Below are 144,179 nucleotides of genomic sequence, written 5' to 3' on the forward strand. Positions count from 1 at the left end.
CCATTCAAATGACCTAGAACCTTACTTCAAATTAACACAAGTTGAACATTGTCCCCTGAGCCATTCAGCAACACCAACATTACGAGAGACAATTAAAATATACACAACTAAACTATGAAGTACATAAACCAATAGCACTAGCGTGATTTAGTACAAGTACCACCAGATACGTTACGTATACATACATGAAAAAAATCCTGGAGAAACATGAATAGTTTTATTTCAAGAATGACTAAATGGAACTGCATGATAATCAAGTGTATACATCAATCCATGAAAATAAAACAATTACATTAGATTATTAATAGCTAGGAGACTTTTCATCCTTTACTGTATTCAACATTTAGAAAACTACCAAACCGGCCAATTTCATGTCAAAATACGACTGTTACATAAACGGATTATGTCTGCACTTTAATAAAATATGGCAGCATGATATCAGTCTGACACACAAGGATACATTTCAATATGACTTTATAATAACAGGATTATTAAGATGACTGACCTATGGTAGTAACGTCCGATTGGCACCATATTCATTTAAGCCACAAGGAAATGTCAAATCAATCCCATTTTCAGTCAAGACCAGCTAGACATCATAACGTCATTTAGTGAAAACTCCATGATGATATAACCATTCAATCAGGAGAGAGCGGTGATGCAAGATACTCAAGATGGCTATACTAGTGGTCATATTAACAGCAGCCCGGTACCCCTTTCATTAGAATCAAGACACGATACAATATCTTTAATGAAAACTCCATTTGACACGACCATCCATGCAGGAGGAATAGTGATAACAATATGATGGACATATTGGATACAAGATAGACACCAGTTTCGTTCAGATCTCCATCGATGCATTACAAGGTCTTTTTGAGAAAGTAAATGCTACAGCAAATTGGGTTTAATATCAAAGCTTCAATTTTATCCGTTAGAAGAGTTATCTCCCTTGATTGCCTATCTTTCTAAATGTGCACCCTGCACCATAACTTGATTCAATACAATTATATTTGAATATATTATTATACACCGTTATTTGTTTGAGACCTTGACTGAGTTGGATTTCCTGGCTGTCACATCTTCATTTAGAAGAGTTACGGCCCCTGAATATCCATCAACTTCAAAGTTTGATTTCCAACACAAGTTCTATGGTATAAGGCCATATTAAATGTTTGGGGTTGGATTTATTTAAGACACAAAGAAAAATCATGGACACGGATTTATTTATGATGTATCTATACACACTGATTCATTTGAGTCTACTCTATTATAAAGCCTTGCATGTGCATTATACTCAATTCTGACTTCTTGATCACACTTTTGTTTAAGCAAATATGGACTACTGCTTGTGTACACATGCACTAAATACTGCACTGTCTGTTGCAGTGAATTCAAAATAAAATATTGAGAAGCATCTCCATGTTGCCCAGTTCATTACACACACTAGTTTGAACAAATAATAAACATGAATTATAATATTATGTTAACGTACATCAATGCTTTGATAGGTATGGAAATAGTTTGCCAAAAAGATCAAACTTAGAATCTTACTTCCTTGCAAAGTACTAGAACCTTACTTCATGCAAAGTACTAGAAACTTACCGCCATACAAACCTTACCGCCATATAATAGCTATAGCAACCTTACTTACAAAAGCTATAACTTTTATTCCATACAAATAACCTAGAACCTTACCTCTTTGCAAGGACCAATAACCTTACTTCGATACAAATGACCTAGAACTTTAGTTCCATATAAAGACTAGAACCTTATTTCCATAGAAATGACCTAGAACCTTACCTCGATGCAAGGACCTATAACCTTACTTCCATAGAAATGACATCGAACCTTACCTCGATGCAAGGACCTATATCCTTACTTCCATACAAATGACCTAGAACCTTACCTCGATGCAAGGACCTATAACCTTACTTCCATACAAATGACATAGAACCTTACCTGGATGCAAGGACCTATATCCTTACTGCCATACAAATGACTTCGAACCTTATTTCCATACAAAACCTATAACCTTACTTCCATACATATGACCTGGAATCTTATTTCCATACAAAACCTATAACCTTACCTCCATACAAAGGACCTAGAACCTTACTTCGATATTTACACAAGTTGAGCATTGCCCCCTGAGCCATTCAGCAACACCAACATTACCAGAGACAATTAAAATACACACAACTAAACTATGAAGTACATAAACCAATAGCACTAGCGTGATTTAGTACAAGTACCACCAGATACGTTACGTATACATACATGAAAAAAATCCTGGAGAAACATGAATAGTTTTATTTCAAGAATGACTAAATGGAACTGCATGATAATCAAGTGTATACATCAATCTATTTACAATAAAAACAATTACATGGGATTATTAATAGCCAGGACACTTTTCATCCTTTACTGTATTCAACATGTACAAATCTACCAAACCAGGCAATTTCATATCAAAATAAGACTGTTGAATAAACATACTATGTCTACACTTTAATAAAATATGACAGCATGATCCCAGTCTGACACACAAGTACATTTTTCAATATGACTTTATAATGACATAATTAATAGGATGGTTGCCCTATGATATCAACGTCCGATTGGCACCATATTCATTTAGGCCACAAGGAATGTCAAATCAATCCCATTCTCAGTCAAGACCAGCTAGAAACCATAACGTCATTTCGTGAAAACTTTATGATGACATGACAATCCAATCAGGAGAGAGCGGTGATGCAAGATATTCAAGATGGCTACACAAGTAATAATTCAAACAAAACATCTTTACTAGATTATTATTTTCGAATTAAATTAAATACGAAACACAATAAAAGCAAGGCAAATAAACATTATTGCTGAAAATGCAAAATGCACATAACTGTTTTCACACAAGTTGAAAATGTTATATTTACAATAAATCAGTCAATGAATAAGCATGTACTGTGTTATGTACACAAACTGATAAATCAATAGTTATCAACTTAAATTGTTCTCCAAATTTTTTTATCAAAACATCAGGATTTCTACTGCAGTTTACTAACTGGTCGTTGGTTTCGAAAGTCATACCCTAAGTTTTCATGCTCATGAGTCACTTGTTCTGCTGGCAGAAAACACACAATCTAAACCATTTCAATCAGTATCAACAAATAAACTTCAGGTTCAAACAGTAGTCAAAGAAATATACTGGTTTAACCTGAAGCAAAATATAAACTGTTCATGTTGTATGTCCCACACATTTCCTCCATAAGAGAGGTTCACATAGTCCAGGACTTTAATCACTTAGTCCAGGACTTTAATCACATAGTCCAGGACTTTAATCACACAGTCCAGGACTTTAACCAGTATCTCAAGTAAATTGGAATATGTCCTGAGTCAGGGTTTGGAGAGAGATCCTTGAACCAAAAATCTGTTTATTTTCTTGAGGTAGGAGTGAATAGAAATTGCTGATTCTTCTGTCTGAAGCTCACAGTCATTCCACAATATGTAGAACTGAATCCAAAATGGTGATGTTTACAAACAAGTGGAATGATTTCTGCATCATGCTACAGATCTGGTGTCTGTAACTGTATGTCACTGAATTTCCCTCAAATCTCAATACTTTTTGTCTGCAAATAGTTCTTTAAGACCATTTAAATCAGTAGAATCTTTTTGTCAAAGTTTTTATCTCGTATATATTGCTTTCATACACTGATACATTTTTTCCCATTATTTACCCTCACTCTCCTCAGCTGTTTTTTTTTTCTTCAACTCTAGAGCTTCTACCCTAGATTTCAAAGCCCGTATTTCACCTTCAGCAGTTTCTACTGATCCCTTAACTGTTTCTATTGTGCTAAACCAGGTCTTAAGGATATCAGGATAGGATCCGGTAGGGATTGCTGAAACTTGAATGTGCTGAATTTCCTATGATATCTCATTCTGAAAACTGGGGTCTCCACACTGCTGACTGAGGGTTGTCAATGTTAAGCTGATGCTATTCCAGCAGGTCTGATACTCCATGGCAGTCATCATGCATGATTTAGCATGTCCATACAAGTTGTTCCTGTCTTCTCGCAAACGCTTTATCATGTCCTTTTCATGCTGAGGAAGGAAAGATACAATATTGTTAAAGAGAGTGGAAAGAAGTGTGACATCATAGTCGTCTATGTTTGTATTGCCTCTATGTGGCGGGAACAGGATATCCGTCTGAGACTGGTGTAACACTTTTCGTTTAAGAAGACTGTTGATGGTACTCCTTTTGTTTTGGCAAGATACTGATCCAAAGTGAAGGTCGGAGTAACTGTGTGATGACTTAACAATTGTCTCAAAATCCTGGATCCAACATCAACCAACAGGTATGTCAGACACATGAATCTGTCTGTATCACCAGCTGGAGGAGGGGGCATGGGAACAGCAGAAGCTGAAAGATGACAATAGTTGTACAAGGACTTAGTACATACATACACAATGTAATGGCAAACAGAAATTCCTCAGGTTATGTAGAATACTATCAACAAACAAGAGAGGAGTTTTCTACTGAGTTTAGTATGATTATAATTAACAAAGTACAGCGGATTTCTACTGAATTTACTAAGATTATATTATTAAAGAATACTGGATTTTTACTGAATTTACTAAGATTATATGAATAAAGTATACTGGAGTTCTGCTGAATATTAACAAAGTATAATGGATTTCTGCTGAATATTAACAAAAGTATACTGGATTTCTGCTGAATTTACTAAGATTATATTATTTACACGAAATCACAGCACAGGAATTTCTATTGAAATTACACTATATTTTACTTGAAATCACAACACATGAATTTCTACTGAATTTATTAGCAATATATTCTATATGAAATCCCATCACATAATTTTATTGAATTTATTAACAATATATTGTACATGAAATCACAGCACATTAATTTCTATTGATTTTACCAACACTGCATATTACATGAAATCACAACACATGAATTTCTATTGAATTTCTTAACACTATATTTTACATGAAATCAAGACACATGGATTTCTATTGAATTTTACTAACAATATATTCTATATGAAATCATGATACATGAATTTCTACATAATTTACTTATAATGTTCTACATGAAGCCATGATACATGAATCTTTACTGAATGTTGCTAACACTGTTCTATTCAGGATGACAACATGCATGGATTGCATGATGCAGAAAATTTGATTTTCCTGTGGATTTAATATATTTATTTTCCTTTTCTAACCACATATCCACGATTATTATATTTTATATGAATATCAATAAATGCTAATTGCTTTCAGGTCTATTTTAATCATGTAATAAGGAATGTTAAAACAGCATCTTCATGGTGCAGTAATGCTTTGGCTGACACAAACTACTTTAAGAAATCATTGTATTGCAACTACTAGTTAATTAATCACATCTAGTATACAGTATGAGACTGGTTATTAGTTTAGTAAACACCCCCAGAATATAGTGTCTGACTGGTTGAACGTTAATTAATCTGCTCTTGTATGCAGTGTGTGTCTAGTATAAATCGCATCCAGTATCAAGTATGTGCTTGGATGTTAGCTTATTATTCACATCCTGTACAAAGTATGTAACTGGTTCTTAGGTTATTAATCACATCCAGTATAACGTACGTGATTGGTTCTTAGCTTATTAATCACATCCAGAATAAAGTATGTGATTGGTTCTTAGTTTATTAATCACATCCTTTATAAAGTATCTGATTGGTTATTAGTTTTTTAACCACATCCAGTACAAAGTATGTGATTAATAATTAGCTTATTAATCACATCTATTATACAACATGTTTAGAACCTAAACTTGGATAAATCAGCATAATCTTTCTAATTCAACACATCAAAACTGATTTTTTTCTCCTTATTTGAATGAAAAAAGAAAAGACAGAATAAAGCCAAGTATGCAGAAAATCACACAAGTATTGCTATATTCATATCTTTAAAAGCTTTTATAAAAAAATTATTTGACGTCAGATATATCCTTTTATTTGCTAAAGGTTCTAACAATATCAGGTAAAGATTTTAAAAAGATCTCATTTGAGAAGATGGTCAGTATCATGTTTATCCTTAAACATAAAACATGGTTCCCACACTTTCCTAAAGGTAAATTTCCAGGGATTTTCTAGAATGAAATTAATTTTTTCAAGGTTCACAGATGACCATTAATGAATGGAATTAAAGAACATTTTAGGTCATGAAACATGCATTTTATAAATCTAAAGATGGTTTTCTTTCAAGACTCTCCAAAACATCTAAGCCAGAAAGGATGATCAAGTACAAAACCACAAAATGTATCACACAAAACAAGTTTGATTAAATTCCTATAAATTGGCATGTAAAGTCATTTCAATGTACAACATAAAAATTCTAACTTTATTTTTCTGACCTGCATTATGTTGCTAAGTGGGCACAACATAACATAATGAACATAAACTAGTTTTGTTTCCTTTCAAACCGTCAATTATATAAAACAAATTCTCTCTCTCTCTCTCTCTCTCTCTCTCTCTCTTTATATATATATATATATATATATATATATATATATATATATATATATATATATATATATATATGCATCTTATAGAAAGTAAACATTTCCTATTACAGTATGATAAAAGAAAACAATTAACGCTGAGAGTTTAACAATGATTTTATCTGTGTCAATAAAATCCAAAAGCAAGATTTTTCAAACAACCTAATATCCTTAAGACAATCTAGTTAGAATCCATTATTTAAAAAGCATTTTTAAAAGTGCTATTCAAATTTTGACAAAAGACCTTCAAACAATGACTGAAAATTCTGTAAAATCATCTTGTCTTCTTGTAATTCGTTAAACCAGTTCCCAAACCTGTATAGATACAGGGGCTCAAATCGTTTTTTTAATATATAATACAAGGGAAGAAAATTTCTCATTTCAGCTCTGAGAGTCAACAATGTGGACTACAAATTTGGTTTAAAACGAATAGCAGTCCGTTTTCTAATCCGGGTTTCCTACGAATATTCCCATCCCATTTTTCATATTTGGACATTTAGGTTGGGGTGTTCGGTTGTTGTAATTGCATATCGAACATTTGGAATTTGCTGCCACAGTGCGGTAGCGACATATGGTAGTCACTTACCTGTGAGCCTATAAAATTTAAACTTATGTTATATCAACTTATACCTGCATGAAATCGATAGGAAAAGGATTTTTTTCTTCTCAGAAATGGCAAGTATTATAATCGTCTTTATTCTGCTGATAGACTAGACGAAACTACGGCATTGATGAAACCTGTCCCGGTACTCACCATTTGCATTACAAGTCACTTCACAAATCTCAAACGATGCCATCGGAAGTCCATTAGTCACGTGATATTAACAACAAACTCCATTTAAATGTTGTTGTAGAAAAATTCAGTTATATTAAATGAAAGTCAAATACTGTTTATAAAAACCAGTAATCTGGCCAGACTGATTTATCAAGCAGAGAGCACATGTCAACGTGGTAGTCACGTGATACAACAAAACTCCCGAAGTTGTTCTCGGAATATATAACTATGGAACATTTATGTTCTTTCGTTTTTGTATTTTTATTACAAACAGTACATGACTTTCATTTGATATTTTTTTATTTTTCATTTGTAAATGTGGTTGTTAGATTTGTGTGCTCATGCGACTAGCAATGCAAATCTCGAGTACCAGGTCACATTTCATCAACTCTTATTTTAATACTCACAATTTCTGAGAAAATAATTAATATTCATATCCATTTCATGCGTGTATCACTCGATCCAGCAATGTTTAACGTTTGCTAGGCCATCCGGTAAGCAGCTAAACTTTGTCACCAAAATGTTTGCCTCTTGTGAAAATAGACTGGTTTTCATAGCTTTCACGTAAGGAAAGATACAGATATCGAGCTGACTTTGAAAATAAAAGTCTAATCAATGAATCTAATCCACTGAGCATTTGGATTGACTCAGCCTATGTTTATTGCAAGCACCCAAATCATACATACTGCACCCTTCGAATATTCTGGTTAGAACTCGATAAATTTAACTCACGATCAGTTTAGTAACGACTCAGTTACTGATTGTTTCGTGCGTTAAGTGGTGGTGGAAAATTCCCGGGTTTTTCCTGACTTTCATCAATATTTGCGAAATTCCAGGACTTTTCACGGTTGGGAATTTCTTTTATCATTTCTCAAGACTTTTTCCCGATTTCCCGGTAGCGTGGGAACCCTGATAAAATTAATCTTTAAACACCATTGTTAGAATAGTTAGAATGGGGAAGCTACCACCATTAAAAATGTTTCATTGTCAAGATTTAAAAAAAAATCTTTGCCTTCAGTTGGTATCACATAACTAAACATAGTTAAATAGACTATATATTGGAAAGGGTGCTATATATATATATATATATATATATATATATATATATATATATATATATATATATATATATATATATATATATATATATATATATATATATATGCATGCATACCCCTAAACAAAAATGGCACAATGGGGATGATATTATATTGTTCGAAGAATTATCTCCATTCAGTATCATGAAACATATCTGATACATCAACATAATTGAAGGTTTATGTCCAGAAAGGATAAACTATTGGGCATGACCCAATGACAGCAAGTCAGATTGGGTCAATGCACGCGTTTTAAGAATTAATATAATAGGATGATTGTGCATCTAGCACAGACAGATGTATTATATTGTGGAAAGAGTAAGCTATACAACAGTGGCAGGTATCTTAATCTTATTACTCAGAGTTATATAGATTATTGTAGCAAAAAATCTGCCAGGGCTGAATTGTGTCAGAAAATACATACAAGCTGCAGTATACATTTACGTTGCTTGATGTTTAATAATGCTTGGTACATTTACCTTTCTACAATTACTTTCAAAATACAAATTAATAGTAGACTGACCAGCTTGCAATTCTTCTCCATTTAGCATGTATATTGGACTTGTATTTAACTAATTGTCAAATTCAAAATCACTCCACGGCATTTTCATTAACATTTTCACAGCTCCCATTATCACATTTACCTCAAACCTTTAAAATCATTGTCATCATCACCATCACTGGCCAGTATTTGCCAAACAAAATCATCATCTAAAGCTGACCCATGCTGTGAGTCAGTCATTTGGGGTTTTGTAGTTAGTCAGAAGTTTAAACATGCATTTGTAAAACTTCTCGATGAATGCAAGGCTAAACCTACAACAGAATGCTTGTTCCTGGTCCCAATTTGCCAAATAAATTTAGTTTAACAACCATTCATGACAAGCTTTAGCAACCAGATACGTCAATAGCTGCCTGCATAAAAAAAGACAGTACTACAAGATCCCTACCCATTGTGCCACTTATGTTGCAATTCGCATGTTACAGGCTAACAGTTAGCTAAAACTGTATGTTACGCCTAGTACAATGTATATAGGCATCGTTCAAGTTTCTGCAAGAGTAGTTGCACATCACTGCTCTACAAATGTGGAAATTTGTACCAATTGAGTGCGATTCAAACAATCCCACAGCCCGGCAAGATTTATGCAACATGGAAAGAATGCTGGCATCCATCTATGCTACTTTCACGTGCTGTGACTAAATTCCTTTACCCATAGCAATGAATGAATTATAAAATGTATAGAAAGTTAAAAGTTATTGGCAAGATATTTTTCCTTTTTCCCAACTAACCTTTGAAATCCAGTAATTGAAGACGACTAAGTAGAGGTAATGTGTGTGTGTGTGTGTGTGTGTGTGTGTGTGTGTGTGTGTGTGTGTGTGTGTATGTTTGTGTGTGATTATGATTTTTAACGTAGCTTTAACAATTTTTCGGTCACATCACTACGAGGTCTGCAGTGTGGCAATTTATAATGATGTCTAGCACTGGGGCATCAAGCCGCAAACATGTAGCATGATATCCCACCCTGTCACATTATCCTGATACCAGGCAGACAAGTCGTAACACAAACCTCTTAATGCTGAGAGCTGTAAGTACCATTTTTGTAAGTCTTTGGTATGATTCGGCTGGGGATCGAACCCACGACATCTCGCTTCCGAGGCGAACACCCTAACCACTAGGCCACCGGAGCGGTTAGTAGAGGTAATGGTCTTTTAAATGGTACTTATATTTAGTAAGGCCAAGCTGTATACTCTCTAACACCATACAAAAGAGAATTAACAATGATTTCAACAAGGTTTTCATGAAAAGGAAAACTAGTGACGAATACCTGTGAAAACAGTTTTCTTTAAAAACAAAACCCTTTGCAAGCTGCCAGACAGGAGAACCTTCTGTGACTATGACCATCTATTCAGAAATGGCAACAAAACAACTTTTATTTAGGACAAACTAAAAATCTTCTTTTCATGCAATGTTCATGTCATCAGAAGTAGTGATAAAAAGTTTTTTCAAGATTTGTCCCAATGCATTATCATTTAGATCCAAGTAGGCATAACACAAACTCTTTAAGTCAATACTTCTTGTTGGCAGGTCCATCCATTCGGGAAGAGTATTTATACAAAATATCTAAAAGATGGCTGCTGTAGTGGCCATATTTTTGATGTATGAGCAGCACTAATTTCATTTAAAACCTTCTAGACCTTACTAACTTACTCTTTTATATGTCAAAGATTTGATCTGTTTCTGGTGGGTCACAATCATAATTACTTCCAACAACAGATGTGATTGTCTCTGCTTATTTTGTTTTAGAAAACCTTGTTTTCATCGTATTGTTTATGATGTATTAGAAGCTACTGGTAATTCAACAGGTATATCAATTATATCTGAAAGAATTATTCTCACAATGCTTTTGTAAAAAATGTCTAGCACAAAGAATGTAATGAATTTATAATTCTTTAGAAATACAATATTACCAATCCTTTGCACATGTGAACGGTGACATCGCCAATGCTCCAAGTTCATCGAAAGATAAATTTATTTCAAGTAAGAAAATGAATGCCATTTTGTCCTTGTTATATTGCATTGCAAATCAGGGAATTACATATATTTTCAAGTCATTATCCCCCACTCCTAGAAAATGAAATGGCCTCCCCATATTATGGACTTGACATCAGTGGATATTCAGAAGAAATCAAAGCTGTAACCATTAGGGCTGTTCCAGTGAAACATATACACCCCGGGGGGGGGAGGCAATTTCAAATTCAACCAACCCACAACAGAAGCAATTTAAAAAAATTATGATCCACCGTCAGATGTGTTTTAATCGAGAAACACTGCCCCCTACAGAAGTACATTTTTTAACATAATTTCTGGCTATGGGTTAGTGGGCGGTAGAAGTGATTTTAATATTGGGTTGGGGACAGAAGTGATTTAAATGACAACTGGCTGGAGGTAATCTACTGAATTCATAGACATCATATAATCTACTGCATATTTTTATTTGTATTCATTCATTATAAGCTGTCATTTGTCCTTTTGTTTGTTTGTCTGTCAGCCAAGTATGTCTCTGATACTGTGAAATCACAGATTTTCATGGTGGCTTATTATTTGTAGATGTCATTGATCAGTCCCTTAATACCTACTAACTTAACATCCATTAATACAGATTTTGTAATAGATATTTCTATTCTAATAAAGAAATCATGAATTTGTATCCTTACTAAACTCTATGTTTCCTAAAGTGATCAATATGTCTTGCTATTTTTCTTTGTTCTCAGGCATGCTGCTTTTGATTAGAATAATAGTTAAATCTTGTATTGCTTTAAATGTGTGGTCAGATTCTATGATTCATTGTTATTATTTTTTCCAATAAATGTTTTGGTAAACTTATATGATTTGTCAGAAGAAAATAAACAATGTTGCCTGTGGAAGTGATGTTGCATCATTTGTCTACTTTTACACTATATCATTTCTTGTAAGAACGTCTTTTTCAGTTACCGATGTCTTATTTTTACGCCTTGTTGCAAGACTAATATAAAATTAAAAAAAATATAGCAAGTCAAACATTTTTATATCATAGATTTAAAAAAATGGATGAAAGTCAAGGAACCATTTTTCCCAGAGCACTCATAAAATCAATGTCATTGCAGTTAACTGTATTGTCAACAGCATCATCATCATCACTGATGGCCTAGCTGTAACATTCTGCACTTTCAATCCAATTGTCACAGGTTCTATCTCCCACTTCTAGTCTTTCATATGAGACATGGCAATGGCCTGATCGGCTTTCATGGCAGAGTGGTATAAGATGCTTGTCTTGTGATACAGAACTGAGGGGCTTCCATGGCAGTGGTACAAGATGCTTGCCATGTGATTACTTGCCTCCAGTGTGCTAATGAGAATTTTGTCAGTTACTTGTGGAAGGTCAGTGGTTCTACATAACTGGTGTTTGGTGTCTCAGAATGACTTGGATTTTCTTCAGCAGTAAAACTCACTGCCATATATATATATATTCTCTTCATCTGAAAATGGTGTAAAGGCCATAATGATCTACTGAAACCCCCGAGATATCATGTCTAAATGGCTTCAGCTGTTGGAGATAAACATCCTATCAACAGAGGCTCCATGTGCCCAATTGTACTAAGGTGCTTGCTTCTACGTCACTTGAACATCTTAAACATGAGTTTGTGTCACAGATCAACCAATTTAGGTTGGTGGTCTTTCGGGGTTATTCCTCCACCTAATATATTGTTAAAAAATCACCAAAAAACCCAAAATCAAACCACACTGAATCAACCAACTAATCAACTGTGGCAACAGCAGCAAAGGTACTAGTCAATCATTTTTGCCACAATTGTATGCGTTTATAACATTTGACTCAAGTATTTTTTTAAACCTTCGAATATCATCAATTATGCCTTTCTGACAGTTACCTAAAAGCCATCATCAATTGGTGCAAATGGATTTGTCATGGTAAGCATATTAGATGGAAAAGTCTTGAGCAATCCTGCATCACACACTGCCGAAAAGTTTACATTTTAGCTCACTTAAATTGTCTCTTAACAATGTTCATTGTTCCAACTAGAACTGTTATAACTTATTCAAGCTATATTCACCAATATCTGGAGATATGCATCGGTAATACATATTTGTAACAAAGTAGGAGAATGCATCAATGTTTTTCAATGATGTATTTGAAATGAGCAACAACCACAATCAACAAACCAAGAAATAAAATTATTCACATCCCCCAGGCAATAGGGTATAATCATAATCTGCCAAAAGATTTTTAAATTTGCCAAATATTTTTTCCAACCATACTGATTCAGTGGACATATCACCAGAATGGACAGAAACAGACCAAAAGGTTAAAATCGATTTGATACAGCTTTTAAGTAGCTAAATTCATATTGGATTAGTTAACTGTACACCCTTTATTGTCTTGCTTTTGATGAAATTTCTAACTGAAGCTAAGAAAATAATGTTGCACACACAAAAAAGAGACACACTTCTACTCATTATTGTTTTTATTATACTTCTCCATTCCAGCCTGTTCTTATGATCTTCTCCCCCCACATACTTTTTGTCTTGTTTATGATATGTATCCAAATTTCTCACTTACTTTTCCTACTACTATACAAATGTTCTGTGAATATCAGTGTGAAACACAATGGGGAGACTAAGTCCAAGATTGAAATCCTTTACATTTCTGGATGTATTCTGCTTGGATTCCATATTTCTGCACAAAACTCATGAGTTCAGAACTCTCTGTACTAATTCAGTTGCCACTGTAAATTTGTGCAAACACCACAATATTAAAATTCAGCAACTTAAAATTTTGAGTGCTCATGATCAAGTTTATATCAGTATAGACAGATCTATGACGACAGATTTTGTGAAAAGAAAACCATAACAGCCGCACCATTTTCTACATATATACAAATTTGAAATGTGTGCTTTCAATACTGCACCAAAGAGTCGGCTGCTGATTTCAGTAATGAGTCATCCGAACTCGGGTCTGTAAAGGGATGGAAATTATGTTAATGAAACAATGTCCCTCACTTTTTTCAGTTACAAGTAGGACAAGCTCTCAAAAGATTGTTTTTACTAAAATCTTACTTTCATTGTCAACCAATCAGGGACAGTCAGACCCATATATACTCTATTTTATCTTCACTGATTTATAGTATGGTTCTCGTTCTTTAGTAATCTGTAGTAATGTGAGTCCTTGAACAACTCTCAATGGTTGTATGCCTTTTTCGACCATGCTGAATGGACACACTGTAAGATAATGTTCAAGTAACAGAAATACCATGATATAATCAGAGACCAATAAAATCAAATAAAATAGTCAAGGTGTCTCCCCTGCAGGGATGCTGCCAGGATTTCAGGATTTACTCTAAGTTTCGTGTGTGTGTGATCTCCAATGAACATGTGGTGGCGGTGGGAATAGCCATTGTTATATTGGAGCTATGTTCCTCCATCACATTCAAGATTTGGATATACCAAGGGTTAAATTGGTACAGTTGCATCATAAACTACTATCATGGCTACTTCAAGTATTATTTAATGTGAGACTTTAATGCAAGAACTCGTAGCTTCAGTGACGTTTGGGTTAAAAAAGTAATTTCTTCTCAAACAACTCAATTTGGTACAGATTACATTGCTTTTTAATGATACAGTGAGAATTCTTGATGTGTAAAAATTGCACAATAAATGAATAACATCAGATAAGAAAATTACTACCACTGGGAAAATACTGATAGGAATATACAGAATTAATGACATAATTATTTAAGTAGAATATGTGGTGACAATTTGAGCGCTAGTTCTTCAACTTTGTGCAAAATACATCTTGTACAACTATTCTGTTATTTCTAACAGCACTGTAATATGGCAATAATTTCTGTCCACTTTTCACTTTAGTCCCTTGCTAATTAATAGTTTTAGATTTTACAACACTAAGCACAATTTACCTTTTGACAATAACACAAAATTACAAATATTTAGATTGCAAGAAAATAGAAGTTACAATTTTATTAAAAGCACTGGTACCAGTAAGACTAAAGGAGAAAAAAAGGACCAGGATGATTAGTAGTGTAGTAACGAATCCATATATCAGAATGACATCAAGTATTTTCATCATCAGTTAATGATACTGCTTAAAAATGTATTGTACTAGATAATATACATTTTAGTTATCCATTTTGCAATACAAGTACCAAACAATGGCTTGGAACTAAGTGCCAAAAGGTCTGCAGAAAATACCACCATGATCACAATATACATAGGAAGAACCGAGCACAAACAGGACAAATTTTTATCCATCTTGCTTTGAGTTTAGACAGATCAGTCTGTCTCTTATGTTTAATGTCATTTAATTTTTGCACATAGCATGTACATCATTTGGTCATACATCTGCATGATACAAAATTTTGTCTTTCTCTTCTTTTGTTGCTCAGTGGTTCTGCCAATTTGAGATCTACACACACTTAATTATGTTGTATGGGGATTCTCTGATGTTCCCTATGAGCATTAATTTCTTAATTGTTTCTGAATTTAATATGATCCTCCTCCTCGGTGTACAAATATTATTCTGTGCTGTGAAAGCCTTTCATTGCCTGTTGTCTGAAACGCATATGCATAACTAGCTTAAACAAGTTATTGTTCTTTATGGTTGTGCAATTTTCAACATCTCACATGTATGGCCCCATGGGTATTCTCTCTTAGATATCTCTGTCCCAAAAAGAAAAGTTTTGAACCAGAGGTCTCGTTAGGATTTTAAAACTAAGAGTCCATGGCTCCCATTTTGGTAAAAATATGAGTCCCATCAGGAAAAGTGCAGTCCCCTCTCAGAAAACTATGCCAATTATAAGAACTATTGGTTGCCATAGAGTTTAATTTCTACATTCTTTAAAATACTGACATAGCTCTTGCTTGTCCATCAGAGTGAGTCTGAAATTTTTCCATCCAAGGAAGGTCTTATTCAAAGCACTAAGCTAGGCATCACACACTTTCTTACATTTGGATAATGTCCCTTTCAGACTATCAGTTCTAGCAACTTTAGCCCTCTCCTGAATCTCACAATCTTTGTCAGTTTGCCGTTGAACCCCGAAATACTCATTCAAGTCTGTCTCAACATGTTATGATTCCGAGGTCACGTGCACTGCTTATTCCATTACACTCGGAAATGAACACAAGAATGAAAGCTAAAGTTCTTTATTCGATGTACTGTTATAAATGATCACATATACATCTCTGGCTATTTCTGCCTCTGAATTCAAGCACTGTAAATATCAGTAGATTTTCCCACCCAGCTGCCAGTCCAGGCCTTTGATCTCGCCGCTTGGCTATTGCAGCATGTTCTCTTGATGTACTCTTATAATGGTGACGACCGGGGGAAGGGGGGCTTTCAACCACTAAATTCAGTCATTGCAAATATCATCACAGCTAACTGATCAACACATTTTCCCACTATGCAGGTGACTGAAGCAGGACTGGCAAGTCTTTGAATTTTATCGCCCATCTAAATAACAAAATTGGCGTCCAAACACGCGTGATTATAAGCGTTTACGAGACTTCTGTCAGTTTTCACTAATATGAACCCTGCCAGAGATCCACTTCCTTGAATCAGTGTTTGGCTTCCTCTTATGCCAGATTGTTCTCTTCCATAATGCTGTATTACGGTTTTAAGTCCAAAATTCCCATAGTCTGCTTGTTTATACATGGGTATATTTAATAAATATAACCGGCATATTGCCCATCCAACACGTACATCGGACTCGCACTCAACATCAATTTTAGGCTGAAAATTACACACTGATATTTCCACTGACATTTTTTCCAATGTCCAACAGACCGATATACATGGAATTCATTGTCATCATGGCTATCACCAGCCAGTATTTCCCGACGAAAACATCGTCTGAAGACAAACCGTGTTGTGATTCAACCATTTTGGTTTCCTGTGTGGCCCTTATTGGAAACAGGCATTTGTAAAATTTCCACGATGAAAGTAAGGCTAAAACTCCATAAAATGCTTGTTCCAGGGCCAATGAACGAATCAAATTTAGTTTAACAGCCATTCATGTCGAACCGACGTATCCAGATATCTGGATGTCGCATCAAGTGCTGTGAGACAGCTGCGGCAGTGCGAATTACGTCGCGAAATGCACTTTTAAAGTTAAAGTTAAAAGTTTAATAAAAATTGCATACTGCGCAAAGGACATCTTTTTTATATCCGCGGCGTTGACGTAATTTGCCGAACGCATATCACTGCTTTAGAAGTACGCGAATTCATACAAATTTCGTGCATTAGACCGCTTGGGGGGGGGGGGGGTAGATGCGATTTTAAATATATAGTCGTGTTATTTTTCTTCTTCTTTCTGACAACCCTACCAGCGATTACACCTTTTGTTAGCACAACCCACAACAGAAGTGATTTTCCTAACCAACCTTCCACTGTCAGAATCAAAATAGTTCGAAACACAACCTCCTACAGAAGTTTTTTGAAGTGCCGTCCCCGGGGGGATATATGTTTTACTGGAACAGCCCTTATCAACTCTGTTATAAAATATTAGCATTAGAAGATCAGGACAATTTATGTTTGGGAAAGGTGCATTTCCATCACACAATGCTATCTGACTTGGTGTGTTGTACCTAACAGCTACAGTTATGGCCCTGTCATGAAAAACAGATGTTCGAGAATTGTTCATAATTAATCTAAACGTACTGTAGAAATGAGTAACAATATGAACAACTGTCAAATCTTAGATGTTATGAGAATTTAATTTCCAACAAATTTGGTCATTCTGTGTAGATGTCACCTCAGTATTTACCTGTTTTTGTTAGGGGAAAATATAAAAACAAAATTTGTATAATCATAGAATAAATTAACAAAAAATAAACAATCAGATTAAAAATGTGTCAATAATCAAATCGCAAAACAGGTCTATTATGTTGTTTTGAAACCATATATTAATGACAGCAATTTCCTGTCTGACGGTTCGAGCGTTTGGCTCCACTGAATAAACATTCATAATGGCTTCGCAATACTGATACTCATGTTCATTAACATCCATCATATTTTGACCCACTTGATCCTTGGCAGAGTTTAAATAACCATTTGTTATTTTATATGACACTCATTTGCAAAGTGTTTAAATTATTTTACCGTTGGTGTAGCTGGCTGTGAGGAGTTGCTGCACAACTGGCCATGGTTCATTTGTGAGTCCTAATAATATAAGTTTTGCTAGCTTTTCACATACTGCTTGGTATTTGTATTACATGTGCTTGCTTAAGTTGCCTTTACTAATTTACTATGGTATGCTGGTGTTTGATGGAAAAACCACAGCCAATATGTTTATTATGGCAATAATTTTTAACATAGTCTAACTTTAATAGGATCAGAAACTGCATCACATGAATCATGGCTATTAGTTCATTAACTTCTGTTTCCTTAACAAAGGTTTTCGGTTTTACCACAATATTTACTGGCTTGTTTACTTTGGCGAGTATTTGCCGGTACCCCCAATAATACTCGCCAATAGGATCACATGGTTAGCAAATCTGATTAAATGACTTTAATCCAATAGCACATTATACCCTTTATGTCATATTATGTTGTTGTGTGGGCTTTTGATATACATGTGCCCAAGCTATGCAGTACAGTGCGCTATAAATCTGACATCTATGACAGCTACATATAGGACTGTCTGTATAATGTATATCCATGTAGAATATGTTAATGATCAATGTCCATTTTAACCTTCAGTTACATGCAGACAGCTTTAAGAGCAAAATCTGATCTTTACAGTTGTAAGATGTTTTGCATAAAATAAATTGTATGATGAAAACCTCAGTGTTTGGCAAAAATCATTTTGATATATAGCTGCCATTATATGGTATGGGCTACAGATTCAAGTCTGAGAGCATTACAATTTTTGATCATTTTGATCACTGATTATATACTCGTGGAATGATAAAGACTGTCAATTTAATATCTGTTAAAATGCACAGACACCCACCATGATGACAATTAATATTTATGATAGCATATTTTCTTTATCTGTCCTCATTTTATGTGCTATCAAGTGACCTACTGGTTGCACCGTTAATTTTAAGAAAGGCATCAGCTGCAAAACAACATTCTCTTTATTCCTACCTTTGTATTTCATTTTAGAGTTTAATATTTGCCAACAGTTATGGTCTTTTGTAAAAAAATGTTAATTTATTCATATACTAAATTCAAATTTAAGCAATGCCTTTTGCAATTCTTTGCTTGCACACGTTTCAAGTTATGCATATGTTTGTTTTCGAAAAGTGTCTTTATTTATTATGTTGTATAACACTTGCAGATCGTGCGTTTTGTGATAACTCATTTATTTTATGTTACGAGGTTAAAAATCTCTAAAGTATTCCTTAAACTGTTTCACCTACCCACAGAATGGCCGCTACTATTATTCCTAGAGAACTAGATTCAGTCCACACTGGCTTCAAGACCTGTATCCCTTTGTTGACTTGCTGAAGCCTAGTGCTTGAGGAGAAAATGAACTTCACTTTCTTATTGTACTATACAGAATTTAATTCTCACAGTGGTCAAATGTTCCTGTAAACTAACCGTGGTCATTGTTCAGCAATTTCCTGCTGGTCAGGTTGATTCTTTCTCCGTGATTGCTTGGTAGATGCTGAAATAGGGTACTGGTAACTTAGCTGACATGAATCTCCATCCAAAATTCAATGCAAGTAGTTAAGAAGGATGGCTGATATCCTCCTGGGTAAAACTGAATTATCCGGACCTCCCTCTTCTTGCTCCTTTTCAGACCCAGGTTCCACTCTCTGTTGTTATATACAGTTGGTGTTGGAGAATGTCTTCTTTGATCTGTAGAACAGAGGTATACCAATATATACTGACAGTTAGGTGACAATTTCTAGTTTAGACATAAACAATGATGACCAAGAACCACATCTCAGAATAAACAATAATTACTATACTTATAATAATGTCATTATGATTAATACAAAAGTGCATACTGTATAAGGACATGCTGATCACGGTACATCCAATATAAAATAAAAAATGAAACTTTAGAATAAATTTGATTTTCAACTAGGATATGGGAGACACGAATGATATAGGTAAGTCATGTTTGGATTTTATGAGAGTATATTTGCATAGATAACTGAAGTTGTCTATAAGTTGTCTTTGCCTAATATAACGTCATTTTCATATTTTGTCAGGGCAGAACATATATTTGCATCTTAACCTGTTTATTTTGTACAGTTGTCCCCAATATAATCCCTTGTTTCTATGTCAACATGTACTTAGTGTTGTCTACTGACATAATACTGTGTGGAACTTTTTGCAATTTATTCATCTCCATCAGCACACACTACATTTGATTTAGATTAGATATACAATCATTACTTTAGCAATATCATATAAAGGACATTAGTTAAATCTGAAAAAAAACAACTTATATTTAGGTCATGCTCTAATGTAAAACTGAGCATAAAGTGCCCAAAATAATTATATGCCTCAGGTAAAACTGAGCACCGTGTCTGAAACACATGACTTTTGTAAAACTAAACACACAATATTTAATAAATGACTATTGAGAAATGGATCACACTATGTATGCAATACATGGCTACTGCAAATCCGAGCATACAGTGTCTGAAATGCATGTAAATGCCTACTGTAAAACTGAGCACACTATCTGAAACACACATATAATGCCAAGCTGAAGTGAAATACATGCATATTGTAATCCTGACCAGACATGTCTGAAATACATGCATATTGTAATCCTGGGCACACATTGTCTGAAATACATGTACATGCCGATTGTAAAACTCCTAAGCGTTGCTTTGCTTTCGTCAAGGTATAACTAGACGCATAGAACCACCTATTATTTCATCCAAGTGTAGCCTCTACAACAATCATTGACATTTGTTCTCCGACTGTCTGGAGATTTCCTAACTAATAGAAAACAGCATCACATCTAAACAAAATTACACTATTGATCTAGTTCAGTCTCTTAACTTTTGCATTGGGTGACAACAGAAAATATTTTGATTCAGCCGATTCTAGTTTTTGCATGAAAAAGGCGGGTAGTTTATTTTCTTTGTAGGATATGCATCATACTGTGAGTAGATTCAATTTGTAGATACTAAATTTCATAGATTTGGTTAACAAATACACATTTAAGGGCACTTAATTTCATGGATATGTAATTTAACAAGATTCGTATTAAGACACTGATGCCCGACTTGCCAGACAAAATCTTTTGAGGTATTCAAGGAAAGACAATTTTTGTCTTTTACAACCGCTGATGAGTTGACGCTATTTATGATATTCCTCAACAACAAGACTCTTTCACATTTGCTGCAGTGGTAGACGTACTGGATGTCAGGTTGGCAACATCTAATTCAGACCGAAGTAGGCGTCATTATAAGTCATTGGTGAAAACCATGCATCAATATACGACAACCCAGTCACACGAAATCATGATAGCAGGATGGCAGTTATAGTCTATGTATGATATGCACTTTTGTATCTAGGATCAATTAAATAGTTCAAGACTTCTATTAGCCAAAGCTTTGTGTTGATATGGTCATCCATTTGGAAGGAGTACACATAACAGTAACGTCAATATTGAATGTCAGTTTACATTATATGACTTAGGAACGACCCGAAACCGGTAAAAGTAGTAACAAAAAGTTTCCACCTTGCATTTCAGATCACCACCAGTGTCATTTGGAATGAACTATACCATATCAATCGTCTGCTGAAACACCTATGTTTACATGACTTCCATGCAGGAGAAGTAGCAATGTAGCAATAAGCTTTCATGATGGCTGGCCTGTTAACCATACTGGATGCCAGATCAGCACCATTTTCACTTATGACCATCTAGACATTATACAAAGTTGTTTAGTGAAAATCAACATAATTCTCCATTCAGAAGCAGTAGCAATGACAACGGTCATGATGGGAGCTGTGGCGGCCATATTCGACATAATATAAGTACCATTTTCATGTTGGATCAATTGAATGAGGAGTAATATTGAAAACTATTTCAAGAGGAGCAACCATTCTGCTGTCCGATTTGCATTTAGGAACAACTAGACCAAATGATGAACATGTGTAAAGGTTCCTGGTAACAAGCCAAGTAATTTAGAAGGTAGAGCGATAACAAACTTGTGCTCATGGATGGATGGACACAGAACATCAGATGGTGGATAATTGACATCGGACCATCAAGTGAATTCTTATAGAAGGTCATAGCATGACTGTTTGAGATATTTCAAAATTATATGATTTAAGTGTTCGAGAATATCTGTAGTAAATCAGATTTTGTTTGCTTTGGTGTCTATGTGGAGACCCAACAATGAGAATACACACACCACATATTATATTCATAAGTAAAATGCCAGTTGTGTAAGATTCTTTGAGAAGAAATGGTGATTTATTTAGAGTATTTATTTCTTGAATTTAGCAGAGTATAAAATGTTTAATTTAAACAGTCAGTACTTACCTGATACTGTGAATTTATTCAAGGACTTCAATATGTAAATAATTTTATCGGATTATTTGAAACTTTCAAGAACTTCTGTAATATTTTACATTACATTGAAGTAAAAATAATTTGGAGTTAGAACTTTGCCTTTTCAGTGATATCAGCACGGTAGCATATAAACACATTAGAACCTTCATTCAGAATAGTTCTGTCCAATTTAAGCATTGGTGTGAAATTGATAGTACAATTTTGGATTATATTCTAAGAATTCATACATTGTAAGTTATTGTTTTTAATTTTTTCATTGATTTGATTTTTTTACTTTAATTAAATACAGTTATAGTTCGGAGAGTAGAATGCTTGTTGGGTTACAGCAATGTGAGAAACACATGTTTGCCGGCATGTTGGTAGGGCTGTCTGTTCAGGAGGAGTGGTAAGAACAAAATTTTCAAGGCTTATGTTGCAGTGGGCATACATTACAAACACATTCAACATGCCATCTCACATGCTGTTCTGGTTAATTCTCATTTTAAAGAATAAAAAGGCAAATTAATATTAATGTATTCATGACTGATGAAACTTAAAGTATCTTGCATAGTTTAAGTATTGCTTTTTATCACTTTATCTTATATTATTATGTATATTAAATTTATATTGTGTGTTAGATGTTTGTCCGTGATTGAAGGTAGAGTTATATGAACCTGATTTTGGTCATGTTATATGTTTCAAAATGCAGTTTCACCTACCTGATTTTAGCCTTGTTTGTAAGGTATACAATAAGTCATTTACTGATATTTTAGTTCAAAGTTAGGCCTTGCTTACAAGAAGATTGGAGTTCATGATGGAATATTAAACACTGCATTGCTTCATAGGTCACGTAGGGATTTGTATATGAAGCATTCGGAAAACCAAATTAATGATTCCTGTTCTGTGATTAGTCTCTGGAATCATTTATAGTTGTGTTCATATAAAATTTTAGAGAAATTATTTATTTAAATTAATCATTGGAATTACCGAAGTTCTCATTGAGTGTCAGATTAATGTGCATTTATGTTTGTGAATCACTTCAAAGGCATTTTGGATTATATCATTGTTATATCAAGACATTTAAGACTACTTGTTTATCAGGACTTTCATGTGTGATGTATATCAGGACACTGAAGGCTATTGGTTCTTTCGGAACAGTTTGTAGTATTGGTCAATGTGATATGACATTTAGGATTATTTTGGGTTTCTTTCATAATCCTGTAAGTGTCTTCTGAATTTTCATTTTCACTTTGTATTTTAGGGAAATACATTGCTTGCTAAATTTTACTTCAAATATAGATTTTACTTCTTTCTTTTGCATCTTTGAAGATCTAGAGTTGTAACAATATGATCCTCATTCTCACAAAACTACAATTTCATTGATGCATCAATTAATCATTTCACACCTAAACGAGACAGAGGTTATATTTTTAAACAACATCTAATTGAAACTATACAAAGAGAAGACGTACTGGGTGAATATACTGACACCAACATGGAATGGCCTGCCTGTATTGATTATTTGTGCGAATTCATATCTGCCAAAATATCATAGCTAAAAGGCATACAAAATAGTCATGCCATGACATCAACATCCTCTATTTCAAACAGATATGGGTATCATAAGAAACAAAAAAACATTAGCAACAAGTTATTTCTGACTTACCGTGACATACATTAAACACCAGCCATTTAATGATCTGACATAAAGTGTGACATTTAATACAAATATTGTGTTCGAGAGTAGATGGACCAATTTATAGCATAAATAACATCATATTATTTTAATTATGGTATTTTGAAAAAGAAACTGAAGAAAAATATATAAGTTAAAAGTAAATTGCAGCCCCACCACCATAAAATGGTCTGTACCTTATACACTTAGACTATAAGCAGTGTATGATAATTGTCCATACATTGTACTTTTTAAACCTTATCTAAAGTAGGATGATTAAGAGTACACAATTGAAAAACAATGCGCTGACGTTAGAGAGCTGGGTTGATAGAAAACAGGAAGTGATAAAGTGATAATATTGGCATAATTGGCAAGGAAACTTAAAGTTGAATGCTAACATCGGGAAATATATTTATCAGAGAGGGCCAGTAAACGATAAATGCACTTAATAAACAAACGAGAACATGCTTAGCGGTCTTGATAAATTATGTAAAATTACAATATAAAACAACAGTTCTCCTGAAAATCTTAGTATGATTCGCAACATCAAAAAGTGATACATGTATGCAACACATTTCCAGACACTTGTATATTACTTAAAAATGACATTTTTCTTTGAACTTGAAAGTTTTCCCAACATCATTTATAATATCCCATTTGGCCACCTGTTTTGTATATATGTCAAACATGGGATTACAGGATCCTAACTATAATTATATATGTTATATACAAAATTAATTTGTGACAACTATACTGGTTTTGTACAGAGAATTTTGTGATTGTTTTTCCTGAAAAATAAAACACATTAATATAATTTACTTCATAAAAAATTACCTGTCAATGTCCGCACAGTCCTTACTGATGGAAACTACCAAAGTACTGATGCAGTTAAACAGTACTATGTCACGTACCACAGGAAGGATTTGACTATACATTGTTATAGGTATAAAAGCTCGCCTATCATTTCAATGTACATTCTTACATGCTATGGACTATGTATAACAATCTTAAGGAAGTGTTCTAAACATGCAAATTTTTTAAAGAACTTTTCTTTACCAATGTCTTAATCTGAATGATACCTAACCCCCACCCACTTTTGCTAAAGTCTGTACAATGCAGCTAATACCATTTATCATCTGAGACTGAAAATAGCATTCAAAATTCCAAAACCCTTGAACACAATAACTGAAAAAAGCTTTCGGTGCCATGTCATGGAACTCTTTGTCATTATCTCTAATGGATGAATAGAGAGAGTCGGTAAGAATTTAAATAAGGACAAATCCTAAATGGATACTTGTACATAGTGGTATTTCATAGTTTATCAGAGGACTACATGAGCTTTAACTAACTGTGTTACCATTTTTAAATGTAGAATTATTATTATTATTATTATTATTATTATTAAAACGTTTACAACATTTTGATGAATGGTCAGTTTTGGCAGAAAAAATATGTCTGATAGTACATCAAAAATCCATACTCAATCACTGGACATAATTCACTGCAATAGATAGATTAGATAAGATTAGATAGATAGATAGATAGATAGATAGATAGATAGATAGATAGATAGATAGATAGATAGATAGATAGATAAATAGATAGATAGATATATAGATAGATAGATAAATATATAGATAGATAGATGGATAGATACAACATAGAGATCGACATATAGGGAGATAGATATATAAGATAAAACTTGAATAGATGACGTTTATTTGGGTGTCCACAAGAACTGTATATTGGCACATACAACAATAATATATTACCAATACACATGCGCATGCCCATGGTTTATTTGAATTGTGAAGTCAGACATGAAAGTAAGAAGCTTCATGAAGTGAAAAGGTGTATTTGTCTATCCATGTGCGTGTCCACCCACATTCACCTCTTGTAGTTATCTATCATGACATCATTACTGATAAAATGTCATTATAGGGTTATACTATCCCATACTTTTCATTTCCCATAGGAAGCCACAGTAATGTCGATAATGCTAAATCCCCATTCACAACCATACCAAATTATATTTTTTGTATTCCAATAGAAAGCTATAGTCATGTAAGCAATGTTACCTGATCTACAATGGGATATACCGGCTCAGAATGTGAAATTCCCACTGAGGATTATGGTGGCCCTCAATATTAACTTCCAAATATGGTGACACAGACGCCATCATATTAAGTTTTCCATATTGGCCTATAAAAGTGTTATTTCCATAAAGGGCCAGTTGGTGCCCATGAAAGTCTTATTTCCATAAAGGTCCTACAGTGACCAATGAAATAATACTTCCATAAAGGCCTAAAGTGATCCATGAAATTCTTATTTCCATAAAGGTCCTACAGTGACCCATGAAATAATATTCAATAAAGGCCTATAGCGATCCATGAAATTCTTATCTCCCTAAAGGGATTACAGCGGTCACTATAACTATTGTCTATTTAATGTTTTCTTTATCTGCCAAAGATTTGTGAAATTATAAACATGTGTGTATACCAACACACAGGTATACAAATAAGTAATAAAATATAATATTTGTTCCAATCCAATAGATACAGAAGATACATTGTAAACGATATAAAATGTACGGTGTCAGCTTAGACTTGCACTGACTTGGTATTATACTTGCACTGACTTGGTATTAGACTTACCATGACTTGGTATTAGACTTATCTTGACTTGGTATTAGACTTACATGACTTGCTATTAGACTTACATGACTTTGTATTAGACTTAACATGACTTGGTATTAGACTTACATGACTTGGTATTAGACTTACATTGACTTGCTATTAGACTTATATTGACTTGGTACATGAGTTACATGACTTGGTATTAGACTTATCTTGACTTGGTATTAGACTTACATGACTTGCTATTAGACTTACATGACTTTGTATTAGACTTAACATGACTTGGTATTAGACTTACATGACTTGGTATTAGACTTGTCTTAAGACAGTGGCTTACTCCCTTCTCATTTCTCACTCAATAAAGATCCCAGTTTTCAGAATCACTTAGAACTATATTTTAATGCTGTAGTTGGCTGTATTTTAATGCTGTAGGTTGTATTTTAATTCTGTAGTTGACAATATTTTAATGATGTAGGTTGTATTTTAATGCTGTATGTTGTATTGTAATGCTGTAGTTGGCTGTATTTCAATGATGCAGATTGCATTTTAATGATGAAGTTGGCCATATTTTAATGCTGTATGATATATTTTAATGCTGTAGTTGGTTGTATTTTAGTTGGTTGTATGTTAATGCTGTAGTTGGTTGTATTTTAATGCAGTATTGGGTTGTATTTTAATGCTGTAGTTAACATCCTTTAGAGTTCCAATTTGCATCACATGACACTTAGTTGAAATCACTTCAACCACATTTGAATGCTAAAGTCTATGTCTGCATCACATCACATTGATTTCAAAGCTGAAATCACTTAACTATGTTACATAACCATCCACTGCACTGACTTGGATGCGCTGTCCCATGTAACAAGATGATTTGATGTAAACGAATTAATAGAGTAGACTACTTTGGCCTGGGATTGTTTCATTCCAAAAGCCATATTGACTGAATCATCCTAAATATTCCAAACAGGCCAACATTATTAATTAGTTGAAATTATCAAGGTATATTGTTTTATTACAGTGTCATCCATGTAGGCACAATCGCAGCAATGTTTACAAGTGATTAGTAACCAACATATCCCCATGAACATGACCTGAGTAGAAAACTCTATTTTCTTCTTAGGCTCATCTGGACTTGGTACAATACATACATGACTTGGTATTAGACTCACCATGACTTGGTATTAGAGTCATCATGACAAGACTTACATGACTTGGTATTAGACTTGATTCGGTACAATACTTACATGACTTGGTATTAGACATTAGACTTACCAAGACTTGGTGTTAGACTTACATAACATGGTATTAGACTTATCTTGACTTGTATTGGACTCACATGACTTGGTATTAAACTTACAAGACTTGCTATTAGATCTACCTTGACTTGGTACAATACTTACATGACCTGGTTTTGGACTTACAAGATTTGATATTAGACTTACCTGTCTAGGTATTATATGTATTGGACTTATCATGACTTTGTAAAAGACTTACATGTCCTGCTATTAGACTTACTTGCCTTGGTACAAGACTTACATGACGTGTTATTAGACTTATCTTGACTGGTACAAAACTTACATAACTTGGTATTAGACTTACATGACATGGTATTCGACTTAGACGACTTGGTATTCGACTTATATGACTTAGTATTAGACTTATCTTGACTAGGCATTAGACTTATCTTGGCTTGGTATTAGACTAACATGATTTGTTTCTAGACTAATCTTGACTAGGTATTATACTTATCATGACGTCATGCAAGACTTACTTGACCTGATATTACACTTACATGACATGGTATTAGACTTACATGACTTGATACAAGACTTTCATAACTTGGTATTAGACTTCTCTGGACTTGGTATTAGACTCACTGTGTTGTTGTTGTTGTTGATGTAGGGTTTAACCCCATTCTTTAGCACACGATAGGCTATGCATGGGGGCCAGTATTAATGTTAGAGGAAGAACCCGGGAAAACCCCCGAATGAACCACCGACCCACAATAAACTACTTACAATCTTTCTCACATACCCACATTAGACCTGAGTAGAAAACTCTGTTTTCTTATTAGGCTCATCTTGACTTGGTATTAGGCTTACATAACTTGGTACAAGACTTAAATGACTTGGTATTAGACTCACATGACATGGTATTGGACTCACATGACTTGATACAAGAGTTACATGACTTGGTTTTAGACTTATATGACTTGGTATTGAACTTACCTTGATTTGGTATTAGACTCACCATGACTTTGTATTAAGATTTTACCTTACTTGCTATCAGACTTATCTTGACTTGGTACATGACTGAAATGACTTGGTATTAGACTCACATGAGTTGGTACTATACTTATCTTGACTTGCTATTAGACTTACATAACCAGGTATTATACTTACAAAACTTGGTATTAGACTTACATGACTTGGCATTTGACTTGCATAACTTAGTATTAGACTTACATAACTTGACTTGGTATTAGACTCACATGACTTGGTATTAAACTTACATGACATGATAGTAGACTTACCTTGACTTGGTACAAGACTTACATGACCTGGTATTAGACTTAACAAAACTTGGTATTATACTTACATGACTTGGTATTAGACTTATCTTGACTTGGTACAAGACTTATGTAACTTGGTATTATACTCATTAAGTTGTTGCTGTTGTTGTAGGGTTTAACGCCAATTTTCAGAACACAATAGGCTATACATGGAGGCCAGTATTAATGGTAGAGCAAGAACCCGGGAAAACTCCAGAAAGAACCAACGACCCAATATAAGCTACTGGCAATCTATCTCAGATACCCACATTAGCCGAATCCGAGACTCGATCCCATGCAAACAGTGGTGAGATGGCAGTGATCCGCAACAAAGAACGCTTCAAACCACTAGGCCACTCTGGGCTTCAGACACTCCATGACTTGGTATTAGACTTACTTTGACCTGGTACAAGACTTACGTGACTTGGTATTAGACTTATCTTTACTTGGTAATAGACTTATATTGACTTGGTACAAGAGTTACATGACTTGGTATTAGACTTATCTTACCTTATCTTTACTTGGCAATAGACTTACATAACTTGGTAATAGATTTATCTTGACTTGGTACAAAAGTTAAACGACTTGGTATTAGACTTACATGACTTGGTATTAGACTTATCTTTAATTGGTAAAAGACTTACATAATTTGGTATTAGACTTACCTTGACTTGGTACAAGACTTACATGACTTACATGACTTGGTATCAGACTTGCCATGACTTGGTATTAGATTGATATGACTTGGTTTTAGACTTGCCATGACTTGGTATTAGACTTTCATAACTTGGTATTAGACTTACATAACTTGGTTTTAAACTTACATGACTTGGTATTAGATTTACCTTGATTTGACACAAGACTTACATGACTTGGTATTAGACTTGCCATGGCTTGGTATTAGATTCATATGACTTGGTATTAGACTTACATAACTTGTTATTAGACTTACATGACTTGGTATTAGTCTTACTTGACTTGGTGCAAGACTTACATGACTTGGTGTTGGACTTTCCATGACTTGGTATTAGGCTTACCTTGACTTGGTACAAGAGTTACATGACTTGGTTTTATACTTATATGACTTGGTATTGAACTTACCTTGATTTGGTACAAGACTCACCATGACTTTGTATTAAGACTTTACCTTACTTGCTATCAGACTTATCTTGACTTGGTACATGACTTATATGACTAGGTATTAGACTCACATGACTTGGTATTAGACTTACATGACTTGGTACTATACTTATCTTGACTTGCTATCAGACTTACATAACTTAGTATCAGACTCATCTTGACTTGGTACAAGACTTACATAACTTGGTATTAGACTCACCATTACTTGGTATTAAATTTACATGACTTGGTATTAGATTTACATGACTTGGTATTAGACCTACATGACTTGGCCTTTGAACTTTATACCCCAGAATATAAAAGTTACTCACGTGCAAGCCATGCACATTATATTATCAAGGAATTTGATCTTGAACATAAAGTTCCATTTGTTCGTCAAGTCACAATAGCCTTGACCTTTGACCATTTGTGCCAAAATCAATAGTTCTCTCCAAAACTTCAAGTACACAAATTTTGGTCAAGATGCATGGTCCAAAATTCAAGTTATTATGCAAAAATCTTTCTTCTTCTTCCAGCCACAAAGACTATGACCTTTAACCTTTTACCCCCAAATTGAAGTTATTATGCAAAATTTTTTATTCTTTTTCCAGCCACAAAGACCATGGCCTTTAACCTTTTACCTCCAAAATCACGTTATTATGCAAAAGCCTTATTTCTTCCACTTACAGTCACCATGACCTTTAGCCCTTAAGCTCCAATAACAGTAGAATTAAACCTTACCAAAAGAGTAAGCCATCTACAATCTCTGGTGAAGGTATATGGTTGAAAAATGGCGTGTTTGCACATAAACTATTTTTATTTTTCACCTGCAGAGTCTCTGATCTTACAAACAATAGAATTCTTCTTTACCCCAAGTACACGACATCGACTAAATTCGGAACAAGTAGATCATGTAAAGCAAAGTTATACATTTATTACAGAAATGAGAAATGCAAAATATGGATGAATAGATAAGTTGTATGCTAATGCGTTGCCTTTTGGAAGGTCAATAAATGTTTTAAGTTTTGGAAGGTGAATAAATGTCATACGTTTTCCTGTTAGCTTTACCTTCACACCAGAATCTTTTAGCATCATGATTGCTTGTTCCACGGGAATCCAGCGGGCTGATTTTTCCTCTCCCCAATGCGACTGTTCTGATGCTAATTCAAAAATTCTTCTTTTCAGTGTTTCCAGCATAGGATCATTATGGGTGTTATCAATGGCAATATCATCCATCAGGTGGCATACTGTCGGCTTGTCTTTCAAAATGTAGCGGAGGTCCTTAAAGTACTTTTCAATGACATCTTTTCGAGATTTCTGTCAATAAAATGAATTAAACTGTGGTCATGTTACATGCATGCAGTTTTGTGAGTGTCATTTGCATTCTAAATCAAGCATACTTATAACCAATGCTGCTTATTTATCAGCAACATGACATTCTGTGTATCAATCTATCTATTGTATACTTCTCTATCAGACTGTTTACATTTAATCGTCTTTCCCTCCAGATATGCCTGCATTTCTCTTTCAATCTATCCTAAATATAGCTATCACCTCCATATTTAAACCACCTGTCTCCATAGACAATACATGTAAATTATTGTATTATTTCATTATTTACCCTTTTTTATAATTATTTATTTAAATATAGGAATTCAGTAATTCAGTACTAAATAATACATTTCTACAAGTAATGAATACTGTTATGTTGAGCTTCATTTTCATTTTAATTTTAATATTTCTCCCTGAAAATCTCCTAATCAATGGTCATGGTCAAATGATATTGTCTTGTCAAGACCAAATGTCTCTTTGAAACCCCTTTAAAACTGTTTTTCAGAAGTCTATCATATTCATTCCTTGAAAACAAGCAAGTCCAATAGTATTTTGTAAAAAGCTTGGGACCGTGAACCTCAACAATGTTCAAACTCTCTATATAATATAAATTGTCCATGTTTGTTAATGCTGTCTAATGAGCAACATGATCTCAAACACACTTGACAGGATGCAAAGCCTACTTCAAAACTCTGGTAAGAAGATATAATAATACTAATCTGGGTTGATGTCCATTAAAAAAATCCACACCTACTAATCAGGTGTTCTGGTGTTACTTAGTCTTAGTATGTTACGATGACTGACAGTTCGTTCCTCAAATAAATGAAACTAGTATTCAAGTCTATTCTAGAGACAACATTCATGAATGAGGAAGACAAAGATATGGAACTAAATATTTGTCCATAGTGATCATAATGAATCAGTATGTTAAAGCCTGATGATGTGTCCATATTGATCGTAATGATAAAGACATTTTAAGACCTGAATGGGTGTCTATGTTGTTCATAATTAATCCGGGATTTTAAAGCCTGATGATGTGTCCATACTGATTGTAATGATAAAGACATTTTAAGACATGAATGGGTGTCCATGTGGATCATAATGGTCAATGGATTTTGAAGCCTGATTAATTGTCCAATTTTCATTTCAGAAACTGTTTTAAGATCGGACATGGTGGGTCTTGACTTGATGCTGTCTCTATGGACATTAACAAAATGGAAATCTTATCAATTCAATTTTTATTACTTTCAATAAATCTTTCCACACTCTCATCTTCATGTCCTCAAATATAAGACAAAAGAGGAAAATATGCAATAGGCAAAGTTGTGTATACCAACTTTAAGTAAATCAACTTTAAGAATTAAATTCTAATTTAATTCACCTCTGAAAGCTTATCCACATGTGTGCCAACCAGAATCACATGAGGAATGTTGGCTTGAAGTGATGGTGCACAGGTGTGTATTGAGTTCATCCAAATCTCAACCAGGTCTGAAGAAAACAGAAACTACTTACTATACAACTGTGAATAAATAAATAAACAAATCATAATTTTCATTTCTAGATTAATTTCATTATGGTCCTCCATTAATACATGTTATATTTTACAACTTGTACGTGTTATACCAAATATCTGACAGCTTAGAACATACAAAGTAAATATATTCTGATCAAAGATATAATCAGTTTTTGAACTATTTTGATATGATTTCCACATTTAAAGTAAATAACCAACATCCTTTATCCCAATACACATTAACATTTCATGTAAAATGACAATATCCTTTATTTGAATACACAATATACATTGAGCAAAAATAGTTTATTCCAGTATACATGATACATTTATTTCAAACAACACTATTCTTTATTCCAGTATGCATTATACATGTAGTGTGAATCACCAATACCATTTGTTCCAATATCCATTATACATGTAGTGTCAATAACCAATACCATTTGTTCCAATAGACATTATACATGTAGTGTCAATCACCAATACCATTTGTTCCAATAGACATTATACATGTAGTGTCAATAAGCAATACCATTTGTTCCAATATGTATTATACATGTAGTATCAATAACCAATACCATTTGTTCCAATACACATTATGCATGTAGTGTCAATAACCAATACCATTTGTTCCAATACACATTATACATGTAGTGTCAATAACCAATACCATTTGTTCCAATATGCATTATACATGTAGTATCAATAACCAATAACATTTGTTCCAATATGCATTATACATGTAGTGTCAATAACTAATACATTTTGTTCCAATATGCATTATACATGTAGTGTCAATAACCAATAACATTTGTTCCAATACACATTATACGTGTAGTGTCAATAACCAATACCATTTGTTCCAGTATGCATTATACATGTAGTGTCAATAACCAATAACATTTGTTCCAATACACATTATACATGAAGTATCAATAACCAATACCATTTGTTCCAATATGCATTACACATGTAGTGTCAATAACCAATACCATTTGTTTCAATACACATTATGCATGTAGTGTCAATAACCAATACCATTTGTTCCAATATGCATTATACATGTAGTGTCAATAACCAATACCATTTGTTCCAATATGCATTATACATGTAGTGTCAATAACCAATACATTTTGTTCCAATATGCATTATACATGTAGTGTCAATAACCAATAACATTTGTTCCAATACACATTATACGTGTAGTGTCAATAACCAATACCATTTGTTCCAGTATGCATTATACATGTAGATTCAATTACCAATATCATTTGTTCCAATATGCATTATACATGTAGTGTCAATAACCAATATCATTTGTTCCAATATGCAATATACATGTAGTGTCAATAACCAATACCATTTGTTCCAATATGAATTATACATGTAGTGTCAATAACCAATACCATTTGTTCCAATATACATTATACATGTAGTGTCAATAACCAATACCATTTATTCCAATACATATTATACATGTAGTGTCAATAACCAATACCATTTGTTCCAATACACATTATACATGAAGTATCAATAACCAATACCATTTGTAACAATATGCATTACACATGTAGTGTCAATAACCAATACCATTTGTTCCAATATGCATTATACATGTAGTGTCAATAACCAATACCATTTATTAAAATATGCATTACACATGTAGTGTCAATAACTTATACCATTTGTTCCAATATGCATTATACATGTAGTGTCAATAACTTATACCATTTGTTCCAATATGCATTATACATGTAGTGTCAATAACCAATACCATTAGTTCCAATACACATTATACATGAAGTGTCAATAACCAATACCATTTGTTCCAATATGCATTATACATGTAGTGTCAATAACCAATACCATTTGTTCCAATATGCATTACACATGTAGTGTCAATAACTTATACCATTTGTTCCAATATGCATTATACATGTAGTGTCAATAACCAATACCATTAGTTCCAATACACATTATACATGAAGTGTCAATAACCAATACCATTTGTTCCAATATGCATTTTACATGTACTGTCAATAACAAATACCATTTGTTCCAATATGCATTATACATGTAGTGTCAATAACTTATACCATTTGTTCCAATATGCAATATACATGTAGTGTCAATAACCAATACCATTTGTTCCAATATGAATTATACATGTAGTGTCAATAACCAATACCATTTGTTCCAATATACATTATACATGTAGTGTCAATAACCAATACCATTTATTCCAATACACATTATACATGTAGTGTCAATAACCAATACCATTTGTTCCAATATGCATTATACATGTAGTGTCAATAACCAATACCATTTGTTCCAATACGCATTATACATGTAGTGTCAATAACCTAACCAATACCATTTGTTCCAATAAGCATTATACATGTAGTGTCAATAACCAATACCATTTGTTCCAATATACATTATACATGTATTGTCAATAACCAATACCTTTTGTTCCAATACACATTATACGTGTAGTGTCAATAACCAATACCATTTGTTCCAATACACATTATAAATGTAGTGTCAATAACCAATACCATTTGTTCCAATATGAAGTATACATGTAGTGTCAATAACCAATACCATTTGTTCCAATACACATTATACGTGTAGTATCAATAACCAATACCATTTGTTCCAGTTCACATTATACATGCAGTATCAATAACCAATACCATTTGTTCCAATATGCATTATACATGTAGTATCAATAACCAATAACATTTGTTCCAATATGCATTATACATGTAGTGTCAATAACCAATACCATTTGTTCCAATACGCATTATACATGTAGTGTCAATAACCTAACCAATACCATTTGTTCCAATAAGCATTATACATGTAGTGTCAATAACCAATACCATTTGTTCCAATATGCATTATACATGTATTGTCAATAACCAATACCTTTTGTTCCAATACACATTATACGTGTAGTGTCAATAACCAATACCATTTGTTCCAATACACATTATACATGTAGTGTCAATAACCAATACCATTTGTTCCAATATGCAATATACATGTAGTGTCAATAACCAATACCATTTGTTCCAATACACAATATACGTGTAGTATCAATAACCAATACCATTTGTTCCAGTTCATATTATACATGCAGTATCAATAACCAATACCATTTGTTCCAATATGCATTATACATGTAGTGTCAATAACCAATACCATTTGTTCCAATACACATTATACGTGTAGTATCAATAACCAATACCATTTGTTCCAGTTCACATTATACATGCAGTATCAATAACCAATACCATTTGTTCCAATACGCATTATACATGTAGTGTAATAACCAATAACATTTGTTCCAATACACATTATACATGTAGTGTCAATGACCAATACCATTTGTTCCAATATGCATTATACATGTAGTGCAAAAACCAATACCATTTGTTCCAATATGCATTATACATGTAGTGTAATAACCAATATCATTTGTTCCAATACACATTATACATGTAGTGTCAATAACCAATACCATTTGTTCCAGTATGCATTATACATGTAGTGTAATAACCAATACCATTTGTTCCAATATGCATTATACATGTTGTGTCAATAACTAATACTATTTGTTCCAATATACATTATACATGTAGTGTCAATAACCAATATCATTTGTTCCGATATGCATTATATATGTAGTGTCAATAACCAATACCATTTGTTCCAATAAGCATTATACATGTAGTGTAATAACCAATACCATTTGTTCCAATATGCATTATACATGTAGTGTCAATAACCAATACCATTTGTTCCAATACACATTATACATGTAGTGTCAATAACCAATAACATTTGTTCCAATATGCATTATACATGTAGTGTAATAACCAATATCATTTGTTCCAATATGCATTATACATGTAGTGTAAATAACCAATACCATTTGTTCCAATACGCATTATACATGTAGTGTCAATAACCAATACCATTTGTTCCAATACGCATTATACATGTAGTGTCAATAACCAATAACAATTGTTCCAATATGCATTATACATGTAGTGTAAAAACCAATATCATTTGTTCCAATGTGCATTATACATGTAGTGTAATAACCAATATCATTTGTTCCAATATGCATTATACATGTAGTGTAATAACCAATAACATTTGTTCCAATATGCATTATACATGTAGTGTAATAACCAATATCATTTGTTCCTATATGCATTATACATGTAGTGTCAATAACCAATACCATTTGTTCCAATACACATTATACATGTAGTGTCAATAACCAATACCATTTGTTCCAATATGCATTATACATGTAGTGTAATAACCAATATCATTTGTTCCAATATGCATTATACATGTAGTGTAAGAACCAATATCATTTGTTCCAATATGCATTATACATGTAGTGTAATAACCAATATCATTTGTTCCAATACACATTATACATGTAGTGTAATAACCAATATCATTTGTTCCAATATACATTATACATGTAGTGTCAATAACCAATACCATTTGTTCCAATACGCATTATACATGTAGTGTCAATAACCAATACCATTTGTTCCAATACACATTATACATGTAGTGTCAATAACCAATAACATTTGTTCCAATATGCATTATACATGTAGTGTAATAACCAATACCATTTGTTCCAATATACATTATACATGTAGTGTCAATAACCAATAACATTTGTTCCAATATGCATTATACATGTAGTGTAATAACCAATATCATTTGTTCCAATATGCATTATACATGTAGTGTCAATAACCAATACCATTTGTTCCAATACGCATTATACATGTAGTGTCAATAACCAATACCATTTGTTCCAATACGCATTATACATGTAGTGTCAATAACCAATAGCATTTATTCCAATATGCATTATACATGTAGTGTAATAACCAATATCATTTGTTCCAATATGCATTATACATGTAGTGTAATAAATAATACCATTTGTTCCAGTATGCATTATACATGTAGTGTAATAACCAATAACATTTGTTCCAATATGCATTATACATGTAGTGTAATAACCAATACCATTTGTTCCAATATGCATTATACATGTAGTGTCAATAACCAATACCATTTGTTCCAATACACATTATACATGTAGTGTCAATAACCAATAACATTTGTTCCAATATGCATTATACATGTAGTGTAATAACCAATATCATTTGTTCCAATATGCATTATACATGTAGTGTCAATAACCAATACCATTTGTTCCAATATGCATTATACATGTAGTGTCAATAACCAATACCATTTGTTCCAATACGCATTATACATGTAGTGTAATAACCAATATCATTTGTTCCATAATGCATTATACATGTAGTGTAATAACCAATACCATTTGTTCCAATACACATTATACATGTAGTGTCAATAACCAATACCATGTGTTCCAATATGCATTATACATGTAGTATCAATAACCAATACCATTTGTTCCAATATGCATTATACATGTAGTGTAATAACCAATACATTTTGTTCTAATACACATTATACGTGTAGTATCAATAACCAATACCATTTGTTCCAATATGCATTATACATGTAGTATCAATAACCAATACCATTTGTTCCAATATACATTATACATGTAGTGTTATAACCAATACCATTTGTTCCAATACGCATTATACATGTAGTGTCAATAACGAATACCATTTGTTCCAATACGCATTATACATGTAGTGTCAATAACCAATACCATTTGTACCAATACACATTATACGTGTAGTATCAATAACCAATACCATTTGTTCCAGTTCACATTATACATGTAGTGTCAATAACCAATACCATTTGTTCCAATATGCATTATACATGTAGTGTAATAACCAATATCATTTGTTCCAATATTCATATACATGTAGTGTCAATAACCAATATCATTTGTTCCAATATGCATTATACATGTAGTGTCAATAACCAATACCATTTGTTCCAATATGCATTATACATGTAGTGTAATAACCAATATCATTTGTTCCAATATGCATTATACATGTAGTGTCAATAACCAATACCATTTGTTCCAATACGCATTATACATGTAGTGTCAATAACCAATATCATTTGTTCCAATACGCATTATACATGTAGTGTCAATAACCAATATGATTTGTTCCAATGCACATTATACATGTAGTGTCAATAAACAATATTATTTGTTCCAATACACATTATACATGTAGTGTCAATAACCAATACCTTTTGTTCCAATATGCATTATACCTGTAGTGTCAATAACCAATACCATTTGTTCCAATATGCATTACACATGTAGTGTCAATAACTTATACCATTTGTTCCAATATGCATTATACATGTAGTGTCAATAACTTATACCATTTGTTCCAATATGCATTATACATGTAGTGTCAATAACCAATACCATTAGTTCCAATACACATTATACATGAAGTGTCAATAACCAATACCATTTGTTCCAATATGCATTATACATGTAGTGTCAATAACCAATACCATTTGTTCCAATATGCATTATACATGTAGTGTCAATAACTTATACCATTTGTTCCAATATGCAATATACATGTAGTGTCAATAACCAATACCATTTGTTCCAATATGAATTATACATGTAGTGTCAATAACCAATACCATTTGTTCCAATATACATTATACATGTAGTGTCAATAACCAATACCATTTATTCCAATACACATTATACATGTAGTGTCAATAACCAATACCATTTGTTCCAATACGCATTATACATGTAGTGTCAATAACCTAACCAATACCATTTGTTCCAATAAGCATTATACATGTAGTGTCAATAACCAATACCATTTGTTCCAATATGCATTATACATGTATTGTCAATAACCAATACCTTTTGTTCCAATACACATTATACGTGTAGTGTCAATAACCAATACCATTTGTTCCAATACACATTATACATGTAGTGTCAATAACCAATACCATTTGTTCCAATATGCAATATACATGTAGTGGCAATAACCAATACCATTTGTTCCAATACACATTATACGTGTAGTATCAATAACCAATACCATTTGTTCCAGTTCATATTATACATGCAGTATCAATAACCAATACCATTTGTTCCAATATGCTTTATACATGTAGTGTCAATAACCAATACCATTTGTTCCAATACACATTATACGTGTAGTATCAATAACCAATACCATTTGTTCCAGTTCACATTATACATGCAGTATCAATAACCAATACCATTTGTTCCAGTTCACATTATACATGCAGTATCAATAAAAAATACCATTTGTTCCAATACGCATTATACATGTAGTGTAATAACCAATAACATTTGTTCCAATACACATTATACATGTAGTGTCAATAACCAATACCATTTGTTCCAATATGCATTATACATGTAGTGTAATAACCAATACCATTTATTCCAATATGCATTATACATGTAGTGTAATAACCAATATCATTTGTTCCAATACACATTATACATGTAGTGTCAATAACCAATACCATTTGTTCCAGTATGCATTATACATGTAGTGTAATAACCAATACCATTTGTTCCAATATGCATTATACATGTAGTGTAATAACCAATAACATTTGTTCCAATATGCATTATACATGTAGTGTAATAACCAATACCATTTGTTCCAATATGCATTATACATGTAGTGTCAATAACCAATACCATTTGTTCCAATACACATTATACATGTAGTGTCAATAACCAATAACATTTGTTCCAATATGCATTATACATGTAGTGTAATAACCAATATCATTTGTTCCAATATGCATTATACATGTAGTGTCAATAACCAATATCATTTGTTCCAATACGCATTATACATGTAGTGTCAATAACCAATACCATTTGTTCCAATACGCATTATACATGTAGTGTCAATAACCAATAACATTTGTTCCAATATGCATTATACATGTAGTGTAAAAACCAATATCATTTGTTCCAATGTGCATTATACATGTAGTGTAATAACCAATATCATTTGTTCCAATATGCATTATACATGTAGTGTAATAACCAATAACATTTGTTCCAATATGCATTATACATGTAGTGTAATAACCAATATCATTTGTTCCTATATGCATTATACATGTAGTGTCAATAACCAATACCATTTGTTCCAATACACATTATCCATGTAGTGTCAATAACCAATACCATTTGTTCCAATATGCATTATACATGTAGTGTAATAACCAATATCATTTGTTCCAATATGCATTATACATGTAGTGTAAGAACCAATATCATTTGTTCCAATATGCATTATACATGTAGTGTAATAACCAATATCATTTGTTCCAATACACATTATACATGTAGTGTAATAACCAATATCATTTGTTCCAATATACATTATACATGTAGTGTCAATAACCAATACCATTTGTTCCAATACGCATTATACATGTAGTGTCAATAACCAATACCATTTGTTCCAATACACATTATACATGTAGTGTCAATAACCAATAACATTTGTTCCAATATGCATTATACATGTAGTGTAATAACCAATACCATTTGTTCCAATATGCATTATACATGTAGTGTAATAACCAATACCATTTGTTCCAATATACATTATACATGTAGTGTCAATAACCAATAACATTTGTTCCAATATGCATTATACATGTAGTGTAATAACCAATATCATTTGTTCCAATATGCATTATACATGTAGTGTCAATAACCAATACCATTTGTTCCAATACGCATTATACATGTAGTGTCAATAACCAATACCATTTGTTCCAATACGCATTATACATGTAGTGTCAATAACCAATAGCATTTATTCCAATATGCATTATACATGTAGTGTAATAACCAATATCATTTGTTCCAATATGCATTATACATGTAGTGTAATAAATAATACCATTTGTTCCAGTATGCATTATACATGTAGTGTAATAACCAATAACATTTGTTCCAATATGCATTATACATGTAGTGTAATAACCAATACCATTTGTTCCAATATGCATTATACATGTAGTGTCAATAACCAATACCATTTGTTCCAATACACATTATACATGTAGTGTCAATAACCAATAACATTTGTTCCAATATGCATTATACATGTAGTGTAATAACCAATATCATTTGTTCCAATATGCATTATACATGTAGTGTCAATAACCAATACCATTTGTTCCAATATGCATTATACATGTAGTGTCAATAACCAATACCATTTGTTCCAATACGCATTATACATGTAGTGTAATAACCAATATCATTTGTTCCATAATGCATTATACATGTAGTGTAATAACCAATACCATTTGTTCCAATACACATTATACATGTAGTGTCAATAACCAATACCATGTGTTCCAATATGCATTATACATGTAGTATCAATAACCAATACCATTTGTTCCAATATGCATTATACATGTAGTGTAATAACCAATACATTTTGTTCTAATACACATTATACGTGTAGTATCAATAACCAATACCATTTGTTCCAATATGCATTATACATGTAGTATCAATAACCAATACCATTTGTTCCAATATACATTATACATGTAGTGTTATAACCAATACCATTTGTTCCAATACGCATTATACATGTAGTGTCAATAACGAATACCATTTGTTCCAATACGCATTATACATGTAGTGTCAATAACCAATACCATTTGTACCAATACACATTATACGTGTAGTATCAATAACCAATACCATTTGTTCCAGTTCACATTATACATGTAGTGTCAATAACCAATACCATTTGTTCCAATATGCATTATACATGTAGTGTAATAACCAATATCATTTGTTCCAATATTCATTATACATGTAGTGTCAATAACCAATATCATTTGTTCCAATATGCATTATACATGTAGTGTCAATAACCAATACCATTTGTTCCAATATGCATTATACATGTAGTGTAATAACCAATATCATTTGTTCCAATATGCATTATACATGTAGTGTCAATAACCAATACCATTTGTTCCTATACGCATTATACATGTAGTGTCAATAACCAATATCATTTGTTCCAGCACGCATTATACATGTAGTGTCAATAACCAATATGATTTGTTCCAATGCACATTATACATGTAGTGTCAATAACCAATATTATTTGTTCCAATACACATTATACATGTAGTGTCAATAACCAATACCTTTTGTTCCAATATGCATTATACCTGTAGTGTCAATAACCAATACCATTTGTTCCAATATGCATTACACATGTAGTGTCAATAACTTATACCATTTGTTCCAATATGCATTATACATGTAGTGTCAATAACTTATACCATTTGTTCCAATATGCATTATACATGTAGTGTCAATAACCAATACCATTAGTTCCAATACACATTATACATGAAGAGTCAATAACCAATACCATTTGTTCCAATATGCATTATACATGTAGTGTCAATAACCAATACCATTTGTTCCAATATGCATTATACATGTAGTGTCAATAACTTATACCATTTGTTCCAATATGCAATATACATGTAGTGTCAATAACCAATACCATTTGTTCCAATATGAATTATACATGTAGTGTCAATAACCAATACCATTTGTTCCAATATACATTATACATGTAGTGTCAATAACCAATACCATTTATTCCAATACACATTATACATGTAGTGTCAATAACCAATACCATTTGTTCCAATACGCATTATACATGTAGTGTCAATAACCTAACCAATACCATTTGTTCCAATAAGCATTATACATGTAGTGTCAATAACCAATACCATTTGTTCCAATATGCATTATACATGTATTGTCAATAACCAATACCTTTTGTTCCAATACACATTATACGTGTAGTGTCAATAACCAATACCATTTGTTCCAATACACATTATACATGTAGTGTCAATAACCAATACCATTTGTTCCAATATGCAATATACATGTAGTGGCAATAACCAATACCATTTGTTCCAATACACATTATACGTGTAGTATCAATAACCAATACCATTTGTTCCAGTTCATATTATACATGCAGTATCAATAACCAATACCATTTGTTCCAATATGCATTATACATGTAGTGTCAATAACCAATACCATTTGTTCCAATACACATTATACGTGTAGTATCAATAACCAATACCATTTGTTCCAGTTCACATTATACATGCAGTATCAATAACCAATACCATTTGTTCCAGTTCACATTATACATGCAGTATCAATAAAAAATACCATTTGTTCCAATACGCATTATACATGTAGTGTAATAACCAATAACATTTGTTCCAATACACATTATACATGTAGTGTCAATAACCAATACCATTTGTTCCAATATGCATTATACATGTAGTGTAATAACCAATACCATTTATTCCAATATGCATTATACATGTAGTGTAATAACCAATATCATTTGTTCCAATACACATTATACATGTAGTGTCAATAACCAATACCATTTGTTCCAGTATGCATTATACATGTAGTGTAATAACCAATACCATTTGTTCCAATATGCATTATACATGTAGTGTAATAACCAATAACATTTGTTCCAATATGCATTATACATGTAGTGTAATAACCAATACCATTTGTTCCAATATGCATTATACATGTAGTGTCAATAACCAATACCATTTGTTCCAATACACATTATACATGTAGTGTCAATAACCAATAACATTTGTTCCAATATGCATTATACATGTAGTGTAATAACCAATATCATTTGTTCCAATATGCATTATACATGTAGTGTCAATAACCAATATCATTTGTTCCAATACGCATTATACATGTAGTGTCAATAACCAATACCATTTGTTTCAATACACATTATACATGTAGTGTCAATAACCAATAACATTTGTTCCAATATGCATTATACATGTAGTGTAATAACCAATAACATTTGTTCCAATATGCATTATACATGTAGTGTAATAACCAATATCATTTGTTCCAATATGCATTATACATGTAGTGTAATAACCAATATCATTTGTTCCAATATGCATTATACATGTAGTGTAATAACCAATATCATTTGTTCCAATACACATTATACATGTAGTGTAATAACCAATATCATTTGTTCCAATATGCATTATACATGTAGTGTCAATAACCAATACCATTTGTTCCAATACGCATTATACATGTAGTGTCAATAACCAATACCATTTGTTCCAATACACATCATACATGTAGTGTCAATAACCAATAACATTTGTTCCAATATGCATTATACATGTAGTGTAATAACCAATATCATTTGTTCCAATATGCATTATACATGTAGTGTAATAACCAATACCATTTGTTCCAGTATGCATTATACATGTAGTGTAATAACCAATAACATTTGTTCCAATATGCATTATACATGTAGTGTCAATAACCAATACCATTTGTTCCAATATGCATTATGCATGTAGTGTAATAACCAATATCATTTGTTCCAATACACATTATACATGTAGTGTCAATAACCAATAACATTTGTTCCAATATGCATTATACATGTAGTGTAATAACCAATATAATTTGTTCCAATATGCATTATACATGTAGTGTCAATAACCAATACCATTTGTTCCAATACGCATTATACATGTATTGTCAATAACCAATACCATTTGTTCCAATACGCATTATACATGTAGTGTAATAACCAATATCATTTGTTCCAATATGCATTATACATGTAGTGTAATAACCAATACCATTTGTTCCAATACACATTATACATGTAGTGTCAATAACCAATACCATTTGTTCCAATATGCATTATACATGTAGTATCAATAACCAATACCATTTGTTCCAATATGCATTATACATGTAGTGTAATAACCAATACATTTTGTTCCAATACACATTATACGTGTAGTATCAATAACCAATACCATTTGTTCCAATATGCATTATACATGTAGTATCAATAACCAATACCATTTGTTCCAATATTCATTATACATGTAGTGTAATAACCAATACCATTTGTTCCAATATGCATTATACATGTAGTGTCAATAACCAATAACATTTGTTCCAATATGCATTATACATGTAGTGTAATAACCAATATCATTTGTTCCAATATGCATTATACATGTAGTGTAATAACCAATATCGTTTGTTCCAAAATGCATTATACATGTAGTGTCAATAACCAATAGCATTTGTTCCAATATGCATTATACATGTAGTGTCAATAACCAATACCATTTGTTCCAATACACATTATACATGTAGTGTCAATAACCAATACCATTTGTTCCAATACACATTATACATGTAGTGTCAATAACCAATAACATTTGTTCCAATATGCATTATACATGTAGTGTCAATAACCAATATCATTTGTTCCAATATCCATTATACATGTAGTGTAATAACCAATATCATTTGTTCCAATATACATTATACATGTAGTGTAATAACCAATATCATTTGTTCCAATACACATTATATATGTAGTGTAATAACCAATATCATTTGTCCCAATATGCATTATACATGTAGTGTAATAACCAATAACATTTGTTCCAATATGCATTATACATGTAGTGTAATAACCAAGATCATTTGTTCCAATATGCATTATACATGTAGTGTCAATAACCAATAACATTTGTTCCAATATGCATTATACATGTAGTGTAATAACCAATATCATTTCTTCCAATATGCATTATACATGTAGTGTAATAACCAATACCATTTGTTCCAGTATGCATTATAGATGTATTGTAATAACCAATAACATTTGTTCCAATATGCATTATACATGTAGTGTCAATAACCAATACCATTTGTTCCAATATGCATTATACATGTAGTGTAATAACCAATATCATTTGTTCCAATACACATTATACATGTAGTGTCAATAACCAATAACATTTGTTCCAATATGCATTATACATGTAGTGTAATAACCAATATCATTTGTTCCAATATGCATTATACATGTAGTGTCAATAACCAATACCATTTGTTCCAATACGCATTATACATGTAGTGTCAATAACCAATACCATTTGTTCCAATACACATTATACATGTAGTGTCAATAACCAATACCATTTGTTCCAATACACATTATACATGTAGTGTCAATAACCAATAACATTTGTTCCAATACGCATTATACATGTAGTGTCAATAACCAATATCATTTGTTCCAATATCCATTATACATGTAGTGTAATAACCAATATCATTTGTTCCAATATGCATTATACATGTAGTGTAATAACCAATAACATTTGTTCCAATATGCATTATACATGTAGTGTAATAACCAATATCATTTGTTCCAATATCCATTATACATGTAGTGTCAATAACCAATAACATTTGTTCCAATATGCATTATACATGTAGTGTAATAACCAATATCATTTGTTCCAATATGCATTATACATGTAGTGTAATAACCAATACCATTTGTTCCAGTATGCATTATAGATGTATTGTAATAACCAATAACATTTGTTCCAATATGCATTATACATGTAGTGTCAATAACCAATGCCATTTGTTCCAATATGCATTATACATGTAGTGTAATAACCAATATCATTTGTTCCAATACACATTATACATGTAGTGTCAATAACCAATAACATTTGTTCCAATATGCATTATACATGTAGTGTAATAACCAAGATCATTTGTTCCAATATGCATTATACATGTAGTGTCAATAACCAATACCATTTGTTCCAATACGCATTATACATGTAGTGTCAATAACCAATACCATTTGTTCCTATACGCATTATACATGTAGTGTAATAACCAATATCATTTGTTCCAATATGCATTATACATGTAGTGTAATAACCAATGCCATTTGTTCCAATACACATTATACATGTAGTGTCAATAACCAATACCATTTGTTCCAATATGCATTATACATGTAGTATCAATAACCAATACCATTTGTTCCAATATGCATTTACATGTAGTGTAATAACCAATACATTTTGTTCCAATACACATTATACGTGTAGTATCAATAACCAATACCATTTGTTCCAATATGCATTATACATGTAGTATCAATAACCAATACCATTTGTTCCAATATTCATTATACATGTAGTGTAATAACCAATACCATTTGTTCCAATACGCATTATACATGTCGTGTCAATAACCAATACCATTTGTTCCAATATGCATTATACATGTAGTGTCAATAACCAATACCATTTGTTCCAATACACATTATACGTGTAGTATCAATAACCAATACCATTTGTTCCAGTTCACATTATACATGTAGTGTTAATAACCAATACCATTTGTTCCAATATGCATTATACATGTAGTATCAATAACCAATACCATTTGTTCCAATATGCATTATACATGTAGTGTAATAACCAATATCATTTGTTCCTATACGCATTATACATGTAGTGTCAATAACCAATACCATTTGTTCCAATACACATTATACATGTAGTGTCAATAACCAATAACATTTGTTCCAATACACATTATACATGTAGTGTCAATAACCAATACCATTTGTTCCAATATGCATTATACATGTAGTGTCAATAACCAATACCATTTGTTCCAATATGCATTATACATGTAGTGTAATAACCAATATCATTTGTTCCAATATGCATTATACATGTAGTGTCAATAACCAATATCATTTGTTCCAATATGCATTATACATGTAGTGTCAATAACCAATACCATTTGTTCCAATATGCATTATACATGTAGTGTAATAACCAATATCATTTGTTCCAATATGCATTATACATGTAGTGTCAATAACCAATACCATTTGTTCCAATACGCATTATACATGTAGTGTCAATAACCAATATCATTTGTTCCAATACGCATTATACATGTAGTGTCAATAACCAATATGATTTGTTCCAATGCACTTTATACATGTAGTGTCAATAACCAATATTATTTGTTCCAATACACATTATACATGTAGTGTCAATAACCAATACCTTTTGTTCCAATATGCATTATACCTGTAGTGTCAATAACCAATACCATTTGTTCCAATATGCATTATACATGCAGTGTCAATAACCAATACCATTTGTTCCAGTATACATTATACATGTAGTGTCAATAACCAATACCATTTGTTCCAATACGCATTATACATGTAGTGTCAATAACCAATATCATTTGTTCCAATACGCATTATACATGTAGTGTCAATAACCAATATGATTTGTTCCAATGCACTTTATACATGTAGTGTCAATAACCAATATTATTTGTTCCAATACACATTATACATGTAGTGTCAATAACCAATACCTTTTGTTCCAATATGCATTATACCTGTAGTGTCAATAACCAATACCATTTGTTCCAATATGCATTATACACGCAGTGTCAATAACCAATACCATTTGTTCCAGTATACATTATACATGTAGTGTCAATAACCAATACCATTTGCTCCAATATGCATTATGCATGCAGTGTCAATAACCAATACCATTTGTTCCAATATGCATTATACATGTAGTGTCAATAACCAATGCCATTTGTTCCAGTTCGCATTATGCATGTAGTGCAAATAGTAATACCCTTTACTTTCTTATGCCTTTTTTAAAACTTGTGTCAATATGTAATTTTAAAGTTTTTTCAAATCAGCTCCCTAGAACTACAGTAGTCTTAGTTTAGTACATACAAGCTTCAAGAGAAACCTTTCTCTCTAGCTCTTTGTGCACTCCCATTCTCTTGGTTTGTTATTCAAGGCTAAAAGCGTTCTACTTACCATGAACTTTACATGGTTTTATCCCCTCTATATCAAGGAAACATGTGTCATCTTCTATGAGATCTGTGATTTGCTGATTGAGATCTATGACCAGGAGATACAGTGCACGACTCGTTAGAAATGTTTGATGAGTAGTATAGAAGGCATATTGCCCTGCAAAATCCCATATTGACAATGCTGCATATTTCACTGTATCCTTCTTCAGTTTGTCGGCATTTTCATTTATCAAATTGATTATTTCCATCACCGCATCCTTCTTCTTGTCTTTTTCACTGGACTTTGCTTTACTCAGTGTAACAGTAACAGGGCTTTTTGTTTGGTCTGAATGTTCCACACCATGTCCACCATCCACCTTGATAACGGACAATTCTGCTGGCCGAGAGTATTCTAATTTAACTTCTTGGTCTGGTATTGGACTAGCTGATGTATCATTGCTATGAGTTATATCGTCTTCAGAAGTTGGTTCCCTTTGGTAGATATCGTCTCTATGACCTTCCTGTTCCTGGCTGACATCGGACTTCTGATCTAGTCCAGACAACAGTTTCATCAGCCGTTGAAGTCTGGACAATTTATAAAAATCTTGCAAAAGAGAAAACGTTATATATCTGTGCTTTTATCTACATAATATATATATATATATATATATATATATATATATATATATATATATATATATATATATATACAGTCTATTCTAAAGACAACATTCATGAATGAGGAAGACAAGCATATGGAACTAAATATTTGTCAATTATTCACTTTAACATATCACCTGGTCTCAAAGGATATACTAATTTGCCCCATTCTAATTTCCTTCATGACTGTCACATATATAATGGTCACCTGCTTTCTGCAGTCAGACATCAGGATTTACTAATTTGTTTGTAGGACCGATCCCATGGCCTAGTGGTTACAGCGTCCGCCTCGGATGCGGGAGGTCGTATGTTCAATCCCCGGCCGAGTCATACTAAAGACTTACAAAAATGGTACATACAGCTGCCTCGCTTGATGCTCAGCGCTAAGAGGTTAGTGCTAGGAATGGTCGGCCTGGTGTCAGGATAATGTGACTGGGTGGGATACTATGCTACTTGCCTGCGACATTAAGCCCCAGTGCTTGACATCACTATAAACTGCCACACTGCATACATAGCAGTGATATGACTGAAAAATTGCTAAACTACGTTAAAAATCCAAATCACACACATTAATGTACCCCATTCTAATTTCCTTCATAAATGTCGCATATATAATGGTCACATGCTTTCTGAAGTCAGACATCTGGATTTACGTAACCTAATAATGGTTTCTCACTGCATTAGGTGTTCACTGTGAGTTGGTTGGTTGTTTTTGTGGCTTAACAGGTAATAGCAACATTGCTCTGCAAGATAGGCTATATATATATATATATATATATATATATATATATATATATATATATATATATATATATATATATATATATATATATATATATGGTGACCATTATAGATGGTGGAGGAAGAACTATCAGGAAATTGCTGGCAGCTTTCTCAATTAAACCCACCCAGACAGAGCTGAGATGGCAATGATCAGTAAAGTCGAGTGCTACTGACCACTGCCAATATGTTACTGACACTGATCAGTGCAATTAAACAGAACATTTTCTTTACCAGGAAATGATTGTTTTCATAAAGAAAATTCATGTGAATTAATGTGCATTTATTACTACTGAGACTGATCAGTGCAATTAAACTGAACTTTTGCTTTACAAGGAAATCATTGTTTTAATAAAGAAAATTCACTTGAATCAATGTGTATTTATTACTACTGAGACTGATCATTACAATTAAACTGAACCTTTGCTTTACAAGGAAATCATTGTTTCCGTAAAAAATTCATGTGAATCAATGTGTATTTATTACTACTGAGACTGAACAGTGCAATTAAACTGAACCTTTACTTTGCAAGGAAATCATTGTTTTAATAAAGAAAATTCATTGGAATCTATGTGCAGTTATTACTACTGAGACTGATCAGTGTAATTAAACTGAACTTTTGCTTTACAAGGAAATGGTTGTTTTCATAAAGAAAGTTCATGTGAATCAATGTGTATGTATTACTACTGAGACTGATCAGTACAATTAAACAGAACATTTCTTTACAAGGAAATGGTTGTTTTCATAAAGAAAATTCATATGAATCAATGTGCAAAACATTTATTATCTCAAGCTTATGCCCTCATGTACTTTATCTTCTTATTTATATCACAGGGTGTGGCATTAGGAATCACTCTTACGGCCTTTTTATCTGTCTGCTTATTGTGGCATATAACAACATACAGTTTACACAGTTATGATTGAATAATGCACATTAAACAACTTTACTGATAGTGTAAGAAGAATATGAGATAAACCTCTGTAAAGAGGTCACCTGTGTAATAAGGCCAATTTTGCATTTTCTCAAGGGTGGTTTACTTTTGACAGTTTACATATATATATATATATATATATATATATATATATATATATATATATATATATATACACACATATATATATATCATGTCTTGATCTTCTTCATGCTGGAAAAAAGTCCAAAAATGAGATTCAAGCCTGAGGCAGCGATTGTAAACATTCTATGTTGCTCAATGGATTATTGCTACCTCTCAACTTGATTTAATCTTAAAAAGTAAAGATAAATTCATATCGGATGTCACAACCACAGGGGCTGGTGTCATTGCTTATAATTTGCAAATCGTATATGTACTGTGTAATATAATATAGTACACGGATTGACTGATATTTAACTTGTAAGCAACGATATGAATCTCTGTCGTGGTGGCAGTGATTATATTTCCCATCATGTGAGATGAACAAATCAACACATGATATCCAATAGGCTTATGGTCAATCTGTACTCAAGTTGTTTCATACCCAGTAGAAATTGGTCATTTCGTACCCAAGGTGATGATCATTTCACACCCAAGGTGATGGCCAATTCGTACTCATTATTGTACACGGCCAAATATACCGTATTGTCAAATTTACCACTCCCTCTCTAATTACAAACCTATATTGCCAGCCACAAAAACGTACTTCAAACATTTTTGGACAATTTCAACAATCACAAGAACTCACACATTAGTGCATACATGCCAACCATTACGCTTTTTTACACTAAATTAAGCCTTCCCAAAAATTAATAATTTGTTTTCTCATGCAAGCGCCATTGGACGCCACTATTCCATTCGCATACAAGCGCTATTTTATGCCTCTACACCTTTCTCATGGAAGCACCTTTCGACGCCTGCTGTAAACATCAGCCATTTTGAGCGGCTTTCGTAGCGCCACCTTCGGGGAAAAACCCTATTAGATACTACATTTATTGATGTGAATGACCATTACGTTAGATCATGCGGTCGCTGTTTCTGCTCTGGTCGAAATCTTCCATTTAAAGTAACTGTGTTGTATTCTCCACTCTCCCTCACTAAGCATAGTTATGTCGGTCCCCCGGAATGCAGAGAATGACCTTTGAGTACAAATTAAATGCTCATATGTATAAAGCAATGGACTAAAAATTATACATGTGCAGATATTTAGAGAGCCTTCGCAACATTGTATCAATTTACAGAAATTGGATGATACAGGCAAAACAAATTGAACAGTAAGGTTAAAACAAATTCTGTCCTCTAATGGATTTGGCTATATGTTGATAGTTCAAGAAGTGAGTGATAGAAACACTTTTCTAGCTTTGTTCAGACACTGTCTGAGTTATTCATCTTGCTGGAGACAGGGAAAGTTGGCCACAGGGAAATTATTTTTTTCTTTCTGAAAGCGAAATTCAAAGAAAGCCACGACTACCAGTAGGACCAATTCGCCCAGCAGTGTACACAACCAGCCCCACAGCCTACCAGCCTGCCTCGCTGCCATTTAATACCACCTAATCAAAAGGGTTAGAGTAAGTTTATATTGAACCATCAGGTACCATTATTATGTGCCGTTTTTTCAAATTTCTATTAACTCTACATCAAATCTACTAAATTAATCCATAATTATTCTAAACCATCACCTATGTAACATTTAAACTTGTAACTTAAATTAATATAACGCCATTTACCAAATATTCAATCATTCCTACCAGTTAAGAAAATTGATTTGAGAAGTTGAATTAATATTCTTTTAAAAATGCAACAGGCGCTAGGAACCATGATATCATCCACCTGGACGGTATTCGTACAAGCTAACAATTATTGTCAACCACTGAAATTTACCGTCACATGAAATAAAGACAACACTTCAACCGCTTTATAATCAATTTCAATCTATCGTAAAATCTCTTAAATCAATATTAATCAAAATGGAATAACTATTTAAATAAAACTCTAATAATAGTATCATTATCAAACTTAAAACTAACATACAACAAGTTCTCTGAACAAAGAACATAAATTTTACTACACCTGAATAAACTAGACGCACGCACTAGTTTCACAAGATTATTGATTTGGCACCTTTTTCCAAAACCTCCCCAGACTATCAGGTTAGACAAAGACGTAGGAAGAGATAATTGGCTCAAACAGTTGAATCAATTGATATCGAGATCATAAACACTAGGTACCATATTAACACCCGCCGTAGAGGAATTACCTCACGACAATAAAACAATTGTAAACAAAGTGAGTATATATGCAACGGGCCATTTAAACATATAACTAACCATAATATATTCAAATAATCCTAATATTACCGTACCCTACATTTTATTAACTAAACCCAAGTAAAAACAATAAATAAATAGCACATATATACTTTAATTACAAACTAATAAATAAATAACAAAAATAAAAGTAAAAAAATAAACACTCAAACATGTATAAACCAGAACCAAGATATAAAACATCATTTAGGAAATTTAACTCGGATAGGAGAAAAAACATCCACTCAAACAAAATGAACAAAGCCCCAACACCAAACATGATCCGTAATGACCCCTGTTGAAGCCACCAAATAACTACGCCAAACAATCAACCCACAGCATATAGTGGGAGCATAGACACCAGCCCAATCACCACCACTGACACCTTGGTCAGAACATTAAATTTTACAGTCACAAGACCAACCCCTACAGACGAACTCAATCAAGCTAGCTGCATTTCAAACCGCAGGTAGCAGTCCAAACTCAAATTCCCAAATTATACACGAGTAGAGGACCAGAAAATATTGACCTTAACGACACACTCCCGATTCGAATTAATGACTCAGCAAGGGCAGAAATAACAAAACTCAAACCCTGGATAGACGAAATGAACCAACATCTTTCATTAACACCCACTAGAAAACCATGAATCACAATCAAAATTACCAAAACAAACTTCGATAAGGAAACTGATAACCCCACCCCAACCTATAAAACCCCAAACCCTGAAACCAAGGAAAATCATACAGCGATAGAATCAATATCTCATTCAGCAACCTCACAATTTGACGCAACTTTAAAATAAAAAAGTATGGTTCATTGCAGCCAACCCTAGGGCCGTCAAAAGACACCAAAAACCACAGAACAAGAAGACCAAAGGGAAATGGCAGAATTCTTGAATAGTTTAGACAGTCGATTCTGGAACAAAAATATTTTTAAAAGAAACAAGTGACTAAAGAAACATGCTTAGGTAGAGGGAAGGTACCCAAGAAAGAACTAAACAAAAAAAATGCAACCCACAACAAACCCACTAACACTGACTAACCATGAGCGAAATCAAACCAAAATAACCATAAACAACACTAACGAAAAGGAATTAAACAGGCAAATCCAAAATCAGAAAGAAAAAACCAAACCAATTACCAAGACACCAAACAGATAAACAGGGGAACAAATCAAACACCAAAGCAGACCCAAAACCTACACTAAAAACAGAGCAAAACCCAAGACATAGCCAAAAAGTTCATCCCATCAATCTCACAATCTTTGTCTCTAGCAAAAACTCACAATTAATCAACTTAAACCAAAATAACGTAGCAAGTGAACTCACAAAGGCCCACGGAGGGCAGTTTTCAATCATTAGACCCAACACAAACTATATAATAATCAGATGCAACACAATCCAACAAGTAAATAAGTATACTGAAATTGAACAAACTGCAAAAATTAGAGTTGCTATAACTTGACATGCATCATTTAAAGCAAACATGGGAAGAAGGAAACATGCACTAACTGCAAACACTAGTACTGAGATCAATCAAAACACAACACAAACAGTATAGCAACAGTATATAAAAACGTCCTTAGGCTGTCCAGAGAACAACGACTCAAAACAATCAAACACCTAGAAGAAAAACAGGGTATACAAACTCAAGAATTTTCGAAAACAGGAAACACCAATTGCTATAATCAAATTCAATATCCCCCAAAACCAATGGTAAGATTACATCCATACAGAAAGCTATACAAACTGGAAAACTACATAAACAAACCACGTTTTTTGTGGACACTGCAAAGGGTGGGGTCACTTCACTAGCTCTTGCAAAACAATTCAAAATGCAGGAGGAAAAAAAAACATTAAATGCACTAACTGTACATGACCTCACCACCCTAAATCATATGTAACTGCTCTTGAATTTGCTATAGTATGACATATGGATTTGAAAAATACATCATATAAAGAAGCAAGACTAAATATCATTCAAAATCTGAAAACCCCAACCACCTCAGTAAACACAGATTCAGACATGAACATTGCTACCAACAAAACAAAACAGAGCCCCTCAAAAAGGCACTAGCCTAAATGAGAATAAAGAAACCAGAAAAAAACTAACATAAGCAAAACAGCACCACACAAACCAAGCACACACCCTACACTAACTTCTAGTATGCATTATGATAATAATCAGGCACCCAGATAGCAAACAAATCAAGTACCCATATCCACTATCACACCAGAGGAAAGGAATAATCAATTCACCAAATCAAATAGGTACTCTACAAATGTTGACCTCCAGTTCATTAGTGAATTTGATAATAGCATTGTACAAAATACAAAGAATGATCATGTCCCAGTCGACATGACTCATCAAGTGCTAACCAAGTTAATAAACAAATTCTTTCCCAATCAAAACTCGAGATCATAATAAACCATACAAAAATCTTAACAATAGTAAATATCAATAATCAATATGTATCCCACTCAACGTAAATGCTTGATACGGCGGCAGTGGAACTGCCGCGGGATCATTAAGAATATCCCCGAACTAATCCAAAAATGAACTCCGACAAATCTAAACCTGACATTATCTGTTTACAAGAAACCCATCTAAAGAACGGCCTCTAAGACCACCACCAAAATTCCAGGATACTCAACTGTACATACTAAAAATAGAGCAAACGGTAAATTAAAAGGGGGCTAGCAACTTATATTACTGTCTCACTTCCAAACACAGTTACCCCAGATCAAAACCAAGACGCACCTGCACAAACAGAAATTCAAACCACCATGAATAAGACTGGCCAGCATACTATACAACTGCTAAACATATATGACCCAGGGGAGATAATCCAACAGTAATCAATCACTATACAAAAATGACCATTGACAAAGAGGAAAATCTGTATCACATGCGAGGATTTTAACACCCATAACGTAAGATGGGGAGGAAAAACGCAAAGCCTAAGATGAAAACTACTTGAAAAATGGACATATGAATCGAATATAGTTATCCTTAACAATGGAGCAGGAACAATATTAAACTCCATCAAAGGTGCACTATCAGCAATCGACTTCACCATAGTCACTCCTAAAATGGCCCAAATCTCGAATTGGGAAGTTATCAAAGCAGCACCCTTGGAAGCGATCACTTCCCTATCCTAGTCACCCTCAATATAATGACACAACATATCCAACTAACAACATGCCAAGGTGGAGGTGTGACAAAGCCGGTTGGGATAAATTTAAAATCGCTCTCTATACAATAACTCTAGCAGATCTTTATAATGATAACATCGATCAATACAATATAAATATTATGAACACCCTAATGAGGCAGCTAAAATAAGTATAACCAGAACAGGAGGACAACAACTTAAATACACTGTCGTATGGTGGAACGAATAAAGTAAAGTAGCTCAAAAAACTGGAAAGAAGGTACATTATCAATTTAAACACATAGGGAACTCCAATGACTTTAGGATTTACAAAAATAGGGAAAAAGAAATGAAAATAATCCAAAATGCAAAAAACAAATCCTTGCAAGCTATCTGCTTTAACATAAACTTCAAAACCAACACAAAACAGGTATGTGACAAGATAAAAGCAATAAAGGGGAAAAGCAAGCAACCAACTCCCAAATTGACTGGAAATTTAACCAACAAAGAAAAGGCAAACTGCTTAGCATCACACTTTGCAAGCATGAGCAGCAACTCCAACCATACCCCAAAAAATACCAAAGCACCGCCGAAACGTTGAAAAAAGCAGCCAAACCTCTTCTCTGACCTAGGATCTAAACATTCTAAATTAAACGAGGACTTGACAATAGCAGAATGAATAGCTGCACTTGAAAAGAAAAAGGCAACCTCACCCGGAGAAGACCAACTCGGCTATGAAATATACAAACACAACCCGGAAACCATAACTAAAATCATTCTAGATCTACTTAATAATAGCTGGCTGAAGGGTCAACTAGCCAAAAGTTGGAAAACAACTATCGTCATTCCAATACCCAAATCTAGCAAAAACCCAGATGATATCAATGCATATAGACTCATATCTCTAACTGATAACATATGCAACATAATGGAAATAATGATTAATGACAGACTAAAATACCGTCTAGAAAGCAACACATACATTGCAAAAACACAAAGCGGCTTTCGCAACAAAAGATCCACCCTGGACCAATTGTTCAGACTCGAAGCAAGTATCAATGCACTTGATGCAAAATGCAAATGCAATAGACATCTAATCGCAGTATTTCTCGATCTAGAAAGGCATTTGATTTGGTCTGGACAAAAGGTCTTATTGCAAAACTTAATCTATACGAAATACCTGGCCGCACAGATAACTGGATAGCAGACTTCCTAATAGATCGGAAGATACTGACAAAAGTAGGGGGTCATTATTCAGATATATATAACCTAGAAAACGGTACGCCACAAGGTAGCATGCTTAGCCCCACTTTATTCAACATCATGGCAAATGATCTTCACACAATAATTAACGAATATAACGTAGATCTATCCCAATTTGCTGACGATAGTGGGATTTGGAAAGCAGGCAATCCAAACAGCAAAATAGTCATAGGACAAATACAAGATGTGTGCGTGATGTGATTCTGATTTCTAACATAGCTTTAACAATTGTTCAGTCATATCACTACGATGTCTGCAAAGTGGCATTATAGTGACACCAGGCCGACCAGTCCTAACATTAACTCCTTAACGCTGAATGCCAAGAGAGGCAGCTGCTAGTACCATTTTTGTAAGTCTTTGGTAAGACTCGGCCGGGGATTGAGCCCATGACCTCCCGCATCTGAGGCGGACGCTCAAATGCAAGATAGTCTCAACCAAATAGGTCGGTGGGCAGATAAATGGGGGGCAACCAAGAAACGCTTTTAACAATATATAAGACACTTATAAGAGCAAAAATAGATTACGGATGCCAAGTCTATGTATCAGCTAATCAAACATCACTTAGTAAACTAGAGTACATACAATATAAGGCACTGGAGCACTAAACCCAAACTCGCTAGAAGAGTTCCAAATACTGACAGGAGAACTACCACTGCAACTAAGAAGAAACAAAAGCATATTAAGATATGCCCCACAAGTTTCGATCCACAAAACAAGCCACCCCACCAGGAAAATTAGCCAAGAAAGTAATATCCCTTTCATTAAAAAAAACTGAAACCACAACCACCCGGTACAAAAAGAAATTTATGAACTAATTAAAGATCTTATCCTACCCACACTATAAGTTGAACAATTTTGTTACCCTGACCCAACACCAAGGACGGAGCTAACCATAATTGTAATACAATAGACCTTACTTATGGCAACACACAAGACCACGTACATGACATAAGGTCAAATATATTAGCCGAGGCAGAAGAAACAACACAGGTTACACCAAGAGATACACCGATGGCTCAAAATTACAAAAGCGTACAAAACTGCTATCACAATAGTAAACCCAGAAACCAACACAGAATTCAGAGTTAGATTACCTGACGTCTGCTCTATTTACACAGCCGAATTCTGGGCCATTATTGAAGCTCTAAAATGGATCTAACTAGCAAACACTAGAAAAGCAGTTATCATAAGTGACGCCCTTAGTGTCATCAATTCGATTAAATCAAACCACTATCACAAGAAGCAACTTCCTGAAGGAAACCAACCACTTAATTAAACAACTGTTAAATAACAAACATATAATATAGTTCATGTGGGTGCCCTCCCATGTCGGATTAGCAGGTAACGATAAAGCAGTACAAGTAGCTAAACAATATCTCTACGAACATGACTCCATAGCATTATACTACAGCGTCCAAGAATTGTATATCATCAGAATCAAAATTGACAATAAGTGGCAACAACAATGGTATAGCAGCAAAAAGGGACGCAAGCTATACTCCATACTAAATAAGGTCGCAAGGAACAAAAAGACCAGATGTCTTTGACATGTCTTAGCGACCCGAATATTCGGCAAAGCTATCTGTTTTATCAAAATAGATTTAGCCTGAAAATAACATCACATACATAACTATATCCACAAGCTAGGATAATAATCAAACCAAAACGAGTCCCAGCCTACCAAAACTAGTAGACAGGCTAACAAACTTAAAATTAGTGAATAAATAAGAACAGATGTCTTTGACATGTCTTAGCGACCTGATTATTCGGCAAAGATATCTGACTTATCAAAATAGATTTAGCCTGAAAATAAAATAACATCACACAAATAAAACCAAATAGAAACAATTATCATGACTAGTAGACAGGCTAATAAACTTAAAATTAGGTAATAAGTAAGATCAGAGGTCTTTGACATGTCTTTGCGACCCGAGTATTCGGCAAAGATTTCTAAGGCACCAAAATCCTAAAAGAAGTTAAGGACACTAACATATTTTCACACCGCAAGGTGACCGCATATTATCTGTAATATAACAAACGCAGCTGCACTAAGACACAACCTCTCCTCGAGGCACTAAACACAATTAGAACACCTAGATAGACCAAAAACCTAGAATATATAAGGTGGTCTAAAAATCCCAAGACAATCAGGTCCCGCTGCACAAGGTGGCAAAGTCTATCAAGATAGGAAAACTTACTATAACTCCAAAATTAATACCTATAAGGTGATCCAAACCCCAAGGACCATCAGGCCTGGCTGCGCAATGTGGTAACCAAATGCCTAGTGAAACATAGTTAGGACCCTAAACTTAATATATGAGATGGTCCAAATCCCAAGGACCATCAGGCCCGGCTTGCACAAAGCGGCGCACCATCAAGCCAAGGAACGTTTAAATAACCATACACAAATGGGTGAACCCAAACCAAGAACCACCTTACCCAATTCAGATTCAATAGATACAGATTAAATAACCATACAGACTATCACTAAGCGATCACTGGTGCTGTACTATCATTAAAAAAGCACAGAATATATCTCCAAAAATCCGTCAAGATGACAATTCATTAACCTTTTGGCAAGGGAGTCAAAAGTTTATACCCTGGATAAACCAAGGTGTCTTCCTAGTGAGCAGGCTCCTCCCTGACCGAACCTTCCTCATCGCCACCGCCAGATATTAAATTAAAAAAGTGCATAGCACATATTGAATACATGAAGGGAGATGCACTTTTTCCTGTCTTCATGAACAATTAATTAACAGTCCACATGGGAATAAAAGCCTAGGTGTCCCGGTGTGACCTCATAGTGGTGACCAATCGCTACTGACGTCACATACTGCTTGGTTGACACCTAACGCAGCTAATGCAGAATGAATTGCTACCTTTAACTCCAGTGTGTGCTGGGTCTATCCCCACTTGATTATAACCTTACATTCAGGTCGCAAGGGTCTATAGTTTTTATATATAATCAAATTCAGATGACTTAGTGATGTCGAGACAGACAAAAAGCTTGTAAATTTCGAGTACGGAAAATGGCAGCTTAAGTTGGTCCAGCAGCTTTACTGACTTGACGGTGAATTTTTATTATCTCAAGATTTTAAAGCACATAAAACATTCTTCCGTGAAAATCAATTCCACAGCTATAACGATAGGACTTTACCCTTAATTTTTTCCATATGTAATAGATGTGTAATACAAATGTAAAATGGTTAAAATTGCTGTTAAAAGTAAAATACACTGCACTGCTTAACAGTTAAGAGGCAGGCCTATGTGTATGGAGTCGAATCGGTAACAGGTTTTCTATTTATAGCAAAATGCACTGGGTAACTGCGTAAGAGACTTTGACAACGAAAAGGGCAAAGTTAGAGTGCTCTTCTTTCATTACCGAATTAAAAGTAGATTTCACCTGAGAAATCATTTTTTTAATTATTATTTGCCAATGCTTTGAATAAACAAAATTGTGAGAGATTATTAAGAATTGTTAACAAAAGAAAAATTAGATCCAGGCTCAGTAACTTATCACTTAGTGCTCTGCTACTGTGCATAGCAATCATAGTCTCAGCTGGTACAAAGTGTTTTGAAATGCAATGTGAGAGTCTATTGCTTTTTAAAGCTCAAACTGAAGCAGTAAATGATGTTAATAGTCCAGAGTGATAAAGAAATCTATTTGTACATACGCTCATTGAAGTTTTATCATGTTATATGTGGATTACTCTTTTTATGTTCTGATTACACTTTTTGTGGAATTGGATTAAACTTTTTCCTCGCCAAGGGTTGGCATGTATGTTAGTGGCATAACTGAAATCTCATTTGAAATAATTGAATATGGCGAGTGAAAATTTATTTTCATTGCTTGGCACAATCTTTTTTATTTTGTTATCCTCGTCAATATAAGACACATACATACTCTTGCAGTGGGGGTGGTAAATTCAACTTGGCACTGCATTTCACATATAGTTCCTTCTGTATTTTAAAGCTATATATTTAATGTTTAAAATAACTGAGCAAGTTTAGGCAGGCTTGGATTATGGCAGAAAGAAATATATAATGCACTCCAGGTAATATGGCATACATCTGTCAGCAGGGCAATGCCTGAAAATGAATATGTAACAGCTTTTAAAAAATATGTAGAAAATAAAATGGTGGTTAAATTTGTACTTAAATGTGTGCAATACACGATTCAAGTTTTGTGTACAAATGACAACATCATTGGGTACGAAATAAGCAAACGACATGAGTACGGAATGACTTGGGTAAGGAATGACTTGCTTTGTGTTCAATAAAATGTAATTGCTGCCATCCCTGCTATTTTCCCCAATGATCTGAATATTCCGTTTTATTATTCTGTAATGTTAAAACTTCTTAATAGGTGCACTGTCATTTTAGTCTTCACCTTTAGCTTGTTAAATGAAAATTAGAAAAAAAATAAATACCATGATCAGACATTTTGTATTATAAAATATGTGCAGTTCTAAGCATCTGAGGTACTCCTGTTAAGTTGGTCTGGTACCCCGACCAGCTCCAACGAATCTAAAACGGAATCAGGATCCAAATCAGATACAGACAAGCCCTATGTGGATTTTACCGCAAACAATCATATTTCTTTAATTTATGCTTTTATTCCGTGTGTCCGTATTTTAGTGGTCATTTCCATAAAAACTTACTGCAAAATCGTAATGGTTGGCAGGTCGATAACATATGTCTTAAATTCCACTGAAAGATTTGTCATATAAATTTATAATGCAGTAATTCTGATTCAAAAGGGTTACACTGGTGAACCTCTGTTCAGGAAACAAAAGTCCAACAAATGAGATTGCATCACCCTTTCATAGTTATCCATGTGTGAGAAGACCTGTATCAGGAAGGTGGGGATTGCTAATGGATGTAAGCAACTTCCGTTCAATTGGGGGTGCCATATATCCCTACCTCGTGAGTATCGACAGTTTCCTTCATTCAGACAGTGTCAACCGTCCAACCCTTGATGGAATGAGTGATATATGTACTCCAGAAAGAGCCATGGACACTACATTATGGAAGTTAGCAACAAGCCTATGCACAGACAGGTCGAATGACAAATGGTGGTAACATGCATATGTACAGCTTGGCGGATCAAAAGATGTGGTAACATGCTTACTTTCAGACAGGCTGGTGGATGGAAATATGGGCAAACCCTTACAATTCTCAATTTGTTCTAAACACTAAATTAAGGATAAAATCCTAAATTCATCAAATCTTATACATGTAACAATGTCGTGTAGTTACAGTTACCTTGTTTGTCTTCAGAATCCACAGGGCATGGCACATATGGAAACATTTCTGTCCCTACACTTGATTGCCTTTTCTCTACATAGATGACAAACAAAAGAAATCATTAGCAAACTTGAAGATTATTATGTTTATGAATGTTATGTGATATGATCATGTAGAGCGCCAACCTTTCACGTTACATCTGGAACCAATTTTTAAAAAGTACAGACTGGTCCGCTGACTAACTTGAGTATCAATATAATAAGTCTGCAAGGCTAAGTTTCAAATTTAAAAGAAAATGCCTTCTTTGAAATGGGTCATATAGAGTTGCTATAAATATCAAATAAGGACAGTGTATCCGGGTCTAGACAAACGAGTCTGATGTTTTATCAATAAAAAAATCCAGACAAGGTCATTTTATGTTGTCACATATTTCATCATATTTTATTGATAAAATATCTGACTTCATTGGCCTACAATAAAAAACCTCTTACATTCTTCTGACACAGCAAACTTTCATTTAATAATATTTTCAAATTTATATGATGAGTGGGAATGAAGAGATGATAATAAAAATGACAAACACAACTTGTTATGGCTTTATATAATTTATTTTTAAATGTACTGGAAAAGCACTGTCCATTACAGGCAAGAGTAAGATGCATTTTGGTGTAAAGAAAAGGATAATTTCACCAGAACCATAAAGGTTGGCTTGTAAGAGTCATGTCAAGACAGACAAAACAGATGTGTAGACATTCACAAAAAAAGTTCTAATAAGTGCTACGATATTTATATAGGCATAACTTGTGTCGAGACAAGCAGTTTGTAGGTATTTAATTGCAATTGCTGTAATAATAATAATAATAATAATAATAATAATAATAATAATAATAATAATAATATTAATAATAATAATAATAATAATAATAATAATAATGAAGACTTTGTATAGCGCCTAATCTTTAGAAGCTGTAAGGCGCTTTACATCATTAAACGACACCTATAAGATAAAAAGCATATAATAATATGATTACAAAAACAAACACCATTAAATTAGAAAACATATATAAAAAAATCTTGCTGAGAATATTTAAGGTAGGAAGCGTTATTAGGTCTTTAAATTTGTTCTTGCAGTGGAAATAAGTGAGTTTTCAGAGCACTCTTGAATGGGATCATCGTGTCTTTATGTCTTAATTCAGTGGACAATTCATTCCACGTTGATGGGCCCTGTTATGCAAAAGAACGCTGTCCATATGACTTTGTTTTCGTACTGTGAATAATGAGTATAAGATAGTCAGAAGAGGAGCGTAAGTATCTTGCTGGTGTGTACACCTGGGTGAAGTCGAATAGGTATGTTGGACTGAGTCCGACAGTGAAACATAGTACAGAGAACAAATTGTGTGTTTGATTCTGGATCGAATGGAGGGTACAGAGCAGCTGGGATGTGTGCTCTGACCGTGCTATTCTAAGTATGATCTGAGCAGCTGTGTTTTGAATTTTTGAAATTTCTGGAGCAGATATTGAGATGAACCAGACAGAATTGAGTTACAATTATCCAGTCTTGAAAGTACTAATGAGCCACACACGCTTTAGTGGCATTAACTGAAAGGTATTTGCGAATCGAACTGATGAGTCTCCTCTCAAGATATGCAGCCTTGCATATCTTCATGACATGTTGGTGAAATGTGGGAGTACTGTGCAGAGTAACACCTAGGGTTCGTACTGATTGTGTGAATTTAATGTTGGTGTTGCTGATATTTATTGTTTGAGGTAACGGATGTGAATGAGAAAGTCTTTGTGTTGTGATCAGAATGGCCTCAGTTTTATCATCATTCATCTGCAGCTTGTTACATGTCATCCGTGATTTTATATCAGAAATGCACCTCTCTACACCTTGGATGGTAGAATCAACTTCAGTTGGGTGGCTAGATTTGTATTGTTGGGTGTCATCAGCGTACAATTGGTGAGACACTGGATGATGATCTATCACACTTGAGGGCGACTGAGTGGATATAATGAAGAGAACAGGTCCAAAAATAAACTCATGTGGAACACCACAACATAGATCAACTGGGTTGAAGTGTATTCAATTTGCAGATAAAATGTGTGTCCTGTTGACCAAGTAGGACTTGAACCACAGTAGGTCTGTATCATGAATGCCAGATACATGCATATATCTCACATATACGTTTCAAACATGAAGACTAATGCTCAACTGAAGGTGAAAACAAAATAATCATCCAAGTTTGGTAATCTTCATTTTATCGTTGATCTTTCAGCAAACAAATCAATTTGTTGACTAATACTAAATTTTGGGAAATTGCTTTTCATTTTTACCATAATAATCATTTTAAACATCAGGGAATATGCATTTTAAAGATTCGGGCTACAAGAAGTAAAAAGTGGTTTCCCTTTATCTGAACTCGGTACATCATGGAAAATAATGCACTTAAATTATGGTAGGCAACTTCGAAGCCTTTTTTTTATAAAAAAAATGCCATTGTAGTTTGCTGTTATTTATTTTGATTTATTTTTTTCAGTTTTGTTTTTGTTTTTAGTATTGTACATTTTTTACCATGGAAAAAAATATTACGGCAGCACTGAGAAACAAAGATGGTCGGCCGACTGCAAATACATTTTCTTGCCTCAGAAATCTCAAAAATGGTAGCGCCATGGACAAATGAGTTCATAAACTAATGAGTAGGTGGCAGGGTGTGCATACCAGCAAAGACATTTTATCACATTATGAACTTAAAAATTAAATATATTCCTGGGGAAAGTTTCTCTTCAAAACGTGTGTTAAAATACGTACAGAGTAGGATGTCGTCATTTTAATTATTGAAATAAATGATCTCAAATTTACTATTAATGTTAAGCCTCAACATTGCGTCGTCTCCCGATCAGCTGATTTTAGTCGCAAGCATTGCTATTAGAGTAATACGCATACATTTTGAGATGACCCTGGTAAAAACGACATGATCGTTAACTTTTGGGATATTTTGACAACAATGCAAGAGTGTCAAATATAATTACCTCCTCAAGCAGTCAAAGGTTAGATCCATATAGTCGAGTACGGTTGTCTTTACTGATGATATATCCGATTACTGCATGGATTTTGGTGATTTGAATCACAGTTTACAATGTGTGATCAACGTGCTTGGTCCCGCTCCCACAACATGGTCTTTTCGGATTGGCTGATTGATTGTCCTGCCCACCAATCCATGATTTGTAAAGCACAATTCGTACACGTGTTTACTGTATGTACATCATTGAATGTCTGCACACATTGCAAAGTCAAATCACAGAAGTTCAAAATTTCGAACTTGAACATAATGGGTCGGTAGAGTATAGGTTTAGAACGAGATCCAGAATTTCAGAAAATTCAGAGAATAAAAAATATCACAGGAAAAGAATCGAAGATAGCAATAACCGCTCATGAACCAACGCTGTCTTCCGCAATTGAGATAAACTCTCCTGACTACGCCTTGGTTATAAATCACTCATCAGTTAGAATGGTGTTAGGTTGGCCTGAAATTTTTCCGCCTGAGAAACCGATAACACCTGAATCAAAAAAGTCTCATTTCATCACGGACAGGCAATCATACTACGATGTTACCTCATCATACAAACAACATTGACTTAACATAAAAAATGCTACGCTGGGTAGTAACTTTGGTTTCTACAGTAAGGACTATATTCGGTGTCTTTTTGTTTATGAACAAATTCCCAGAGGAGGAACTAAATATATTATTGTTTTGTTAAGTAAAATTATTGAATACTTTAAAATCATTAATCAAGAACATAAAACACAACTACAGCGATTACGACAGCGCTTCCAACAACATCTTTTTGATCTAGCAAGTTCACGCAGCAAAATCATTAAGCAAATAGAAGTTTTAAATCAGCTTGTATCCGATATGGAATATATTAACCAGCGAGTATTCCAGGTAACAATCGATTACACTGACGATATAAATCGTTATAAACAGCAATTTATAACTGCATATTCGATAACAGAGGCTTCACTGCCGAATTATACATTTCTTGGGTATAACGCAACCGAGTTAAGAAAATCAGTCAATGATGCAATCGATGATTTGTTTTCTGAAATTCTTGCACGGTACAGAGGAAACTCTATCCACCACCAAAATGATTGATGAGGTCTTCGTTGATACACTTGCACGGTACAAAGAAACATTTCCACCCGCAACTATTCTCCGGTACAACAATGATCCACATGGGCAATTACGGCATGTATCTCCGGAAGTCTAAATATAACTTCGGTGGTGGTGGTCAATCGTGTGTGTGAAATCGTTGATGCAAGTTACAGCACAGACACAACAATATCAAATCAAGCCATCAAACATTTATTCTTTGCTCGTTCACACCAAAATAACCACCCTGATATCTGATTGTACAAGAGCCGATCAATCCTGTCTATCTACGATGTCATAATCCACTGTTATCAAGAATACATTCCAAACTAACTGCCCAATCCGATCATTTGTTGAATTTGAGGAATGGGACTCTAAATATTAATTTATATGTGAAATCGTAAAAATCAGCCTGATTTGTTATTTCTGAAGGGTATCAAGTAGTCAAAATCAAGCAAATCGACTGATTTGTTAATTTTGATGCATATTTAGGTAGTCGAAATCGTGTAAATCGACTGATTTGCTAATTTTGATATGTATTTAAGTAATTAAAATCATGCAAATTTAACATTTCAGCGAAAAACAACAAAATATATAATATTTTACTGAAATCTGTCAGTGAACAAAAATATTATAAGAAATTTGTTTTTATAATGAAAATCAGGCTGATTTGTTAATTTTGATGGTTATTTAGGTAGTCAAAATCATGCAAATCGATTGATTTCTCAACATTGAAGGGTATGTAGGTAGTCAAAGTCATGTAAATCGACTGATTTCTCAATTCTGAGTGGTATTTAGGTAGTAAAAATCGTGTAAATTCAACAATTCTCAGTCAAAAACAAAAACAATATATAATATTTTACTGAAATCTCTCAGTGTAATCAGAAATATTATAAGAAATTTATTTTTTACTGACATACTACTTTCGCTCTCATTTCTACGAATAAGTCTAAATTTCGTTTTGGATTTCACGATCTGACATTTTTTTTAGTTGCCTCACACGAGTATTAATTATCTTATTTGCTTCATGTTCACGAGATAATTATGTTCTAATTTTTTCGATTGCACTAGACAAAGAAACAAATTCCTTTGCTCGCTCTTCTTCTATTGTAGCTAACGATTGACACATAGACGTCTGAATCTTTTTTATAAATCTATACTGAGATGGTAGAGTGTATGATCCCCCGCCCTCGTTTTTCTCTTTGAGTGTTTCAAAATCAGAAATATTTTTTTCAGGATTTAATTCATCAGATATATTTCTACCATCGTGTTCTAATTTTTTAATAGCAAAAATTACATCGATGATATTTTCGTAATTCGTTATATCTATGTATTTATATACCGAATATTATATATTTAATAAAAAAAAATTACCAAAAATAAACAGTAGCATGATGAGAGGTTATCATTCATGGGTTCCTTCACTGTGTGTCTTTCATAGGATCCTTTTGTTGAGACTTTTGACTTTGTTTGAGACTTTTGTCTTTGTTTGAGACCTTTCTTGTGATCTTCCCGGCACCCTATGACCGTTTCCTTTGGCCCCATTCTTTCTGAATTTTTGTTTGTGGGGTACCCAAGTGATTTAGAGCTTATGCATCCACGTTACTGTTTATTTTGGAGGTGCGTTACAAACATAACTCCAGCGAATTTTCTAAGCGAAACGAAATGTTAGAATATTCAGAAGGTTGTCTGATCATTTCAGTTTCATGTACACACCCCAGGATCAAACCCCGGATAGTGCAAAACGCACTTACCATGTTGTTTGACGTAATGAGAGATGTACATGAACGCTTTTCCGGGCTGCTGGTGGTCCCACTATATAGAAAAAAACTTATTATCGGTACCATCGACAATATGCCTGTTACCAGATTCGAACCACTGATTCCAGAACGAGAATCAGCAACTCGACCACTGCACCATGTTCCAATCTGTTATATGATTTATAAATTATTAGTTATTAACCGTCGACAGAGAAGTCATTATGCAGTTAAGAGTTTACAGCTGAATTTTAGTTCTTAACATAGAAATTCAAGTTTGTACCCAATAAGTCAGATTGGATAATATATGTACCCGAAAATAATTCAGTAAAAGGTGTGGATACTCGTTTTTTAATTTTTTTAATTAATTACCGCAGCAGAAAAGGTACAGATGAACAAAAAAACCAAACGAATTTAATAAAACAAAAATATCACTTCTTAAAAAGAAAAACTGTATTCTTATTTACCCTTAATACACCGATTACACGCACCGTAATGACATTTCTTAATATGAAACAACGAAAAAATACAGGGGAAATAACCGATACTCTTCTCGTAAGCTATTCTCTGCAAACGCAGAACGGTTTGTCGAATATTACGGTTTCTCAACTGACTTCCGAAATATACAATAAGAGAGAATTAACCACAAAAAATATGTATTTACGAGTATTTTATGCAGACTTGTAAATATATTCACGAGTATTTTATACAGACTTGTAAATATATGTACCTGACGTGGTCAACGGGAAGTAACTAATCCCATGACGTATCCTCAGCGGCGTTATCTCCGTCATCTGTATCTAACACCATTTGTACATGAGAAAGTGAAATCCAATTTCAAAACCGGTATGAAAACGATGATTTTATTTTTTTTTTATCTGCAACACGTTGGACTGAACATGGGTAAATACCGAAATATTTGCTAGCCGCGTAAATTGACTGAAATATTATCTCTTCGCCGATTTCAATATTGACAGATTTAACCGCTCTAGGAATCTTTATGCACAATTCTCACTTTGTATAATAGTTTATTTCCGTCAATATGATCGATCACAAGACCGTCTTTGACCTATCCGTGATAAACCTCAAATACTAATCGATGACAGAGATACCTTTTCTTCCCATCAACATAAAATCTAAGACAACCAGAACTATCAACAGCACCAACTGTTGTTTTTTCGCTGACACTGTCTGATTGTACCATCACGAGATGATTCATAATTCTTAATAATAGAATGTCTGACAAATTGTTTTTGCTTTATTTATATATAATTCATTTGTCTAAATTAAATTTTGTCTGAAAACTTAGATAATCCTCTACACGTTGTATAGCTCTGTCGCTGTCATCACTTGTTTCATCATAATATCGCTTCAGTTCGTTCTCTATACCGTTTATTATCACATTGTGCACACAGCTTTGTTTTAGCTCTAACTTCGACACAACATCGCAGACATGGTATTGGTCCTAAACTCCAATTACGTACACTTTGCGAATGTTGTCCGCAGAATTCATTTTCACATGATTTGCCACATGGTGTTGAAGATCCTACCATAAACCACTTGCATTGATTCATTATACATAATATTTTTTATTTAAATACTTGTCTTAATTATAACATGGATAAGTTTGAGAGAATATCCACAATCAAGCCTTGGAGAACTTCAAGATTCGATCTTGACAGAATAACCCCTGAGTCACGGTGGCGAGCTCTGACTAATCTGATTGATATTATCACGGATGCCAAAAAAGAATTTCGTGATGATGAAGCATCTCGACATTCAAAATTGTACTCGATGACGTCATTGATGCTACAATGAACTATATGCGGGCAAAAACGATTATCGATTACATTAATGATCAGAAATATTTTTTCAGAATATAGTTTATTGTGCTAGCAAATTCCGCTACGTTGAATATTCGTTACAAACGAGACCCTGTCCTTGCTAATGGAAAAGCTGCTGTTAAGTAAAGATTCCAAGCCAGGAATGCTGACTGCGATTGACAGACCATATTATGCTGGAGCGCGTTTATTTATGGAATTTATCGGTTAAATGATAGACCTGACATTAATGAGCTTGCACCAATGATATTGTCATCGCTGAGTTGTGTATCCGAACGAGTAACATAGCATTTTACAAATATGAAACGTGGAAATGGTCTGGCTGATCAGCGACGTGAACAAATAGCCAAGTAGGCAGATTCAGTCAAGGATATTGGAGCTACAATAAATGATGTAGCTGTGTTATCAAGTAAATTAAAATCTCCAATGGTAGTAAAAACGTCAAAAAGAGAGATTTTATATGAATTAGCAAATAAAGGGAAGGGGACACCAATTGAAATTATTGATCATAACGCGCACACGTGGACCAGCGCAGTAACAATATTTCCACGAATTCGAACTGTAAGATTTTACCAAGAGAACTCTGGGTATGAAGAATATGATCAATTTGTAAAACCAAACGGCGTTTTATACCGTAAAGAATCTCGTCATGAAACAATGAGAAATCTTGCCCAAAGATATTCAGAAAATCCTGAGCAGTTATTAAAAAAAAAATGTTTTACAGTTACGTCAGTTGCCCCCGCTGCCAGAGAGAGAAATTCTTGGAGACCAACACGTGCTGAATTCCTCGAAGATATTCAATCGAGCTGTGTCGAATACGGGCATGGCGGTTTGTGGAATACCGATTATAACCACAATGATGTTATTTCGGTGGATATGGTCGCTTGTTATCCTGGAAGTTTCTCGGGATGGGTGAGTGTGCTGGATATTTTAAAAGATTCGGACATCCTACAAACGAGATGGCGCTAGTATCGATAAATGGACCATTATCCGACTTTGATTTAACCGGATAGGCTCGTGGGGTGTTGTTTGAATTCGCTGAAAATCTTCATCCGTGTTGTTATGTTTGGTTTGCAGACATTACTCAGAGTTATTATGATATATGAATGACAGTAAAATATTAATATCGTTGACGGTCAGCGAGGCAGATACATCGTATCGGGCGCAAACCAAAGTTTGGTTACCAACACCGGAGCGTATCAGTCTTGATGAGGTCATCGAAGAATATAAGCGTGAATGTCCAAATACTCCTATTGATGCCAACGTCGATGATGCTCCTAATATTCCCAAGATTAAACTCAGCAACAGTGTAAAACCAGCAAAGGATCTCGGTAGAAGAACAATCGGTAAATTCACTCAAGTTGGAGCATATGATCATAAACGGCATTGTTTAATATTGATTATGGATCCCGCCGAATATAAACTCGTGGTCGCTGATGCAACAGCGAAATATATATATATATATATATATATATATATATATATATATATATATATATATATATATATATATATATATATATATATATATATATATATATATATATATATATATATATATATATATTGTAATCGGGAAGACGTTTACTTATCTGACAGGAAAAAGTTAGGCACAGTTGTCAGTTATATTGGTGGAAAATCTCCTCCGAATACACATCTAAAATCTTCAATGCTCGCTTATGTTTCTATAAATTTATTATCGATGATAAATAGATTTCTCCGCACCGCGACTAATTCATTTTAATCAGATAAAAAATATTCAGAATTGCTGAATTGTTTTACAACCAATGATAAATCATGGGGGCTGTGGAAAATAAAAAAGAAATGTTACATTGTTATTCCAAATCCGCAGATGTCACGGTTAAAGACAATTGTCGACGCGATCAGATATGAGAATTGTCGTTGGCGCCGTCCGTATATGATCCAGTATCTAGACACAAGATGATTTATCTAAACAGACCTTGAGTTTCTGGTAAGACGACTCGAGTGAACAAATTATTTCAACGTTCAGATATGACCGTGTTAACACCAACACAAAGACTTGCATGAGAAATGAAACAACGAGGAGTCAATTATTGTACTTATCACAGCTTTATTCGATGGAACGTTGGCACATGGTCTACTGACCGAATGGGAGAGAAATATATTCCAAAGATCATTACTTGGGATGAAGTGTACACAGTGTCGTTGGAAATATTAAAAACATTTCTTGATTGGCTATTATTGAAAAACACCGCCGTGATTGTGTGTGGTGATCACGGCCAACCACCACCGTTTGATTGACCATCTCCACATGATTGGCTAAAGGATTTTGTAGATTACTATTTGTAGATAACCGATGATCATATATCTATTGATGCAGAATTAAACGAGTTCAAAAAATTAATCAGACTACAAGCAAATACAATTCAGTGTGAAATAATGCGCGAGGTGATTCCAGAAACTTCTCTAAGCGACTTCTAGGAAACATGGAAACCAGATGATTTGTTAGTGGCAAGTATAAAGATAGTCAAAGACTCACTTCAACAGCAGTTATTTCAGTTACACAAGGAAAAATTCACAGTGTTACGCGTACCGTTGTGTTATAGACCAGCTGATACACGACGACAGAATATCGACGTTGATATACCAGGACAGACAGAAAAACAGTATCTTGTATCAAATGATGAGTCCAGTGTCAGAAAAATATCTCGGCTACGCAGGATTGTCTTGGACGAGTCAGTGATCAATGATGATTATATTGACAACGTCACAAAAAAAAAAAAAAATAAACGCGATTTTGATATTGACGTTGAATTTATCAACTCGCTGAAACAACAGCAGAATAATCATTGTCAAGTTTTAATTGTAAAATGTTGTGGCACTACACGAGTAATAATTCAAAACAATTTACCATAGACAGACAAAATAGTAGTCGTTGTCATACACAATAAAATGCGATGTTGACTTGTCTAGAGTGTAATTGACGTTGAGTGATTGGGGTGGTAATTGTGTATCCTCGGGAATTACTTGTAATTGTTCACGTGTAAATCCACGTTGAGGAGCAGTTGAATCCAGTCTGTAGATTGCTGGTATACCCGTAGATGTTGTTATGTTAGATATAATGTGTGTGGTAATACTCCAAACAGGATCAGTCACTCTTTTTTACCACCTTCAAGTTCACCAGATTCATATAAATAACTTACAGTCACATTGCCCAGTAACGGTTGATTTAAAAATTCACGTCGTCGTATTGTTATATTGATTGCATTAATGGGTTTTTAACGCTGTTGTTCGAGCCATTTCATTATTTAAGCAGCTATTACACTTAGTAATCTTGCAACCCATTCGCGAGATATCTGTCTTGAATGAATTCCTTCGCGTATTGATACCCAAATAACCGCTGAGCAAGTGTTTGATCAAATTGTTCAACGATCGCTTGATCACGATGAGTTGCAGTATGTCCTAGTCTGATGGTGTAGTTATGTTTTTTCACCAGCGATGATACTGCACCCTGAAATTCTTTGCCAGGATCAATATTTAGCAGCTGTGGCCATCGTAAACAACCAAGATTGAAAAATTCGTTCAAACACAGAAGCAATTTCAGATGATGTTTTCGTTGACATCGGCTCTGCTTCTTTGTATCTACTTTCAACGTCAGTGACAGTTATTAATGGTTTTTTAAAAATTTAGTTGTGTCCGATGATGTAATGCTGGACAAACAGTCCAATCCTGCTAGAATAATTTCCAGAGGTAGACATAAAAACACGGATGTGATTTATGTGACCCAGCAGTATACACAAATTCCTAAAGTGATCAGGGATAATTGTAATATTCTTGCTGTGTTTAACGGAGTTGATACACATACACTGAGAAACAATCATCAGACCTGGTGCAGTAGTGATATGGACATAAATAAATTTAGAAATTTATTTAGCCAGGCTCAGTTATCTTCGCACGGATTTATGATGATAAACTTACATGACCCACGGTCACATTACCGAGTTGGTCTTGATAGAATTTTTGGATAATAGCAGCTGAGAGGCTGTGCTCTCAACTTGGTACCGACGCGATCGCGTTTTTTCTGAGATTTTTCGTGATCAGCGATAGACTGTGTAATTTGAGTCTATGAAGTTCGGTGAACAAGATTGTCTCATGTCGGGTACTGAAAAGCCATTTAGAGGTTGCCCAGTCTCTCAGCTGATTATGAGCCAAGGTTGAAAGCAATTGATATAGAAAAATTTAATTATATATCACTTTTAGACATTGAATCAGTTATTGATGTTAGTCCATTTTCAACACCAGATGCAAGTGATTTTAAATTAGAGATAAGAAGGTCATCGGCCCGCTTGTACAATGGAGTGGTGTCTTCATGTTCAAGAAACTACACCAAAATAAACATATGTGATATGTCTTAGATTTTAACACTATAGCATCACGGAGATGTGAGAATTTGTTGGAATCTACATTGTCATAAGCATTATGCAGATACTCAAACACCCCAATGTCCGATGGCATTTTGGGATCCCAGGAATATCAGAAATCATGACGAGAAAGAGATATGGAAAATGTAGGCAAACATTTACATGTCAAAGACACAAGTTCCGACCCACCCAGAGGCCAACCAGGGCATGACAACATTTGCAACATAAGACCTTTCTGTACACAGTCCAAGAGAAATACCTGGACAATTATGACCATCTAAAAAATCAGTTTATCTATGAAGGGATGATTACATATGAAGGAAGACTATCATTGAAACAATACCACAAAATTTGGCATACAAGTCTGGGAAAGACTGCATTCCCAAACCAGCTATATATATGAATTTCAGGTATATATTAAAGCTAGTTGGTCCTTAGAGAGCTGGGTCAATTACACAAGAAATGTTATGAACAAGAGTGGTGAAAGGCCAGGTTGCAACAAAAATTGAAAACAATAACAGTTCCATTAATTTCAAGTATCCCAGTTATTAGAAGATTTACATTAGGATGGTCTTTTATGTTGTGGTACAGTCTGAACAAAAAGAAAAGGAATGCCAGAACTTTAAAAAAAAAAAAAATTAAAGCCAAAAGGAGCATGAAAATTAAACAAAAATTCTAGGTGATTTATGTTGCCAAGAAAGATAAGAAAAAAAATCAGCATATTATTTAATAGCATGAATAAGATACAGCTGCCCCATGAAACCCAAGAAATAACAGGGAGACTAAGCAGTAGAATGTTAAATTAAATAGGTCTACCAATGCCTCTATATATTATGTGTTATTTGTAAATACAAGTCCGAGTCTAACCTTGAAACTACAATAAGCTAGAAGGTTGGCGGAATTGGGAGGATGGTCTGACATTTATCTTAAGGAACCATCCCCATTTTAGGTCAGAAAGCAACAATTACAGGTAAATATATTAAATTTACTAACATTTCAACTTGTACTCAATAAAACTGATTTAATTATAGTCTTTTGCAGATAAGAGAAAGTAACAAGTAAACTCACTGTATGTAAATGATTTCTCTATTATGTTACCGGCAGGATCTGCCACTTTTTTGATTCAAATCTAGCTATATGAATTTACATCTGCAAGATTTAGCATTATAATAAAAGTGCACATATGATAGGATAGGATAAAACATACATAGGTTTTAAATAAGGAAATATTTTAAAAATAATTTTAGAAAACTGATAGTCATTGAAAGAGATTTACATGAAGATGATGCAGACAAGGTCCTGTGCCAATCAAGGAAATAGGCCATGTGAAACATGTTCTGAAAGAATAAACTGGCATGAGTACAATTATGATGGATACAAGAAGTTGCAGAGACAACCATTTTGCTCAAAGTACAGTTGACTTTGGTAACAATCCTACTTTCTAAGTTTCAGCTATAATGGACACTGTGATGTCTGCTGGGGAACGTATGTTGGGTCATCATAGCAGTCTATCAAATCCAAGAGCATCGGTATATTGAAGTATTAGTGATACTGGTATTATACCTAAGGTTAGAGATGCAGAAAATGTTGCAGCTTTCTTGAGAAATAGTATACAGAATCAGCTTTCCAGGATTTGGACTTAGCCAGAGCTATGATAGCGATGGAAAAGAAGGTATCCAAGTTAGAAAACACTTTTATGGGTGTTACAGATAGCTGCAATCAGCTTTGTAGAGAATTAATGCTGATAAAAGGAAAGTTCAAAGAGATCAAAACACCACATGTCACAAAACCGTTGAGAATTTGGAAAAAGGTGATGAGAATAATTTATCTGCCCCAAGGGAGGCAAGTCAATCGTCACAGAGAAGCAGTAAAATGTCAAGATCTGTCCAAAGAAATATGGAAATGGGAATTTGTCATCAGAGAGTGATAGTGAATCGGTCTACACATCTAGTGCAAGTAATCACAGCAGCATTATAAGGGTGAAGGACGAGGAAAAGCACAAGCCTAAAGTTACCACCTATTATTGTAAAAGAGAGCTGGAAGGTTTGGTTCAACAAATCTGATGAAGTTGCCAATTGTCAGAGGTGGACATCAGATAACAGGTAGATGATTACTTCCAAAGTTACAAGGTGCTGCATGTAAATTTGTGTATGGACAATTGTCTCACAGACTATGTGACATGTATAAAGCATTAACCAAAGAATTGACTGGTCAAACTAGGATTATTGAAACTCCAGAAACATATGGCACCCTGTTAGTCACAGAGACCATAAATATGGTGAGATTGCTGAAGAGTATGCAGCTGAATTAAAGAGGATATATGACAAGGTCCATGCCAAGCGTGATGAAGAGACCAGACACGATTTACTGAGAAGGTTTCCTGACAGGTTGAGAGATGATAAAGCTCACTTTCTCCTTGAGTACCGTATGTAAAGAACCAAGAGACAGATGAGGCCGTCTTTCAAATAGTAACCCTCCAAGAAACATGTAAGAATAGAAACAAGAAGAGTGGAACACAAGCAGTCAAAACATACAAGTGTTCAGACACTGTTGAAGATGGTAGCCTAAAGACTGAAGATGAAAGTCAATCTACAGTGAAAAGAGTTGCAAGGGCAGCAGGGAAGAACAACAACACAGTCTTTAAGAAAACCATGTAAGAATCTGCAAGAGTTGACAAAGGCAGCACTGAGAAGAAAGATTCAAAGATAGATTTGATTGATTAGGATAAGGTGAGGGATGTTATACAAGAAGAGACAAAGAAACAGACTGCTAATTTAACACAGACTTCTCATGCAAGCTCATGGAAACCAACATGCAGAAGGTTTGATAATGGTCACCAAGTAAACAATGTTACCCAGATGGATCACAAAGTGAAAGGCAGAGTTACCAGTCATGCAATACAGTTGGTTTTATTTGTGTTGATCTTTCTCATTTCAAACGTGAATGTCTCATAATCCAGGAGAGATATGATAGAAAGCCAACAACAGATAAAACCTCAAAAAAACAGCTCTAAATTAAGGGCATACAACATATGGAAATGTTTAAACTAATGGGAAATTACTTCATTGGCCAAGAGACAGTCGAGGCTATAAAGGAAAATGTTTAAAGTAATGGGAAGTGACTCCATGGGCCAAGAGAGTCAGGTTTTAAAAGAAAATGGCCTGACTAGTTACCAAATTCCGCAACTGTCCAATATAAGACATTAATATCCCTGTCAGTATACCTGTTCAAAGAGGTATACCAATGTCAAAGAGCATACATGTTAAGGGTTTTGTACAGGGAGTCACAGTTTCATTTGTAGTAGATATTGGTGCTGAGAAAACTGTCCTAGCTGAAGAACATGAATACAAGAAAACAGAAAATTCTGAAAGACCAGAATTAAGGAGCAAAGGATGGCTTGCACGAGCAGCAGGAGAACCACTTCTTGAAGCGTAAAGTCACTTTAGAACTAGACACTGTCACAATGGATAAAGTAGCTAGTATTGCTAAGATCGAAGATGATGTTTACCTTGGCGTTAATGCATTGAAAGGATCTGATCAGACGCTAGCAGACATTTTGAGTGAGGATAAAATTTTCCTTAATGGCAAAGATATAATGTGTCAAAAGACTGTTAACAATCATATCAGAAGAGTTTGTTAAGCTGATAATTGCATCATACCTGGTTTGAGACAACAGATTGTAGATGTGTTTGCTGATCGCCATAAAACTGATGATCCGAAAGGTGAATGTGATGTTTTGATTGAACCAACACTTCATTATGAAAAAAGTTATCCCCTTGTGATGGCATCCAGTCTTGCTGGTCTTAATGCTACTGTTATGTATAATGAACTTAATTGTTTGTCTGTTAGTTGTAATATTTGTTTTATTCCATGTTTTTGTAATGTAACATTGTTTGCTGGACTTGACCGTGTCCAAAACTAAATTCATTTCTGTTTGACCTGATTAATTTTTTCTTTATGTTTTATTGGTTTAGACAACTAATAACATTTTCATTATTCTCTATAGGTATGAACTCATTGACCGAATTATTATTCAAGTAAACAAGAAGGAGTAAACATGTTGACCAGAGTCAGGATTTTGGAGATCCAGAAGTGAATTTAATATGTTATTGTATTGTAAGCAAACAGGCTCTTTAGATCATGCTAGAAAGTTATTTTCCACTGAGTAATGGTAACATATTATGGTTGTTTTTAGAAAATGCTAATTTGTGACCTGAGGTCAAAAAGAACTATATTATCTTGTGAATGTCAAGATTTTATAAGATGTGCTTTAATATCTAGCACTTTAAGTTATATTATGTTGTTGTGGGGTTTAACGCCATATTGCAGCACACGATAGGCTATGCATGGCGGCCAGTATTAATGATGGAGCAAGAACCCAGGAAGACCCGGAAAGAACCACCTACCCACAAGAAGCTACTGGCAAGCTTTCTCACATACCCACATTGGCTGAATCCGAGACTCGAACACACGCAGACAGAGATGAGATGGCAGTGATCCGTAACGGAGAGCACTTTAGACCACTCGGCCACTCGAGGCCGCTTATATTATGTCATGACCAGTTTGGGCTGAATTTTATTTTCTTCAAATTACTGAATTCAAGTGAATATTTTCTCTGGAAATGCAAAAGTACTCTTACAAAAGTCTAGGAATTTAAACTGAATTCGAACATGGCATACTATTTATGTGAGTCACCAAGAGACTGTTGACACATCAGTACTTTGCAGGCTATAACAGACACGTCATCGGCTTCAATTTTAAATCTCTTCGGGACTTGAACTGAGGTTTAGTCAGAACATTTTATTACTAGGACTTGTGTCTTTAATTATTGGATCATTTTTGGATTTAATTTTCAATACTGTAAGTTCTTATTTGCTCATTTTTCACTTTGTACTCTATGGAAATAAATTCTTTGTAAAATTTGACAGAGCTTGTTGTCTTCACTCTTTTCTGTTACGTTTTTAAGAGCATATATTGGGGTTGTGAATATCATCAGTCTCACTGAAAAATGGAGCAGAGATTGGTACTACTGAAAACGTTTCACCTTGATCGGTCGTAAAGGTGTTAACTCTAGAGAAAGATAAAAATAAGAAAGGGAATGATATTGCCACCAGATGTATCAAGCTAATGGAGAAAAACATTGCAAATACAGTGACACCAATCAGGCTTCCAGATTATATAAAATATACTTGTAAAGAATGGAAACCTCTAACCGGAAAGCAAAGCAAGCTCAATAAAGTACACAGAAGAAAATCCTAGAAAAAATATATACCTGAATATTTGAAAGCGATTTTTATATAATCATCAAATGGGAAGAATTCAAGTTTCTGTAACAAAAAGAATTAGCAGAACTAATCATTGATTTCTGAGATGTTTTCTTTCAAGATGAGAATGATCCAGGACTTAATAGTTTTGAAGATGACACGATTGACACAGGAAACATGAATCCCATAAAGCAGTACTTCATATGTGTACCACTTGAAATTGAAAAGGACGAGAAAGAAGTTATAGATAAACTGAAAGCACAAGATGTAACTAGATAATCCAGCTCTCCATGGGCATCTCTAATAGTGTTGGTCAGAAAGAAGAATGGTAGCTTTCTGTCCATCCATGTGCAGATTACAGGAAACTGATTGCTGTGACAAAAGTGGATGCTTTTTTATACCAAGTGTGATGAATGCCTACTGGTGCAAGATTTTTTGGCATGTTAGATCTTACATCAGGACACTTTCAAGTGCCATTTTAGGGACACATATACCTCTAAGACTGCGTTTGCTACTAAGCGTGGTTTATTTGAACTTACAGTTATGTCACAGGGTTCGACCAAAAGTAATGCAACTTTTCAGTGAGTGGTAGAGTTTGCATTGAAAGGATTGCAGTATTTTTTATGTATCATCTATTTAAATGACAACATAGTGTATGGAACTACTTTCTGCGAACACACGCAAAGACTTAAACCCGTATTACAATGTATATGAATGTTCAATTTGAAGCTGAGACCTAATGTTGCAGAAATACTCCAATCGAAAGATCAAGAAAATGTGACTGAAACTCCATCCTTTCTTGGGTACCTTTTCCTACTAAGATGCTTTGAGATTTTTCAAAGATAGCCAAGCCATTGTTTGACTTAACCAAGAATGACAGCCCAGTGGAATGGACAAAAGAGTGCCAAGTAACTTTCAATCAGTTGAAAGGGGATTTATAAGGTTTGGAAATCATGGCGTTTCCAAGAGATGAGGGAACTTGTATCCTTGATACATACGCATGTTATGCTTGAATGTGTAGCCTTGTCCCAGATTTAGAATGGCCAATAAAGTGTCATCACTTATGGTAGTCAGTCACTAAAAAAGTCTGAATAAAACTGCTGTGCTACAGGTCAGGAGTTGCTGGCCTTGCGGTAGAAGAGTGTCATGTTCCAGCTCTAGCTCAAGCACAACACTATCATCCTATTCAAATGGACAAGGTGGGCAATGTCATCACTGGTCTTACCAGGGCAATGGGTATGGCTGTAGATATGTTATGAGATGGGCTACAATATTCATACAAGCTGTCTCGATTAGTGACAGAAGTTCAAAGGAAAAAAACAAAAATATTTAATAAAATGAAAGCAACTATGGAATAGCTGTTACAGATCAGGGCGAAATCATGTGAGAGTGATTGATTGATAGAGTGGGAGAACCTGGCGGAGAATAGATCAAAAAGCAAAGAACATAGGAGGAGAGGAGAAATAGTAGATGACCGAGATTCAAAGAGGAGAGATGAATGAAAACATCATGCACATTAAATTAACATCACTATATTACTTTGCATATAGAGATTGAGTGATTTGTTTTTGTTGTATTATATCTGAATGGGTCTTATACTAAAATTCATTGAAATTTGTTTTAACTATTTTAATCATTATTAATCTGGACCATGTTGAAAATCACAAAATGAATGATTATGAAATATAATGATTTTGAAATTAATATATACACAAACGTTAACGAATATATATTTAGGGCCTCTGCAAAGTAATGGAATTAAATATTCCCATGCAATATATCCCTTGACAATGATTCAAAAAATATATTTTGTTTGAACTGTTTTAATTAATGTTCTCAAGTTATTTTCTATCAACACGATATTCCCCATGCATTTAGGATGATGATATTCAGTGTCAAGTTCATTTCATTGATCAATGGAATAGAAAACAGTGTTCATATTGTACACATTGGATCAATGGAATACTAAATAATGTTCATATTGTACACATTTGATCAATGTAATAGTAAATCGTGTTCATACTGTACACATTGGATCAATGGAATAGTAAACAGTGTTCATATTGTACACATTGGATCAATGGAATAGTAAAAAGTGTTCATATTGTACACATTGGATCAATGGAATAGTAAAAAGTGTTCAAATTGTACACACTGGATCAATGGAATAGTAAAAAGTGTTCATATTGTACACACTGGATCAATGGAATAGTAAAAAGTGTTCATATTGTGCACACTGGATCAGTTTATGTTGGAAGTTATATGCTCAGTTTCTTTTCATGTGGTTACAGTTGTCACAGGAACAATCAGCAATGAAATTCGTTGGCAGTGAATGCATCCAGCTCTTGTTATAAATACCTGCATCTGTTATATAATTTTCTTACTGTCTATTGTTTTGAACCTGCGGTTGGCATTTGTTTTCCTGCGTTTATGTCTTAGTCTAATACAGTGTTTGACCTCATGATGTGACCTTACTAGGGTTCACTTCCAGGTCATCACTAGGTTTTGATTCGCACTTCCAAAATTTCTTAAGTTTTGTAGCAGACTTTGTTTTGATATTTCTCACAAAAAAATGTGTCTCATGTAAGATAATTATTTAATTTAATGAACATGTATTAACTTCCCATACAACTTACATTGTTCTTCATTATAAGCATACAGCTTTAATTTTCATATCGCAAAGATTAACTACCCATTTGAAAATTTAGTGATTTTACATTTTCATAAAAATGTTTGTAATTGAGATTTGAGTTATCAATCAAAGTTTTATTTTTGTCTATTTTACTATGATATTCAACCTTGTGTCATTAGAATCAAATAAGATGATAGTTTAAATTATTTTTAATTCTTCAGCATTTTGTTTAATTACATATTTACATATGTTATTGTTGAGTTTGATTAAATTATATTTTTGCAGTAAAACTGAGGAACCTAAAATCAGAGTTTAGTTATTCAACAAATTTTAAGATACCTCCACAATGCTGACAGTCACTTATACACATTCTTCCAAAGGACATCACAGTATTGGTGAATTGCAAATACAGTGTAATTGTAATTAATTACTCAGTTACACCAATTACATTGTAATTGAACCAAATTCTGCTACACACATACATAACTCTGATTCCTCTGTTCTTGGAAATATATGTTACCTCCATGTATACCTGATGTAAAAGTGTGACAGAGACTGGGCAAATGACATTGATTGGATATCAGTATGTGCATTTCACCATGCAGGAACATGATAAGCAAAAGATGCACAGAGATAGTAAGATAACTGGTTCTCATATAGTTGATTTCATTCACTGTATATCCATGCTGTTATTGTTATTCTTGTTATAGAAGTTAGCGCTACTTTTCAGCACAATATAGACTACACATGGCAGCCAGTATAAATGGTGGAGGAAGAATGACGGAAAACCATGAAAAGAACCACCAACCCACGATAAGCTACTGGCAAGCTTTCTCACGTACCAACATTGGGCGAGACCAAGACTCTAACACATGCAGACACATTTAGACCACTCTGCCACTCAGGGCCTTGCTTAGCCATATAATCTGCTCCACACTTTACCCCTCTCCTGGAAGCATGCATAGCTGAGAGGTCTAATGCTCTCACCTTTACAGATCACTCACACATTTCACCTCTGTATGAACTGGTTTTGGCTCAGTCAATTTAGGGTGTGAAAAAGCTTGCTGGTAGCGTTCCATTTTATTCCTCCATCAAGTATACTGCCCAGCACGTATATTATATCATTACTGAAAAATAGTGTTAAAACCCACAAACCAAACCAATTATGTCTTCCTCTAACCAGAACCCCCAGGTCATGTACTAGGTTCCCTGGCTAATGGCTTATATGGAACAGATGCCACTCACCATGCAGTTATGTTACAAAGCAGGTAAGCATGAAACAGAGGGAGATTAAAAGCCAAAGGGTGCATAAGAAAGCAAAAAGCAAGCATGCTGTAAGAAGTCTCAACATAATAGATTTCATTTATGTCTCAAAAACCAAGTAAAATGTAGAGCACTTCAATTTATATGACCAATAAAGAAATATATAAATGAAATAAAACCAAAACATTGCATTGTTTGATAACTGATGCTGCGTAACAGCTTTAAACTTTAAATAATTCCAATAAATTTTACCAAATTATTCTCAAGCATATATAGAATGTCTGTTTATGTGGGACATACAAAACATTTTAAAAAATCTTCAGAAACTTCTAAGCTGAAATAACTTTCAGTGGCAACATGGATTTAAAATGTCAGCCATGGTGGCCATATTGGATGTTTATTTACCTAGTTTTCGTTTTCACTAACTACATTATGATAATAAGTCTTCTCTTGAAAACCTTATATCAATACAATTTTACGTTTAGGATGAGTAGCAAGAAAAATATTTCACAATGGCCTCATTGGAGCCATACTGGATGACAGAAGAGCACACGTTTTATTTTAGACCAGCTACACAATGCTAATCTTCTCTTGAAAATACAACTTTCTATATAGCATCAGCAGCAAGAACAAGATGTCACAGTATCTGTAATGAGGCCATACTGGATGACAGATCAGCACCATTTCCATCGGGACCAACAATACATCAAATTCAGTATTTTGTGGAAAACCGCATGTTGATATAACTTCTAGAGATAGTGATGACAAGGTTTTCACGATGGTCAACATATTCAGGGTCAGATCACCACAATTTTATTTAGGACCAACTAGAGATCACACTGAGTCTTCTGGTAGAAAACCACATGTATATGTCACTTTTCACTTAGAAGTAGTAGTAAGAAGTTTGTCAAGATTCTACCAAGATGGCCATGCAGGATATCTTTTTTAGTTAGTATCACATGATTATGTTTTGAAATATTCTCTCCTTGTGATGAATCTAGCTTTTCTACCTTGCTGTGACAGCAGTAGGTTTGTGGTTGTTTTAGGAATAAATATTGAAAATCGTTATCATCGTATTGTTTTCCCAAACATGACTTTTATTTAATATTTTTTATATTTTGTACAACACCATTGTGAAGGAGACTTCTGTTCCTATTTGCTTGACAATTCATAGATTTATAGGCATAGGCTGCTAGACTCAACTGACCGACAATGCAAACTAGAGAGTAGTAAATCAAATTTTGTCAACACGAGATTTATTTGCAATTTTTGAGAAGATGAATTATCTTCTAATTGAGTTTTACCACTAAGGAAGAATGTAAGGCCATTTAATTTTGCCAGGCTTATTAGTAAGCAGCTACCCCAATGTGGTTTATGCGAATTCCAAGTTTTCCATGGGCAATGCATTCTGACCCATACCCAAACATATATTAAAAAGAATCTTTGATGCAGTGAGAAAAATCAAAGGAAATATGACAGTTGATATAACTTTCTGTTTAGAAGGAGTACAAAAAAGATTCAGATGGAGACTGCACAAATGGCTACATTTGTATTGGATGCCATTTTGATCTCCAACCAAATTGACATTGTAAGTGTTTTAATGAAAGTCCCATGGTGATATGATCATCCATTCCGAATTTCAAGATGGCAATTGTGGTGGCAACATTGGATATCCAAGTGGCAATGTTTTTATTTAAGATCAACTAGTGTTGTTCCGAATATCATTTATAATCGATATCAGTCGCTTGAGCAAACTAATAAGATAATCAATTGAGACACTCCCTAATCGATCATTGTGTGTGAAGGGAGAATACTTGTATGCAAAGCACAAAGACTAGTACAACTCCCAGCCAGTAAAGTTGATCTGAATTATTATTTCCCTTTACAACTACAAATATAAAACCATCGGATATTCCACAGGCGCAAACTTTCATAATTAGGAACATAATGTCGAAATTACATGATCAATATGTTAAATTATTGAGTTAATAAATTTAAACACATTCTGATAATTTTGTTCGGTTTAAATGTAGAATAAGCTGTAGCATTTGTAACAATGACAAACAAGAAAACCATGTCCTTCTATATTCTAACTTTAGACACATAACATTTGAATGAAGGGATTTGGGGTATTGCTGCAGTATTTCAGTTACATATGACTAAACACCCATAAAAATTGCATTCATTTAAAATAGGTTTAGAACAAAAATAACACAAACTAAAAAAAATGTAATATTATCATCAGGTTCAAGTATACATGTCATTAAAAAAGATTACTCCTGTAGATTTATTTACATCTGGAACTTTTGATCAAAGATATAACTGTATAACAAACAAGAATTAAATTTTGCTATTAGTAACCAATTATACTCGATTGGTTGGTTAAGTGGAACTGATTATTGATTGTGAAGTTCGGTCCGATTCCTATCACTAAGATCAACTATATCTTGGCATGAAGGTGTCAGTACATTTTCACAGCAATTCTATATGAAGTTTAGGAATACAATCAGATGATGGCAAATGGGCCGTGCCATAAAACCTTCTGGTCTATAAATATACCAGTAGACTGCTATAAAAAATGCATGCCAACACATTGACCAAATGAAATTCAAACAAGGTCATTATTTTCCAGCTCCAACTGTATATCTTCATTTACAAACTGTGTTGATTTTAGCAAATGTTCCCTGACTTTCAAATAGTAAGGGCATTTACCTCTCCCCCTAACTTTTCAGTTATACTGTAGAATAGACCCTGATTTAAAACTAAAAATGCTTGAATAGTATTAAATGTTTACACTCAAGGAATATCAAACTTCAGAAGTAATGTAATGTGATAGAGAGTCATACTGGAAGTGAGGTACCAGTACACAGTCAGGTAAACTATATGAAATGCATGTATGAAGCACTTACATTTCCCTGTCCTATCTGTATGGCTGCCTTCTCACTGACAGAATGTTTTCTTTCATCGCTCACTAGGGCTTCTGAAGCTTTATGACTTCCTACAGCAAAAGAAAATTTGTCTCACCTAATTAGCAATACAGCAAAACATTGATTTTGAATGAGGTATTTATTAAAATATGTACAAACTAAAGATTACAGTAAAATATTTCTGGGAACAATTCAGTTTTCATAAGACAGCAGGGGCTCTACTTGCCAAAATTATTTTAAGAAATTCCAGATAAAACTGTTCTTTCTTACTCAACCTGCTAAGTACTGAAAGCATCTCAAAGTGAATGTGGGTATTGTGGATGGGTGGGGGTGTCTTGAAATAGCTCGAATGTCTTGCGCAACAAGATTTAAGGCTAGTGGGCTCAGTCCCGATTACGTGCAATAAAAACCAAATTAACTGCAGTCAGATTTAACCTTACAATATTTCATTTAATTATGTTTTATTTTCATTAAATTATTCCTCACATTTTCACTCTTAAGTCAGTAATTAAAATTTATAGAAAGTGACTGGTGGATATTCCTTTCTTTCTGTCTATACCGTTGCAGCTTTTTTCACCACCCCACTGGAAAATTATATGATGCTTCTCTGGTTTGGAGGGAGGGGAGAGTACAAAAATTACACTTTTAACTAGGTTGATAAAGTTTTTAAAACAATATGACTTCCCTATTTTCCCTTTATACCCCGTTTCAGATTTAATTTTAGAAACGAAAGAAAAACATTATATAAAAACTGCACAAAAATTACGAATTTTGTCCATAAAGTTCAATTTTCTAATCTGGAATCAATCCCAATTAATTCACAAACATCAGCTTAATGAAAATCAGATACCATGATGATGATGATAGATTTCTGATATCTACCGTTGACACTTCAACGCTAGGTGAAGAAGTAATGTAATATTTAGCAACCAAGAATAAAACTTGTATAAATAATATTTCCCAGTAGTAATATAAAATGGAGTGTTTCTGGATCGGAGACACTAAAAATGCTCCAATCAAATACGTTTCGTGCGAAAGTCACATTTTTTCATCCCTAATATAACCTGTGTTTTAAGTATATCCTGAGACAGTTATCCTGGGAAGGGGCCCAAATGTCGTCTTTGTACTTGTTTGTACTTGTTTGGAGCTTTTTCAGAATATTTGTAGGGTCTATTTTAGGGTCTCGTTTTAGGGTCTCTAAGCCAGAAACCCATTTTATATTACTATTGAATGTAACGTTGGGTACACTCCTTTGCGTGAACTACAACCGTCCGAACGTATTTGATATTTATTGCAACATTAAAAGCAGAGTTCTTAAATGGGGTTTACCATAATTTTTGCTACAATTATTTGCATTACTAGACCAAAATTATAGAGCAAATGAAAACATTCGTGCTTTCTCACCCTCTCCATTTTCATAGCCTCATCAAAGCTTGGAATACAGTCACCTCGATTACAGTGAGGCGTGACGCAAATGCATCTCTTTCGATCGGGAATCGTCTCGAAATGACTCTCACTCTCTCTATTTCAGTCTCTGTCTCTCTCTCTCTCTCTCGCTCACACACAAACACACATGCACTTCATAAATTCTTTAGACACAGGGTTAAGTTAATCATTACATCTGATTATTCTTATTATATAACATAAATACATTTTAACAAGTATAATTACTTCACAATACTTTAATGCAAAAAATTAAGTTTCGATTCATAATTATCGCCATGTCTGAAAATATTAGATTCAGATAGATATAACAATGATTATGTTTATCTTCCTATCTACTGTTTCCACTATGCCAAAAAAGTTACATAGTTATATCTAATGTATCCGCTATGCCAAACAAATTACAGTTTCCTATCTACTCTATCCTCTATGCTAAATAAGTTAAATTTTCCTATCTACTGTATCCTCTCTGCCATACAAGTTATATATTCATGTCTACTGTATCAACTATGCCATGCAAGTTAGATTTTCCTATTTAGGGTATCCACTATGCCAGACAAGTTGCATTCACTATTCCTTGGAAGTCACATCTTCCTATCTACTGTATTTCTATGTCACACAAGTTACATCTTCCTTTCTATCACATCCACTATGCCATACAAGTCATATATTCATATCTACCGTATCCATTATGTCAAATAAGTTTCATCTTCCTATCTCCTGTATCCACTACGCCATGCAAGTTGCATCTTCCTATCTACTGTATTCACTATGCCATTCAAGATACATCTTGCTATCTTCTGTCTTCACTATGCAATTGACCTATCCCGTGTCATAGTGGTTAGAGCGTCCACCTAGGATGCGAGAGGTCGTGGGTTAAACCCGGCCGAGTCATAACAAAGACTTACAAAAATGGTAATGACAGATGCCTCGCTTGACGCTCAGCATTAAGAGGTTAATGTTAGGACTGGTCGGCCTGGTGTCAGGATAATGTGACTGGGTGGGACATCATGCTACATGTCTGCGGCATGTTACCCCAGTGCTGCATTTCACTATAAACTACCACATTGCAGACATCGTAGTGGCATGACTGAAAAATTGTTAAAGCTACGTTAAAAATCAAGATCACATCACATCACTATGCCATATAAGTTAGATCTTGCTATCTACTGTATCACCCATTCCATACAAGTTACATCGTCCTATCTACAGTGTCCACTATGCCATACAAGTTACATCTCCCTATATGCTGCAGTCAGTATGCCATACAAGTTAAATCTTCCTAGCACCGCTCTGGTGTCTAATGGTTACAGCCTTCGCTGAGGATGCGGGAGGCCGTGGGTTCGAACCCCGGCCGAGTCATTCCAACGACATCAACAAATGGTACTAACTGCAGGCACTCAGCATTAAGAGGTCAGTATTAGGACTGGTCTGCCTGGTGTCAGGATAATATCACTGGGTGGGGAATCATGCTACATGTCTGCAGCATGATGCCCCATTGCTGGACTTCACTATAAGCTGGCACGTTGCAGAAAGCGTAGCGGCATGACTGAAAAAGTGTTAAAGCTACGTTAAAAATCAAAATCACATCACATCACTATGCCATATAAGTTAGATCTTGCTATCTACTGTATCCACCATTCCATACAAGTTACATCTTCCTTTATACAGTGTCCACTATGCCATACAAGTTGCATCTCCATATATACTGCAGTCAGTATGCCATACAAGTTACATCTTGCTATTTTCTGTCTTCACTATACCATTTAAGTTAAATTTTTATATGTACTGTATCCACCACGCCATTCAAGTTAGATCTTGCTATCTACTGTATTCACTATGCCATGTCAGTTACATCTTTTTATATACTGTATCCACTATGCCATACAAGTTAGATCTTCCTATCTACTGTATCGACTATGACATAAAAATTCTAACAAATATACTGCGTGACTTAAACTGTACAAGCTATTTTGTTTGCATAAACAAACATGTTTACCACTGTTGAAAGTTATCAAAATAAATAAATAGAAATATAATCTGATCAAAGCAGGTACATATGTATATGAACAAGTGACACGAACTTCACTTTAATGTCCAATGCATTGAGGACATTTTGATTTGGTCAGGTTCATCCATACGTCCGTACGTCTGTGACTCTGTCATAGAAAGACTCTTGGCAACAGTGGGTAATAGTCATTCGACGTAAACACACCATTGGGCAATAGCCATTTAACATACATACACCATTGGGCAATATACATTCAACGTACACACACCATTGAGTAATAGACATTTACCATACACACGCCACTGGGTAATTAGCATTCCACGTACACACACCCTTGGGTAAAAGACATTCAACCGTCGCAGTGTTTCCCTTTACGCACACTTGTTCGTCAGGGACGCACGCTGGAGAAAATTGATGCACATATTTTGTTGCCGCGCGTTTTTTTTTTTTTTTTTTTTTTGGCGCAAAGGATTCGCATATTGCGATCAGGATTTATTTAATGTCCAATGCATTGGACGAGAGATGGCATCGTGTATACTTCGATTATAAACATTGAATGGTTCCCCGCTTTGTTTGCTCCCTGCGTTGCGCTCCTCTATTCGTATAGCAGCGTGCAACGCAGGAAACATACGAAACAAGGAACCAGACTGGCGTAGGCAACGTTGTGACGGAGCAGGTTCCCCTAATCTCGCGAGCTCTCGCGCGATTTCCATCGAGCTCAGCAAGATTTTATGACAACAAGATTTCATCTAGCTGTTTAACCTCAATGCTTGTTACACTAGAAAGTTATCTCCAGATTAAAACGTCGTGCACTAAGAATCATAAGCAAAGAAAGTGAAATAAGCAGAAGATAAAATAGTAACTGTGGATCTAACTTTAATGAAACATGGAAAAAATAATTCCCTTGACTGGAATACGGCACATCCATCCATTAGAATTACCGGTGTGACTTTTGATCGCATAATTGCGAAGACTGAAAAAGTGAATAAACCTTTTGTGACAATATATAAGAATTTTCCAAAATCTGCTCTCGTTCGCCACAAAATGTCTGGAGAACACATTATAACCCAAGGCATTCTTTCACAACAAAGAAATCAGTAAACATACTGAGACAAATGCGTCATTTGGATTACAAGGTCAGGGGGTCATTGCAGATTTTGTTGGTTTTTAACCTTGCTGTAATAAAAGAAAGATCTTAAAGTTCAAGTGTAACTTGTTAGAAAGAAGTTGAATCATTAGCCTCCATAATTTTTGGATAATTGTGTTCTAGGACGAAGTACATTGGAACTGATGATAGTACACATTTTATGACAGGCAATAAATTAACTGCCATTTGGTTAAAAAGATTTATCTGGTTTTTTATATTGGCTTGTATGTAATGTGCTAGTCTATAGTATTGCTTCAAAAAAATTATAAGTAGATACACTGATAATTCAACGTACACACACCCTTGGGCAACAGACATTCAATGTACACACAACGTTGGGCAATAGCCATTCAATGTACACACAACGTTGTTCAATAGCCATTCAACGTACACACAACATTGTTTTCTCTTATTAACACATTTGTATGCATACCGAGATAACCTCATTTGATTTTCAGGTAATTATAGTCTTTTGTTTTAAATTTGTACACGTTTCAAAATTGTTTGGAATCGGAAATTTTGAAAATTTAAAACATTGTTAACCAAGAGTACGTTTGAGTAGCTCAAGGCAGAAAAATGAAATGTGATAGTCATAATTCTCTCAATGAAGACGAAATGATTAATGTTTCTGAAATTCCATTAATTTGTTTATTTCTTGAATTATTTATTTATGTATTTTACCCTTTTGACTTCTACTATTTGAATGTAAACCTTCTCATATCTTTTGAGCAAGATTCACTTGAATTCGACAGAGGCAAGTAAATGTCTCGCGTTTTAGTTCTATTATCTGATTAAAACCGACGTAATGCATAAAGACATAAATAGGTAAGTAAAAGTTTGTCCCGGTTTAAATAGAGGCAGCAATGTTATTTAATCACAATATTTGTAGTTTGTGGGATTTTTGTCCAAATATGACTTTTCTATGGAAATATGAACATGAACAAGCGTGCATATTGTTTATTAATCTAACTATGGATTCATAATAACTCCATGAGAATAGTATCATATCACTACGTCGAAATGAATTTCTTTGTAATATTCTATTGGAAATAAATGCTGTACAGATGTTCTGGATAATGCCAATGAAATTTCATTCTAAACTTATTATTTAAATAGTCTTCAGTAATGCAGATATTCATTTTATATTACTACCTTATTCTACATGATACGTGCTCTCAGGCCCGTACAGAACCATCACGGGCCCTGTAGTAAGAAACACCTAGGCCTGTCCTAGTTCTTGCTCAAACAAATTTTTTCTTTACAAAATGAAAACAATGTTGTTCGGCCCGGGTCATCTCACAGTCCCAGGCCCTGGGGATATATACCCAGTTGCCCTCCCCCACCCCTTGTCGGCCCTTCGTGCTCGTATATTTATCTAAGAAACACAGAGGCAGCATGACACAATAATTATTATTAGCCATTATTAAAATATTTATTAATTCCAGTTTCCTGAGGACAGACTATCGGATGATGATGATAATGATTATGCTAATATTCATGATCGTTTACTTCAAGAGCTGTTTTGTTGATGTTTGAGGAGGTGGGGGACTGGTTTTTGTTTTTCGTTATTCACTAAAGGCAGCTGATATTGCCATACGGACTGGAACTGTTGACATAGTCACGTGTAAACACATTAAAAAATGTTTTATGTGATAAATAAAATCTCTGAATATCAGCACTTTCTGACATTGACATACCGCATACAAAATGGTAATTTTTACAGTTATTTTTTACTGCAGTTCATAAAATTGATGACCTAATGTTTCAGATGTTATTATTTTGGGGCCTAATGAAGAAAGAACAAAATTTAACATACGTGTATTTAATTTTACATTTTTCTTTTACAGAGAACATTTATGAATAATTTTTAAAATAGCTTTGCTTGAGAAAGATCGACTCATTCTTGGTATATATTAGAATGTCAGGGCACATCTCAAAATAACCCTCCCTCTTTGACTGTCCTTCCACAAATATACTTGCTACACCTGTCTGGAACTTGCCGTAACTTTGCGTAAAACTATAGGGACTTATAGTAAGGGTACGTAAAATTATAAGGGAAATTTGCAAAAACAAACTTACGTAATTCTTGTTAGTGAAACACCCGTAATCAACGAAAAAGCTCAACGTAAACCTAGAACTTACAACACATCATCCAGAATTAACACATGTAGATATGCCCAACTATGCTACAAATGCGGGGAAACCACAAAGGTGCATGCCGTAGAACCACACCCAAATGTACCAAATGCAGGGACCCCCACCTACCTAAATCCCACGAATGCCCCTACATTATCAATGAGTATCAAACCATAGATATCATGAACAACAAGCAAATCCCGTATCATGCGGCGAAAAAACTAACTCCCATTATTAAAAATCACCACCATATCATGACCCCAAACAAACCAGCAACTGAAGCAACCACAGCCCAAACACCCAACCAACCAAGGTCAAACAAGGTCAACCAAGATCAAAGAAGATTAAATAAACAAGATACATTCTTCATCAAATCACACAAAGACTCACAACTCCACCGCGAAGAATCAGATAACACTAAACCAAAAACAAATCACTGTCAAACCCAACAATATAAAAGTTACTCATAGAGATCAAAGCCGAACTTATCAACAACCACCACTCCATCGTGGATAAAATAACACAGATAATAAGCAAAATCGGATCAAATTTAAAGTTAACATCATAACCCTCAACACAAAACAATCAATAAAGGACCACCCCAATAATGGATTACACAACAAACCGTAACATTATAATATGGCAATGGAATGCTAGAGGCCTAATAAGTAATATCAGTGAACTCAAAGCCAAATTACAAAACTTAGAATATAAACCAGATATTATATGCATTCAAGAAACAAAAATAACAAGTAGAACCAAACGAATACCTAAACTCCCAGGATATGCCCCAGGTCACTTCAAAAATCGAACCACGGGACAGGGAGGAAGGGGTTTAGCCATCTATATAGCAGATAACATCCTCAATGCAACAACAATAAACATAGCACCAACCCCAGGTAGCAACGAAGCATTCGAAATTCAGTCCCTCATAATTCATACAGGCAAGGTCAAATACAAATATTCAACATTTAAGACCCAGGGGGAACATCAAGCACAGCCAACTTAATTACTTGCAAACAAATAAATGATCACAAACGAGTAGATCAGATCGTCATTTGTGGAGATTTCAATGCTCATAACGAGCTATGGGGGGGGGGGCGGTGTGATGGACAAAAGAGGCATATCGATTGAAGAATGGACCGCAGAATCTAAACTAACAATTTTAAATGACGGTACAAAAGCACACCTCAACCCAGAAAACGGTATCATGTCCACCATCGACCTCACCATTTGCTCGCCATCAATAACTCAGGTGGCGGACTGGAGAGTGGATCAAACTGACCCCTTGGGCAGTGACAACTTTCCAGTAATAGTAACCCTGCAGATGACGGTCGAATACAACTCGCTAAAAAAAAAACTAGATGGATATATTCAAAAGCAGATTGGACCTCATTTAATGAAACGCTAAGCAAAGTAGACATCAAAAACCTTGAAAATGATAATATTAATAAATATTACGAAAACCTGATTGATACCATATTAAAGACAGCCACCACCAACATACCCAAAACTAGGGGTAACCCAAATAAGCAAGCAGTCCCATGGTGGATTTATGAATGCAAACATGCCATCACTGATAAGAAAAAAGCCCTCAATAAATTCAATCGCACTTAAAACTCTATTGATTTCACTATATATAAATAAAAGGAGAAAAACCTTAAAAACATAATTAAACAGGCAAAGGAATCAACTTTGCATAATTACTGCACGAATATCAATATCACAACTAGTACCAAACAAGTCTGGGATACGATTAGATCAATTAGAGGGAAGACAACTAACACCACCCCAAAAATAGCTTGAGCCATTACTAATAAAGAAAAAGCTGACCGACTAGCTCAGCATTTCTCAGATATGAGTAGCAACACCAACCACACCCCAGCATTTCAATTACATAGGGACAAAGTAGAAAGAACTCATAGTAATCTCTTCAAAGACTTCGGTCCCAAAGTCTCGAACCTAAATAAAGACATTACAACTTACGAATGGGACCTAGCATTGAAAACCAAAAATAAAACTAGCCTAAGGGAAAATCATATAGGATACACAATATACAAAAATATCCCAAATAACATTAAACAAGCAATTATTAAATTACTAAACCAAATATGGACCTCAGGCAAACTACCCGATAAATGGAAGCACGCAATAGTAATTCCAGGACCCTAGCAAGGAAAGACCCTAACGATATTAGCTCCTACAAACCCATTTCCCTAACAAGCAACATTCGTAAAATCATGGAAACCATAGTCACCAACCGACTCAAACACCACCTAGAGAGCAATAATTGAATCTCCGATAAGCAATGCGGATCTAGAAAACAAACGATCCACCACCGATCAACTAATTCGATTGGAAACCGCAATCAAATTAGCGTTCAACTCCAAACGCAAAACTGATAGGAATTTAATTGCAGTATTTCTTGACCTCGAAAAGGCATTCGACCTTGTATGTACCAAAGGCTTATTAGCCAAACTCAACCACTACGCCATCACAGGTCGAATGTTTGAATTCATTGAAAACTTCCTCGCTGACCGTAAAATATCAACCAGAGTTGGCGCCACCTACTCTGAACCACACACACTTGAAAACATTACACCACAAGGGAGAGTACTCATCCCAACCCTTTTCAACATCATGATTAATGACTTGGACACCAACTTAACATCAAAACTAATTGAACTCTCACAATTTGCTGATGATAGTGGATTATGGAGAGCAGGAAACCCCTCCAACCACAAAGTATTCAGCGATATTCAAACAAGTTTAAACAAAATAGGGAAATGGGCTGATAAATGGGTTTCAAATTATCCCATGAAAGAAACATAGCAGTATTATTCATCACCAAACGTAAATTACAAAATCAGTTTCCAAAACTCACCATCCAAAATCATGAAATTAAATTCGTAAAAGTAGCACGACTTTTATGAATGCATTATGACTCCAAGCTAAAGTGAGGACACCACATATGCAAACTAGTCAAAAGGTGCAATAAAGACCTTAATCTCCTTACAAACCTTAAAGAAACCACCGGTGGATCTAATCAAGAAACCTTACTAGCATTATATAAATCGTTAATTAGATCTAAACTAGATTACGGATGCCAAATTTACAACTCGGCACCCCAAAATAACCTCAAGAAACTAGATAGCATACAAAGAAAGGCCCTAATTATTTGCACTGGAGCACTACCAACCGCATGACTAGTGGAGCTTCAAATCTTAACTGGAGAACTGCCGCTCCAACTTAGAAGACAATAACTGACCCTCAGATATGCAGCCAGTCTAACAACACAACCCGACACACACCCAACCCGGCTAGCTATAAATCAATGCAACATACCTTTTAGAACTAAATTAACACAAAACATACCAGCAGGGAAATTTGTCCATCAATTAGTTGAACAACTTCCTATTGACAACCTCCAAGCATAAATTGCAAATCACAATGACAAAGAACCACGGATAAATATCAACCCCTCAGTTAACACCCTCATTACGAAATATGACAATAAAAACGAACAGGAACTCAAACTAAACACAATCTGTACGGAACAAATCAACTCAGAATATTGCATCTATATTAAGATTTACACTGATGGATCCAAAATAACAGAACCACCCAAAACAGCAGCAACTTACGTAATCCCCGAACTTAACATTAAAGTAGGACGAAGACTACCTATCCTCTGCTCCATATACACAGCTGAATTCTGGGCCATACCTGAAGCACTCAAATGGATCAAAGAGAACAAAATACCCCAAGCGGTAATAATAAGTGACTCGCTAAGCGTCATAACCTCAACACTTAATAACAACACCAAATCAAGAGAAAACTATCTTAGGAAAACCAATTTATTGTTAAAAATTGAACAATAATAACTTACAAGTAGAATTTATGTGGATACCATCCCATATTAACATACCAGGTAACGATATGGCAGATATAACAGCTAAACTAAACCACTCACATCAACCTAGATTATAGCATATGCGAACTCAATAGCATATCTAAAACCCTTATTGACAATAAAAGGCAGGAATTATGGAAGACAAGCACTCAAGGCAGGAAACTAAAAATCATCAGTAAAGAAGTCTGTAGAAATAAAAAACCACCAAAAACAAGAGGCATTGAACAAAAATTCATAAATATAATACTCACTGGCAAAACCAACCTTGCTAACAGTACATAGGACCACAAACACATAACCCTAAATGCTACCACTGCAGGGTCCCAGAAGACCTAGATCATATTTTTAACAACTGCACACATACTTGAAAAAGAAAGTGCTAAGTTTAAAGTTAAACAGCATAATATTGGATCCCCTGCAACATAAACAGAATTCTTGATGAACACAAACCCTAATATTAATCTAACATTCGAAAATATCATAAGTTTTATACACGAATCCAATCTAATCAAAAAAATCTAAGAAAGTAAATCAAAGGCCAGTCAAACATATTACAAATCACTGTTTGGGAATTATGACGGCTGCTCGGTCTCGTGGGATTACAGACTGACACAGCCGTTCATAGCCCGAATAACACAAACCAGTTAAGGACGAATCTAACGGACAAAACAAAATTTTGTTTATACAAAATCACTGGGAATTATGACGGCCTGCTATGTCTTGTGGGTTCACAGACTGACACAGCAGTTCATAGTCCAAATAATACAAACCAATTAAGGCCTCAAAAAATTAGAAAAGGAAAATAGGAAGTAATTAAAACAGGACTACAACATACAAACAACCATAAAACAAGTTTTTACTCCAAACCAATAAGATAAGGAATCAAAAAAAAAAAGGAATTCAAGATGGAAAAAATGTTTTAAAGAAATATATATTATTTTTCTTTTTCTTACCTATACTGTCTTCCTGATCTACTCTTAACCGTCTCCTTGTCTCCTAAACAGCATCTGACATGAAAATTAACACCTCTACGAACTCAATCATGGAGCGAAAGCAGACCCAATTACCACGTGACTCCACTATTGCGACTCAACAAGAGAACAAACTACAACAGTCTACCTCTCACACAACTACAACACAAAGGGCCGGGATTGAGAATAAGACTGTCCATACCAATACTGACCAAGATCCGTTAGTAACTCAACAACAATTTGCTGAAAATTTTAAATCAAGCTTCACAAGCTATTTCTACTAACATACTCAGCCAAATCCAGGCAATGTTGTCAGACGACCACGAAGAATTTGAAACTTCCACGCAGCGGCCCTGTAAGTATCATCATCCAGCGGCGATGAAGCTGAGGAACCTGTACCACCTAAACAGAGTGGAGAAAAGGAAGGCTCTATCTACCGGAAAATGGGACTGGGAAAGGCAATTGATGATATCATAAAAGCGGGCCACTTCGTCAATGCAATCCAATACATTAATTTGCGCTCACTTGGTACACAGAAACCACGACCGGCACAATAGCATTATGGAGTCAGAATTTTGACTCAATTTTATTATGAAGCTTACTCAGAGTTCTCCTTGCGCCAGCTGACCGAGGCGGCTAGAAACATCGCTAAACTTCATGGTTATGCCTTTCCTGGGGAAACTAACGAAGAAAGCAAAACAGCCCAGCTATACAGGGAAGCAGAGGACAGACGGGGAACGTTTGCCTAAAAACAAAAAGCCCTTCTTAGGCCACTAAAATTGCATGTACATATCTAATAGGGATCCATTTTGGCTTGGTATCCCTCCTAGACCAACTAATCTTATATCTGAATTGATCTGTTTTGGTACCGCCGTTTAAATTCTCACACTTACTCTTTTACCATGCGTTACTCAACTACTATAAGTCGTTTAGACTTGACCGCTTGGTTTTTAATTTCAATAAGTATGTACACTATGTGCACTAAATTCAAACTTGTTCTTAAAATTTATTCAAAATTTATAACTCTTATGATTTGATTAATTGCAGAGGTGGCTAGCACATTATTGGTATAGTTTGTCCATTAGTAAAACTGGACATGATATGGAGTAAGTACGGGCTGGCGTTTTGGGGAGTACATGACATCCATGGCTGGCTTTCCGAGTACCTTTCCTCATTTAACTCGCTCGGACAACGTACATGTGGCAGTATGTGCAACGATTTCCACCTGCCACAAGACCAGGTGTCCTAATGTGACGTCATCGCTGCCGACCAATCGTACCGGGCGTCACATACTGCTTGGGTTGACACCCGGGGCATTTCAATCCAACTAAGAAACATGAGTGTGTGGTGTGACTATGCCCACTCATGTTTATTAGCCTTTCAGTCAGGTTGTTAAGAACTAGTTAGTCCTACACCTGAGTGGCTAAATTAAAAAATACTCTGTGAGTACATAAAAGCCTGGGGGATGAGGCTCCTTTTCCTTCCCCCGGAGCAATTAAAAATTACGCAGTGCGTGAATAAACAAGTGGTACATGTTCAAAAGAATGAAAACCACTATAATCCAATTAACCAAACATATATATATATATATATATATATATATATATATATATATATATATATATATATATATATAAAGTGACCTGCTATGAAATTAGTACTCGCTCGAACTAAATTCCTTACATGGCATTACGTAACATAACAAAAGCCGGCAAAATTCTAAGGCAAAAATCAAAAGCAGTTTAGATAGTACCCTGAATATGCATTGGTACCAGCATATATTATATGGAAATTGTTTAAGTATTTGGTTCCACACCTTTGACTTATTATAAAAATATTATCTATGGAAAGTACTACCCCGAAACATGAGTTTATAAAACACGCAAATTAACTTGAGTGTCCTAGCACATGCCTAAAAAATGTTATTTCAAATAGTTAACCATTAAAGGCATGTGAAGATCGCGAGAAAGAATGAAAAATGCCCAGTATGGGAAATTAACCAAAATGTACATTGAAATATCATGCTTTGAAAATGTAACTGGTAAGAAAATTACTTAGACGTATATTTGGGCAAACGCACTAGGCAATACTAATAGTCTTCTTTTCTAAGATATTTTTCATTTTTTGTTCTTTCTATTCAAAGTTTCATTAATTTCATCACATACCTTTTTTAAGATACAACAATTAACATCAGCAGTCCCACAGAAGACAATGTTCGGGTGTACAGCCATTTCTATTCTGCTGTAGAATACTGGACATTGTCAGACCCATCTCACCACCACCACCAACATCATCAGTATGTACTTCCAAATTCGGCGTGGGAACAAACAAAAGTCAGAGTAGATCATATCATCAAGACGAACATCTTCACTTGCCAAGGTTCCGATATCCCCATCTACACCTTGGCATATCGAGTATATATTTCTGTGGTTCCAATCAAAATTAAGTTGTTCAAATTTGAACACCCTTCCTACGTGATCGAGATAAGGGGAGCACACAACTTGAATGGACTGAAAAATAAGCACTTTTTCAGTGCTGGTCCATGTTGGCACAAATATATGTCACTCAAATGGGCATATACTGGCTTCCCTCTGGTACACAGGCATACTTTCGATATTAAACTTACAAAGTATCATTTTTAGGTCAATTCCTACCACCGTTTTCAGCCAAAGTAAAATGCACCACGCTATTGGTTAGCTGGAATTACATCCTAAGGGAAGCAACACATTAAATCTAATAGATGTCGCTAGGACGGAGCACCAATCTAGCTGTTCGATCTGCCAAGGTGTAGATAAGGTTATCGCAACCTTGGCTAGCGAAGATGCAAGGCGAAGAGACAACAAACGATTTACACGTGACGCCAAACGAGAATACTGAAGAACAAAAGCATACCGAGGATTCCTACACACAACAAAATAACATCGGTCGACAGGATTCTTTGACAGTCAAAACTGATTCGAAAATGGTTTCCGCATATTAAAGAAATACAAATAACGTTATCCCCTAATCTGCACAAATATGGCATCAGGAATTTAATGCGAATCACGTATGTACAGTGTCAAGCTTGTGTGGGCGTTTCCAGGCATGAATATGCGTTTTCAAAATGGACCGACACGAGGAATATGGGACTATTTTGAAAAAACCGATATATGCTTGACAGTGTAGCCCAGGGATACTGTTATATATTAGTTCGTGTACCTCGTCTTGATTACACAACAACGGATGGTCAGACACTGCAACATAATGCAGCAACAATAGTTACCTTAATATCGAACTCACACGCACAAATAGACACGCACACCTGTTTGCTATGGGGTGGATCCTGAATTATTGTTTTGTATCGTATAAGGATTCGGGTGGGACGGTACCCCTGGTTCGAGTAACTCTAGTTACCATTATATCAGTGTCCACATTGATGCTTTGTTTTTTTAAACATATGATAAGATGGCAGAAAAGACAAAGCTATTTCTTTAATGTATCGTAAGGCCATTTCATATAATTGACTATATTATTTATATACAACTCTAAGGTATTATTTCTCCAAATAGTTAGAAGTCATTCGGATTCGTACAAGTTTAAATATTGAACTTACAGTGAAAGGTTAGACATCTGCGCTTTTGGATTGTTATCTCCATTAAAATACCCAAGTCTGATCTCGTGAATCCTTTAGTCCTAGATCTCATAACATATATAGGATAAAATTCTTTAATGAAATTATTTCTTTAATGTATCTTAAGGCCATTTCATATAATTGGCTATATTCTTTAGATACAACTCTAAGGTATTATTTTTCCAAATAGTTAGAAGCCATTCGGATTCGTACAAGATTAAATATTGACGGACATCCTTCCTAATGTTAGAAAATGGTGTTAAGATTAAATATTAAACTTAAGGTTGGACATCTGCGCTTTCGGATATTGATAGGAGAAAAGTAATAGTTTTGTTTTATTTCAAATATCATGTATCATACTCGTGATCGGTCAGCGAAAGTCACAGTTGATAGGAAAGATGTTTAACAAAGAACTACAATAATGATGGATCTAACTTTTATTGAAGATGAAAACAACATTAACCTAGTTTTATATTGTTCCACGCTTATGAGGAAGCAAATTGTTTAGTGATAATGACAAGTTGTTTAGTGACAAGTTAATTTAATCTGGATGCGTCATGCCGTCTTAATCATGCTTTTCAAAAACAGGGAAAATATTAAAATCTGTAGAGTTCATACATTTTTCAAGGATATCAACTGCATAAAAAAGAAATAATCGATTATTTTACTGTCAAATCGCTCAAGTGAAAAATAAATACTTGTAAATGTCATATGTCAATAGCTGTTGTAACACCGGTTTACAGTGCAGTTACTTCAGGATTATGATGTCACACAGTTACACCCACAGTACCCTATCCCCTAGACAAGAGTAGCTGTCAGACAGGTCTAATGCGCTCACTATTACGGATGACTGCCGTCTCACCCCTGTCTGCGGGGTTCGAGCCTCGGGCTCGGCCAATGTGGGTATGCGAGAGAACTTGCCAGTAGTTTCCCGTGGGTCGATGTTTCTACCCCGGGTTTTTCAGGTTCCTCCTCCTACACCAGTCATACTGGCTGCCATGTATATCCTTCCTAATGTTATAAAATGGTGCTAAGCCCAACAACAACGAAAATATCCATCCATTATCTGAGAGATTTGGTGTTTATAATTTTGCTAATTGCATCAAAAGTAATATTTGACTTGTCATTGAAATTTCAGCAAAATTCATTCTGTTGCAGTGGAAATCGAAACTGAGTCAACTTTAAAGTTAAAAAAGGCAAGATAAAGAACTTCCCTTTTCCACCATGACCATTAACTACAAACTACTTGGTTTAAATTCCTTGCAGACCAGAAAGGCTATAAAAAGCCATAGATTATGAATTATTTATAAATGAAAGAAACATAAATAAAACTATTAATAATCCCGATTTTTAATGAACCTTGTCGAAATCCGCTTCTGCTTATCATTATTTCGTTGGGAAGAAAAACAAAAGTGGAAATTCAGTAGTGAGAGAGAAATGCATTTTAGCTGGATGAAAACCTTCAACCTTAACTTATACCAAGTGATCTAGAGTGACCTGGTTCGTTATAATGGTATGCATACAGCTTCTATTAGATTTGTATACAGTCTTATACGATACCAATCACACAAAGTGTTATAATGGTATGCATACACCTTCTATTAGATTTGTATACAATCTTATACGATACCAATGATACACAGTGTTCTAATGGTATGCATACACCTTCTATTAGATTTTTATACAGTCTTATACGATACCAATGATACACAGTGGCAATATGATCTCGAGAAAAGAAGGCTGTACAAGAAATTCCTTCAATATACAGTATGCACATAATGTAATTTATTGATCTGTAGCTCTGTCATTCACTAAGTGTACCTCTTTTTCTCTCTCTCTTTCTCTCTCTCTCTCTCTCTCTCTCTCTCTATGTCTCTCTCTTGGTAACAAAACAAACAAAACGTATATGGACATTAAAGAAATTTTAAAATCATTCATAAAGTACTCCTTAATCTCGTTGGTTTTGCCTTTTCTATGGATTAAAGTTGCAAAGTATAGAGAAAACCTCCATGAAAAAAGAGCGTAGCTGATTTACTCCTGGCAAGTACCGATGTCTCTGGATCTACGATGGTAAGTTACAAAGAGAGACAGACAGACAGATTGACAGATGAACAATCTTGATGTGAGTGTAACACTAGTACCTAATGCAAGCCTCGTTTCCACTTGATGAAAAATGTTTACATCTTGAGGTTTATCAAAGAGACAGCATACATACTGTCCACATACATTTATATCTGCATCGTTTTTGTTGGTTTGTATTATTCTTTTTATTTCAATATATTCTGTTGACAATGTAACAATGTATGTTGGCCTTGACCTTGTCCAAAATCAAGTTCATTTTCTACTTGACCTGAATCATTGATTTATTTTTTAATTCTGTAAACAACTAAGACATATCTAATATATTAACTATGTGCATGGGTTTAATACTGGGATGATTATTAATAGAAGTAAACATAATTATTTGGGTCTGGTCTAGGTTATTGGAATTCCCTTGTATATAAATTGATCTGGTATATACAGTGATGTCGGGCATTTCTGCAGACTAAGGATTCAGTCACCAATACTGAAGCAAAAGGCATGCCTAATACAACAGATTGAAAATAAAATACTGCAATGCTTAACGTTTGAAAATTTTCACCAGAATAGTCTGTTCAAAATAATATTATTTTTTGGACACACCGAGTACAACTCCTGTGTTTTCGTGACTCGCTATATGTAGGCCTATTCTGCAATGAAACCAACAAAAATGTATTGTTTATACAAGAAAAACATAATAGTTTCACCAGCGAGTTAAAAGCGTTATACGAGGATAAAATGAATGGAGTTTTGATTTTAATTGATTTTAAGAGAGAAGATGTAAGATGAGGGGTAGCAACTTTCATAAAAAAGTAAAAGAGGGTAGATTAGGAAAAGAAAAATGAGGGGGCTTTTTTTAAAGGGAGATTGATTCACATTGTACTGGAAGAAGTTTACGCTTTAAATGTATATATGCCAGCGAATAAATACCGTAAAGAACAATTTTTGGACAACTTATCTAAATACATGGAAAAATACACCATGGAAAATTTAATTTGAGGGGGAGATTTTAATTGGGTGGGATAGATAGAGATGGGGAATTAACTACCAACGACATAATGTTTAAACCAGAGTTCGAATTCTTTTTGAAAAATAAAAAAAGCAAAACCATAAAATGGTAGACATATGTAGAAAATTGAATTTACTAAGGAGGGATTATACATATAATTACAAAATAAATAAAGGGAGCAGATTGGATAAATTGTATTGTACTAATGTTGCAAAAGATAAATATAAAGAAGCAGCATCAAATACTTCAAAATTTCAGATCACAATTTAATATATCTAGAAATAACTTTGGAATATAAATACAAATGGGGCAAAGGGAACTGGAAATTAAACAACAACATTTTAGATGAAGAAAACAAAGAGAGGAAATAAGGGCTGGAAAATTCACTGTTATATATAAAAAAGCATAGGGACTGTACAAAAGAGAGGGGTTAAGGGGGTTCAAAATATGTTGAAAGTCTTAAAAATAATGAGGAAACGGGGCTAACTGACAGGGAGATAATTTTAAAATACATCGAAGAGTTTTACATTAATTGATGTACTTCACAGCAAATTAATACCAATATAACAGAGGATTATTTACAAGGGATATATTGTGAAACTATATCATCAGAACACAAGAACTTGTGTAATGATTTCATCTCAAGCGAAGAAATTCTAAATGGCATAAATATTCCGAACAAAGGAAAATCCCCAGGTAGAGATGGACTCAGTGCGGAATTTTATATGAAATTCCGCGGCGAGTTGTCGCCCATTCTGGAAGGTTTATACAATAAAATTCATTTGAGGAATGATACTATGACGGAAAGCATGAGGGAAGGGATCATAACACACACACACACACACACACACACACACACACACACACACATATATACAGTTAAGGGAGATGGGGAGATCTACAAAATTGGAGGCCCATCTCCTTCCTAAATACTGATTATACAATACTAAGTAGCATTTTAGCAGTAAGAATAGCAAAGGGATTGGATAGAATTATAAACATAAACAAAACATGCGAGGCATAGGGGAGGGATATACAAAATAATATTTTAAGTATAAAAAGGATCATAGAGTACATACAAGAATGTTGGCTAAAAGGTGCTATGGTACGTTTTGACCAGGATAAAGCATTTGAGATATTAGAACACAACTATATGCAAAATATTTTGGAAAAATTTGGATTTGGAGAAAATTTTCAAGAATGATCTAAAATCATGTACAACAAAATGACCTCAATGCTACAGGTAAATCGGGCGAACACGGGAAAATTCGACATACAATGATCAGTGAGGCAAGGATGCCCACTATCTATGCTATTATACGTGATAGCGATTGAGATCCTAAGTGTAAGAATAAGACTGAATAGTACAATTGAAGGTATTAAAGTTCCAAATATAAAGATGAAATCAAGATGTTACAACATGCAGATGATTGCACTAACTTTATAAAAGACCCAAACTCCTTTAAACGTCTGGAAAAAAAATGAAAAATTTGGAAAAGCCTCAGTGTTTAAAATCAACCATGATAAAACAGACATTCTAAAGATATGGAACTGGTGTGGCAACTAACCCCAATTACCCCCACCCCACCTCATTAAAGAACGAGTTCAAACACTGGGAGTCTACTTCGGGAGAAGAGACGAACAGGAAAATTGAAAAAAATATGAAAAAGAAAAAATGCAAATATCTGGGCACCAAGTTCACTATGTATAATGGAACGTGCCCAGGTGCTTAAAACATGCATATATTCTAACATAAATTATATTTTAAAATATACATAAATAGAAAATGCCACATTAAACAAAATAGACAATGATATTATTAATTTTATATGGGATTATGAAACACTACATAAAAAAGAAACTTTATATAGAGCGAGGGAAAGAGGGGAATTAGCACTACCTAATCCCATTTTAATTAAACATGCTAATATTTTAAATAGTTTTAAAAGACTTAAATCTGAACCCAACCTACCGTGGGAAGTGATATACATATATTGGTACGGTTTTGCCATGAGAAATAGGAGAGAGATATACCAAAATAACAAATTTAAAAAGAAAACTAACTTAAAGAAACTTGGAAATTAAGACTGATACAGGAATTATTAATTAAACATCGAGATAAAATGGATATATGGGAAAAAGAAGAGAAAGACACGTACCAATGGATTAGGGAAGAGACAACAACAAAAAAAGCTAACCGAGATCAAATTGGAACAAGAATATTTAGGAGTTAACTGGGAAAGGGCCTGGGGACACTGGAATAAACTAAGATCTCTAAAACGTCAAAGCCTCTGCTTCAAATACATGCATAATGCATGGTTGACAGGAGAGGTGGCAGTGCGACGGCACATGATCAGAGTATCGCCAAGATGTCCACTGTGTAAAAATGCCGCCTTTAGTAGATACCATACTATGACACAATGTAATAAGAAAAAGTAAGATATAATAAAATAAATTGGGGAAATATGTAAAAAGGGGATATATAAAAGAGAAAGTATTTTATTTTCAGACGGGAATTTCGATAAAACCACACTCTGTAAAATTACGGATTATATTATAGGAATAATGAGGGCCTGTGGGGAGATAATTGTAATAAGTAGATAACAATGAAACATTTCAATAAAGAACTGTTACCTGGAGGGGAGTGAGAATATTGAGGGAAAGGGCGATGGGAGGGGGAGCTCTGGTTAGCTACCCACTTTGGGTGTGATACTGACAGTGAGCAGGCCAGAGCCTCCAACTCATCCCTGGACCCATACATGGAACCTACAATTCCCAGGATCCAATTCAAATTTTACAATTTTGAAAAAAAAATCAACAAAATTAAAAATTAGCAATTTAATAATATTGTCTCTAGACCCCCAACCAAAATAATATTAAATAGGAACCTAAAGCCATTTGATTACATATAACATACATTTCTAACTCGGCCATATTGTTGGGGAAATGATGTAAAAATAAAAGTAACATCTTTTTTCCCAAGATATCAATATGATTTAAAAAAGTTCAAATTTCTTTTCAAATAAAAAAATAATATAAAAAGATACAATTTTACATTTGGATTAAAATATACTTATTTTATAACATTATAATATATTCTAAATAAGAACCCATACTTATTAAATATTCAATTAACACTTGAAAATTCAAAAGATTTCTATGATGACAACACGGCTCCGGTGGCCTAGCGGTTAGAGCGTCCGCCTCGGATGCGGGAGGTCGTGGGTTCGATTCCCGGCCGAGTCATACTAAAGACTTACAAAAAAATGGTACTAACAGCTACCTCGCTTGGCGCTCAGCATTATGAGGTTAGTGTTAGGACTGGGGCCTGCTGTCAGGATAATTTGACTGGGTGGGACATCATGCTACATGTCTGCGGCATGATGCCCCAGTGCTAGACCTCATTATAAACTGCCACATTGCAGAGATCGTAGCAATATGACTGAAAAATTGTTAAAGCTACGTTAAAAATCCAAATCACATCACATCACTATGATGTCATACTTTTGGAAAGAAAACAAAACTTCTATGTGAAATAAGGAACAATAGGAAATCAAAAAAATGCGTTCTCCGTTACGGATCACTGCCATCTCACATCTGCGTGGGTTCGAGTCTCGGATTCGGCTAATGTGGTATATGAGAAAGCTTGCCAGTAGCTTCTCGCGATTCGGTGGTTCTTTGCGGGGTTTTCCAGGGTTCTTCCCCCACCAATAATACTGGTTGCCAAACTTAGCCTATCGTGTACTGGAAATGGCGTTAAACCCTACAAAAAACACAAATACATACAGTATTATCCCCACTGACTATCCTCCTCTTCCCTAACCCTACGACTCCCTTACTATATGGTCAACCGACTTATATTATTTTGTGTCTTAAACAATTTTGGAAATTTCTTAGAAATAGTTTAAATAATTAAAGGAGGTCTAACTAGAATCAGGAGAAATGCAAGGAGAATAAAGAAGTGTGGACCTTGAATCGAGCACAGCCAACCTGTATATTTAAGAACATATTGCGAGGAACGACACAGATTGACACTCGTATAAAACAATATAATTTGTTTTCATAAACTGATATAGCACACCATTCCCATCGCTACAATTCTAAATTGAAAATAAATTAACGGATAAATAATATAAAAGATATTATAAAGCATTCTAAAGAATATAAATAAGATAACTGGGGAAAAATTCTGACTTATCCTTGCTGTCTCAAACATACAGAAAATATAGCACACACACAATATAGCAATAACACAAATAGCAAACACTGAGACTTAAGGGACCTCTAGCAAAGGTCACAAAATTTTCAGGGAATGGACTCCGAGCAAGGCGAATAAGACCAGGAGCAGCAGGGGGGGGGCGAATCGGACATTTTGTCCAATCGTTATTTGGCTTAATTAATACTTTCTGCAACTCAACGATCTAGTGTCGTCAGCGCCTGGTAAAAAAAAAACGACGACGTCGTTGGGGGATCGTCGCGTCGTCATTTGGTTTAATTAACACCTTCTGCGCGCCGATCCCCAGCGTCGTCAGCGTCCGGTAAGCACATCGACGACCGCGTCGATGTCATCGCCCCCTCTGCTGCTATGATCTTACAAACAGAGTGATCACTAACTCCTCCTCTTGCAGATCAATTAGGTTATTTGACTGATCGGTAAGTCTGAAATTAATTCTCGTTAAAAACCGATCATGGCATCGCATATAGACCGGATTAATCGGACTCTCAATGATCAAAAATCCCGGAGGGGCTGTTGGTGAAAACGAATAAAGGATATACCCCTGTTGAGCTTGATTTGATTGCTTGGTATCCACCTGATAACTCCCTTCGATAACATCACACACTAGATTGATCGCTATCACTGATGCGATATTTACGTTGTATGGAGCAATATGCCTACCACCATCTCCGTTATCGTGTCTGAGGATAGTTGATGGGGGGGTGTCCGCGGGTGGATTCTCAGGCCATCCTAGTATGGTTCTTATTGAACTGTTATAAATATCAACCATATACCCCGGTGTGCTTATTTCAATCGTCGACGATAACGTCGGTTCATGAACCGTAATAGCGATTTTTGATTCCTTTCCTGTGATCGATTTTATCCTGCGTTGAAATTCTTTATTGATTTGCTCTATTTGGTATGACCCAGTTGGTATTGTAACCTCCTCCCAGTTTGGGGTCCCATCGGGTTTATTTGTCCGTGCAAAAACCAGCGAGTTATTAGGTTGTTGTCCGTTAAATGCGTCCGCTCGGATATTAGGCCAACTGTGATATACTCGCAATTTTGCCAGCGCTATTTCCTTTACTGGAACCGGTGATGGGAAGTTCACACTGAATTCGGGTTTCGTTGATGTTATCGATATCATACTTGTTTGTACCGGAGTGGTGTTCTCCGCGATCCGCTGAAGTAATTGAGACCCTTCGGGGTTCAGCGACATTATTATTATTCGTTGTTTTTAGTGTCTAATTTTAACAACCAGGTGGTTTCGGCTTCCAGTTGAAAATCCTCGATTTTTGACATCGCGGAGCTATATAACTGGACCATCGTGGAGAATTCAACATCGGATACGAACAAATTATCAATCGATAACGAGATCAACCCGGATAATTTCGAGTATGCGTCGGATACTATTTGATGTTTTACTGTATACTCGTTGAGTTTTTTCTGAAAACACGATGATATCTTCCTAGTGATTGCGTTGGCAACTCCAGCAACTGTTGTCATTGCGGAGACAGCGATTGGAACAGCGATCGGGGTTATCGTGGTCACCGTGGATAAAATAACACCGGCGCCAGCTACTATACCCGACACCGAGTACACGACCGCGTCGATGGCGGTTATTTTACGACGGTATTTTTTTATTTTTACACGGTATTGTTCGGAAAGCGTTTTCAAGTTCGCGGAAAATTCTTTTGCGGTATCGAATCGATATTGATGTGACGTCGGTGATACCTCTGATTCAACTTCCTTGGTGGTCATTTTTATTTTAAAAGAGCTAGTGTTTTTAATTACTTAGATTCGCTGCAAATTCCACATACCATGTAATGTTTGCCCGGGCTAGATTTCTATCAACGGCATAAATTGTAAACTGTTCAGTTGCGTTCTTGTCTATAATTGTTGATATTGTATTGTTAAACCCGGATGAACTCGACGATAATATATTAAACTGCATCATTGAAACCAGTGTCAATCGATAAATGCCCTTAACAGTTGCGGTGATATTTACTGTATTCTGTGTAGGAGTCCAATCGAATGATCCATGCCGAATTGTGTATACTGTGTTGATGATGTTCTCATGAGGGATTTTTATTTTTTCGAATTGCTCTGCTACTCTCGGTAGTCCGTCTTTAATCGCTTCAACATCAGTTTTAATCGTTCCTATTTCCTGTATATGCGTGTCCACATCTTTTTTGTTCGCTGCAACATTAGTTTTGATTGTTTCTATTTCCCGTGTATTCTCGGTTATACTTTTTTTGTTCGCTGCAACATCAAGTTTGATTGTTTCTATTTCATATGTATGCACGTCTATGCCTTTTTTGTTCGCTGCAACATCAGTTTTAATTAATCCTATTCCCCGCCAATATGCGTCTACATTTTTTTTGTTCGCTTCAATATCAGTTTTGATTGTTTCTATTTTCCGTCCATGCGAGTCTACATTATTTATGATCGTTGCAACATTAGCGCCGATTATTTCTATTTTCCGTCCATGCGAGTCTACATTATTTATGATCGTTGCAACATTAGCGCCGATTATTTCTATTTCCCGTTCATGCGCGTCTACACTCCTTTTGTTCGTTGCAACATCAGTTTTGATTGTTTCTATTTCCTGTCCATACGCAGTGATATCATTTATAGTTATTGTGATTTCATCCGGTTTGGCATTTTTTTTACCAAGGAATTTATCAAAGTTGTCATCGATCCTGTTAACATTTTTTCGTAACGAGGTAAATTGGCCCGACAGCGTCGTAAACTCCAAAATAGTATTTTTTATTGTTGCAAGATTCGGTTCGGTTACCGTCGGGGTTCCAAAAAAACTAGCGGTAGTGAGTTGTATATCGGTGACAGATTTTTTCACATGCGCGTCAAGTTCGATCACGGATTCATTCAACCTTATAGTACCGTCTCGGATTAATTCTATTATTCTCTCTATCTCCACTATATGTTTACCTGGTCTGAGTCGTCCGTCGCTGGTATACAGCGCGATAGCGTTCTCGGCGGCATCACGCTGTCGTATTAAAACGTCATTCAGTGACACATTACCGGATTTCAATTTACCCTGGCGGTCTTGAAATACAACTATTTCGCCCGGGTCAACACTTGTTAGATTCAACATATCAGCGATTTCATCCTCAATTAGTTTTTTTATGTCGGCGGCGGTCGTTTCCGCGGATTGTTTCAGCGCCGAAACCGGTCGCCCCCAGATATCAATCATTATTATTGTAAATGTTATTCTCTAAAATCCGTTGAGCTTCTACAACCCCACTAGTGTATTCGTTTACAACCACATGAGGTGGTTTCCGCGATGATGAAATCGCCGCGAGTACGTTCAATACCTCACGGCCACATATCGGTGGGTCACTTAATCGCTGTGTTGGCAGCGTGGAATAAAAAACCCTGGCTGAACACGCCCGGGCTGAACACGCCCGGACATACCACATGAACTCTTTCGGCGGGGCTAACCCGTATGAATCAAAATAGACGATTGCACGCGGATCAATCGCGTACGCAACCCAATGAGTTCCCGCTCCGGAGGACCCATCGAGGTTAATTATGCCTGTTTCAGTATTCCTTGGGGCCGCCGGTAATTGATCCCTCATAAAAACACCTCTGAAGTTTTTGATCGCTAGCGCGTTTGCGGCGCCTATTAAATCAAAATTAGACATTGGAGTCATAGACTCAGGAGTCATTGACTCCCAAGTCAATAAACGGTTCCCGGTAGTCTTAGACCCTTTCCCGAATACCATGAATACGGGGTTCCCGGTAGTCTTAGACCCTTTCCGGCCACGGGTCGTTTTTTTTTGTAGCCTTTCCCGGTTGCCTTCTTCAATGCCATCCCCGCCGCGGTACCAACGGCTCCTAACGCCGCCGCCTTAGCCACTGCTGGTGCGGCCGCGGCAATCAACGCTGGAATCGCAGCTAACAGTGGAAATATCCCACCGGTCCTTTCCATGTTTTTAATTGCTGCGGCTGAAAAATCTATTTGAACACCCTTTTTATTCTTCATCGCATCATTGAAATGTTTTATTTGACGCGCCGTCAACGATATCTTATGATTACCACCTGCCATCTGTGACGGCTTCAGCGTTATTGTGGTTCCGCATTGTTTAGCCGACTTTGATCGTAATTTCTTGACTTGACCATCAGTCAACTCTACACTGACGACACTATACGACATTTATTGTAAACGCGTTTTGTGCTTTCAATTACATGTTTTCCACTGGCGCATCAACGATTCTCATTCGTCCACCAACGCCTTCTAGCAGCATTGATTTATCGCTGAGAATGACAGCAACCGCTCTATAATTAACACCACCCGGGGCTATACGAGCTCGGAAGTGTATATCAACGACGGATTGTCTCGTTAAATCAAGATGTTCCAGCGAAAAATAATAAATCGGATACAGGTTTTTAAAATCAAGTTGTGATATTTGCAAACCAGTGTCGACGTTTTGATCACGACCCATATACGACAGCAATCGATGGTACACACGTGCGATATGGTTGTCGCCGTAATTAAGCTGTATATCCTCGGATGGTTCCTGTTGTCCGTTTATTCTCAGCGAAACATCCCTGACTCCTAATTGATCAAATATCATATGGCTGCGTTCTTGACTGCCCAATCGTTCCCTATTCTGTAGCGCTATGAATATATGACGCGGGGCTGAAACACCCTGTTTTGACGCCAGGTGCCATGTAAACGTATCGGCGACGTTATCCTCTTTAGCATCAGTTGTTACCGCTAGCCAACTCAACAACGATTTCCCTCCCTGTTCCATAAATGCTAACAATCGTGCTTCCGTGGTAACTGATGGAGTCAGCACCGGCATCCACAATGCCATTTTAGTTAAAACGACTTTACCGGCAGCGACGCCAGCAGCACGCCATATTGCATTGTTATCATGGCCCCTTCGCGTCAGCGCGATTGTATGCTTAGCCCCATAGACAACTTTTCTGACATTTCTGCAGAATCCAAATATGTGATGGAGTGGAATCGCGCATGAAAACTGTCGGCGTGGTCCTTGCAACATTCCTACTCGTGCTGCGAATCCTAGATTGTAATCATTGTTGGTGCTTTTTATAATATTGAAATTAGCGCCTGGTCTTGCTCTGCGGTCTGGATTGGCTGCTTCAGCCTGTGGGTCAACTGCGGTATCTCTTTCCGCCAGCACGTTAACGTACTGAAGATGGTCAGCGTTATTGGTGGTGTCCTTCGAAAACATCATAGATGGGCCCGCCGATCTTGTATAATCATCCGAGTATCTCGCCAACCCAATTATCGTTGTTGCAACATCAACCTCGCGTTCTATTGATTCAATTTCTCGCCCGTCAATAAGATATCTGGCGCTCTCAAATAACGCCATGATACCGTTGTTGACGAAGCCAACTCGAACACGATGGTCATCTGCGTATGGTGCATTATCGGCGGCATTTGTCACGAGTTCTCCCTCGATTTCGATAAACGCTTCACACGGCAAAAAATATTTACTGGTATCTTGGACTTGAAGTTCAATTCGCGATCGTAGGTCGGGTTGCGCTGCATAATAAGAATAAAATTGATAATCACGGACAGAATCATCCCTGCGCACTGGGGCGTCCATATCAAACGCGGGGTCAGCGGTTCGCGCAAACATTCTATTATTTATCATGTTGATGTTTTCAATTGAAATCCATCAACGTCGTTTTCGTCGTAAATTCTTTGAATTTAAACCACTCCCCGCTATCGCGTTCATGAGCGCGTTGGTTGCCGCATCGGCGGATGGCGAAGTCGCCAACGACTGAGTCGTCGCCAACGACTCTAATTTTTCTTCCACGGCGTTATTTATTACTTTACTGACATTTGCAGGCATCACTGTCGTTGATGGCATTACCGGTGGTTTCTGTTTTTTTCTCCTGAATTTCACCAATGACATTAGTTTGTCCCGCTCGGCTGAAAACGCCCTTCCGGCAACATCTCCAATAGCGCTGATTCCCTTATCACGAATAACATCAATAGCCTTCATTCCTAATTGTTTGGCTAACGGCGCTACTTTTGGAGCCATTCTTGTAAATAACCCCGCAATGGTGCTACCGAGACCATCTCCATAGTACGCGCGGTAAACAGGCAATCGCGAGTTTACCACGTAGACGAGTACTGGTTTATCGTGGTTGTAGTGTATGATCATCCTTATTAAAAACACCAGTTTTCCAATTAATCATCCACGAGCTCGTCTATGAGCGTTCGATATGCATTAATGTCCATAATACCGCCTGTAAATAACCGCTTGCAAATATCAGCGGCCTCATTGATTATTTCCGGAGAGTTATTTCCGGCTCGTTTTCCTCCGATTAGTACTTCCAGCCGTGATATATCACTGAGAACACTATTAGGACAGGTAACGCCGTAGGATTCTTTACCAACAGAGTATCCTTTTCCTTTTTTTGGTGTTATACTCTTAACTTCCTTGTGGAATGCGTCGTAATCGGATTTACTATGATGTGGTAATGCATCTTTATGTTTACTCGCTAAATACACTATTCTTGCCCAGTCCTTTAACGACTTTATATTTTTCTCGTAACCGCTATTGATATGCTTCTTATCTCGTATGCTCTTAGCAAAATTGTTGGCAGTAAAATTAATTAATTCTTCCCTGTTGCTGAAGTCTCTAATTTGATCTATTGTGCTCTTCTTGAGTACAATACGGGGTATATTCCCCTCTTTTTCTTCCGGTATTTCTTCTTCTGGTATTTCTTCGGGTATTTCTTCTTCTGGTTCTTTCGCAGTAGCACCTAATTCTTCTTCGTCGGCCATTGTAACATAGGGTTCTTGTGGTTCGGTTATAGCGAGTGGTGGTGACCTCCGTGTTGTAGCAGCCGCTATTTTTGCAGGGAGTGTTTCTAAAGACCTTTTTGTTTGTTTTGTCTCTGCCGCTATCTTTTCAAGCGCACCAAGAACGGGTACAGTTACCGCCGTAACATCCTTAGTCGCTTTAGTTACCGGGGCAAATAACTGTTCACTTCCAACAGCAAAATCAGTTTGCATTTGTTGTCGCGTTTGAAGTTTCTCTCTCACTCTGTCTCGTAACGGTATAAACTTTCTAAGCGCTGCTAGCCGCTCTCTGGCTAGCCGAGTAGTAAGTGATTCACCTACCATTATTGTAAATTGATCCGCAATTTTCTAATTTTCCGCCGAGTGTACCATCGGGGGCTCCACGGAGTTTTCGTCTATAATCCTTCTAATGTTTTTGATCTTACTAGAAATCTCCCGGCGTCGTTCATAAACACGTCCGAGTTTTTTTCGTATTATTTCAACGGCAGTGAATAGTCCAATGAATGCATTTGCGTCATTGTGGTACAGGTTCTCATTAATCGTATGTTGTAATCGTTTTATAAAAAAATACTCGCGGGCCAGGGTAAAACGCCCCCGTTTCGACTGTTCGTTAATAATCTCATAATCGGATAATATTTTTTCACTGTCGAGACCATCAGATAATTCAATTCCTTGATTTTTTAATTTTGAAATCTCGGCTAATATATTATTGATGTCTTCGATATTCATTATTCTTATAAAACATCTTGTTTTTAAATAAAAAGAAAAATGAAACCCCGTGTATCAATTCCGAAGGTGTTTAATAATTCGTTAGACGTGACCTCGTCAGCGCCATAGGCGCCGGTGACTTCATCACTCGCTGATTTCTGTTATATATGAAAATCGAATTCTATGCCCGGTCTTTTTTGAGATCGCTGAATTCTGTATTCCTTCTGCAACAAATCGTATTGAGGCGATATAAATGTCAAAATATTTTCCTGCCTCATTCATCGACTGAAATATTTTTTCCTCGTGAGTTGTTGTATCAAATGACTTTACGGGTTTTGCTTTCTTTGGGTATTTACCGGTTTGGCCTTTTTTGGTATTCTGACTTTGCGAGATAGCTTGCAAGTTTGTAAGAGAATTATCAGTCTTATTATTATTAATATGATCAATCACAAGCCCATTTTCGATTAATCCGTTGAATGCTTCAAATACAATCCTGTGAACATAATACTTCTTTTTTCCGGCACCAAACATCAAATACCCCTGATTATTTTTCCATCCAACCGGCTTCTTCAGTCTACAATTTCTAACAATGCCGTCGCGAGATGCCTCGTAATTGACGACCAGGGGATGCGGCTGAAATTCTTGGTCCATTTGTATAATAATACTACTTGTCTAATTTATTATTTGGTTTAATTATGAATCTTTCAACGTAGTCTTGGGGGGTTTTAATGACGAAATCGGCGGTGGGGTCAATGACGGCGTTTTTAATTCGCTTGTCATAATAGCGTTTTAGTTCCCTGTATCGCTTTCCGCCACAATTAATACACAACTGCGATTTTCCTCTTACACCGACGTGACAAACCAAGCACGGGAGGGGGCCAAGAGAACCATTACGAACGCTTTGTAAATGATACCCGCAGAATTCACCTCTACATGATTTATTGCACGGGGTTGTCGACCCAATCATCAACCATTTGCAGTGATTCATTATACTATATTCTTTCATTTAAATACTTGTTTTAATTATATGGATGAATTTGAGAGATTAGCAGTAATTAAGCCCTGGAAAAATATTAAGTTCAATCTCGATAGAGTCCTCAAGGACACACCAAAAGCGTTAATAAACGATAAAACCCTGTTGAATAAAATACGCGATTGTATCAATGAATTCAAACGTGATGGTGCATCTCATAGTTGGTCAACATTTCGAATTGATGGTGTTGTTGATGCTACCATGAACGACAACCGCGCAGCAATGATAATATCACAACTTGACAGTAAAAGGTATTTCTTCAGAGTAAAATTCATTGTCCGGGTGGAATCAGGCGATTGGATCATACGTGATAAATTTGAACCAGTTTTCAGCGACAAGAAAACAGTCACTGTCAGCCGCGACTCCAAGCCGGGGTTGTTAACCGGAATTGACAGACCATACTATGAACGAGCGTATCCTGAAACAGCAGTTGTTTATGGAATATACCCGTTAAATAAGAAACCTGATATCGGAAAACTGAAACCGATGAAACAGTCAACGGGGATAAATTGTGTAGCAGAACGAATAATAGAGCATTTTACAAATGCATGTCGAGGAAACAAATTGACTGATTTACGACGTAGCAAAATCAACCAGTGGGAACTAACCGTAAAAGAGCGTGGAGCAACCATCAGCGACATAGCGAGATTAGAAACGTCGTTGAGATTTCCAATAACCGTTACAACGATAACCGGTGAAGTATTATACGAATCGAAGTATAAATCGAAGGGAGCCCCAATCAAAATTATTGATCATAACGAACACGCATGGACACCCGCGATCACAATATTTCCACGGGATAGAACAGTAAAGTATATACCCGAAGAATTTTTAGGAGAACAATTCTCCAGGGATGGTTTTCTCGCGGAGAGGAAACTATTTGATGCTATTGCTTGTTTGTGTAAAAACGACCCTGTATCGGTGTGGTTACTTCGCAGCGCTGAAAACGATGCGGATACCTTTGATCAGTTTGTAAGGCCAAACGGTGAATTATATCGCACTGAAGCATTTCACAACAGGATGAAAAAAACCGCCATAGAATTTGAGGAGCATGATGAACAACTGCTAACAAATTGTTTTACGATTCCATCGGTTGCGGCTCATGTTGCAGCAAGGAAAAATGCTTGGAGACCAACGCGCAAGGAATTTCTGCCGGATGTACAATCCAGTTGTTTGGAGTATTATCACGGTGGATTATGGAACACTGAATACAATCGCGACGCTATGATCTCGGTTGATATGGTTGCCTGTTATCCAGCGAGTTTTCTCGGGTATGGATCCGTCGCCGAGTACTTTAGACGATTTGGACACCCCAGTCATGAAATGACTCGTGTTGCTATTAATGGACCACTGCCTGATTTTGATTTAACCGGATTCGCTCGCATAGTATCATTTGAATTCGCGGCAGGACTCCATCGCTGTTGCTATATTTGGATCGGTAGACACATGGCTGAAAAGAAGTGGCTGCCAATAGCGCTGCTACGGTATATGATTGATTGTAGCATGCTAGTTTCGTTGATTGTCAGTGACGCGATTATATCATACCGGGCACAGACTGAAGTCTGGTTACCAGAACCGGAGCGTCTAGATAGCATAATTGACGAGTCCAGAAAAAACATTGATGCCGACGAGGAATATATCATCGAATGGTCCAGGAGGATATTTAACCAACGAAACCGCGAGGCAAAAGATCTCGGTAGAAGAATAATTGGTAAGTTCACACAAGGTGGAAAAAACCACGACTACAAACGATATTGCTCACGGCTGATTATAGATGACGCAGAATATGATTTCGTAATCAAGGACGCAGTGGCAAAAAATAGATACGTGAACTGCAAAACAGCTTTCTTGTCCAATGGAACGAGGTTGGGTACAGTTGTTACCTACAGCGATGGAGACAGCCCGGCCTATCCACATTTGAGGGCGTCTATGCTGGGTTATGCCGCTATCAATTTATTCTCGATGATAAATAGATTCCCCGATACCGCGGTTAGAGTAGCCGTTGATTCGTTTTATATTGACGTAGCGTATAAGGGAAACATAGCCGAGTTTACTAGTCCGGACGAGAGTTGGGGTACATGGAGAATTAAAAATGAAATACGACGCGATTATTCCCCGTCAGCAGATGTCACCGTTGAGAACAATTACTTACGCGGTGATAAATTGTCAGAATGGTCTAATGCACCATCGTGTTCTGATCCAATTTGTAGACACAAGACGGTTTATTTAAGCGGCTGTGGCGGGTCGGGAAAGACGACTCGGGCAATTGAATTATTTCGTACGCGGGCAAGTATAATCGTGCTTACACCGACCCATAGACTAGCGCGAGAGATAAAACAACGAAATGTTGACGCCGTTACTTATCACAGCTTTTTTCGATACAGCGGCGGTGAGTGGACTCCTGATCGAATGGGTGAAAAATTTATTCCCGACATTATCATCTGGGATGAGATATGTACTGTTTCGTTAGATACTTTACAAATGTTTCTTGAGTGGTTGCTGCGCGCGAATACAGCGGTAATCATGTGTGGAGATCATGGCCAACCACCACCATTTGTCGGCGAGGGTCCACATGATTGGTTGAGCGGGTTCGTAGACTATTATGAAGAAACCGATACTGATTACCGAGCACTTGATGAACAACTGCGCGAGGTTAAAAAATTAATCAGATTACAGCCGGATAGAGTTCAATGTGAAATAATCCGCGAGGTGATTCCGGAAACGCCGTTAAATGAATTCTGGGAAACATGGAGACCAAACGATTTGATTGTAGCGAGTAGAAAGATAGTCAGAGACACACTTCAGCGGAAGTTGTTTGCGTTGCATAAGGAAAAGTTTCCAACGCGTCCAGTGCCGTTATGTTATAGACCCGCGGACACACGGCGGCAGAACATTGAAGTTGAAATTCCAGGCCCGACAGCGTCGGGGACAAAAAAACAAATTCTCGTGCTGAATGATATCGTGCTCGTTGATATCGGTGTCGTCGAGGACGCGCTACGTGCTGATAAATCCCCGTGGACGCTAGGATACGCAACAACAATACATTCCTCGCAGGGACTAACCATCACGGACACAATTGTTTGGATAGTTGATAATCGCATCGAATGGTCCAATCTAGTCTATCTTGCAGTGTCCAGAGTACGAAGGATAAATCAGCTTCGAAGAATTGTTGTTGACGGAGTCAGTGACGAAGCCAGTGACGGAGTCATCGATGCAAGCGTCATTAATAGAAAACTCTCGGGTTACCGCCAACAGGATAAAAAAAAACAGCGGCGTTTTGATATTGATGCCGAATTAATAATCTCGCTACGACAACAACAGAATAATCACTGCGCGAGTTGCAATTGTATAATGAGTTGGCGTTATTCGGATAAAGACACTCGCCAATTTACCGTGGATAGGATCGATAACAGTCTCGGTCATGTCAAAAACAATGTGAGGTTGACCTGTCTTGAGTGCAATAGACGCAACGGCGCTAGTTAAGACCACGTGGGGGCAATTGAGTATCGTTAGGTATCACTTGTAGTTGCTCGCGTGTAAATCCGCGCTGAGGAGCAGTTGAATCCAGTCTATAGATCGGTGGTCTACCAGTTGATCGTGTTATCGTTGATATGTTATGTGTGGTAACACTCCAAATAGGATCAGTAGCTCTTTTTTTACCGCCTTCAAGCTCTCCTGGTTCATATAGATATCTAACAGTGACATCGCCAAGAATCGGCTTGGAAACGCTATTTATTTTTGATTTTCCGGGTATATACTCGTATTTAATCGCGTCGCTGGGCTTCATGTTGATTGCTCGGGTAATCTCGTTATTTAACGCTGCAATTACACCTGGCAACCTTTTAACCCATTCACGAGATCGTTTTTCTTGGATGAATTCCTTCGCGTATTGATATCCAAATAACCGTTCAGCGAGAGTCCGATTGAATCGTTCAACAATTGCCTGATCACGATGTAGCGCAGAATGACCTCGTCGTATCGCGACGCTATGATGTTTCAGCGTTGATAAAACAGCACCGCGAAATTCACTACCGGGATCAACTTGTAATAGATTTGGCCAGCGCAGAGGGCCTCTTCGATAAATTCTTTCAAACGCAGCGGCTACTTCAGTTGCCGACTTTGTTTTTAACGGCTCCGCTTGTTTGTATCGACTCGCAACATCAACTACGGTTAGCGCGCATTTGTAACCGTTGTCATGCGGCAAAAATAGTATATCAGCCTGATGAACTTCATTAGGTACGCTGACATCAAAGCGCGAGAAGTTGATTTGTTTAGGCGGTGGTAGATAGATTTGCCATATAGCCTGTTTGGATAACCAATTAGCCGCAGTGGTCTTTGTTACCTTTGCAGCGCTTGCAAGCTTACCAATTGCGGCCTTCCCCTTCCAGTATCCTCTCGGAGAATAATAGATGGATTCCATGTTGTTATTATAAACGCTATCGTTTTCAATTACCAGCGCCAGAAGCTCCGCTTCCAATCATTAATTTACCTTTCATAGCCGATTTTACCAACCATGAGGCCAATTTTTCTTTGACGGATTTATCAGGAATAGCATTTAGCGCGTGAATTAATTTTACATCCGCGATATGACGCTGTTGCAGATCGCTACTTTTGTAAGCAACATCATGAGCATGACACGCCTTATCGATAGCGTTTATTGGATACTCACCGGGTTTGGGCTGATTTTGATCATCGAGTCTAATATCTAATCGTGTTCCGGGGCCACAGTAGTTATATCCTGGGAGGTGTTTTTCTCCTGGATACTTTGCCCACGGTGTTCCGGGGAGTTTTGCCAATTTGGCTGCGATGTCACCTCCTCGCTTTTTTTTAAAACATCTCCGGGTCTAACAGAAATAAATCTAAATTTCTTTGTACCGCATTGTACACACTTGCCAGTAAGGGCCGATCTGTTATTTCTTGTTGTAGCGGTTGTCATATCATTTGTGCCAGTACGTACTCTACACTTCACACAATATAGATCCATAATTTATGTATAGAAATATGAATATAATTGATTTTTCGGCGACTAAAACAAGAGAACCAGTTAAGCATGTTGCAGCGTTACCAAACTCGATCCGGATGATTATCATCGGACCATCTGGATCCGGCAAGACGCAATTGTTACTCAATTTAATAATGAGATGGATGAAGTGGGATAAGTTGTATTTGGTTGCTCCTAGCGTAGATGATCAACGATGCTACGAGGTGTTGAAAGATTTCAACGAGAATGCATCAGCGATCGCTAAAAAGAATGTTATTGAGTTTATTACGGATATCAATGATGCACCGGGTATTGATGATATTGATGGCGACGTTAACAATCTAGTCGTGTACGATGATGTTATGTTAGACAATCAAAAGAACCCAGCTAGGATATTTTCCAGAGGCAGGCATAAAAACACTGACGTGATATATGTCACTCAACGATACACTCAGATTCCAAAAGTAATCAGAGATAACTGCAATATTCTTGCTGTATTCAACGGCGTTGATACACACACGCTACGAAATATTTGGCAGACATGGTGCGGCGGTGACATGGACTTTAATGTTTTTCGAAACTTTTTTAGTCATGCTCAGTCGACCCCACATGGATTCATAACGATAAATTTACATGATCCTCGGACACGATATCGTATCGGACTTGACCAAATATTCGGTTAGTTGTAAATAATTTTCATTGTAAATAACCACTTAGCAGCAGAGGGGGCGATGACATCGACGCGGTCGTCGATGTGCTTACCGGACGCTGACGACACTGGGGATCGGCGCGCAGAAGGTGTTAATTAAACCAAATGACGACGCGACGATCCCCCAACGACGTCGTCGTTTTTTTTTTTTACCAGGCGCTGACGACACTAGATCGTTGAGTTGCAGAAAGTATTAATTAAGCCAAATAACGATTGGACAAAATGTCCGATTCGCCCCCCCTGCTGCTCCAGGCTCGGACGAACAACCCCGTAGATAACACTTGGAGAAAATAAATACCTTATCAAATACTAAAACTAAAATCTGTTATAATAAAATTATTTTTAAATAAAACATACAATATATCTGAAGGGGAAACATACAAACATAAAATACATTTTGTATTGTTTTGGAATGGGGCATCTGTCTGGTGCCACACCTTCCCCCCAAAAAGGAACTTGCCTGACCAACCAAAACAGAGACAGTAGGTAGGGGGCACCTTTCGGATATTTTGATATTTAAATATAATTTTGTTTCACAACCTTATTATATGTTTAAGAAAAAATCAACAGCAACAAAAGCAAGCATTAAATAAATTACAGTGTGTGTGTGCCTCATAAACAAGAAAATTACCTTATAATTTCTACAGATTATTGCGAACTTGTATCACTGAACAGTGTATATAAATCCCATGGAAAATGTACACATACCGTTACAACTATCCAAGCTGTAGTATGCTACTTGGTTGAGGTTCAGTTTCAAGGTTTTCATGAAGCCCAAACAAGTTTACTCTCTCATTCCAGATTCATGCGTACTCTATCCATTATCAATGGGGTGGAGGTGTGTGGATGGCGGGTATTCTTGATATTTGTATCGTTGTTTCTGACGTCACTAGTGATTAATCAGTGACCAATGTAAATTCGTGACTGATCTATAGAATTGATGACAGAGTCGAAACAATGTTTATAAATGCCATAGGCGGATCAAAATTTAATAAACATTACCTTTCACACACACACACATATATGTGTGTGTGTGTGTGTGTGTGTGTGTGTGTGTGTGTGTGATATGGTCCAACTACGTAAGTCTAACATTCTGGTTGACGATAAAACGTGACTTCTGTGGTCTAAGCCACATCGAACTGGCTGGACGTCAAGGTGTTAAATGCGTTTATGAGCCTCTAATTGCACGACTCAGTGTGCTTGACCAGTCCACACTGACGGATTGTAACCCTGGTTGATGGTTGCGCGAGTGGAGTGATTACTAAATGGCTAACTTCCTTCAGTTGTCCAAATAATAACATGTACTATGGTGGATACAACCCGTGGTTGACGGTTTGGTGGGTGGGAGATTATTCACCCTCTAACTCTACACATGTCAAAATAAGAGCATATTCTTGTACTGGATAATAACCCTGGTTGACGGTGGGATGGGTAGGGCAATTACCGAACCATTGTCAAACTAATATCGTTTGTATAATATTCATATATAAATCTAAATATTTTGATCATCGAACCATATGAGACCTAGTAATATGAGGCGCCATTTTACCCTTTTCCCTTATTTTATGATATTATATTTATCTTGTGATATCATTTCATTTTATTAAATCAGTTAACTGAATTTGTAGCTAATATTTGACGAGTATAACACGTTAATTAATTAGTGTACATGAAATTCCCAAATTCAAGTTTTAGTCGCGAGTTTTTTCTTCACACTTGAATTCACATTTTAATATTGTGAAATATCGCCTATATCCAACATATTTCACTCAGTACGGACGGAACCTAAATCATTCATGAGACAAATTTATCTCTCCAAAGGGCATATATTTTGGCGCTATACATAAAGGTAAATAATTCTTTAAGCTTGGTAAAAACAAAACCTAGCTTCGCGGTGTTAAGATTACCTACCAACAGTGACAAGAGCATGTTCATACCTGTCATAACGCAGTCACAATCGCTTTCGTTCGGTTCATATTGCATATGAATACAAATTATGTAGGAACACAATACACTGAACAAAGAGATTTGGTTCAGTTATTGAAAGACAGTATAATAGGTGTCATGGTGGAAACTTACACGCATAACCAATGAAAAGACTTGCAATGCAGCCAGTTGGAATATCGAATTACCAAACAATGAGCTTATGGTTTTACACTATAGTTTTAAGGTTAATTAGTAATTTCATATTTAGGCTTAGCCAACTCTGATGTGTTTCCCACTGGCTGTTGTATTGCTATTACACACGGTCATTCCTGTCTTTCCTTTCTAGTAAATGTATTAAAAGCATATGATTTCAGAGTATGAAAATAATTACTGACAAACTGCATATGCCCGACAATAGGGGATAATAGAGTCCGAAACAAAGATCGAAATTCAAAGTATTCACTGAAATATTCGAATAAATATGCCAGACTTATGTAACAAAGACTAAAAAAATATGAAATTATTAACTGTCATATTCCATTAGGTATGACAGACCTAGAAAACAAATGAGTAATAAATATAAACTGACATTTTCCACCATGTAATGAATATAGTACAAGTATCCGTATGCAGATTATGAAAATATTCATTGACAAACTCCACTGGATTTTCATAAGTAACTTATGGATCACTTACTGTTTTTTTCTAGTGTCAGAGTCCCAACCTTGGCAAGACTGTAACCAACTTTTTTTCTCTCCTCCTGCAGTCATTTTATCTTTTTTATATGATTGTGTTTCAGGGTTATTCACTCCAAGTGAAATGAGTTTTCAACCTAACACAATGCTGACAGGATGACTGGGCTGCAAAGTATAGACCGGAATATTCTAGCGGTATCGATGTAATATAAATAACTAATATTTAGTTTATGAATTATTGTACAGAGATCAACTTGCTTATAAAATGCAATATCTATACAAATGAAATCGCGTAAACATTTTGGTGTGTAAAGAGCTTATCAAAGCTGCAATTATATACTCTTTTCTACAGGCAAATTGTAATCATATTTATGCTCCCTATTCATCTTAGTGTTTTATGATGTTAGTGGTATTGTGTCATCTTAGTGGTGTTGTGCAATCTTAGTGGTTTGGTATGATCTTAGAGGTGTACTGTGATCTTAGTGGTTTTGTGTGATCTTATACGTGTTGTATGATCTTAGTGGTTTTGTGTGATTTTAGAGGTGTTTTGTGGTCTTAGAAGTGTTGCGTGATCTTAGAGGTGTTGTGTGATCTGTGGTATTGTACCATCTTAGAGATGTAATGTGATCTTAGTATTTATGTGTGATCTAATAGGTGTTGTGTGATCTTAGAGGTGTTTTGTGATCTTAGTGATTTTATGCCATCCTAGATGTATTGTATGATCTTAGAGGTGGTATGTAATATTAGCGGTTTTGTGTGATTTTTGAGGTCTTGTCTGTTATTAGGGTGATTTGTGATCTTAGAGGTTTTGTGTGATCCTAATGATAACTTTCCATCTCACAGTTGTTGTGTGATTTTAGAGGTGTTGTGTGACCTTAAAAGTGTTGTGTGATCTTAATAACTTTATGTGATCTTAGAGGTTGTGTGTGTGATTTTAGTGGTTTTGTGTGATTTTTGAGGTATTGTGTGATCTTAGTGATCTTGTGCATTCTTAGAGTTGTTGTGTGATCTTTGTGATTTTGTGTGGTCTTGGAGGTGTTGTGTTATTTTAGTGGATTTGTGCGATTTTAGTGATGTTGTGTGATCTTAGTGATCATGTGCCATCTTAGAGGTGTTGTGTGAATTTATTGGTGTTATGTGATCTTAGAGGTGCTGTGTGATCTGTGGTATTGTGCCATCTTAGAGATGTAATGTGATCTTAGTATTTATGTGTGATCTAATAGGTGTTGTGTGATCTTAGAGGTGTTTTGTGATCTTAGTGATTTTATGCCATCCTAGATGTATTGTATGATCTTAGAGGTGGTATGTAATATTAGCGGTTTTGTGTGATTTTTGAGGTCTTGTCTGTTATTAGGGTGATTTGTGATCTTAGAGGTTTTGTGTGATCCTAATGATAACTTTCCATCTCACAGTTGTTGTGTGATTTTAGAGGTGTTGTGTGATCTTAAAAGTGTTGTGTGATCTTAATAACTTTATGTGATCTTAGAGGTTGTGTGTGTGATTTTAGTGGTTTTGTGTGATTTTTGAGGTATTGTGTGATCTTAGTGATCTTGTGCATTCTTAGAGTTGTTGTGTGATCTTTGTGATTTTGTGTGGTCTTGGAGGTGTTGTGTTATTTTAGTGGATTTGTGCGATCTTAGTGATGTTGTGTGATCTTAGTGATCTTGTGCCATCTTAGAGGTGTTGTGTGAATTTATTGGTTTTATGTGATCTTAGAGGTGTTGTGTGATCTTAGTGGATTTGTGTGATCTTAGAGGTGTTGTGTGATCTTAGTTGATGAATGTGATCATAGTGGCGTTATGTGATCATATTGGTGTTGTGTGATGGTAGTAATCTTTTGCCATCTTAGAGGTATTGTTTGATCTTAGAGGTGTTGTGTGATCTTATAGGTTTTGTGTTACCTTAGAGGTGTTGTGCGATTTTTGATGGTTTTATGTGATTTTTGAGGTGTTGTGAGATCTTGGTGATTTTGTGCTATCTTAGGGGTGTTGTGTGATCTTAATGTTTTTATGTGATCTTAGGGTGGTTGTGTGATCCTAGTGGTTTTGTGTGATTTTAAGGTAGTTGTGTGATCGCAGTAGTTTTATTTGATCTTAGAGGTCTTGTGTCATCATAGAGGTGTTGTGTGATCTCAGTAGATTCGTGTGATCTTAGTAGTGTTATGTGGTTTTACGGTGGTGTGTGATTTTAGAAGTGTTGTGTGATCTTGGTTGTTTTATATGATCTTAGAGGTGGTGTGTGATCTTAGAAGTCTTGTGCCATCGGAGAAGTACTATGTGGTCTTAGTAGTTTTGTGTTATCTTAGTAGTTTCATGTGGTCGTAGAGGTGGTGTGTGATCTTAGAGGTGTTGTATGATCTTTGTGGTTTTGTGCGACCCTAAATGTGTTGTGTGATCTTAGTTGTTTTATGTGATCTTAGAGTTGTACTGTGATCTTAGTGGTTTTATGTGATATTAGAGGTGGTGTGTGATCTTATAGGTGTTGTGTAATCATAGTATGTTTTGTGTGATCTTAGAGGTGTTGTGTATCTAAATGATCTTGTACATATTAGAGTAGCTAATAGTTACAATGACTGGACGAAGCATTGTGTCTTTGTTTTGGGGGAGTTATTGGTTAGTGTTAATAATGTAGGTGTGGAGTTATTGGTTAGTACAAATACTGTAGATGGGGAGTTAGAGGTGGGAAAATGCTATATATCTGGAGTGAGTGTGTGTAAATGATGTGGATGGCGAGATCAGTTTAAGGGGTAAATACTGAATTATATGAGTTAATTAGCGGTGGGTGTAAATGATGTAGATGAGGAGTTAGTGACATGCGTACATGCAATGAATATGGAGCTAATGGTGGCTATAGATAATGTAGATGCGTAGTTAGAGGTGGGAAATACTATAGATTTGGAGTTAGTGGGTGTAAATGATGTAGATGGGGAGATCGGTTTTAGAGGTAAATACTAAATTATATGAGTTAATTAGCGGCGGGTGTAAATGATGTAGATGAGGAGTTAGTGACATGCGTACATGCAATGAATATGGAGCTAATGGTGGCTATATATAATGTAGATGCGTAGTTAGAGGTGGGAAATACTATAGATTTGGAGTTAGTGGGTGTAAATGATGTAGATGGGGAGATCGGTTTTAGAGGTAAATACTAAATTATATGAGTTAATTAGCGGTGGGTGTAAATGATGTAGATGAGGAGTTAGTGACATGTGTACATGCAATGAATATGGAGCTAATGGTGGTGGTGGTGGTGTGTGTGTTATTTGGATTTTTAACGTAGCTTTAATAAATTTTCAGTAATATCGTTACGATGTCTATAGTGTGGCACATTATAGTGGTGTATGTAAATAGTGCAGATGGGGAGTTAGTGGTGTGTTCAAATAATATAGATGGGGAGTTAATGGGGTGAGTAAATAGTGCAGATGGTGAGTTGGTGGTGTGGGTAAATAGTGTAGATGAAAAATTAGTGGAGTGTGTAAATAGTGTAGAGCGGGTTAGTGGTGTATGTAAATAGTGCAGATGATGAGATAGTAATGTGTGTAAATAGTGTAGATGGAGATTTAGTGGTGTGTGGAAATAGTGTAGATGTTGACATAGTGATATGTGTAAAAAGTGAAGGTTTCAATGTTAGTGGTGTGTGAAAATAGTGTAGATGTTGACATAGTGGTGTGTGTAAATTGTGTAGATGGGGAGTTAGTGATTAGTGTAAATAATATAGATGGGGAGTTAGTCGTGTGTGTAAATAGTGTAGATGGAGATTTATTGGAGTGTGCAAATGATGTAGAAGGAGAGTTAGTGGAATGTGCTAATAGTGGAGAGTTAGTGATGTGTGTAAATTGTGCAGATGGAGAGTTAGTGTTGTGTGTAGATAGTGATGATGGGGATTTAGTGGTGTATGTTAGTAGTGTAGAAGGGAGTTAGTGATGTGTGTACATAGTGTAGATGGGGAGTTAGTTGTGTGTGTAAATGGTGTAGATGGAGAGTCAAGGCTGTAAGCAAGTGGTGTAGGTGGAGAGTTCGTGGAGTGTGAAATAATGTAGATGGGGACTTCGTGTGGTGTGTAAATAGTGTAGATTAAAAGTTAGTGGAGGATGTAAATAGTGTATATGGGGAGTTAGTGGTGTATTTAAATAGTGTAGATGAATAGTTAGTGGAGTGTGCATATTGTGTAGAGAAGGAGTGAGTGATGTGTGTAAATAGTGTAGATGGAGAGTTAGTGGACTTTGTGAATAGTGTAGAGGGGAGTTAGTGGTGTGTGTAAATATTGCTCACGTTCAGTTATTGATGTGTGTAAGTAGTGTAGATGGGGAGTTAATGGTTTGTGTAAATAGTGTAGAGGGGGAATTAATGGTGTGTCGAAATAGTGTAGATGGAGAGTTAGAAGATTGTGTAAGTAGAGTATATGGATAGTTAGTGGTGTGTGCAAATAATGTAGAGGGAGAGCTAGTGGAGGGTGTAAATAGTCTAGAGTGAGCGTTAGTGGTGTGTAAATAGTGTATATGGAGGAGTTATTGTTGTGTATAAATATTGTATATGGAGTGTTAGTGGTGTTTGTGAATAGTGTAGAGGGGATGTTAGTGGTGTGTGTAAATAGTGTAAATAAAGAGCTAGTGGAGTGTGTAAATAGTAGAGAAGTAAGTCAGTGGTGTGTCTATATAATGTAGTTGAAGAGTTAGTGGAGTATGTGAATAGTGTTGATGGAGAGTTAGTGGTGTGTGTAAATAATGTAGATGAAGAGTTAGTGGAGTGTGTAAATAATCTGGAAGGGGCGTTAGTGGTGTATAAATAGTGTAGATGGAGAGTCAGTCGAGTGTGTAAATAGTGTAGAGGAGGAATTATTGGTGTGTGTAAATAGTATTTATCGAGTGTTAGTGGTGTTTGTAAATAGTGTAGAGGGATTGTTAGTGCTGTGTGTAAATACTGTAGATGGAGAGCTAGTGGAGTGTGTAAATGGTCGAGATATGAAGTTAGTGGTGTTTGTATATAATGTAGATGTAGAGTTAGTGGATTGTGCAGGTAGTGTAGATGGAAAGTTAGTGGTGTGTGTAAATAATGTAGATGGAGAGTTATTGGAGTGTGTAAATAGTCTAGAGTGGGCGTTAGTGGTGTGTAAATATTGTAGATGGAGAGTCAGTGGAGTGTGTAAATAGTCTAGAGGACTTATTGGTGTGTGTAAATATTGTGTTTGGAGTATTAGTGGTGTTTGTAAATAGTGTAGAGGGGTTGTTAGTGGTGTGTGTAAATAGTGAAGATGGAGAGCTAGTGGAGTGTGTAAATAGTGGGGATGTAAAGTTAGTGGTGTGTGTATATAATGTAGATGGAGAGTTAGTGGTGTGTGTAAATAGTGTAGATGGAGAGTTAGTGGTGTGTGTAAATAATGTAGATGGAGAGTCAGTGGAGTGTGTAAATGTTGTAAAGCAGGAGTTATTGGTGTATGTAAATATTGTATATGGAGTGTTAGTGGCGTTTGTAAATAGGGTAGAGGGGTTGTTAGTAGTGTGTAAATAGTGTAGATGGAGAGCGAGTGGAGTGTAAATAGTGGAGATGTGAAGTTAGTGGTGTGTGTACATAGTGTAGATGGAGAGTGAGCGGAGTGTGTAAATAGTGTAGATAGGGAGTTAGTGGTTTGTGTAAATAATATATATGGAGAGTTAGTGGAGTGTGTAAATAATTTGGGGGTAGTTAGTGTTGTATGTAAATGGTGTAGAGGGAGAGTTAGTGATGTATGTAAATAAGTAGATGGGGTGTTAGTGGTGAGTATAATAATAGTGGAGATTAGCAATCCGTGTAAATACCAGTAATGATTTCTTTTAAAGAATCTTCATCTACTCTTATTGACCGCATAGTCACAGGAAATGAAAAGCCCATGATATTTTTACCTTATATTCACACTCACTAAAAATACCCAGTCACAGGAAATGACGTGCACATTATATTTTTACTTTTGATCGCACTCACTAAAAAACCAACTTTCTGTGCATTAATAAACTACGTGTGGGATTGAGTATGTGAACATCTGACTCACTGAGAATGTACAACTCTCTGTATTATCAATAACATCTGTTTGAAAACTTAAAAACTCTGTGAGGTTAATTGATGATGTATCATTAACAGAACAACTCATGGAGAAACTAATAACCTTGATTTGAGTAAATGTAGGACTCTGCACATTAAGTAGAACGTTATTCCATTTTCATGCATTGACTCATTATAAATTAATGTTTCATAAAAATAAATAATAGACTGATACTTACAGAATATCTTAAAATCCCTTAAAATGCAACTTTCAGAAGTTCACCAGTCGGTATTCTCTGTAATGATTGTACTTGTCTCCAAGCAAAGTCTTGCTATCATATACAAAACCAACCAATCATTGCATGACAGCAAGCCATGTTATTAAGTGTTGACCTTATCTGGCAAGCTATTGGCGTGTACAGACAAATACTACAATGGATATTCAACTGACTTAGTTACTACTTCCGTATCTCTTTCTTCAGGTTTACTTGAGTAAACAACATGGCTGATAGAGAGAATAAATCTAAAAAATAAATAAATTCAAATAATAATGGAAATGTGTAGTGCTGGCATGCAAGTTTCAGTGTGCAATAGTAGTTACTTAAGTCTATGTATCTGTGAAGTTAGTCATACCGGTAGGTAGCTCAGGGGAGTGTGTTTTGGGTTGTGGAATTTTAATGTAGATTTATCGATTTTAGTCATATTTGGTAATTCATTAATTGCACTTTCAGTAACTGGTATTGTCTAGTCTGTCAAAATTAATTTACCCTATTTTAATAGCTGCTACGGATAGTGTACTTTAGACTAATTCAGGCTGATTTTTTTTTCAGCACAAGGGAGCAGTCATTTTAGTTAGCAGTTTTCTTAGATCATGTACAATTTCCAAAAGTTCAATATTCAAAGAAATCTCATCCAAATTATTTGTATGTAGCATAGAGGTATGCCAAGATTCTCTCCATTGTGAATGTTTTAAATACAAACAACTTCACCTTACACACGTCACTCCCTCAAAAGTACATAACTGTGAGCGCCTCTATATACTCTCACTACTACAACTACAACAACTACTACTACTACAACAACTACTACTACTACAACAACTACTACTACTACAATTACTATCTTACTTCTGCTGCTGCTGATACTACTATTTCTTCTTCAGCTACTACTACTACTACCGTACTGCTATTATATTTACATACTCTTACTACTACTAGTACCACTACTACTACTAATACTACTACTAATACTACTATCTTATTGCTACAACAACTACCGTACTGCTACCATTACGTCAGAACTATTAATACTACTACTGCTACTACTGCTACCGTATTGCTACCATTACGTCAGAACTATTACTACTAATACTACTACTACTATTACTACTAGTAATACTACCGTATTGCTACCCTTACGTCAGAACTATTACTACTATTATTATTAATTTATTGATACTGAGATGCTGTTGAAGCTGTTACTAGTACGAGTTATATATAGAAATTGCATAATGTTTCCAGTACGAGTTACAGATAGAAATTACCGACTGGTACATGCATACTGTTACCACTGCGAGTTACATACAGACATTAACAACTAGTACATGCATAATGTTACCAGTACGAGTTACATATAGAAATTACCGAATTACCGACTGGTACATGCATACTGTTACCACTACGAGTTACATATATAAACTACCGACTGGTACATGCATAATGTTACCAGTACGAGTTACATATAGACATTACCAACTGGTACATGCATACTGTTATCACTACGAGTTACATTTAGAAATTACAGACTACATGCATACTGTTACTAGTACGAGTTACATACAGAAATTGCCTACTGGTACGTGCATACTAGATATATACTTATTCTATTTTAATACTAATACAGAGAAGGTGTGGATAATTATGATGACACGACGAACAATTAGATATAGAAGTTACCAACACATACATGCATACATACATACATACATACATACATACATTTGTTATTATTATTATTATTATTATTATTATTATTATCTCGGGCCTTAATATTCCAGCGTTACCCCAAAACAATGGCTCCAATTACTTGTCGACCGCTAAAGCCTCACATCCATATAAAAGGAAATATGGCCTTCCCCTACTGGGAGTATAGGGCGAATAAGGCAAAAATCACATATGACGGCATTAGGCTGTAATTGTAAGGAATTTTTTAACTATCCACTCTGTGTTATATCATCCTAATTTTGAAGGTGGTATCTTTATATAAAGCATTTATTCGGATTCATAATCGCAGGTCAGCTGGTTTATCTTTATATAAAGCATTCATTCGGATTTTTAATCGCAGGTCAGCTGGGTTATCTTTATATAAAGCATTAATTTGGATCAGTAATCGACGGTTAGCTAGGTCATCTTTTATATAAAGCATTCATTCCGATTCGTAATCGAAGGTTAGTTGGGATGTTACCGACTAGGTAAAGCCGGGTGGATTACATCTCCCAGAGAAGGGAATTTAGGGGTCTCGTCGCTTGTGAATCGATTTGTTCGATGCAAAATGGAAATTTCCCAGGCCTTAAATATTCCACAGTCAGAACTTAGCTAAGGCTTGGAATTTGGATGTCTTTCGGAATAAGTGAACAATATTGGACAACTTGGAAAAAATTTGAAAATCCTAAATCATCATAAGACGATAAACGTATGTAAACAGGATAATTATTTACACCAAAATGGTTATGAAACTGATACCAGGGAAAACGACTGTATTCACAATTTATCCACAATTCGCTGCTTAACCGGAATGTGGTAACTCGTGCCGCCTCCTATACGGGCTTATCAGTCTGGACCTGTCCTGCGCATGCCCATTGAGTTTTAACAGCGATGAAAGCGACTGAGGACGGGTTTATTCAGTGATCGATATGACGAAGTCCAGTATGTTGTATAAGAAGCTGTGACAGCTATTAAATATCATCTCTAGTGATCACACGTTATCTCCGCAATCGGCTCCCATCTATAAAAAATGTCTCCTTATTATGTCAAACTTGTGTCTTTCAAAATCATCAGGAGGCTACCCGTACATGTATACGCATCTGTAATCAGCTGATCTTTGCTTCCGGCAGCCTTTATTAGGGTAATGTTAACTATTTTTCTTCGCATCAGAAAATTGTATATCGTTAAAAAAAAACAAAAACCCGTTTAGCCATCCCCATTCCCGTATGACACGCAGGTGAAGTCAGATTTACTTGATTCCGTAATTATTATCAACGTATTCATTCTGAATCAATTGGGTCATTTTGATGATTACGGTGTCGGTTGACTCAGGATTTGCTGACCGTATTATACCGGGTTTGGCGATGGATTCATGCTATTTCCAAATAGATTGTATGTAGTAGTGTATGGATATCTTGCAAGTCGTTTATTGTAGTAATTGACAAAGAGACTTGGTCTTGATTGAAGGATGCAATTACCGTAAAGACTAAAAACTGCCTGTTTCATTATTCTTTATGTTGTGTGCAGGGTCCTTGCAAAACCTTAACTACAATTAAGAAGAAGCATCTCCCTTTTATTTTTTATTTATTTATATCCTTTACTGAACAGTGTGTAATATTTTCTTATCATAATATAGCAGTGAAAAAAAATTAATGCAAACTATTTCTGTCTCCATTATTCGATTGATTTGTGCATAATATTCGTGTTAATAATAATGACTTGTAATAATGTATTGATTTCAAAAGGTAAATGCTAGTTTAAAGTATATAATTAAGTGCGGCACACGTTGATGCGGAAGGTAATTAATTCTAAAAGAGAAGAATTATTATCAAATCACCCAATTATATTTCATTTGGATATTGATGGAGTGCAGCCAGCCTTCTTATGATTCCTCAAATTTAACAAGATTTTTAAGAAGTTAATATGTGGTAAATGTCATTGATGGCACTAATTCCTGTTATGAGTCTATGGTTTTAAACTAAGTAATGGAAAAATAATCCATCATGAGTGAATGGTCCAAAGCTAAGTAACAGAAAACAGTTACTAAAATCAATCAATTTTTGTCAGATTTAACAAATGATTTATTTCCATACAATACAAAGTGAAACTTTATAAAGCAACTTACAATATTATGAATTAAATCTCAAGTAGTCCTAAAATTTTCTGTCACAAGTACCAACATTTAGATTATTTAGAATGAATTTCTTTGGTGTTCCAAATAAATTCCAGTCTTGTATATGTTATATGCCATTAGCCTGGAATAGTGTTGATTTGCACACGGTCTTGATGTATCACAGTGATAAATCTAAAATATTCATGAATGAAATCACAATAATTCCAAGAGTGTAATTTTGCAACTGATATTAAGATATTGAATACGTAATTCTAAAGTAAACAACGTTTTATAAAAAGCTAAGACACAAGAACAGAACCAGGATAATGTTCAATTTTTCATCAAATTCATAACTAACTTGCTTCTAGAACATACTTGATTTCTAAAACAAATAGACTTTAACCTCATTAAAAATGTTCATCTCAAAGTAATAATTATTTTAATACATAAGTTAAAATCATAAGCTCGTTAAAGAATAATTATTTTGCTGATGTTGTTAATTGGGCATAGGGCTGTATAATTATTTTGCTGATGTACGGAATTAGATGATTTCTAAAACAAATAGACTTCAACCTCAGTAAAAATGTTATCTCAAAGTAATAATAATTTTAATATATCAGTTAAAATCATAAACAAGTTACAGAATAATTACTTTGCTGATGTAGTTAATTAGGCGTAGGGCTGTATAACTATTTTGCTGATGTTAGGAATTAATTAGGCCTAGGACTGTATCATTATTTTGTTGATGTTCAAAATTACTTATGCATAGGGCATAATGATTATTTTGTTGATGTTAGGAATTAGGCATAAGGCTTTATAATTATTTTGGTGATATTTGAAAATAGTTAGGCCAAGGTCTGTATAATTATTTTGCTGATTTTATGAATTATTTCGGTATAGGACTGTATGATTATTGTACTGATGTCAGGAATTAGTCAGACATTGGGTACAAGGCACATGATCCATAGTCACAATTCATGCACCAGTAATAATGATGATGTGGTCCCATTCATTAACCTGTAATAACTTTGTTGTAGTTATCATTCATTAACCAATAAAAGTGATGATGTATTTACATAAAGTGTTATGGTTGTCATGGAAATATCATGTTATAATTAGCAATGAAAGAAAAGACCCATATAGAATTTCATAATTTTATATGGATTTTATTTTGGACTTGAGAGTATTCCGTATGATTATAATAAATTCTAAGATGAGTGGACTGTATTGATTATCACCTGTGAGAAATATGACCTGGAGACTGTTCATACGGCATGGATGGATAATTCAGATTTGATGAGTCAACATAGGTCTTTTCTCAGTGTGGTATGATATGTCAAAATATTTTGATTTATTCCAGTGCTAAGTATAGGAACTATTTTCCAGGCTGAAGGTTGATAATAATAATGGCATAGTTTAATGTCTGTGTGTGCTTATTGCTTGATTTAATGCCTTTATGTGCTTACGGCATGGTTCCATGTATGCGTGTGCTTATCACATGGTTCCTATCCATGTATGCGTTTTCTTATGTCATGGTTCCATGTATGTCTTTATGTGCTTACGACATGGTTCAATTCCATGTCTGTGTGTTCCTGTGGCATGGTTTCCATGTATGTGTGTACTTATCACATGGTTCCTGTCCATGTCTGCCTGTTCTTATGGCATGGTTCCATGTATGTCTGTATGTGCTTATAGCATGGTTCCATTCCATGTATGTGTGTTCTTATGGCATTTATCTATTATATGTATGTGTGTTTTAAATTCATGGTTTCCATGTATGTGTGTGTATGACATAGTTCCATTTCATGTCTGTGTGTTTTTAGTAGCAATGTTCATTGTATATGTATGGTTATGACATTGTTTCATTTGATTTATGTGTGTTCTTATCGCATGGATTCCATGTATGTGTGTGCTTATGACATGGCTCATTTCCATGTCTGTGGGTTCTTATGGCATGGTTTCTATGTATGTGTGTGCTTATCACATGGTTCCTGTCCATGTCTGCATGTTCTTATGGCATGGTTCCATGTATGTATTTATGTGCTTATGGCATGGTTCCATTCCATGTCTGTGTGTTCTTATGGCATGGTTGCATGTATGTGTGTGCTTATCACATGGTTCTATTCCATGTATGTGTGTTCTAAGTTCATGGTTTTCATGTATGTGTGCGTATGACATAGTTCCATTTCGTGTATGTGTGTTCTTAATGGCATGGTTCATTGTATATGTATGCTTATGACATTGTTTCATTTGATATCTGTGCGTTCTTATGGCATGGGTTCCATGTATGTATGTGCTTATGACATGGTTCCTTTCCATGTCTGTGGGTTCTTATGGCGTGGTTTCTGTGTGTGCTTATCACATGGTTCCATTTCTTTCCTGTGTGTTCTATTGCATGGTTTCATGTATGTCTTTATGTGCTTATGGCATGGTTCCATTCCATGTCTGTGTTTTCTTATTGCATGTTTCCATGTATGTGTGTGTATGACATAGTTCCATTTCATGTCTGTGTGTTCTTAATGGCATGGCTCCATGTTTGTGTGGGACCACTCCAGTGGGCTAAGTGGTAAAAGTGTCTGCCTTGGATGCACCTTGGATGCAGGAGATCATGGGTTGGAACGCCGGATGAGTCACATAGAAGACTTGTTAAAATGGTACTGGCAGCTGCCTCGCTTAGCGCTCAGCATTAAAAGGTTAGTGTTATTACTGGACGGACTGGTGTCAGGATAATGTGACTGGGTGGAACATGATGCTACATGTCTGTAACATGATGCTTTACTGCTAGACATCACTATAAACTGCCACACTGCAAACATCGTAGATAAAAGTCCAAATCACACATACACACTCCCTGTCTGAGTGTGCTTATGGCACGGTTCATTGTCTTTGAGCTGATGGCATCTTCAATATCTATTTGTGTTTCTGGCATGGGTCAGTGCCTGTGTGTGCTTATGCAATGGCTCAATTGCCTGTGTATGCTGATGTCATAGTTTCCATGTCTGTGTGTCCTCATATCATGGTTCAGTATCTCTGAGTGCTTGTGACATGGTTTCCATGTATGTATGTATGTGTTTATGGCATGGCTCAATGCCTGTGTGTGCTTATGGCATGTTCAGTATATGTGTATGCTTATGGCATGGCTGAATGACTGTGTATGCTTATGGCATGGCTCAATGTTTTTTGTGTGTTTGTGGCATGGCTAAATGTCTGAATGTTTTTATATCATGGCTGAATGTCTCTGTGTGTATGGCATGTCTTGATGGCTGTGTGTGCGTGGCATGTCTTGATGTCTATGTGTGCTTATGACATGGCTCAGTGTCTGTGTGTGCTTATGACATGGCTTAATGTTTATTGTGTGTTTATGGCATGGCTTAATATCTGAATGTTTTTGTATCATGGCTGAATGTCTCTGTGTGTATGGCATGTCTTGATGGCTGTGTGTGCGTGGCATGTCTTGATGTCTGTGTGTGCTTATGACATGGCTCAGTGTCTGTGTGTGCTTATGCAATGGCTCAATTGCCTGTGTATGCTGATGTCATAGTTTCCATGTCTGTGTGTCCTCATATCATGGTTCAGTATCTCTGAGTACTTGTGACATGGTTTCCATGTATGTATGTATGTATGTGTTTATGGCATGGCTCAATGCCTGTGTGTGCTTATGGCATGTTCAGTATATGTGTATGCTTATGGCATGGCTGAATGACTGTGTATGCTTATGGCATGGCTCCATTCCATGTCTGTGTGTTCTTGTGGCATGGTTTCTGTGTATGTATGTCTTTATGTATGTGCTTATGACATGGCTCAATGCATGTGTGTGCTTGTGGCATGGTTCAATATGTGCGTGTACTTATGACATAACTCAATGCCTGCGCGTGCTTATGGCATGGCTCAATGCCTGTGTGTGCTTATGCAATGGCTCAATGTATGATTGTGCTTATGGCATGGTTCCATATCTGTGTGTGCTAGTGGCATGGCTCAATATTTCTGATTATGGAAGTTTTGATGTATATGCTTATGGCATGGCTCAATGCCTGTGTATGTTTATGACATTTCTTAATGTCTTTGTGTTACTATGGCTTGGTTATATGTCTGTGTGTGCTTATGGCATGCCTCAGTGTCTGTATGTGCTTATGACATCATTATGTGTGTGTGCTTATGGCATGGCTCAATGTCTGAGTGTGATTATGACATGGCTCAATGTATGTGTTTGCATATGGCATGGCTCAACATCTGTGTGTACTGATGACATCATTCAATGTGTGTGCTTATGGCATAGCTCAATGTCTGTGTATGCTTATAATATCGTTCAGTGTCTGTGCTTATGGCATGGCTCAGTATAAGTGTGTGATTATGGCATGTTCAATATATGTGTTTGCTCATGTCATAGGTCAATTCCTGTGTGTATTTATGGCATTGCTCAATGTCTGTGTGTGCTTATGCCATCGTTCAGTGTGTGTGCTTATGGCTTGGCTCAGTGCCTGTGTTTGCTTATGTAATGGCTCAATGCCTGTGTGTGTGCTGATGTCATAGTTTCCATATGTGTTTGTCATTATAGCATGGTTCAGTGTCTTTCTGTGCTTGTGGCATGGTTTCCATGTATGTATGTGTTTATGGCATGGATCACTGCCTGTGTATGCTTATGGCATGTTCAATATATATGTATGCTTATAGCATGGCTGAATGATTGTGTGTGCTTATGTCATGGCTCAATGCCTGTGTGTGCTTATGACATGGCTAAATGCTTGTGTGTGCTTATGGTATGGTTCCATTTTATGTCTATGTGTTCGTGTGGTATGGTTTCCATGTATGTATTTGTTTATGGCATGGCTCAATGCATGTGTGTGCTTGTGGTGTGGTTCAATATGTGCGTGTGCTTATGGCATAACTCAATGCATGTGTGTGCTTATGGCATGTCTCAGTGTATGAGTGTGCTAATGGCATGGTTCCATATCTGTGTTTGCTTGTGGCATGGCTCAATATTTCTGCTTATGGCATGGTTTGAAGTGTGTGCTTAAGGCATGGCACATTGCCTGTGCATGCTTAAGACATGGCTTAATGTCTGTGTGTTCTTATAGCATGGTTCTATGTCTCTGTGTGCTTATGGCATGCCTGAATGTCTGTGTGTGCTTATGGCATCATTCTGTGTGTGGCTTTATGACATGGCTTAAAGTATGTGTTTTCTTTTGGCATGGATCTATGTCTGTGTGTGCTTATGGCATGCCTCAATGTCTGTGTGTTCTTATTGCATTGTCCAATGTCTATGTTTGAGTATGGCATGGCTCGCTGTCTATGTGTGCTTATGACATGGATCATTGCCTGTGTGTGCTTGTGGCATGGCTCAATGTCTGTGTGTGCTTATGGCATGGCTCAATGTCTGTGTGTGCTTGTGACATCATTCAATGTATGTGCTATGTCATTGTGCAGTGTCTGTGTGTGCTTATGATATCGTTCAGTGCTTGTGCTTATGGCATGGTTCTATGTATGTGGGTGCTAATGGCATGCCTCAATGTTTGTGTGTGCTTATGGCATCATTATGTGTGTGTGCTTATGGCATGTCTCAATGTTTGTGTGCGCTTATGACATCATTCTGTGTTTGTGCTTATGGCATGGCTCAATGTCTGAGTGTGTTTGGCATGGCTCAGTGCCTGTGTTTGCTTATGGCATGGCTCAGTGTCTGTGTGTGCTTATGACATCATTCAATGTGTGTGATTATGGTATGGCTCAGTGTCTGTGTGTGCTTATGATATCATTCATTGTCTGTGATTATGGCATGGCTCATTGTCTGTGTGTGCTTATGACATGGCTCATCACCTTTGTGTGCTTGTGGCACGGCTCAATGTCTGTGTTTGCTTATGGAACGCCTCAGTGTATGTGTGTGCTTTTGGCATGGCTCAGTGTCTCTGTGTGCTTGTGACATCAT

General features: G+C 35.5%; 1 protein-coding gene and 1 non-coding gene across 3 annotated transcripts; both read right to left on the reverse strand.

Annotated features, from left to right (window-relative positions):
• Positions 1-1,209: 1,209 nt before the first annotated feature.
• Positions 1,210-102,858, reverse strand: LOC149789947 (uncharacterized). 2 transcript variants are annotated; one of them, XM_089973382.1, is made up of 8 exons: positions 102,542-102,858; positions 88,738-88,826; positions 64,536-64,610; positions 50,178-50,737; positions 33,172-33,278; positions 31,527-31,775; positions 19,368-19,809; positions 1,210-4,417 (listed from the first exon to the last, which is right to left on the reverse strand). In XM_089973382.1, exons 4-7 carry the CDS (start codon positions 50,722-50,724, stop codon positions 19,747-19,749), a joined length of 966 nt encoding a protein of 321 aa, XP_089829508.1. In that variant the 5' UTR covers positions 50,725-50,737; positions 64,536-64,610; positions 88,738-88,826; positions 102,542-102,858; the 3' UTR covers positions 1,210-4,417; positions 19,368-19,746. The 2 variants fall into 2 exon arrangements, with proteins under 2 accessions (XP_089829508.1, XP_089829507.1); XM_089973381.1 differs by having other exon boundaries at positions 50,178-50,756.
• On the reverse strand, positions 10,050-10,122 carry Trnap-cgg (transfer RNA proline (anticodon CGG)). The gene has a single exon. It is a non-coding gene; the product is annotated as a tRNA-Pro (tRNA).
• Positions 102,859-144,179: the final 41,321 nt, after the last annotated feature.

The sequence above is a fragment of the Sinohyriopsis cumingii genome, chromosome 10 (assembly GCF_028554795.1).
Source record: "Sinohyriopsis cumingii isolate HCF-2022 chromosome 10, ASM2855479v2, whole genome shotgun sequence".
Classification (NCBI taxonomy): Eukaryota; Metazoa; Mollusca; class Bivalvia; order Unionida; family Unionidae; genus Sinohyriopsis; species Sinohyriopsis cumingii.

What these genes read in the sequence shown, in the direction of transcription:
- LOC149789947 (XM_089973381.1), bottom strand. Translation starts at nt 64,581, where the DNA reads ATGTTTCCATATGTGCCATGCCCTGTGGATTCTGAAGACAAACAAG. An exon ending in AAAACCATGTAAAGTTCATG is followed by an intron (nt 33,279 to 50,177) that starts GTAAGTAGAACG and finishes TGTTTTCTTCAG; the next exon opens with ACCTGGTTGAGATTTGGATG. An exon ending in ATGTGGATAAGCTTTCAGAG is followed by an intron (nt 31,776 to 33,171) that starts GTGAATTAAATT and finishes TTTTATTGACAG; the next exon opens with AAATCTCGAAAAGATGTCAT.